Source organism: Pseudorca crassidens, chromosome 7 (genome assembly GCF_039906515.1).
Source record: "Pseudorca crassidens isolate mPseCra1 chromosome 7, mPseCra1.hap1, whole genome shotgun sequence".
NCBI lineage: Eukaryota > Metazoa > Chordata > Mammalia > Artiodactyla > Delphinidae > Pseudorca > Pseudorca crassidens.
Genome location: NC_090302.1, coordinates 94520671 through 94664849, shown reverse-complemented (window position 1 = coordinate 94664849; position 144179 = coordinate 94520671). Strand labels below are relative to the sequence as shown.

The following is a 144179-nucleotide window of genomic DNA, read 5'->3' as shown; positions in this document are numbered from 1 at the left end:
ACTAAATACAAAGAAAAAATATTAAAAACAGCAAGGGAAAAATGACAAATAACATACAAGGGAATCCCCAAAAGGTTAACAGCTGATCTTTCAGCAGAAACTCTGAAAGCCAGAAGGGAGTGACAGGACATATTTAAAGTGATGAAAGGGAAAAACCTACAACCAAGATAAGTCTACCAAGCAAGGATCTCATTCAGGTTCGATGGAGAAATGAAGACCTTTACAGACAAGAAAAAGCTAAGAGAATACATCACCACCAACCCAGCTTTACAATAAATGCTAAAGGAACTTCTCTAGGCAGGAACCACAAGAGAAGGAAAAGACCTACAATAACAAACTCAAAAAAATTTAGAAAATAGTAAGAGGAACATACATATCGATAATTACCTTAAATATAAATGGATTAAATGCTCCAACGAAAAGACATAGACTGGCTGAATGGAAACAGAAACAAGAACCGTATATATGTTGTTGACAAGAGACCCACTTTAGACCTATGGACACATACAGACTGAATGTGTATGTTTGAGGGGATGGAAAATGATATTCCATGCAAATGGAAATCAAAAGAAAGCTGGAGTAGCAATTCTCATATCAGACAAAATAGACTTTAAATTAGAAACTATTTCCAGAGACAAAGAAGGACACTACATAATGATCAAGGGATCGATCCAAGAAGAAAATATAACAATTGTAAATATTTATGAACCCAACATAGGAGCACATCAATACATAAGGCAAATGCTAACAGCCATAAAAGGACAAATTGACAGTAACACAATCATAGTAGAGGACTTTAACATCCCACTTTCATCAATGAACAGACCATCCAAAATGAAGATAAATAAGGAAACACAAGCTTTAAATGATACATTAAGCAAGATAGTCTTAATTGATTTTTATAGGAATTCAATCCAAAAACAACAGAATAGACATTTTTTCTCAAGTGCTCATGGAATATTCTCCAGGATAGATCATAGTTTGGATCACAAATCAAGCCTTGGTGACTTTAAGAAAATTGAAAGCCTATCAAGCAACTTTTTTGACCACAACGCTATGAAATTAGACATCAATTACGGGAAAACATCTATAAAAAATACAAACACATGCAGGCTAAACAATACGTTACTAAATAACCAAGAGATCACTGAAGAAACCAAAGTGGGAATCAAAAAACACCTAGAAACAAATGACAATGAAAACACGATGACCCAAAACCTATGGATGCAGCAAAAGCAGTTCTAAGAGGGAAGTTTATAGCAATACAATCCTACCTCAAGAAACAAGAAACGTCTCAAATAAACAACCTAACATTACAACTAAAGCAATTAGAGAAAGAAGAACAATAAACCCAAAGTTAGCAAAGGAAAGAAATCATAAAGATCAGATCAGAAATAAATGAAAAAGAAATGAAGGAAACAATAGCAAAAATCAGTAATACTAAAAGTTGGTTCTTTGAGAAGATAAAAAATTTGATAAACCATTAGCCAGACACATCAAGAAAAAAAGGGAGAAGACTCAAATCAATAGAATTAGAAATGAAAAAGAAGTAACAACTGACACTGCAGAAATACAAAGGATCATGAGAGATTACTACAAGCAACTCTATGCCAATAAAATGGACAATCTGGAAGAAATGGACAAATTCTTAGAAAAGCACAACCTTCCAAGACTGAACCAGGAAGAAATAGAAAATATAAACAGACCAATCACAAGCACTGAAATTGAGACTCTGATTGATTAAAAAATCTTCCAACAAACAAAAGCTCAGGACCAGATGGTTTCACCGGTCAATTCTATCAAACATTTAGAGAAGAGCTAACACCTATCTTCTCAAACTCTTCCAAAACATAATGGAGGGAGGAACACTCTTAAATTCTTTCTATGAGGCTACCATCACCCTGATACCAAAACCAGACAAAAATGTCACAAAGAAAGAAAACTACAGGCCAATATCACTGATGAATATAGATGCAAAAATCCTCAACAAAATACTAGCAAACAGAATCCAAGAGCACATTAAAAGATCATACACCATGATCAATTGGGGTTTATCCCAGGAATGCAAGGATTCTTCAGTATACACAAATCAATCTGTATGATACACCATATTAAAAAATTGAGGGAGAAAAACCATATGATCATCTCAATACATGCAGAAAGAGCTTTTGACAAAATTCAACACCCATTTATGATAAAAACCCACCAGAAAGTAGGCATAGGGAACTTACCTTAACATAATAAAGGTCATATATGACAAACCCTCAGCCAATATCGTTCTCAATGGTGAAAAATTGATACCATTTCCTCTAATATAAGGAATGAGACAAGGTTGTCCACTCTCACCACTATTATTCAACATAGTTTTGGAAGTTTTAGCCACAGCAATCAGAGAAGAAAGAGAAATAAACGGAATCCAAAACAGAAAAGAAAAAGTAAAGTTGTCACTGTTTGCAGATGACATGATACTATACATAGAGGATCCTAAAGATGCTACCAGAAAACTACTAGCGCTAATCAACAAATCCGGTAAAGTAGCAGGATACAATATTAATGCACAGAAATCTCTTGCATGCTTATACACTAATGATGATAAATCTGAAAGTGAAATTAAGGAAACACTCCCATTTACCATTGCAACAAAAAGAATAAAATACCTAGGAATAAACCTACCTAAGGAGACAAAAGACCTGTATGCAGAAAACTATAAAACACTGATGAAAGAAATTAAAGATGATACAAACAGATGGAGAGATATACCATGTTCTTGGATTGGAAGAATCAACATTGTGAAAACGACTATGCTATGCAAAGCAATCTACAGGTTCCATGCAATCCCTATCAAACTACCAATGGCATTTTTCGCAGAACTACAACAAAAAATTTTACAATTTGTATGGAAACATAAAAGACCCTGAATAGCCAAAGCAGTCTTGAGAAAGAAAAATGGACTTGGAGGAATCAGGCTCCCGGACTTCAGACTATACTACAAAGCTGTAATCAAGACAGTATACTCCAGGCACAAAAACAGAAGTATAGATCAATGGAACAGGATAGAAAGCCCACAGATAAACCCACGCACATATGGTCACCTTGTTTTTGATAAAGGAGGCAATAATATACAATGGAGAAAAGGCAGCCTCTTCAATAAGTGGTGTTGGGAATACTGGACAGCTACATGTAAAAGAATGAAATTAGAGCACTTCCTAACACCATACACAAAAATAAACTCAAAATGGATTAAAGGCCTAAATCTAAGGCCAGACACTGTAAAAGTCTTAGAGGAAAACATAGGCAGAACACTCTATGACATAAATCACAGCAAGATCCTTTTGACTCACTTCCTAGAGAAATGGAAATAAAAACAAAAATAAACAAATGGGACCTAATGAAACTTAAAAGCTTTTGCACAGCAAAGGAAAGACAACCCTCACAATGGGAGAAAATATTTGCAAACGAAGCAACTGACAAAGGATTAATCTCCAAAGTATACAAGCAGCTCATGCAGCTCAATATCAAAAAAACCAAACAACCCATTCCAAAATTGGGTAGAAGACCTAAATAGACATTTCTCCAAAGAAGATATACAGATTGCCAACAAACACATGAAAGAATGCTCAACATCACTAATCATCAGAGAAATGCAAATCAAAGCTATAATGAGGTATCACCTCACACCAGTCAGAATGGCCATCATCAAAATATCTACAAACAGTGAATGCTGGAGAGGGTGTGGAGAAAAGGGAACCCTCCTTCACTGTTGGTGGGAATATAAATTGTTACAGCCACTATGGAGAACAATATGGAGGTCCCATAAAAAACTAAAAATAGAACTACCATACACCCCAGCAATCCCACTACAGGGAATATACCCTTTTAAAAGCATAATTCAAAGAGAGTCATGTACCACAATGTTCATTGCAGCTCTATTTACAATAGCCAGAACATGCAAGCAACCTAAGTGTCTATTGACAGATGAATGGATAAAGAAGATGTGGCACATATATACAATTGTATATTACTCGGCCATAAAAAGAAACAAAATTGAGTTACTTGTAGTGAGATGGATGGACCTAGGGTCTGTCATACAGAGTCAAGTAAGTCAGAAAGAGAAAAACAAACGCTGTATGCTAACACATATATATGGAATCTAAAATATATATATATATATATATATATATATATATATGGTTCTGAAGAACCTAGGGACAGGACGGGAATAAAGATGCAGACCTACTAAAGGATGGACTTGAGGATATGGGGAGGGGGAATCATAAGCTGGGCCAAAGTGAGAGAATGGCATGGACATATATACACTACCAAATGTAAAACAGATAGCTAGTTGGAAGCAGTCACATAGCACAGCGAGATTAGCTCGGTGCTTTGTGACCACCTAGAGGGGTGGGATACGGAGGGTGGAAGGGAGACGCAAGAAAGAGGAATTATGGTGATATATGTACATGTATAGCTAATTCACTTTGTTATAAAGCAGAAACTAACACACCATTGTAAAGCAATCATACTCCAATGAAGATGTTAAAATAAATAAATAAATAAAACAATCTAATGTTAAAAAAATAATACATTTTTTCAATCTAATATATTCAAAATATTATCATTTAATATATAATCAACATAACTTACTGATGAGATTGTTTTCATTTTTTTTCTTACTAAATCTTCAAAATCAGTATGTGTTTTAAAATTACAGCACATGTCAATTAGGACTAGGCACATTTCAAAGCTAAATAGCCACATGCAGTTAGTGGTAACTTATTGGTCACCACAGTCTAGAACATTAAACAGTTGTAAATACTAAAGCAAGTTGCTACAGCACCTATGTGAGTTTTGAAAGTGATGTAGCCATCATGCTAGCCCATTTTTCACCTCTAGGGTCTAAGAGATGTAAAAGACTGGCAGGGAAGGAGTAACTTATCAGAAAATTGTCACTCTGCTGCTCTACACTTGCCATGAGGGTGGGGAGGGTTGTCCCCATTCACCCTTCACTTCAAACAAGGTGAAAGGGGCTTCAAGAGAGAGATTGAACTGCCCCTCCTGGAACTTGAGAGTCACAAGACCTGTTTTCTGAGCCTCATCTGCAAAAAGTCTAAAGGTGAGAGATTGTGTTGATACTGTCCTGCCTCATGGAAGGATAAAAATACAACTTTTGGGGCTTCCCTGGTGGCACAGTGGTTGGGAGTCCGCCTGCCGATGCCGGGGATGTGGGTTCGTTCCCCGGCCCGGGAAGATCCCATATGCCGTGGAGCGGCTGGGCCCGTGAGCCATGCCCACTGAGCCTGCACGTCTGGAGCCTGTGCTCCGCAACGGGAGAGGCCACAACAGTGAGAGGCCCGCGTATCGCAAAAAAAAAAAAAAAAAAAAAAAAATACAACTTTTGGAAGCAAGTTGCTGTTTCACTGATTTGAAGACTGACCAGTCAGGAGGAGGTAGTACAAAAACAAGATGTTCCACTCACACCTGTCCCAACTCCCTGCAATTTCCTAGTCTGAAATAATCCAAGGGTGTCAAAGAAGATAATTTTTAAATGTAATGATAGTTGAAGTTTTGATTATTACATTGGGCTGACCAATAGAAGTACTGGGATGAGATTGTTCTTATGCATAAAATGTGCCAGAAAGCCATGACACTTGTTCATCCAAGAAACTGGCTACCTGAAGGGAGTTTCACTTCTTGTCCCTCTGCCCATTTTTAAATCAGATCATTTCTTCTTTTGTTACTGAGTTGTGTGAGTTCTTTATATATTTTAGACTTGAACCCCATTATCATATATATCATTTGCAAATATGCTCTCATTCAGTATGTTGCCTTTCCATATCCTTGATCATTTCCTTCACTGTGCAAAAGCCATTTAGTTTGATGAACTCCCATTTGTTTATTTTTGTTTTTGTTGCCCTAGCCCGAGGAGACAGATCCAAAAAATATTGTCATGACCAATGTCAGAGTCTACCACCTACATATTCTTCTAGAAATTTTATGGTTTCAGGCCTGACATTTAAGTCTTTAAAATATTTTGAGTTTATTTTTGTATATAGTGCAAGGAAGTGGTCCAGTTTCATTCTTTCCCATGTAGCTGTCCAGTTTTCTCAACACCATTTATTGAAGAGACTGTATTTTCCCCAGTATACTCTGGGCTCCTTTGTAACAAATTGACCATATAAGTGTGGGTTTATTTCTGGGCTTTCTATTCAGTTTCATTGCTCTATGTGTCTGTTTTTCTTCCAGTTCAATACAGTTTTGATTACTATACCTTTGCAGTATAGTTTGAAATCAGGGAGCACAATACCTTCTCTTTTTTTTCTTAAGATTACTTTGGCTATTCAGGGCATTTTGTTGTTCTATACAAATTTTAGGATTATTTGTTCACGTTCTGTGAAAAATGCCCTTAGTATTTTGATAGAGATTACACTGAAATGGTAGATTGCTTTGGGCAGTACGGTCATTTTAAAATACTAATTCTTATTCATAAGCACAACATATCTTTTAATTTATTTGTGACATCTTCAATTTCTTTAATCAATGTCTAATAATTTTCAATATAAAGATCTTTCATCTTCTGGTTAAATTTATTCCTAGGTATTTTTTTCTTTTAGATGCAATTGTAAATGGGATTGTTTTCTTAATTTCCTTTTCCCAAAGTTTGTTATTAGTGTAGAGAAATGCAAAATATTTCTTTTTGTTGATTTTGTATCTTGCAACTTTGCTGAATTTATATTAGCTCTAATTTTGGTGGAGTCTTTAGTGTTTTCTATATATGTAGTATCACGTCATCCTCAAACAGTGACAATTTTACTTCTTCCTTTCCAGTTTGTATTTTTTAAATCTCTTTTTCTTGTCTGATTGCTGTAGCTGAATATTATACTATGCTGAATAAAAGTAGCAATAGGGGGTAAGCTTTTCTTTTTCCTGGTCTTAGAGGAAACGTTTTCAGCTTTCACCATTATAAGTATGACGTTAGCTGTGTTTTTTGTCATATATAGCCTATATTATGTTTAGTTATGTTCCCTCTATCCCCTCTTTGTTGAGAGTTTTATCATAAATTGATGTTGAATTTTGTCAGATGTTTTTTCTTCATTTATTGAGATAATATAGTTTTTTTTAATTACTATATTTTTTAAAATTATTATTATTATTATTATTTTATTTTGGCTGTGCTGGGTCTTCGTTTCTGTGTGAGGGCTTTCTCTAGTTGTGGCAAGCGGGGGCCACTCTTCATCACGATGCGCGAGCCTCTCACTATCGTGACCTCTCTTGTTGCAGAGCACAGGCTCCAGACGCGCAGGCTCAGTAGTTGTGGCTCATGGGCTTAGTTGCTCCGCGGCATGTGGGATCCTCCCAGACCAGGGCTCGAACCCGTGTCCCCTGCATTAGCAGGCAGATTCTCTGCCACTGCGCCACCAGGGAAGCCCGAGATGATATAGTTTTTATCCTTTGTTTTGTTAATATGGAGTATCATGCATTTGTGAATATTTAACCATCTTTACATTACCTGGAATAAATCTCACTTAATCATGGTGTATGATCCTTTTAATGTATTGTGAAATTTGGTTTGCTAATATTTTCTTGAGAATTTTTGCATTTATGTTCATGAGAGATATTATCCTGTAATTTTCTTTTCCTGTAATGTCTTCAGCTGGTTTTGGTATCAGGATAATGCTAACCTTGTAGAATGATTTTCAAAGCAGTCCTTCCCCTTCCATTTTTTGGAATAGTTTGAGAAGAATAGGTGTTATCCCTTCTTCAAATGTTTGGTAAAGTTTACCTGTGAAGCTGTTGAGTCCTGGACTTTTGTTTGTTGGAAATTTTTGATTACTGATTCAATTTCATTACTAATTCAATTTCATTGCTCTGTTCAGGTTTTCTATTTCTTCTTGATTCAGTGTTGAAAGATTGTGTGTTCCTAGGAATTTATACTTTTCTTAGGTTGTCCAGTTTTTAGTGTATACATATTTGAAGTGATCTCTTGTGATTCCTGGTATTTCTGTGCATCAGTTTTAGTTTCTTCTCTTTTATTTCTGATTTGATTAATTTGAGCTTTCCTTTTTCTTGATGAGTCTGGCTAAAGTTTTATCAATTTTGACATATTTTTATTTTGTGTATTGCTTAACTAATTATTTTTGAGATATATGGTTTGACTACTTTGTCTCATAACCTTTATACTAGATTTATAGGTGGTTGATACACTACCTTGACTATGTGTTTGCCTTTATGAGTGAGTTTTTTCTTTCATAATTTCCTTGTTTCTAGTTATGACCTTTTCTTTTCCATTAAAACAAGTTCCTTTAACATTTCTTGTAAGGCTGTTTTAGTGGTGATGAACTCTTTAGTTTTTACTTGTCTGAGGAAACTTTTTATTTCTCCTTCAAATCTGAATGATAACCTTGCTAGGCAGAGTATTCTTGGTTGCAAAGTTGTTGTTGTTTTTTTTTTTTTTTTTTTTTTTTTTCCTTTCAGCACTTTGAAAACATCATGTCAGCCACTTCTGGTCTGTAAACTTTCTGCTGAAAAATCAGCAGTAGTCTTCTGGGGACTCTCATGTGGTTAACTAGCTTTTTTTTTTTTTCTTCTTGCTGCTTTTAAGATTTTATCTTTACATTTTTAAAATTAATTTTTGTTGGAGTATAGTTGATTTACAATGTTACGTTAGTTTCTCCTGCACAGCAAAGTGAATCAGATATACATATGCCTATATCCATTCTTTTTTAGATTCTATTCCTGTATAGGTCATTACAGAGTATTGAGTAGGTTTCCCTGTGCTATACAATAGGTTTTTATTAGTTATCTATTTTATATATAGTGTGTGTATACATCATTTTCAATCTCCCAATTTATTCCTCCCCCCTTCCCCCTTGGTAACCAAAAATTTGTTTTCTAAATCTGTAAGTCTATTTCTGTTTTGTAAATAGGCTCATTTATACCATTTTCCTTAGATTCCACATATTAGTGACATACGATATTTGTCTTTCTCTGTCTGACTTACTTCACTCAGTATGACAATATCTATGTCCATCCATGTTGCTGCAAATGGCATTATTTCATTATTTTTTATGGCTGGGTAATATTCCATTGTATATATATACCACATCTTCTTTATCCATTCCTCTGTCGATGGACATTTAGGTTGCTTTCATGTCTGGGCTATTGTAAGTAGTTCTGCAATGAACATTGGGGTACATGCATCTTTTCAAATTATGGTTTTCTCTGGGTATATGCCCAGGACTGGGATTGCAGGATCATATGTTAGCTCTATTTGTAGTTTTTTAAGGAACCTCCGTACTGTTCTCCATAGTGGCTGTACCAATTTACATTCCCACTAACAGTGTAGTAGTGTTCCCTTTTCTCCATACCATCTCCAGCATTTATTGCTGGTAGATTTATTTTTTTTAATGATGGTCATTCTGACAAGTGTGAGGTGATACTTCATTGTAGTTTTTATTTGCATTTCTCTAATAATGGGCAATATCAAGCATCTTTTCATCTGCCTCTTATTCATCTGTATATCTGTATGTCTTCTTTGGAGAAATGTCTATTTATATCTTCCACCCATTTTTTGATTGGGTTATTTGTTTTTTTTTTTGATATTGAGCTGCATGAACAGCTTGTATATTTTTGGAGATTAAGCCCTTGTCAGTTGCATCTTTTGCAAATATTTTCTCCCATTCTGTAGGTTGTCTTTTCATTTTGTTTATGGTTTCCTTTGCTGTGCAAAAGCTTGTAAGTTCCTGATCTTAGAGGAAATGTTTTCAGTTTTTCACCATTGAGAATAATGTTTGCTATGGGTTTGTTGTATATGACCTTTATTATGTTGAAGTATATTCCCTCTATGCCCACTTTCTGCAGAGTTTTTATCATAAATGGTGCTGAATTTTATTAAAAGCTTTTTCTACATCTATTGAGATTATCATATGGCTTTTATTCTTCAATTTGTTAATGTGGTGTATCACACTGATTTATTTACATATGTTGAATCCTTGTACCCCTGGGATAAATCTCACTTGATCATGGTGTATGATCTTTTTAAAGTGTTGTTGCATTCGGTTTGCTAGTATTTTTTGAGCATTTTTATGTCTATGTTCATCAGTGATATTGGCCTCTAATATTCTTTTATTGTGATATCTTTGTCTGGTTTTGGTGTCAGGGCAATGGTAGCCTCATAGAATGATTTTGGGAGTGTTTCTTCCTCTGCAATTTTTTGGAATGGTTTGAGAAGGATAGATGTTGACTATTCTCAAAATATTTGATAGAATTCTCCTGTGAAGCCATTTAGTCCTGGATTTTTTTTGTTGGAAGTTTTTTAATCACAGTTTCAATTTCAGTATTTGTGATTGGTCTGTTCATATTTTCTATTTCTTCCTACTTCAACCTTGGAAGGTTGTGCCTTCCTAAGAATTTGTCCATTTCTTCTAGGATGTCCATTTTATTAGCATATAGTTGCTTGTAGTCGTCTCTTACAATCTTTGGTGTTTCTGTGGTGTCAGTTGTAACTTCTCCTTTTTCATTTCTGATTTTATTGATTTAAGTCCTCTCCCTTTTTTTCTTGATGAATCTGGCTAAAGGTTTATTAATTTTGTTTATCTTCTCAAAGAACCAGCTTTTAGTTTCATTGATCTTTGCTATTGTTTTCTTCTCTATTTCATTTATTTCTGCTCTGATCTTTATGATTTCTTTCCTTCTACTAACTTTAGGTTCTGTTTATTTTTATTTCTCTATTTGCTTTTAGAGTAAGGTTAGGTTATTTATTCTATCTTTATCTTTAACTCCTAAGATTTTAATTATAATGTGTCTCAGTGTGGGTCTCTTTGGGTTTATCTTATTTGGTACTCTGTGCCTTCTGGACTTGAATGTCTCTTTCCTTAGGTTAGGGAAATTTTCAGCCATTATATCTTCAAAAAGAGTTTCTGTCCCTTTCTCTCTCTCTTTTCCTTCTCAGACCCCTATAACATGAATATTATTATGCTTGATGTTTCCCTAGAGAGCCCTTAAGCTATCCTCATTTTTCATATTCTTTTTTTCTTTTCTGCTTGGGTGATTTTTAATACCCTGTGTTCCAGATTGCTGTTCCCATCTTCTGTAATCTGCTGTTGATTCCCTTTAGCATATTTTTCATTTCAGTTATTGGGTTCTTCAGTTACGATTACTTCTTTTTATATTTTCTGTCTCCTTGTCAAAGTTCTCATTGAATTATTTATTCTTTTCCTGAGTTGAGCATCTTTATGACTATTGAAGTCTTTATCTGGTAAATTGCTTATTTCTGTTTCATTTAGGTTTTTTTTGCAGGGTTTGATCTTGTTTTTTTCATTTGGAAGGTGTTCCTTTGTTGCCTCATTTTGCCTAATTCTCTGCATATGTTTCTGTGTATTAGGTATATCAGCTATATCTTCTGGTCTTGAAAGAGTGACCTATGTAGGTGTCCTGTGGGGCCCAGTGAAAAAATCTCTCCTTGTCAATAGTGTTTTAGGGGTATCCCTTGTGTGGGCTGCCTGTGCCTTCCTGCTGTACTTGGATTGCAATTGCTGCAGGCACACTAGTGGGTGGAGCTGGCTGCTGGTGGGAAGACACCCTAGTGGGAAGGGCTGGTTCCCAGCTGGTTCCCTGGCTATCCACAGACCTGGTTGCAACTGCTCTGAGCATGCTGATATGCAGTTCTAGCCCCTAGTATGACTGGCTGCAAGGCCTAGCTGCTATTGTTGTGGGTGTGTTGGTGTGTACGGATTGCCTTCAGGAGCAGGAGCTGCTTTGGGGGGTATGTTGGTGCTGGCTGAGTCTGCCTGCTAGGTGGAGAGGGGCTGGCCACCTGGAGCAGGAGCCATTTTGAGGGTAGCTGATGCTGGACAAGGCTGCCTACCAAGAGGTGTGGGGTTGAAACTGCATTGGAGGGGCCAACTGGGTTGGGTGAGTTAGGCTGGGTGAGTTCTCAGGGGGACACTTGGGCAGGGCTCATGGCATTATGTAGGTTGATTGAGAGTGAGAGAAATATCACCTGCCCATGCCAGGCCACCTAGTTGAAGGGAAAGTAAAAAATAAATAAATATACAAATGTCTCTTGCTAGTTCTTCCATACCCAGAGAAAGTTCTATCAGATTCCTGCCCCTTAGGTACCCACCTTAATATTAGTCAATGTATCACCTTCTCAAATGACTCAGGTGTTTTTCAACTGTTGCTTCTGCCCTGGGACGTGGAGTGAGTAAGTTTGTGTGTGAGTCCTTCAAGAGTAGAGACTTGGTTTCCCACAGCACTCTGACTCTCTCAGATGTAAGCCTCACTGGTTTTCAAAGTCAGACATTATGGGGACTCATCTTCCCAGTGCGGGGTCCCTGGACTGGGAGCCCAATGTGGGGCTCAGATCCCTCACTCCTCAGGGAAACTCTGCACTTGTAAGTTGTCACATCGAGGGTATGGGTTGTGACTAGACTGCATCTATGTCCCTCCTACCCATCTCAATGTGGCCTTTCCTTTGTATCCTTAGTTGTAGAAAATCTGTTCTGCTAGTTTTCAGGTTGTTCTCAGAGGCAGTTGGCTTCTATGGAGCTGTAGTTTTGGTATGTCCATAGAAGAGGGTGAGCTCAAGATTTTCCTGCTCTGCCATCTTGAACTGTAGTCCACAATACAATACTGTAGTCCATGGAATACAATACTGTAGTCCACAGAATTTTATAAAGACAGTCAACATTTTCCCTGAAAATATAACATTTGGGTGATACTAAGAAAAGGAGTAAATGTTAGCCTTTGTGGGAGGAGGGATAGGAGGAAGCAAAAAATTAGAGGGAGAAATAGCATGAGCTGTGGAAGAAGATTTTGGAGGTGGAAAATAATTAAAATACACACTTTTGGAGATAGAAGGGATTTTGGTAATTGTTTGAGAACCTTTTATTCCTTTGATGAAAAAATTTGGTCAAATGATTGCAGTATGTCTCATGATTACTCATGATTAGTAGTGGGCCCATTAGAAAACCAATGAATCTTGACTTCTAATTCAGAGATTTTTTTTTTCCAGTTAAGGGAAGCTGTAAATTTTTCCCAAGGAAGTGTCTTTCATTGGCTACCATATTTTTCTTTGGTTAGTCAAAGCCATGTCAAAACTATATGTTCTATGAGACTTTGGCTCTTTTTCCCTTTCTGTCTCACTGCACTGGTTGGGGAAGATTGTATTTTTCAAAGACAGACTCAACAACATTCTGTTATGAACTGAATGTGTCCCCTTAAAATTCATATTTTGAAGTCCTAAACCCCAGTGTGGCTGTTTTTTGAGATGTGGCCTGTAAGAAAGTAATTAAGATTAATGAGGTAGTAAGGGTGGGGCCCACTTTCAATGGGATTAGTGTCCTTATAAAAAGAGACACCTGAGAACTCTCTCTCCATGCACACATATTGAAGAAAGGCCATGTGAGGACACAGAGAGAAGGCAGCCATCTGCAAGCCAAAAGGAGAGTATTTGCCAGAAATTAAATCATCCAGAACCTTGATCTTGGACTTCCAACCTCCAGAACTGTGAGAAATAAATTCTAGCTGTTTAAGTCAACCAATCTGTGGGCTTTTGTTATGGCAGCTCAAGCAGACTGATATACGTCACATCCCACAATATTTTATATGTTGCAAACTTCCCATTTCCTCATTAAAGTGGGGCGTAATTGTTTCCCCCTGAAGCTGAGTGGCCTTAGGAACTTGCTTGTAACCAATAGAATGTGGTAGTGAGAAGGTACCAGAGACATTTGCAGTTATGTGCTGTGAGACTCCTGAGGCCTGGTCAGAAAAGACCATGCACTTCGGACTGTTCTCTCAAAACACTGGCTCTTCAGATGCTTCCTCTTGCAGTGCTGTGTTTCAGAACCCAGCCTCCGTGCTGTGAGAAACCCAAGCCACATGTTGAGACCATGTGTGGGCACAAGGGCAGAGAGCCCCAGCTGAGTTCAGTCAATATGGGAGCCAGATGGGCCCAGATGCTTCCAGCTCACAGCCAGTCAAGCCACCCCCAGTGTTTCAGATCCTCCCAGCTGAAGCCCCAGAGCTGTGAGCTCTAGCAAAATGTCTGAATTTCTAACTATAGAATCTGTGAGCATAGTAAAATAGATGATTTAAGTCATTAAGTTTGGGGTGGTTTTTCTGTGCAGCCATGGATAGTTGGAACATGGAATTTCTTGCTGTAAAATGTCCTTAGTGGTGGTTGTCTGACTAGCCCTGTTAATTCTACTCCTTATGACTTGTGAGATTCAGGAAGAGCCAAGATGAACATGGGAGAGAAATCTTCCCATGGGTAAGCTAACGACAACTTTTGAAATAGTCCATAATCTTTCTTACTTATACTCCTTTGCCCAACTTTATATTTGATGAAAGATTCGGAATTGCTGACTTTAACTACAAATGCCTGTGAGCTTCTGACATTTGGTTATTTATAGTCAAGACTAGTTTAATTGTCCTAGCCATATTGAAAGTTGAAACTGTCAAAATGATCAAAGTGCTCCTTGCAACGTTAAACCAGCCCAAGTTGTCATTGTCACCAGACAGAAATCAGAGTGCCTACTCGGGCATGAACACATAAGGTAAAACAAGGGTAGATTTGGTCTCCCATTAGAAAAAGATAACCTGGGCTCAGAAACACTTTTGCAACTAACTCTTTGCCTGTTAATAAGTTGATTACAGTATAGTTAATTGCCCAGACTGGAAAGGTGGCACTATTCATAATTACACTGGAACAATAGATATGCATCCTGTATCATTGCATTTATGAAAAATTCTACAAAATGCAAATTTTCCTGGTGACTGAAAGCACTAGTGACAGTGACTGAAAGTATATTAGTGTTTGCATGGGGTTGGGGAGGGGGAATTACAAGGGGAACAAAGAGACTTTTGAGGGTGATGCTTGTGTTCATTATCTTGATGTGGTGATGGTTACACAGGTGTATACATATGTCAAAACTTTCCAGCTGTACACTTTAAATATATGCAATTATTGTATGCCAATTTTCTCCATAAAGCTGTTTGAAAAAAATCTCCATCATAGCCAAGATCGTTGAACTTTTTGCTAGTTTTTTTTGTAAAGGAAATAAAAGTATTGCAGAAATATTCCTACCTCTCATCCCTCCCCTCTTACTCCCTCTCCCTTTGTCATTTTCACAAAACAACCCCTGTCAAGATGTCAGTGTATTTCCCATGCAAGGTTTTATACATTATCTCTGAGTGTGTACATTAAATTGATTTTCTTTCATGAGTTCAAAATATTTGCATAAATATTATCATATTGGGAAAAGTACCTATTTGTGATTATTGAGAGGGGAAAAGAAACTCTCCTTTTCCATCTTCTTTTCAGGCCTAGTGTACAAGCTGCCAGCTTTGTGTTGCTCTACATGCACACTTTGCTTATGATCACTATTTCTTAAATGCCATGTATTCTCTTTTGTTCGATTCTTTTCATGTTTGTTTTTCTACAGTGTGTTCTCAAAGAATCTTATTTTATGAAAAGTACTTTGGTAGGAAGTAGCATTTCCAATCCTTCTTTGCATGTCTAAAAGTGTCTTTTTTATTTTGTGCTCATGTTTGATGGATAGCTTGGCTGGGAATAGAATTTTAACTTAAAAATCATTTTCCCGAGAAAATTCAAGCATTGCTCCATCATATTCTAAAAAACTAGTGTTATTGATGAAAACTCTTCTGCCAATCTTGATCTTCTTTCATTGTAGTTCATACACTTTTTGCTTTTAGAAGATTTTACTATCTTTGTTTTATTCTTAATTTTCTGAAATTGCTCTTATTTTTTTCTCATATTTCTCATCTCTTTGTACTTCATCAATTTTTTTCTTTCAATCAGTTCTATTAAACTGTTTTATTCAGATAGCATGTTTTAATTCCATGAATTGATTATATTTTCTGATATTTTTTCTGTCTGAACAGTAATCCATTCTTAGATTATGGATGTAATTTCTTCTCCTCTTACTTGATTAGAGATTTTAAAATCTCTCTTTTTTCTCTGGATTATCTTTCTTTGTCTCCTCTGGGGTCAGTTCTGCTTGGCAAATCCTGCCCTGCTCCACCTTTTTTCATTCTTTTCCCCCTTTGATTTTTTTTCTTGAACTACGTATTTATAAATAAATCATAGGTTTGATTAATTTAGACAGTTCACAAGAATTTACTCTAATGTTACTCATTTATGACCTCTCCCCAGAATTTGAGGACTTCTTGCAAGCCTGAATATAAGTGAAGTATGTCACCCGGCAGGTTTCTTTAAGGATATAAATAATGGTGAGGGAAAATTGGCAGACATCCCCAAGCCTAAAATGTCAAAGGAAAAGAACCCTATCCTAGGCAACTATTATTTTAGGAGCCCTAACCCCACCTCCTCAAGTATTTCTGCCTTCACTCTGGGAGTAAATATAGGTTCTGGGAAAGTTGGGAAAAGCCTACCATGACCCCTACCTTATTCTCAGCATTGCTATAAATTTATTCTACTTTATATATTTCAATCTCAGGAGTACAACCCATGTAAACCACATACATTAAAATCTGTCATTGGGTCTACTTTGAGGTGAACCCAAACTAAGTTAATCTCCTGAGTTCAACACTTAATCCCAGAATCTGAAGATTTTCTTTCTTTGACTCATCAAGTATGTGCTTGTAAAGATTTTACCCACAACTTTGTATTTTTACAGGAAAAGAGATGTAGACTTTAGTGCTGCCAGAACCATTATTATCTATTTTGTGACACTTTTTTAATGTAGACATTTTTACTTAGTGTGAATTACAATCTTCCTTCTTAATCCTCCATGTACTAATCCTAAACCTTCCCTCCACAGCAGATCCAGAAGAAATAATTCCATAGCCTAATAGAGTCCAATTACCTTCGACTTCTGGACAGCTCTGGTTTTTGTGGAAGTTTTTCGCTCTATCCTCCGAAAACTAACTAATGAAATGGCATACAGCATTCGCTTTATCCATCAAATTAGTCATTAATGAATGACTGAACATCTATTTGATGCCAGGCAGTTTAGGAGATATAAAAAAATCTATAATCACAGTGCATATTATCACAAAGTTTACAGTCTAATGATAAATACACACAAAGAATAATTATGATTTGTGAGATAAAGGCTATGAGAGAAGAGTACAGTGTGCCATGACAGCTCATGGGAGGACACTGGTCCCAGTCTATAGCAACTGGGAGAGTTCCTGAAAGTAAGTGATACTATTCTGAACCTTAAAGGGTGGGAAATAGAGTTTTGCTAGTCAAAGGGACCAGGTGTTTCAATCAGAGGGAAGAGCATTTCTGAAATATCCCATCTCATCTGCTAGATCCGTGATTTTCAATAATTTTTTTAAAGGGGGCAGAACACTTTCTTAAAGGAGAATCTTCTTGGGGTACAAATTAGGTACAACCAAAATGCTCCGGGACTCTAAGAAGCAGAGCCAAGACACACCATTCAGTTCTGCCAGCTCTGACATATCACCTTCTCATCCCAGGCAGCCCCCACACAAGGGTGACACATACAGTGAATCCACAAGGGTGACCCAAGGGTGACTCATACAGTGAATCCATAGGATGCAGATACGGCTTCATAAGTTGAAGGAAATCATACCTATTACAGACAGTCACTAGATGGAACACTCTAAAATACTGTAGAAAGAACCACAATGGCTGGTACTAAAATGCCCTTTTGAAGGGGGGCTTTCCTTGATTAGTCACATGCACAGCTAATGCGGGTCAGAGAGAGAATGGGTTGGCAAGGAATAGGAAAGCAAAGATTGTCAAATTATTTTCCTTAAGAAGATGAGATTTTGAAAACGTATTTTAAATTTTATTTATTATTCCTGAAATGATGGGGACAGAGAAGTCAGAAATGGGGAAGAAAGATGACTTGTTGCATGGCTGAAATGGCAAAGAAACAATATTTTTAAGGAGAACAGTTGTGTAACATTTAGTTTTAAGTTATTTGTAAAGCATACTGGTGCCAGCAGTGGTGGCTGGAGTCTGCTCTTACTGGGTCACAAAAGCCAATTGTTAAATTGTCAGGAATTTCACAAGCTGGTCATTAAACTTAGCAATTATTCAAGGTTAAATAACAGAAACTCACAATAAGTAAAACATACTAAAAACAAAGGTAACATATACTCAAAACTTATCACTTCCTAATTATTTTATTACATTGTACACCTGGGCTCCTGAGGTTGCCTATATCTATGGCATACGTACCATATAACACTGTAAAGTATCGTGTGGTGACATAATACACAGTGATCTCTTCCTGACTGAGCCAGTGGTGGCATGCTGGTAGCTTGAAGTATTTATACCACAGGATTTGGCAAATGCTTCAGATCAGGGCGTTGCTGTTTGGAGAGCAGGTTGTTAAACTTTTACCAGAACACCAGCTAGTCAAGGGCACATTTGCCTGAAAGCAGCCACTCAGAGTCCTTGCTCTATCACTAAACAGCTGTGTGACCTGAGCATTTCCTTAATCTCCTTCTGCCTAACATTTCTCTTGTGGTTATTTTGAGAAATAAATGAATCAAAATGTAATTGTTATCCATTATTGGTGTTTTGTTGTTGTTGTTATTTCTATTTATGTAATAATATTAATAATATGCATATCCTATATAAATGCCTGCCATCTTCCTAAACCCTCAGAAACACACAAAATCCTGGCTTTCCCCTAGTATTCATTTACCCAGTCTTCCTAGTTAAAGAACAAAGAGCTGTTAGCTGGGCATATAACCCCTATAACAAAGACAACATTCCTCCTCTTCCTTTGTTTGTTCTGAGTAACGTTTTGAAACCCTAAGTGTCATAGAACAGCTGTTTATAGCCTTCCTTAAGACTTGCCTCTGCTTCTTCAACACTTCCACCTCTCTGCTGGTTGGATGTGGACAGAATGGTAGGATCTGCAGCAGGCATTTTGAACTCTAAGGAATGCAGGCTTCATGATGAAGCAGCAATATGGAAGTTGCCTGGGTCTCCTCAGACTCCATGGAGCAGAGTCTCCACATCAACCCTTTCCTGGGAAAGAAAACTAAGTGTCTGTGCTATTAATGCCCTTCTACCTCAGAGTGTGTTCCTTGAAACAACAGATCTTGTCAGAAATTCAGAATCTCTACTTCAAGGCTGCTGATCTGTGTATTAATAAAATCTGCATTTAACACAATCATTGGGTGATTCCTTTGCACATTAAAGTTTGAGAAGTGCTGGGGTAAGTTGTTTTATTTTGGCTATTCTTACTTTCAACTGAGTCCATCCTAACTGATTTTATTCTTTTGGGATCAAATCTGTGTAGAACAACCAATGGGAGGCATAGTGTGCATACTTGGGTCCTCAGGATGAAAAGGAACAACAAAACATGGTATGGTAAGGAAAATGGATGAGCGGCAGGAAACCGGAGCGTTGTGCCACTAGCAGATAAAGTTCTTGGGGAAAATGGGGAATTACTCACTTTTACTCAGATCTTGAAATAAGATTGCAGTCTTATCCACCAGTCTGTCCCAGCTGATAGCTGAGTAATAGATTTAACATCTCACTCATTTTTACTCAGCTAGCGGTTCTTCCAGGATCCTGGATCCTGGAAATCTGATTCCAAGGATTGAGCTATTGCATCTGGAACCATGTTTTGGGGCTATCAGATCAGAGTAAGTTCTTTATTCATTTCCTCTCTCCCCTCTCAAGTCTGTTATCTGGCCTTTCTTGGGCGTCTCTCACTATCTGTCTTTAATACAATTTAAATTAGTTATTCTCACCTTCATATTTTTCATTTCTACCTAACAATAAACTGTGGCCCTCTCCATCATTTCTCTCTCTTCAAGCCTTCTCAGAAATAGTAATGCTGCCATCTTGGTTGATTGTCTTGTTTTCCCCACAGTTCTTTGCTTCCTCCAGTCAGTGTGCCTATCAGCTTCCTTTATACTCTTTTTTTTTTTTTTTTTTGCGGTATGCAGGCCTCTCACTGTTGTGGCCTCTCCCGCTGCAGAGCACAGGCTCTGGACACACAGGCTCATGGGCCATGGCTCACGGGCCCAGCTGCTCCACGACATGTGGGATCTTCCCGGACCGGGGCATGAACCCATGTCCCCTGCATCGGCAGGCGGACCCTCAACCACTGTGCCACCAGGGAAGCCCTCCTTTACTCTTTTGAATCCAAGGTTTCACAAGACATAAATGCCTGGGAAAGGAAAATCTCACTGGTTCCCATTACTGTTAAAGCTAGCTTGGAAAGTGTTTTAAAATGTAAGCTTTATTATTATTTAACTATAGTGAGGCCAACAAATCAGGAGACGGAGACAACTGCCATTGAAAAGATAGTTTGTTACTTACAATTCTCAAAAGGAGGGGTCATGCCACGCAGGGCCACAGGGGGAAGCATCAGGGTCTGTCAGGAGACAGAGGGAAAAGGCAAAATGTGGGCAAGAATCTGTATTGTGATTTTCATGGAAAGGAATGGGCGAGACAGAGTAAGCATGATAAACAGATTTAAGATTGGCTAGTTTGAATAATTCCATAGGACTCTAGGGTGTAGAGGCTGCCCCGAATTGGCTGGTACCTGGCCCTGGGGTGATTAGGGCAGAGAAATATAGGCCTGGAGAGTGAAAGCGTTATAGAGGAGGTATGAGCTGGATTGATTAGTTTGCATATGAGCGGCACACTCTTGAGTAAATTGTTTGCCATCTCCAGGAATTAACTAACCCTAGAAGGAGTAGTTCCTTCCCGGTCAGCAAGGTCCCAATTGCCAGAGTATCAAGAATACAGAAAATGAGAAAATATAATAAATCCAGGAAGGCTTAGAGGAAACAATAATTTGGCCTCAAAGGAAGAAGAATTGGTTTAGAGATAGAGAATATTCTAAGTCAAGTGAAAACACAAAAGGCTGACCTTTGGGAAAGATGACAGTGAGGATGAGGAAGATGGCTCAAGACAGGAGCTGTCAGCCGCCTGCTAAGAGCTGCAGCGAAACCCTGTACCCATATGGTAATGAAGGAAGGTGGGCAATGCTGGAGGTGTGGAGCCTGAGGCCTTCACGCCATTGCTGAGTGGCTGAAATAAACTTGGGATGGTCTAGCTCCAGGCTCAGCTTCCATGACAGAGTGAGGTGTTACTCTTGTGTAAGGCACAGTTAGGTTTGTTCTCTGACACCTACCCTGAAAGCTTGAAATCAGTAAAATGAAAGCAGGAGGCTGGGGAGGATAATAAACAGTTTGGGACTGGTAAAATCTGACCCGAATACTAAAGGGTTGAGGGAAGAGCTATGATCATAATATTTTTAAAAGATTATTGTGGCAATCATGCATAAGAGAAGAAATAGAACAAAAGAAAAATATCCCAATAAATAAATAAATAAATAAATAACACGAGTGGAGGAGGATCCAGACAGTGAAAATACAAAAGAATAAGGAAGTATGAGAATGTTTCATAGCATGGCCACTGAAGTTGGTGACCCTGGGTAAGAAGGGAAACTGTTTTGGGCCCCTGTGAGCAGGACAGTGCTAGGGCCTCCCAAGGAGGGTCATCAGTAGAACAGGCTCGGTGAGCAAGGGTCCTACAATCAAGCAGAGGCAGCCCAAGCCCAGGTCTCCAGGCAAGCCCACAAGCTCCTAGTTGCATATCACGTGCCACAAAAGACCATGTAAGTCTTTTACTCATGATAAAAAAAAGGCAATATTTTTGACCTTTGAGAGCAAACATGTTCTTGGAGTAAAGGAAGGTTGCTAATTAATTGAGCACTGATTCTCTGCCTTCCCAGAGTGGGGATTACATCATCTAAATTTTTTTACCATAACCACGTTCAATTATTGTCATTGTTTTATTCACAGTTTAAATATGAAGAAATTGAGGCTCAGAAAGTTATAGTCACACAGCTGAAAGTGGGGGAGCTGGTAGCAAAGCAACTCGGTAACCACAATACGCATTTACTGTATGACAAGCACACATGATGCTTTAAGAGGATCTGAAAGTCTCTTTTTCAATCTGGCATTAAAATCTTTACCTACTGTTTTAATGGTCTTGGGGCACCACCAGATTTAGCCAGAGACTCATTTTACTCCAGAATTTATAAATAGCACTGACAATTTTTACCAGGATCAAATATAGAACAGAACAGATAATCTCTGTAAACACAGGGATTAACTTTTTATTTTATCTTTATGGCAGGAGCTGGATCAAAATTTTATGAATTTAGGGTCCTACATTTCAGAGAAGAGTTGGGAAAGAATTCAGGGGAGAGTCAGTGGGGGTTTGTGGAAGATGGTGGGAGAGATAGGGTTGTTTATGGGCAGGATGGAGCATCCGTTTATTTATTTACCGTCTGTAGCCTTAAACCTTACAGACGGAGAAAGGAACCAACCCACACAGGATCAGGTCACAGAAGCTGGTTAATAGCATACCAAGCAACTCACCTATCTGTCTAGACTGAGGGTCCCCTATCACCCCGGCAAACACCATTGAGTTCTCTCCCTGTGGATCTGTGCAGGAGAGGACGAGAAAGCTGGCATCCACCTCATCAAGACAAGTCTCTACTGAGGCTTGTTCTAGGTAAGCAGCTCACCTGGCTAGTCAAGACCAGGCAATCCTCTTTGTTCCTCTCTGTGGTGCAAGGGACCTTTTGCCTGGGCAGAAGGCACTGTGTTTTCATTGTGCGTTATTCATGAGCCCTTGCTCAAGCATCAGCCTGTGGTGAAAAACACAGGCAAACACATCCAGAGGCATCCTGTGATCCACACCCTCTGAGCATTGGCTTTGGCAACCAGTGGATAGCAACTTAAACCAAGGGCACTAAACACTGAGTGAAAACAGAAGGCAAAATGTCCTTTTATAAGGAAATATGAATCAAAGGCCCTGTTTCTAGATGAGCTGTGTGAATTCAGAGTATGGACTTCAGAATATAAAATGGATGACTCTGGATAGAGATTTTTAAATATCAGCCGGCAAACATATCTCTAAGATCGTTGGCTTCAACTTTGCCTTGCTCCCTAACTTTGCAATGTTCTCATTCCTGAAGCTGCTGCCAGGCCCCACCCCCCTCACTCCCTGTCCATCCCTGGCAGGCTGCTCCAGACCTTCCCAGAGCTGGCTCCTGCCATTCCCCCAGTGATTCCAGCCGAACCACAGCACGTGACATTGCCTGATGCTTTTGGCCAGCAAGGCCATATAAGAATTCTCTCAAACCGCTACAGGACCCTATGTTTTCCAGAACCCAGAGGAGTTTCCTGTTGCATGACCCAGATGGTTCTCGCTATCTCCTACCCAGCTTGTGGGTCAGCTCCTGCCAGGTTTAATGTATCTGAGTAAGAGCTTAATTCCCAGGTTCCTGTTATCAGATCTGCCAATTTTAGCCCTGTGTTGTCTGGGTCAGTTGGATAATGGATCTCATTTACTGGATGATCATTACCGCTTTGTTTTTGAGGGGCTATTATTAGTTTCCTAGGGCTGTCATAACAAAGAACCACAAATTGGGTGGCTTAAAACAATAGAAATTTATTGTCTCCCTGTTCTGGAGGCCAGAAGTCTCAAATAAGGCTGTCAGCAGGGCCATGAGCCCTCTGAAGACCCTAGAGGAGAATACTTTCCGCCTCTTCCAGCTTCTGGAGAGCTCCGGTGTTCCTTGGTTTGTGACTGCATCACTTCAACCTCTGCTTGTCTTCACATGGCCATCTTTTTCCTGTGTGTCTGTGTCTTCAAATCATGTGTATATGTCTGTGTATATGTGTATACGTGTGTGTGCAGGTAAATGCATACGTGTATGTAGGTATGCGTACATGTCTCTATGTGTATGTCTGTGTGCATGTGTGTATACATGTGTATGTATGACTATATGTACATGTGAATGTGTCTATGTGCATGTGTATATGCATATGTGTGTCTGTGCATTGTGTGTTTAGTCATAACCCTAAGTAAGACAGAGCATGGGGAGAATGTAAGCACTAGGACATAGGAAAGGGGAACCACAGGACAGCACTGCCTGCAGCCTGCCTGGAGGAGGGCGAGCCCAGCTGCAGACCACCTGGCCTCTTGCAAAGCAAATTAAAAATGGGATAAATTATTTTAGGGGGGACTTGGAGCCCCCAAGGCCTGGTCTGGAAGGAGGAGACTGAGATGCCTGAGAGCTTAAGAAAATTAGGAACCACAGGGGGCCTAAGAGAAAGATGGTCACTGGATGTCCCATCAGTGGTCTGGCTGGAGGACTTTGAGATCAGAGACATCAAATCTCCATCCTAAGTGGTGTTTATTTAAGTGGTGTGACTGGTGCTGGTACGAGTAGAGAAATCAGGTCACTGTGCCTCCTGGGAGGGTGACCTGATAAAATACAGGCTGCCCAGTTAAAATGTGAATTTGAGATAAATAATGAATTGATTAGTATATGTCCCAAGCATTATGAGACATACCTGTACTAAGACATTTTTCAATGTCTATCTGAAATTCATGTTTAACTGGGCATCCTGTACTTTTATTTGCTAAATCTGGCCACCCTACTTGGGAGGACCCTCTGGGTTCAAGAAGACCACCAAAATGGGGTGGGAGCCAATTTCACTGGATTCTCCAGACATCTGGAGTTTTAACATATTTAGTACTAACAGGGTGAGAATGAAAGAGAGAAAGAGACAATGAACCCCACCTGATACTAGGCATTCACTAAGGAGTATCCATGGAGTCCTCACTCAGGGGAATCCTAAGTACAGGTGGGGAAATGGGCAGCTGGTTGATGGGGTGTAGGGATTAAGTAATTTGTCAGTAATTAGTAAGTGAAGTGAAGGGACCATTAGTAAGTGAATGTGAGGAAGGGACCAGGGTGTCTCTCCTAAAACCAACTTTATCTACCTATGTATCACTTTTCTCCTGGAGTCACATCAGCACCATCTATCTGCCCATCCTCCAAGTTTGCCCAGGTTGAAGCTCAGCCTAGTTCTTAGTTCCTGCCTTGCTCCTCCACCCATCAGTAATTCCCTGACCAATGCTACAGTCATAAACAAAATGCACAGTCTCGGCCTTCACTGAGGGAGGAGTGTATATGGGGAGGGATGCTCTAATGGGAAGATGCAGAATTACTTGATGGGAAAGGGGCAATTAACTTTAGTGGGGTGGGACAGCAAAATGGAAGTATTTTCTCAAAACTCGACATTTAAGCTGAGCATCAAAATTGAATAGGAGTTGCTTGAGCAAAAGCCTGGGAGAAAGGGATTGGGGGAGTCCCAAGTATAAGGAACAGCAGGTACTAAGGCCTGGAGGTGGGGAAGTCATGGTGTATTCCAAGAGCAGGAAGACCACCCCCACAGCGGAGAGAAGGAGGAGGGTGAGGGGTTGGAATGAGCCTGAGCAACGGGCAGAGGTTCAGGACTGAGGTTGCTGAAGCCATATTTATCTAACTGGAACCTAGTCCACCAGTTTCTCTGGTTGCCTTTCTGGAGCCTCTGCATTTGCCCAGCCCCCAGATGCTCAGTGTCCTCTTCCAGGGCCATCTGCTAGGGTCTCCCTGCAGACCTCTGCGGGCAGGGGCATGATGCTCCCAAATGGTTGGAGGCTCCTGGATTAGGCCTTGTGACAGGGTCCCTTGTCATCCCCTGCTGTTCTGTCCTGCTCCAGCAAGTGGGTTTCTATCCCACCTGGCCCACTGTCTCCTACAGTTTCCAACATGACCTCATTCACTGCCTCATGCCTTATGCCTACATCAGACTCTACATTCCACCCCTCAAAGGCCCACAGAATACCTGCTGATTTTGTATATTTCAGGGCAGAGAAGGAAAGAAATATAAAGAAAACCCCTGTCTTGTTCCATGTGATTCCTGGAAAAGCAGTCTTTCTAAAGTGGGAGGATGGGACCTCAGCCTACCTGGGTGCTTTTGGAAAGTCATTGCTCTGGTAGCTGATGGCAGGATGGGCGTAAATTCCAGCAATGCCATTCACTGCTTGGGTGACCCCCTACAATTATTTAGCTTCTCTGTGACTCATTTGCCCACCTATAAGATGAGGTCAACCACAGTGACCAGTGCACAAGGTCATTTGAAAATTATGTGCAGTGACCCGTAAGGACCCTTAGCACAGTCCTGGCCTGTGGTCTTCACCCTCAGACAATGAGTAGAAACAGTGGGGCTCCTGCCAGTCACAAGCCTTGAGTGAGGATGGGAGAGGTAGAGTTGGGGCTGAGACACTCCTAATTCACTCTGCTCACCAGAGAGGAATTTGCATCCTTGAGCAGAAATCTGATGGGTGGAATGGGACAGAGGGAAGCTGGGTCTTGCAGAGAAGCACAGGAGATGATAAACGTCTTTCAAGTTAAAGAAAATGGGAATGTTGCAGAGATGTTGGATGTGTGGAAACATATCCTTTGATCAAAAAAGTATAAGAATCACAAAGGTGTGAAGGAAAGGGGCAAGGAGACTGAACTCTGGATCACCAATAGTCAGTCCGTGAGGTTGCAAGCAGAGATTAAACCCTGCTCTCGGTGCTTTCCCCATGACCGACAGGTGTGTGGGGTCTCAAACCTCCCAACACTCCTGTACAAATACCACTCAGACCCATGGTGCCCTTTTGTTTCTGTGATTCACATCCAACGTGGACCTTCTTCCTTAGGGAATACTGCCTATTGTTCACCTAGGTGTGGAGAAAGGGAAGGCAACAGACCAATTTACCATGGCTTGTCCTGCTGTATTTTTCTAGGAGTGGAATTTCCAGGCTTCACTGAAGATGCAAATGTTTATTGAGACATATTCTATGCCAGCACTTTAGCCAAGCAGCTAGGGATAAAAAGACAGATAAGAACATAGACATGGCCCTCATGCAGTTCACAGTGTAGTGAAGGAAGCAAACTTCTAAACTTATCAGGAGAGGAAGACCACCCCAGAAATGACCAAGAATGAGGTGCATGCAGAAAAGTTGCTTGCTCACCTTTCCCCAGGACCCAGACGTGGCATGGACCTGGCAGCAGAAGTTGATGCAGTTAACTCTGATAAGGAAAGGTAAATGTTGTGTGAGGTGGAAAAATGTTTGACTCCATGATACCACTGAGCCAAATGCAGAGTCAGCAGGCAGGAGATGGTGTGCAGGCAACAATACATCCTTCTCTCTCCCAGCTGCAGCAGGACAAAGTACACAGCAATGTCTGGCAGGAGAGGAAGAGAGAAGATGCAGGGAGGGCAGGCCGGGTGGGCCCTGCAAGGTGAGATGGGGCCACAGACCACGTCAGGGAAAGGAGCCAATGGACACATTAGCATCTTTAGAAAGCTCCTGTCTTTTTTTTTGATGAGGAAATATACAGACACAGTGGGAATGCCAGAGGCAGACAGGCTGGTGGAGCCCATGGTGAGCAAGAAAGTAATATGGGATGCAATGGTGACCTCAAGTGGGTTGACCCTCTTATGCACTAATTGTGTCCCCCCAAGATTCATATGTTGAAGTCCTAATCTCCACTACCTCAGAATATGACAGTATTTGGAAATAGATCTTTACTGAGGTAATTAAACTAAAATGAATTCATTAGAGTGGGCCCTAATCCAACCTGACTGGTATCCTTAAAGAAGAGAAGATTAGAACACAGACATTCATGGAGGGAAGACCAAATGAGAACACAGGGAGGAGGTGGTCATCTGCAAGCCAAAGAGAGAGATTTCTTGGTCTCAGACTTTGAACCTCTAGAACTGTGAGAAAATATATTTATTTTGCTTAAGCCCCCCGGTAAGTGATATTTTGTTATGGCAGCCCTAGCTGACTAATATAGACTTTCTCCGACTTGTGTCAAAAGCTAGCATGACACCAAGTTGAGTTCATAAAAGTGTATTTTTAAGATTTTATTTTGTCTTAGATTATCACTATTTTTATTTGACTAGTAAAACAGTTGTTTTATCCTTTGTTACATAACCAATGTATGATTGATTAAATAAAAGTATATAAATATGAACTCTCAGAACATATTTTCCAGATGAAATAAATAATAAAATTCCCCTTAAAGGGTTGGAGGAGAAATAGAAGCTGGTAAAATTCACTGTCATTTGAGGACATTACCTTGAACAGATCAAGGTCTCTTAACGATTGTAATCTCTTCTCCAACACAACTTAATTTGCTCTGTTGGCTTTACTAATCATACTTTAATAAATAGATTGCCCAGGACCCAGTTTCACTCATTCCTTCTCATTTCTCCTATTGAGATAGCCAGCCATAGAAACAAATACCCTAATGGAAATGTGTTTGTGTGTTGGGTTTTGGTATTGGTATGTTGGAGAATTGTGCCATCTCCCAGTTTCTTCTGCTTTGTGACATCTTTTTTTTTTTTTTTTTTTTGCAGTACACGGGCCTCTCACTCTTGTGGCCTCTCCCGTTGCGGAGCACAGGCTCCGGACGCGCAGGCTCAGCGGCCATGGCTCACAGACCCAGCCGCTCCACGGCATGTGGGAGCCTCCCGGACTGGGGCACGAACCCACGTCCCCTGCATCGGCAGGAGGACTCTCAACCACTGCGCCACCAGGGAAGCCTTGTGACATCTGTTGAAACTCCTCCTTTGAGAAAATATAGTCCCAGTGCTGTGTGGTTTTTTTTCCTTGGTTTCAAAGTAAACTTATTTAACTTCTGCTTCCAAGAAGATGGAGTAGCTGTATGTTTCCCTGTTCCTCCCACCAGGTACAACTGAAAACCCTAGACATTATATAAACAACAACCTAAGAAGATTCTGAAAGGTGGAGAGAAGAAGGCAGGACAGCTAAGGACCTTGGGATGAGGGAATCAACATGGTAGTAGTTTCTGGGTTTTCTTTTTGCCTCATACAGCTCCAATTTGAAGCTGAATAATATGCAGACAAAAATACCTCAACAAATTTATTCTTTTTCTAGCCAAAGGACAAGGGGACCCAGAATAGTAAGACAGAAGCTTTCAGTGAAATTCTCTCCTTTTAGCAAAATCGCACTTAAACCTGTGGCCTAACACTCACTCATGCCAGCAGCAGCCAAGTGGGAAGTGTTGACTTCTGTGTCCTCCAGGCAGTAAAGAGGCATCCTAAAAGGCCCTGCATCCCATTCTTCCACAGTGTCACGAAAGCCAACTGAAATGGAAAACAAATAACATCCAAATTCTCATACCATAGTCCCTGAATTTCCAGGTTTCAATAAAAAATAACTCATTTTTAGATTTTAGATTTCAAACTAAATGAAAAAAGATAATTAATAGATCCTAACACCAAGTTGTCAAATATGTTAGAATTCTCTGACAAAGACTTTAAATGTATCAACATAAAAATGTTTCAATAAACAATTATGAACATGCTTCAAACTTATGAAACATTTGAAAGTCTAAGCAAAGAAATAGAAGATGCAAAGAAGACCCAAATGGAAATCGTAAAACTGGGAAATACAATAACAATAATAAAGAATAAATGGAAAGACAACAGCAGAATGGAGGGTACAGAGGAAAGAATCAGTGAACTGGAAAAAAGCCCAATCCAAGCAATAGAAAGAAAAAATGACTTAAAAAATGAAAAGAGACTCAGGGACCTGTGGGACTATAACAAAATATCTAATATTTGTACCATTGGAATCCTGGAAGGAGAGGTCAAAGAGAGTGAAACTATAAGAGTACTCAAAGAAATAATTGCTGAAAATTTCCTGTATTTAGAAAAAAATACCATCTATAAACCTACAGGTTTGAGAATCTGAGAGAATCCTAACAGTAAAAACTCAAGGAAATCCACACCAAGACACATAATAATCAAACGTCTGAAAAATGAAAATAAAGAACATGTATTGAAAGCAGTGAAAGAGAAATGACACCTTACCTATAGGTGAAAAATAATTCTCATGACAATGGATTCTCATCAGAAACCATTAGAGACCAAAAAGAAGTGGCACAACACTTTGCAAATGCTTAAAGAAAAAAACTGTCAACCCAGAATCCTGTATCCTGTATATGAATCCCTCATATAAACTAATCCTGTAAATGATTCCTATATATATGAATAAAGAAAAAATAAAGACAATTTCAGATAAAATAAACTAAGATAATTTGTTGCAATCAGAATTACCCTAAAAGAATGGCTAAAAGAAGTTCTATAAACAAAAAGGAAACAAACAAGAAATGAATCTTTGGCACATCAGGAAAGAAGGAAGAACAGGGTAAGCAAAAATATAGGTAAATATAATAGATTGTCCCTCTCTTGAGTTTTCTAAATGTTTGATAATTTAAGCAAATTTTATACCAGTCTGATATGGTTCTAAATATATTTAAAGGAAATATTTAAGACATTCATGTTATATGAAGGGGAGAGGGTACAAGGTTTCTACACTTCACTTGAACTGGTAAAATGACACCACCAGTAGACTGATAAGAAATGTATGTATAATGTAATATCTAGAGCAATTATTTTTAAAAAAGCTATATTAAGAGACACACTCAAAACACAATTGCTAATTCAAAATAAAATCCTAAAAAATGTTTGAGTAACCCACAGAAAAACAGGAAAAAAAACAGAGAAAGGAACAACTGAGAGAACAAACAGAAAAACTAATAAAATGGAAGATTTAAGCCCTAACATACCAATAATTACAATAAATATAAATGATTTAAACACATCAATCAAAAGATGGAAATTAATAAAGTAAATTAAAAGAGATTATTTAACTATATGCAGCCACACTTCAAATAGCTGATCTAAACATGTTGAAAATAAAAGAATAGAAAAATTTTTATCATGCAAACATTAATGAAAGCAGTAGTGGCTATATTAATATCAGATAAAGCAGACTTCAGAGCAAGGGAAATTTCCAAACACAGAGAGAGAAATTTCCAAACACATAATGATCAAATTATCAATATAGCAGTCTTAACTTTCTATACAATCAACAACAGAGGTGAAAAATATGTGAAGCAAAAACTGACAGAATTGAACGAATTCCACAATTACAGATACAAATTCAAACATCCCTCTCTCAACAATCAATAGAACTAGACAAAACAAATCAGCAAGAACATAGAAGTAAAAACTCAATAACACCATTAACCAAGAGGTCTAATCCATATTTATAGACTCCTCTACCCAACAACAGTAGAAAACATATTCTTTTCAAGTGCCCACAAGATATATACCAAGATAGCTAATATCCTGGGCCATAAAACAAATCTAAGAAAATTTAAAAGAATTTAAATCATGCAGAATATGTTCTCTGACAAAAATGAAGTCAAGCTAGAAATAAATAACAGAACAATAAGAAGTAAATCTCCAAACACAGACTAAAAACATACTTTTAAATAATCTATGGGTCAACAAAAAGTCTCAAGGAAAATAAAAATGTACTGAATTGAATGAAAATGAAAATACAACATATCAAATTTTATGGACAACAACCAAAACAACAGTGAGAGGAAAAGTTATAGCATTAAATGTATACATTAGAAAAGATAAGAAGTATCATAGTAATAATCTAAGCTCCCATCTCAAGAACCTAGAAAAATAAAATGAACCCAAAGCAAGCAGAATGAACTGTTATGTAGCTATAGTTACAGACTGTGTGGTATTGGTGGGGGGATAAATAGATCAATGGAACAGAGAGAGAACCCAGAAATAGACCTGGGGAAATACATACAACTGATTTTTGACAAATGTGCAAAAAGAATTCAATGGAGGAAAGACAGCTTTTTCAATAAATTGTTCTGGAGCTTTTGGACATTCTTAACACAAAACATGAACCTTCACTGAATTCTTATTCCTTATATAAAACAACTCAAAATGGTTTATGAACATAAAGCTTTAAAAATATTAGTAAAAAGAAAAAGGAAAAAAATACCCTCAGGATCTAAGGCTAGGCAAAAATTTCTTAGACTTTACACCAAAACATGTTGCAGAAAAGGAAAAATTGTTAACTTGGATTTCATCAAAATTTAAAACTTTTGTTCTGCAAAAGTTTTGCAAGAGGGTAAGAAGACAAACTATAGTCTGGGAGAAAATATTTGCAAACCATGTACCTGACAAAGGGCAAATAACTAGAATATATAAAGAATTATCAACACTGAACAGTTAAAAAAAATCCTTAGAAATTGGGCAAAAGAAATGAGACATTTCACCAAAGAAGGTATACAGGTGGCAAATAAGCATATGAAAAGATGTTCAACATTAGCTTTGGGGGAAATGTACATTAAAATCACAATAAGATATCACTACACAACTGTCAGAATGACTAAAATTTAAAAAAAAATGGTGACAGCACCAAATGTAGGTAAGGATGCAGAGAAACTGGATTACTCATACATTACTCGTGAGAATATAAAATGGAACAGAGCACAGTTTCTTAAAAAAATTATGTGACTACCTTATGACCCAGAAATTATACTTCTGGGCATTTATCCCAAAGAAATGAAGACTTAAGTTCACAGAAATACTTGTACATGAATGTTCATGCAGTTTTACCTCTAATAGTCAAAAACTGGAAAAAACTCTGATGTCCTTCAGTGGGTGAATGATTAAATAAACTGTGGTCCTTCCATACCATGGAACACAACTCAGCAACAAAGAGGAAGAGATTATTATTATTATTATTATTTTTATTTATGTTTGGCTGTGTTGGGTCTTCGTTGTGGTGCACAGGCTTCTCATTGCAGTGGCTTCTCTTGTTGCGGAGCATGGGCTCTAGGTGCGTGGGCTTCAGTAGTTGTGGCTCGCGGGCTCTAGAGCACAGGCTCAGTAGTTGTGGCGAACGGGCTTAGTTGCTCCGCGGCATGTGGGATCTTCCCGGACCAGGGCTCGAACCCATGTCCCCTGCATTGGCAGGCGGATTCTTAACCCCTGGGCCACCAGGGAAGTCCCAGGAAGAGATTATTGATACAGTAACAACCTGGATGAATCTCCAGTGAAATATGAGTGAAAAAAGATTGAAGTCACTGTCTTTCTATAGCCCAATCTAAGAAGTGGCATCCTATCACTTTGGCTATAATCTATGGGTTAGAAGTGAATCATTAGGTCCAGCCAGCACTCAAATGGAAGGGTTTTCACAGGGGTGTGAGTTCCAGGAGGCAAGACCATTTGGGGCCACCCTGGAGGCTACCCACCAGAGCAGGTAACCACACTTCCATGCTGAGAAAGGTCAAAGGATCTGAGTGCTTCTGGTGGAATTGATGTGATGTTTGGGGGAGAGAAAGCTTGTCTGGAGATGCCTAAGTCTCCCTAGAAGGATCACCTGTCAGGGGTCCACTTCCCTGAAGGCAAGAGTTAGCAAGTACAGTGGACACCTGGCAAAACCAAGGCCTGAGGGACAGCAGCTGCCCTCCGAGAAGACGCACCACCCTACCCTGAAAACCACAGCTGCAGAGCCCAGCAGTGGAACATTGCTGGGAGAACCACAGAAAGTGCCTCAGAGAAAATCCCAACCATACCTGTCCCAGAGGCTCCCTCCGCAGATAGAAAATAAATGCACACAACAGACTGTGTTTTCTTCCCTTTCTTTCCTTCCCCAGGCTCACCCTGGAGGATCCAAAACTGCAAAGTTGGATGGAGAAAAGAGAAAAATAAAAGGATGGGAAGGGGGGAATATATGGTTCCTTCTTCAAGCAATCAGCCCACAGTGCCAGGTGGGCAGATGGAGGTGGAGGTGAAGATTGATTCCAGTCTGGGATTGGACACCTTAGGTGTGGATGAGACCCCGAGACAGTGTGCATGACTCCACCCACTCTAGGACCCTCCATTAGGTGAGAGCGAGCACAGAGGTCAGGGGGCCAGCTGGATTTTCATCCAGAGGTGGGGAAAGATTATTCCCATCATGTAAGTTTCATAGGTACCACAGAAGATGAAAATAAAATCAATTGTGATTATATCCTGTAGGCAGAATTTGAGCAATGTCCCAGTTACGATAAGGAATAATCTGCCCCTGCTTGGCCATGCTTCACCACTGGGAATTGATAGCTACAAAAGAATACTTTCTATGTAAGCCATAGGTGTCCCTTAAATCTCCAGCAACCCTTTCTTGTAACACTGTATCCAGGTCACAAATGCACTTGCAATGTGTGTTTCACATTTGTGCAGTGTGGTGGTGTGTTGAAGGATGTACCTACCAGAGCATGTGAAGGGGTGCTTCCACAGCCCTTAGAGCACTGTTGGGACCAACTAAGGATAAAAATGGGGCATAAGAGTCTTCCCAGAAGGATGCCTTTCTGTGGAAACCCCTGGGATTCCAGGAAGGCCACTCCAGCCTGACACCTCTCACAGCCCTCAGAGAAGCTGGGAGGCTGCACATTAACTTACATTCACCGCTGACTCATATTAAGTAACATTCAGTTTCAGAAACAACTAATGCGGTTACCTCTCTTGGATGTGCATTGGAATTTTTTAAACAGAGAAGTGAAGACTTTGGATCCAGACAAGCCATGAAATCTGGGTTCTGCCACCTACTGGTCCCAGGTCCTCCAGCAGATGGCTCAATCCTGTAGCCTCAATTTTCCCAGATTTAAAACGAGGTAAAACAGCACCCCCTCCATAGAGGTCTTATGAGGGGTGAGTGAGGTGACACAGGGAAAGCACTGTCTGTGCCTGGCTTGCAGGAGCATTCAACAGCTGCCACCTCTTAATTAAAAAGCCGGAACAGGCAAGCCAGGTTCTGCTGGCCATGCTACCCAGTTACTGACCACAAGAAAGTGGCTGCCTCTGTCCAGGAACTGACCCTGGAGAAGGGTCTCTTCTCAACTCACCCCCCTCCATGCCCACTCCTTGAATCTTTTCCCCTGAAGCAATCCTGGGCCACCCTTGGAAACCAGAGATAACAGCTTCTGATGGAGACAAAGTCCTGCATTTTCCCCTGCTCTTAGAAGAGAGGACTTTGTCCTGGTCAGGTCAGTGCTCCCTCAGGAGGAACATGCTGATGGGAACCTAGATCTGCTTCTACCCACTACCTCCCCTCCACCCATTAAATGACACATTCATGGGGCAGTTCCTTGTCAGAAAAGAGGGAAGCCAAGTTCTAAGGCATGTGCCAGCTGTTAAAACTCACTGTGAACATTTGTTTCCAAGGATGTCGGCTAACGTCATTCTTCATCTTGATGTTGATAGGCAGTTTCTAAAAGGGAACCCAGGGCCTGCTGGCATCCAAAGCCCTGTGTCAACCCCCTCCATGAGTGAGGGCTGGACTTAGTGACTTGCTTCTACAAAGCGATGGGATGTCACTTCCATGTTTAGGGAACAAAAGATCTTGCCTCCTGTCCCTGCATTCACCCTCTCTTGCATTTTGCTAACTCACTCTGCAGGAAGCCAGCTGCCCTGATGTGATCTGCCTCACGAGAGGCCCCTTAGCCAAGAACTGATAGCTCCAGCCAGCAAAGAACAGAGGCCTTCAATCCAACATGTGCAAAGACCAGAATCCTGCCCAGAACTATGGAAGTGAGCTTGGAAGAAGAGACTCCCGTTTCACACCAGTTTTGAGAGAACTGCAGATTCTCCAACACCCAGATTGCAGCTTCTGCGACCCTGAACCAGAACCACTCACGGAAGACACACCTGGATTCCTGACCACCAGAAATTGTAAGATAATAAAGATATGCCATTTTAAAGCCACTGAGGTTTGTTAGGCAGCAACAGACAACTAAAACCACTGTGTTAGGTTTTTTTTTTTTTTTTTTACATCTTTATTGGTGTATAATTGCTTTACAATGTTGTGTTAGTTTCTGCTTTATAACAAAGTGAATACGTTATACATATACATATGTTCCCATATCTCTTCCCTCTTGCATCTCCCTCCCTTCCACCCTCCCCATCTCACCCCTCCAGGCGGTCACAAAGCACTGAGCTGATCTCCCTGTGCTATGCAGCTGCTTCCCACTAGCTATCTACCTTACATTTGGTAGTGTATATATGTCCATGCCTCTCTCTCGCTTTGTCACAGCTTACCCTTCCCCTCCCCATATCCTCCAGTCCATGCTCTAGTAGGCCTGTGTCTTTATTCCTGTCTTACCCCTAGGTTCTTCATGACATTTTTTCCTTAAATTCCATATATATGTGTTAGCATATGGTATTTGTCTTTCTCTTTCTGACTTACTTCACTCTGTATGACAGACTCTAGGTCTATCCACCTCATTATGAATAGCTCAATTTCGTTTCTTTTTATGGCTGAGTAATATTCCATTGTATATATGTGCCACATCTTCTTTATCCATTCCTCCAATGATGGACACTTAGGTTGTTTCTATCTCCGGGCTATTGTAAATAGAGCTGCAATGAACATTTTGGTACATGACTCTTTTTGAATTATGGTTTTCTCAGGGTATATGCCCAGTAGTGGGATTGCTGGGTCATATGGTGGTCCAATTTGTAGGTTTTTAAGGAACCTCCATACTGTTCTCCACAGTGGCTGTATCAATTTACATTCCCACCAACAGTGCAAGAGGCTTCCCTTTTCTCCACACCCTCTCCAGCATTTATTGTTTTTAGATTTTTTGATGATGGCCATTCTGACTGGTGTGAGATGATGTCACATTGTAGTTTTGATTTGCATTTATCTAATGATTAATGATGTTGAGCATTCTTTCATGTGTTTGTTGGCTGTCTATATCTTCTTTGGAGAAATGTCTATTTAGGTCTTCTGCCCATTTTTGGATTGGGTTGTTTGTTTTTTTTGTTATTGAGCTGCATGAGCTGCTTATAAATTTTGGAGATTAATCCTTTGTCAGTCGCTTCATTTGCAAATATTTTCTCCCATTCTGAGGGCTGGCTTTTGGTCTTGTTTATGGTTTCCTTTGCTGTGCAAAAGCTTTGAAGTTTCATTAGGTCCCATTTGTTTATTGTTGTTTTTATTTCCATTTCTCTAGGAGGTGGGTCAAAAAGGATCTTGCTGTGATTTATTTCATAGAGTGTTCTGCCTATGTTTTCCTCTATGAGTTTGAGAGTTTATGGCCTTACATTTAGGTCTTTAATCCATTTTGAGCTTATTTTTGTGTATGGTGTTAGGGAGTGATCTAATCTCATACTTTTACAAGTACCTGTCCAGTTTTCCCAGCATCACTTACTGAAGAGGCTGTCCTTTCTCCACTGTACATTCCTGCCTCCATTATCAAAGATAAGGTGACCATATGTGCATGGATTTATCTCTGGGCTTTCTATCCTGTTCCATTGATCTATCATTCTGTTTCTGTACCAGTACCATACTGTCTTGATTACTGTAGCTTTGTAGTATAGTCTGAAGTCAGGGAGCCTGATTCCTCCAGCTCCGTTTCTCATTCTCAAGATTGCTTTGGCTCTTCGGGGTCTTTTGTGTTTCCATACAAATTGCGAAATTTTTTGTTCTAGTTCTGTGAAAAATGCCAGTAGTAGTTTGATACAGATTGCATTGAATTTGTAGATTGCTTTGGGTAGTAGAGTCATTTTCACAATGTTGATTCTTCCAATCCAAGAACATGGTATATTTCTCCATCTATTTGTATCATCTTTAATTTCTTTCATCAATGTCTTATAATTTTCTACATACAGGACTTTTGTCTCCTATGGTAAGTTTATTCCTAGATATTTTATTCTTTTGGTTGCAATGGTAAATGAGAGTGTTTTCTTAATTTCACTTTCAGATTTTTCATCATTAGTGTATAGGAATGCCAGAGATTTCTGTGCATTAATTTTGTATCCTGCTACTTTACCAAATTCATTGATTAGCTCTAGTAGTTTTCTGGTAGCATCTTTAGGATTCTCTATGTATAGTATCATGTCATCTGCAAACAGTTACAGCTTTACTTCTTCTTTTCCGATTTGGATTCATTTTATTTACTTTTCTTCTCTGATGGCTATGGCTAAAACTTCCAAAACTATGTTGAATAAGAGTGGTGAGAGTGGGCAACCTTGTCTTGTTTCTGATCTTAGTGGAAATGCTTTCAGTTTTTCACCATTGAGGATGATGTTGGCTGTGGGTTTGTCATATATGGCCTTTATTATATTGAGGAAAGTTCCCTCTATGCCTACTTTCTGGAGGGTTTTTGTCATAAATGGGTTTTGAATTTTGTTGAAAGCTTTCTCTGCATCTATTGAGATGATCATATGGTTTTTCTACTTCAATTTGTTAATATGGTGTATCACGTTGATTGATTTGCATATATTTAAAAATCCTTGCATTCCTGGAATAAACCCCACTTGATCATGGTGTATGATCCATTTAATGTGCTGTCGTATTCTGTTTGCTAGTATTTTGTTGAGGATTTTTGCATCTATGTTCATCAGTGATATTGGCCTGTAGTTTTCTTTCTTTGTGACATCCTTGTCTGGTTGTGGTATCAGTGTGACGGTGGCCTTGTAAAATGAGTTTGGGAGTGTTCCTCCCTCTGCTATATTTTGGAAGAGTTTGAGAAGGATAGGTGTTAGCTCTTCTCTAAATGTTTGATAGAATTCACCTGTGAAGCCATCTGGTTCTGGGCTTTTGTTTGTTGAAATATTTTTAATCACAGTTTCAATTTCAGTGCTTGTGATTGGTCTGGTCATATTTTCTATTTCTTCCTGATTCAGTCTTGGCAGGTTGTGCATTTCTAAGAATTTGTCCATTTCTTCCAGGTTTTCCATTTTATTGGCATAGAGTTGCTTGCAGTAATCTCTCATGATGTTTTGTATTTCCGCAGTGTCACCTGTTACTTGTCCTTTTTCACTTCTAATTCTATTGATTTGAGTCTTCTCCCTTTTTTTTTTTTTTGATGAGTCTGGCTAATGGTTTATCAATTTTGTTTATCTTCTCAAAGAACCAGCTTTTAGTTTTATTGATCTTTGCTATCGTTTCCTTCATTTCTTTTTCATTTATTTCTGATCTGATTTTTATGATTTCTTTCCTTCTGCTAACTTTGGGGTTTTTTTGTTCTTCTTTCTTTAATTGCTTTAGGTGCAAGGTTAGGTTGTTTATTCGAGATGTTTCCTGTTTCTTAGGGTAGGATTGTATTGCTATAGACCTCCCTCTTAGAACTGCTTTTGCTGCATCCCATAGATTTTGGGTCGTTGTGTCTCCATTGTCATTTGTTTCTAGGTATTTTTTAATTTCCTCTTTGATTTCTTCAGTGATCACTTCATTATTAAGTAGTGTATTGCTTATCCTCCATGTGTGTATTTTTTCAGATCTTTTCCTGTAATTGATATCTAGTCTCATAGTGTTGTGGTCGGAAAAGATACTTAATACAATTTCAATTTTCTTAAATTTACCAAGGCTTGATTTGTGACCCAAGATATGATCTATCCTGGAGAATGTTCCATGAGCACTGAGAAAAATGTGTATTCTGGGTTTTTTTGGATGGAATGTCCTATAAATATCAATTAAGTCCATCTTGTTTAATGTATCATTTAAAGCTTGTGTTTCCTTATTTATTTTCATTTTGGATGATCTGTCCATTGCTGAAAGTGGTGTGTTAAAGTTCCCTACTATGAATGTGTTACTGTCGATTTCCCCTTTTATGGCTGTTAGTATTTGCCTTATATATTGAGGTGCTTCTATGTTGGGTGCATAAATATTTACAATTGTTATACCTTCTTCTTGGATCGATCCCTTGATCATTATGTAGTGTCCTTCTTTGTCTCTTCTAATAGTCTTTATTTTAAAGTCTATTTTGTCTGATATGAGAATTGCTACTCCAGCTTTCTTTTGTTTACCATTTGCATGAAATATCTTTTTCCATCCCCTTACTTTCAGTCTGTATGTGTCTCTAGGTCTGTAGTGTATCTCTTGTAGACAGCAAATATATGGGTCTTGTTTTTGTATCAATTAATCCAATCTGTGTCTTTTGGTGTGAGCATTTAGTCCATTTACATTTAAGGTAATTATCAATATATATGTTCCTATTCCCATTTTCTTAATTGTTTTGGTTTTGTTATTGTAGGTCTTTTCCTTCTCTTGCATTTCTTGCCTAGAGAAGTTCCTTTTGCCATCGTTGTAAAGCTGGTTTGGTGGTGCTGATCTCTCTCAGCTTTTGCTTGTCTGTAAAGGTTTTAATTCCTCAATTAAATCTGAATGAGATCTTTGCTGGGTATAGTAATCTTGGTTGCAGGTTTTTCTCCTTCATCAATTTAAATATGTCCTGCCAGTCCCTTCTGTCTTGCAGAGTTTCTGCTGAAAGGTCAGCTGTTAACCTTATGGGGATTCCCTTGTGTGTTATTTGTTGTTTTTCCCTTGCTGCTTTTAATATGTTTTCTTTGTATTTAATTTTTGACAGTTTGATTAATATTTGTATTGGCATATTTCTCCTTGTATTTATCCTGTATGGGACTCTCTGTGCTTCCTGGACTTGATTAACTATTTCCTTTCCTGTATTAGGGAAATTTTCAGCTATAATCTCTTCAAATATTTTCTCAGTCCCTTTCTTTTTGTCTTTTTCTTCTGGAACCCCTATAATTCAAATGTTGGTGCATTTAATGTTGTCCCAGAGGTCTCTGAGACTGTCCTCAGTTCTTTTCATTCTTTTTTCTTTATTCTGCTCTGCAGTAGTTATTTCCACTATTTTATCTTCCAGGTCACCTATCCGTTCTTCTGCCTCAGTTATTCTGCTATTGATCCCATCTAGAGTATTTTTAATTTCATTTATTGTGTTGTTCATTGTTGTTTGTTTCACCTTTAGTTCTTCTAAATGTTAAATGTTAGGTCCTTGTTAAATGTTTCTTGCATTTTGTATATTCTATTTCCAAGATTTTGGATCATCTTTACTATCATTTTTCTGAATTATTTTTCAGTTAGACTGCCTATTTCTTCTTCATTTGTTAGGTCTGGTGGGTTTTTATCTTGCTCCTTCATCTGCTGTGTGTTTTTCTGTCTTCTCATTTTGCTTGTCGTTCTGTGTTTGGGGTCTCCTTTTTGCAGGCTGCAGGTTCGTAGTTCCCACTGTTTTTGATGTCTGTCCCCAGTGGCTAAGGTTTTTTCAGTGGGTTGTGTAGGCTTCCTGGTGGCAGGGACTAGTGCCTGTGTTCTGATGAATGAGGCTGGATCTTGTTTTTCTGGTGGGCAGGTCTACGTCTGGTGGTGTGTTTTGGATGTCTATTGACTTATTATGATTTTAGGCAGCCTCTCTGCTAATGGGTGGGGTTGTGTTCCTGTCTTTTTAGTTGTTTGGCATAGGATGTCCAGCACTGTAGCTTGCTGGTCGTTAAGTGAAGCTGGGTGCTGGTGTTGAGATGGAGATCTCTGGGAGATTTTCGCCATTTGATATTATGTGGAGCTGGGAGGTCTCTTGTGGACCATTGTCCTGAAGTTGACTCTGCCACCTCAGAGGCACAGCACTGGTTCCTGGCTGCAGCACCAAGAGCCTTTCATCCACATGGCTAACATGGGAAAGGAAACAGTTACCAAAGTCCAAGAAGTGCAGAGAGTCCCTTCTCACAGTTCTCAGGGCTGGACGTCCAGAATCAAGTCCAGCAGATCCACTGTCCGATGAGCTCTCATCCTCATCTTCCTGCTGAGCCCTCACCTTGTTTCCTCTGTGCTGAGTCTAGTCCACCAGCCTCCAGGGCACCGCGTGCAAGTGCCTCGCAAACCGCCAACACCTCAGACCAGGTTTCCTGGTGCAAAACTGCAGCGCCGACAGCTCGGCTCAGGGCCGTGTCCTGTGTTAGGTTTTAAACCATCCTAAAATCTTCCTCGAGTTAATCCTTCATTCCCATTGAAATACTCTCATTAGCATTAATAAATAACTCATGAGAAATTGACATGCAATTCTAATGCCTGCATACCAATCATGAGTGAGTGTCTGACATTGCACCTTGGTTACAAAACGCCTACTGTTTACCTTTCATTCACAGCCCATGAGGCAACCCAATGCTTCCTTAATCTACTTTTCTACTTTATAATTTTTTTTAATGGGTCTAGGCTTTGAAAAAGAAATACTGAGTGGCACCTCTTACAATACTGCCAACCATCAGTGAATTAGAACTAGGTGTGTTGTTCCGGTGCCGACGTGTTTACCTGCTTGTACCCACAGGACACTGTAGAGTTTCTGGGTGAATCACCCCATTGCCTTTCTCCAAAGCTTTGGGGGATGATTGAAAGTGTCCTCTGCCTTCAGGCACATGGCAGAGGGAGGCCGTTGTCTCTGGGGACAAGTCATGGTTTTTCTTTCATCGTCTTCCCCAGACTTAGGTGTTCCAATTTATCCTTTTCATGAGTTTTTTATCCCATTATTGGTTGTCATTTCTGTCACTTCCTCCTTGTTGTCACAGCACAAATGGAAGCTCACCAGTCACCGGGGATCTTTTTGTGTCTCCTGTCACCTGGGGTCCGTACTTAACAGACTTTAAATGATTAATTTTCTGTTTTCAGTCATAAAGGAGGACAAGAGAGTGCTTAGTCACCTTGTAAACCAAGGTCCAAAGATTATTTTTACAGTCATTTTTTTAAAATTTGTGGTAAAATATGCATGACATAAAATTTACCATTTTAACCATTTTCAAGTCTTCAGTTTAGTGACATCAACTGCATTCACATCATTGTGGAACCATCAACCACCATCCATCTCCAGAACTTTTTCATCTTCCAAAACTGAAACTCTCTCCCCATTAAACACTAACTCCTTCCCCCAGCCCCTGGCACCCACCATTCTACTTCATGAATTTGACTATTCTGGGTCTCTCATATAAATGGAATCATACAGTCCTTTTGTGGCTGGCTTAGCTCACTTAGCATATTATCCTCAAGGTTCATCCATGTTGCAGAATGTGTTATTTGTATATACCATATTTTATATATTCATCCATTAATGGGCATTTAGGTTATTTCCATCTTTTGGCTAATGTAAATGATGCTATTATGAATATGGGTTATTTTCACAGACATCTTGACCAGAAATAAAATATGTCTGCTCCATCTACCATTCCCAGGACACAAAGTCCCCCTTCAACCCTCATTGCTGACTGAGCAATAATAGCAACAAGGCAGAGGCCATGTGGAAGATGGACTTAATTCAACTTTTCTCTCCCTCCCTTTCTTCCTTCTTTCTGTCTACCAACCACCTATAGTCCAAGGCACTGAGCTGGGCACCATGGTGCAGAAATAAACATGACAGCACCCTGTGTCATGTACTCCCAGGCCAGAAGGAGAACCCCACATGTACTGTGGGGCTGGTGGGCCTACGGGGTGGGGCTGAGTCCTACAGAAAATATACAGCCTGACTCAGGGCAGATCTGGAAAGACTTGATCCAGGACCTTGACAGACAGATTTAGAAGCAATATAAGGCAGAAAACAAGAATGTGGCATTGGCACAGTACAACTTGTTCCAAGTGGCTGAAGCACCAAGAAGGTATGTAGAAAGACTGACCCAGTTAGAAAGGGAAGATGAGGCACATGAGGAATGACCTTGGAAAGAAACCTGACCAAGCATGATCAAATCATTAAAATACTTTTTACTTTATAGCAAACCTATATTGAAGTAAATGTTGAAGCCCTAAAGATAATAGAGAAGCAGCTATGACATCACAACCCAGTTAAGTTTTAAAAAGCCATCATAACATGACAACAAATGCAGTGTGGTACCCTGAGTTGGATCCTGGAACTGAAAGAGGATATTAATAGAAAAACTGGTGAAATCCAAATAAAATCCACAGTCTAGTTAATAGTAATGTACCAATGTCAGTTTCTTCGTTTTGACAACTGTACCATTGATAATGAAAGATATTAATGATGAGGGGAAGTCAGTGAAGGGTATATGAAAATTCTAATATTTTTGTAACTTTTCTGTTAAATCTAAATTTTTTTTCAAAATAAACTTTATTAAAAAATTGAAGTTCCAGAAGTTCAAAATTCTATCCTTTCCCTGAATCTCTTTTCCCTTTTCCTGTGCATATTCATTTTTATATCCGTAAAGAAAGATACTAAATAGATTTACTATAATCAGCAGTTTTAGTTAACATTGCTCATGCTTATGTTTCTCCATTTTGTTTCAGTCTCTTTATTTCTTGTCTCTCTCTCCCTCATCCTTTTAACACCATCATGGAACAGGTGTTACACACTTTTCAGCATGCCCTGTACCTCATATAGAAATGTGTAAACACATGTACGTCAATGGCAAATGTCTGTCTTTGATGAGTTTTATCATAAAGGAATCGTAAGGTAGATGATAGATAGATAGATAATCTGTGCATCTTCTTTCCTTACTTCACAGCATAGACATCCCTACAATTCAATAGATGTGGATCTAATTCAAAATGTTTAATAGCCAAATAACATTCCATGTAATGTATGTTGCCATTTTATCCAAACATTTTGCTTTAGGTTAACTTCTGGTTTTGTGCTGCGATATGAATCATTATACATGTTACATTAGAATGGATGTCCCGTCTTTCTTGAGGCAGGGTTTCCTAACCACCATGGTTCCAGGACTGACCCTCAGAACCCACCCTAGGGAGGGAGCAAGGCCTGACTCTTTCCTTCTGGCACATTCCCTGTGTGGCTTCGGTCTCCCGGGGTGGACAGGTTGGAGGGGCAATACCTTACCTTATTCTTATCTCACTGGTGGTATTTTAGCTGGACATTGGTGCCACTTAGATGACATAAAGTATAGTCACATGGCTGTGCAAGCATCACCACCACTCATCTGCAGAACTTTTTCATCTTCCCAAACTGAAACTATGTATCCATTAAACAACTATCCATTCCACCTACCCCAGCCCTGGCACCCTCCTTTCTCCCCTCTATTTCTGTTTGTTTGATCTGAATCTTTATTTTTGGGAGTTCCTGTGGGTTCTCAGAAGATGGCCCTATGTCCCTAGGACACTAGTAGAGTCAAGGACAACATGGGGCCGTCCCTACCTGTTGAGCACCGTCTCCCAAGATATGTCTCGTGGGCTCACTGCCTTGATTTCCGTCTGCTCTCAGGAGCCACGCTACTCAGCCTCTACCCTTCTGCCCTCAGAACATTCTTAGCCAGTTCCTGACTCTCAGATTTCACCAAGCCAGGGTTAGACAACAGCTCGGGAGTGCACACACCCAGTTTTCCAGGGATTCTCTCAAATCATGCTGATTTGGCAGGTGCTGAGGAAAACAGCCCCTGCAAAGGCAAAGCACTCTGCCACTTCTTCAAAGAGACTTTCCCTCACCTTCCTCACCACACTGGCCTTCCCTTCCGGCTCCATCCCAGGACACAGACAGGTTCTGATGCCTCCTTGGCAGGTTTCCTTGGAAAGTTTGCCCTCTTTTAGAAGGTATGAGCCCTCTGTTCTCAGGGCAGCCTGAAATCGGAGGTGTCTTCATGACAGTCTGCTGCACAGGGCTACACTTTCCCTTATGGATATAAAATGAAGATTCCAAGAGTCGAGGCAGAGTGTGGGGCTGGGTGCACAGTAGGGAGGTGACAGACTCTCTCTTTGGCCAAATTTTACTCAGGATTTTCTGAGTAAAAATATTATTTAAAAAAAATTTTTAAAATTTAATTTTAAAAATTTAATTTTAAAAATTAAAAAAAATAATTTTTTTAAAAAAATTTTCTTTTAAGTGAAGCCTCCACTTGGGGACTCCGCATTGTCGAATTTTGGCAAGCATTCTGAGGAGTCTGTTTAGCCATCCCTCCTCCCCATCCTCCATATCTGATCACACTCAATATCTGATCACGTTCCTCATCCTCCACCACCTCCCCCACAACCCCTTGGTGATGTCCAATCACCTTGGCCTGCTTTAAGCAGGAATCCTGTTTAGGATGGTTTAGCCAGAATCCACCCTCATCCCCAATGATTTTCGCAGTGATTTTTTTATCCACTGACCCCCATCCTCCTCTCTGACCATAAATCCCCCCTTGCCCATACTGTATTCAGAGTGGAATCTGATGTCTCTCCCACACTAGGAAACCCCATTGTCCCTGCCTTGAATAAAATGGATCTTACAGTTCTTTAACAAGTGTCAGGAATAAGATTTTATGCTTTTTGTGTGTGTGTGTGTGTGTGTGGTATGCGGGCCTCTCACTGTTGTGACCTCTCCCGTTGCGGAGCACAGGCTCCGGACGCGCAGGCTCAGTGGCCATGGCTCACAGGCCCAGCCGCTCCGCGGCATGTGGGATCTTCCCGGACAGGGGCACGATCCCATGTCCCCTGCATCGGCAGGCGGACTCTCAACCACTGCGCCACCAGGGAAGCCCAGATTTTATGTTTTTAATGAAATATAGTTGACATACAGTACTATGTGAATCTCAGGTGTACTACAACATGATTTGACATTTGCATAGGTTATGAGGTGGTCACCACGATAAATCTAGTAACCATCTGTCCCCATACAAAGTTATTACATATGTTGAACATATTCCTTACACTGTGTATTGTATCCCCATGACTTATTTATCATATAACTAGAGATTGATACCTACTGTGACCAAACCCCCAAACCTCTCCCTCATGGTGACCATCTGTTCTCTGTATCTATGAGTCTCTTTCTGTTGTTTTGTTTATTTTGTATTAGATTCCACATATAAGTGAGATCATGCAGTATTTGTCTTTCTCTGGCTGACATACTTCACTTAGCATAATACCAATTTGATCCATCAATTTTGTTGCAAAGGCAAGATTCTTTTTTTATGGCTGAGTAATAGTCCATTACGTCTCTGTGTGTGTGTGTATACACATCTCACATATTCTTTATCCATTCGTCTGTTGATGGACACCTAGGTTGCTTCCATATCTTGGCTATTGTAAATAATTCTGCTCTGAACATTGACATGCATATACCTTTTCAAATTAGTGCTTTCATTTTCTTCAGGTAAAAACCCAGAAGTGAAATTGCTGGATCATATGGTAGTTCTACTCTTAATTTTTTGAGGAAACTCCACACTGTTTTCCATAGTGTCTGCATGAATTTACTTTCCCATCAAGAGTACAAAAGCATTCCCTCTTCTCCTCATCCTTGACAACACTTGTTATTTGTTGATGATAGCCTTTCTGACAGGTGTGAGGTGGTTTCTCATTGTGGTTTTCATTTGCATTTCCCTGATGATTAGCAATGTTGAGCATCTTTTCATGTGTCTGTTGGTCGTCTATACGTCTTCTCTGGAAAAATGTCTGTTTAGCTCCTCTGCCCATTTTTAGATCAAATTATTTTGTTTTTTTTTTATTTTGAGTTGTATGAGTTATTTGTATATTTTGGATTTTAAACTCTTATTGAATATGTCATTTACAAATAGCTTCTTGCATTCAGTAGGCTGCATTTACATTCTGTTGATAGTTTCCTCTACTGGGCAAAAGTGTTTTACTTTGAAGTAGTCCTATTTATTTTTGCTTTAATTTCTCATGCCTGGCGAGACAAATTCAAAGAAATATATTGCTAAGATCAATATCAAATAGTATACTCCTTATATTTTCTTCTAGGAGATTTATGTCAGGAATTACATTTAAGTCTTTAATTGATTTTTAGTTTATTTTTGTATATAGTGTGAGAAAGTAGCCTTGTTTGATTCTTTTGCATGTAGCTGTCCTTTTCTCCATTACATATTCTTGCCCCCATTGCTGTAGATTAATTGGCCATGTAAGTGTGGGTTTATTTCTGGACTCTCTATTCTGTTCCATTGATCTATGTGCCTGTTTTTTATGCCAGTACCGCACTGTTTTGATTATTGCAGCTTTGAGTATAGTTTGAAATCCAGGTGTGTGACACTTCCAGCTTTGTTCTTCTTTCTCAAGATTGTTTTGGCTATTTGAAGTCTTTTATTTCTGTACAAATTTTAGAATTATTTGTTATACTTCTGTGAAAAAAATGCCATGGGTATTTTGATAGGAATTGCATTGAATCTGTAGTTTGTGTTTGGTAGTATGCTCATTTTAACAATATTAATTCTTCCACTCCATGAGTATGGTAAATTTTTCTTTTTCCATGTGTCATCTTCAATCTCTTTCAACAATGTCTTATAATTTTCTGAGTTCAAGCCTTTTACCTCGTTGGTTAGGTTTATTCCTAGGTATTTTTTTTCTTTTTGGTGCCATTGTAAACAATATTGTTTTCTTAATTTCTCTTTCTGATAGTTTATTGTTAGTGTATAGAAACACAACAGATTTCTATATATTAATTATGTATCCTGAAACTTTTCTGAATTCATTTATCAGTTCTCATAGTTTTTTTGGTGGCATCTTTAGAACTTTCTATATGTAGTATCATGTCATCTGCAAATAATGATAGTCTTACTTCTTTTCCAATTTAGATTCCTTTTATGTCTTTTTCTTGTCTGATTACTGTGGCTAGGAATTCCAATACTATGTAGAATAAAAGTGACAAGAGTAGGCCATCCTTGTCTTGTTCCTGATCTTAGAGGAATTGCTTTCAACTTTTCATCATCAAGTATGACATTGACTGTTTGTATGACATAGGTTTGTCACATATGGTCTTTATTATGTTAGGGTATGTTCCCTCTGTATTCACTTGGTTGAGAATTTTTGTCATAAATGAATGTTGAATTTTGACAAATGCTTTTTCTGCCTCTATTGGAATGATCATATGATTATTATTTTTCAATTTGTTAGCATGGTGTATCAAGTTTTGCAGATATTGAATCATCCTTATATGACTGATTTGTAGATATTGAACCATCCTTATATCCCTAGGATAAATTCTACTTGATCATGGCATATGATCTTTTAATGTATTGTTGAATTTTGTTGGCTGACATTTTGTTAAGAATTTTTGCATCTATGTTTATTAGGGATATTGGCCTATAATTTTCTTCTTTTTTGTGATGCTTTCATCTGGTTTTGGTATCATGGTGAATATAGTTTAGTGGGATGAGTTCATAAGCTCTCCCTTCTCTTCAATTTTTTGGAATAGTTTGAGAAGAATAGGTATAAACTCTTTAAATGTTTGGTAGAATTCACCTGAGACCAATCTGGTCCTAGACTTTTGTTTGTTGAGGTTTTTTTCTAGTACTGATTCAGTTTCATTACTGGCAATCCATCTGTTCATATTTTCTATTTCTTCTGATTCTGCCTTGGAATATTGTAGATTTCTAGGAATTTATCCATTTCTTCTAGGTTTTCTATTTTATTGGTATATAATTGTATTAATCTCTTATGAATCTTTGTATTTCTCTGGTGTTGGTTGCTAATTTCTCTCTTTTAATTTCTGATTTTATTGATTTGGGCCTCCTCTCTTTTTTTCTCGATGAGCTTGGCTAAAGGTTTATCAGTTTTATCTTTTCAAAGAATTAGCTCTTAGTTTCATTGATTGTTTCTGTTGTTTCTTTAGTCTCTATTTCATTTATTTTTCACTCTAATCTCCATTATTTCTTTCCTTCTACCAATTTGGGTTTTATTTATTCTTCTTTTTCTGTTTCCCTTAGATGTAAAATTAGGTTTTTATTTCAGTTTTTTCTTGTTTCCTGAGATAAGCTTGTATCACTATAAACTTCCCTCTTAGAACTGCTTTTCTGCATCCCATAGATTTTTGAATCCTTGTATTCCATTTTCATTTGTCTCCCAATATTTTTTTATTTTCTCTTTGATTTCTTTAGTGACACATTGGTTGTTTAGTAGCATATTGTTTAGTCTCCACATGTTTGTGGTTTTTTGCAGTTTTTTTTCCTTGTAGCTGATTTCTAGTCTTATACCATTGTGGTTGGAAAAGATGCTTGATATGATTTCAATTTCTTACATTTATTGAGACTTGTTTCATGGTCTAGCATGGGCTAGCATGTGATCAATCCTGGAGAATGTTCCATGTGCACTGGAAAGGAGTATGCATTCTGCTGCTTTTGGATGGAAAGTTCTCTCTCTCTCTCTCTCTCTCTCTCTCTCTCTCTCTCTCTCTCTCTCTATATATATATATATATATATATATATATATATATATATATATATATATATATATATATATATATATATATATAGGGTTGGCCAAAATGTTCGTTCATCATAAGATGGCTGTAATAGCACTTAGTTGTCTTTAATTTCATTCAAAACAATTTTGTTAGATTGTATGTGACAGCTGTCATATCAGCATGCATTTAAAATAAATGACATCAACATTGGTGAATTTTTGTGTAGCCATTTTAATATTGAAGATGGAAGAAGAAAAGCAACATTTTTGGCATATTATGCTTTATTATTTCAAGAAGGGTAAAAACACAACTGAAATGCAAAAAAAGACTTGTGCAGTGTATGGCGAAGGTGCTGTGACTGATCAAATGTGTCAAAAGTGGTTTGCAAAGTTTCGTGCTGGAGACTTCTCACTCCACGTTTGGGTAGACCAGTTGAAGTTGATAGAGATCAAACCAAGACATAAATTGAGAACAATCAATGTTATACCACACGGGAGATAGAGATAGCCAACATACTCAAAATATCCAAATCAAGTTTTGAAAATCATTTGCATCAGCTTGGTTATGTTCATCGCTTTGATGTTTGGGTTCACATAAGTGAAAACAAGTTATTGACCATATTTCTGCATGTGATTCTCTACTGAAACGTAATGAAAATATTGTTTTTAAAACAAATTGTGGTGGGTGATAAAACGTGAATACTGTACAATAATGTGGAACAGAAGAGCTTGTGGGGCAAGCAAAATGAACCACTGTCAACCACACCAAAGGCCAGTCTTCATCCAAAGAAGGTGACGTTGTGTATATGGTGGGATTGGAAGAGAGTCCTCTATTATGAACTCCTTTTGGAAAACCAAACGATTAAATCCAACAAGTACTGCTCCCAATTAGACCAACTGAAAGCAGCACTTGACGAAAAGCATCCAGAATTAGTCATCAGAAAATGCAAAATCTTCCATCAGGATAATGCAAGACCAACATGTTTCTTTGATCACCAGGTAAAAACTATTACAGCTTGGCTGGGAAGTTCTGATTCATCTGCCGTATTCACCAGACATTGCAACTTCGGATTTCCATTTATTTAGGTCTTTAAAAAATTCTCTTAATGGAAAAAATTTCAATTTCTTGCAAGACTGTAAAAGACACCTGGAACAATTCTTTGCTGAAAAAGATAAAAAGTTTTGAGAAGATGGAATTACGAAGTTGCCTGAAAAATGGCAGGAGGTAGTGGAACAAAAGGGTGAATATGTTGTTCAATAAAGTTCTTGGTGAAAATGAAAAAATGTGTTTTTTATTTTTACTTAAAAACTGAAGGCACTTTTTGGCCAACCCTCTCTATATATTCCATTTAGTCTAATGTCTTGTTTAAGGTCAATTTTTCCTTATTAATTTTCTGTCTGGATGATCAATCCATTGAAGTATTGGGGTGTTAATGTCCCCTACTATTTTTGTGTTATTGTCAATTTCCCCCTTTATATTTGTTAATATTTGCTTTAAGTATTCAAGTGCTCCTATATTGAGTGTGTATATATATTTACATGTTACAGTTATAAATTATAATAAGATATTACAATTGTTATACCTTCTTGTTGGATTGACTCCTTGATCGTTATGTAATGTCCTTCCTTGTCTCTTGTTACTATCTTTGTTTTAAAGCTTACTTTGCCTCGTATAAGTATTGCTACCCAGCTTTCTTTTCATTTGCATTCACATTGAATACCTTTTTTACATCCCTTCACTTTCAGTCCGTGTGTGTCTTTGTAAACAAAGTGGGTCTGCACAGACATAGAGAACAGACTTGTGGTTGCCAATGGGGAGGGGTCGGGGAAGAAGGGAGTGGGAGGTTGGAGTTAGCAGATGTAAGTTATTATATATGGAAAGGATAAACAACAAGGTCCTACTGTATAGTACAGAGAACTATATTCTGTATCCTATGATAAACCGTAATGGAAAAGAAAATACATAAAAAAGAATGAATGTATATGTATAACTGAATCACTTTTCTGTACAGCAGAAATTAACACAATATTATAAATCAACTATACTTCAATTTCAAAATGGTATAAATAAATAAATAAAGTGAATCTGTTATAGGCAGCCTATATATGAGTCTTGTTTTCTAATATACATTCAGCCATTCTGTCTTTTGATTGAAGCATTTAGTCCATTTACATCACAAGTAGTTATTGATAGGTAAGTACTTACTGCTATTTTGTTTTCTAGTTGTTTTTATAGTTCTTTTTTTGTTCCTTTCTTCCTCTTTTGCTCTCTTCCCTTATGATTTGATGACTATCTTTAGTGTTATGTTTGGATTCATTTTGTGTGTATCTATTATAGGTTTTTGGATTGTGGTGACCATAAGGTTCATATGTGACTATTTATATCTATCTATCTATTTATCTATCTATCTATCTAATGATTACATTAAGTTAATGATCTTTTAAGTTTGAATACATTCTAACAACCTTGCATTTTTTTACTTCTCCTCCTACATTTAATGTTTTTGACATCATATTTTGATCTTTTTGTGTTGTGTATCTCTTAACTACTTGTTGTGGGGGTAGAAGATTTTACTACTTTTGTCTTTAAAAACTTCTTACTAGCTTTGTAAGTGTCTGACTACTACATTTGCTGTATGTTTGTCTTTACCAATGAGATTTTCCTTTAATAGTTTTTATATTTCTAGTTGTTTTCTTTTCTGCTCAGAGAAGTTCCTTTAATATTTCTTGTAACATTGGTTTACAGTTGCTGAACTCTTTGCTTTTGCTTGTCTGTAAAACTATCTCTCCTTCAAATATAAATGTTGGTCTTGCTGGGCAAACTATTTTTAGTCGTAAGTTTTTAACTTTCATCATTTGGAATACATCTTACCTCTCCCTATGGCCTGCAAATTTTCTGCTGAAGAGTCAGCTGGTAGTCTTATGGGAGTTCCTTTGTATATAACTATTTGTTTTTCTCTCACTGTTTTTTAAATTTTTCTCTTTATTTAATTTTTGCAATTTTAATTACAATGTGTCTTGGTGGATCTCTTTGACTTCATCTTGTGTAGGATTCTCTGTGTTTCCTGGACCTGAATGTCCATTTCCTTTCCCAGATTAGGGAAGTTTTCAGTTATTATTTTTTCAAATATATTTCCTGCCCCTTTCTCTCTTCTCCTCTTGGAACCACTATAATGTCAATGTTAGTATGCTTGTTGTTGTCTTAGAGGTTTCTTAAACTATCTTCTTTTTTTTAATTCTTTTTTTTTCTGTTCAGCTTAGCTATTTCCACTACTCTGTCTTCTAGTTCATAGATCCATTTCTCGGTATCATTGAATTTGCTGTTGTCCCTTCTAGTGTATTTTTATTTCACTTATTGTATTCAGCTCTGTTTGGTTCTTCTTTACATTTTCTAACTCTGTTAAAATTCTTGCCATGTTCAATTTTTCTTCCACTGAGTTCATTAAGCATCTTTATGACAATTATCTTGAACTCTTTATCAGGTAGATGGATTATCTCCATTTTAGTTCTTTTTCTGAGATTTTGTATTGTTCCTTCTTTTGGCCAAATCCTTGTGTTTATTTTTATGTATTAAGTGTGTCAGTTACATTTCCTGATCTCAGAGAAGTGGTCTCCTGTAGGAGACATCCTATGGGGCCCAGCAGCACACTCCCCTCTGTTCACCATAGCTATATGCTCTAGGGTTGCTCCCTTTGTGGGCCTTTCTGTTGTGGTGGGGCTGACTACTGTGGGTCCCTGATAGGCAGGGCTGTCCTGACCTGCTTGGCTACCAGGTCCTGCCTCATGTGATAGCTGCTGGCCCATTGATGAGAGGGGCCGGGTCCTAGAGCAGCTGGTTTCATGGCCTGGTGGGTTCCCAGGACTGGTGCCAGTTTGCTGGTGGGCAGGGTTGGGTCAGGAAGGCTGGCTGTGGGGCCTAGGGGAGCCAAGGCTGGTGCTAACCTACTGGTGGGAGGGTCTGGGTCCCAGTTCGGCAGGCTGTGGGGTCCAGAGGGCCAGGGTCTGCTACTGGCCTGCTGGTGGATAGGTAAGCCCTTAGCACTAATAAGCTAGAGAGAGGACTCCAAAGTGGTGCTCACTAGAACCAATATCTGCATGGTAGAATGAGCTCCCAAAAATGGATGCCACCAGAGTCTATGCTCCCAGGGTGAGTCCCAGTTGCCTCCTGCCTCTTCAAGATGTTCCCCGAGATGAGCAGGTGGGTTTGACTCAGGGTCATCTCAAATTACTGCCCATATGCTGGGTCTCAAAGTGTGTGAGATATTGCATGCATTTTTCAAAGCAGAGTCTGTTACCTACAGCCCTCCAATTCTCCCATATGCAAGCCCTGCTTGCCTTCAAAGGCAGATGTTCTGGGGGCTCTTCTTCTTGATGCAGGACCTCTGGGCTTGGGTGTCTGATGTGAGGCTCAGACCCTTCACTCCTTGGAGAGAACCTCTGCAGTTGTGATTATTCTCCTGTCACCTACCTGAGTATGTGGATTTTGATCATACTACATCTCCACCCTCCTACCCATCTCATTGTGATTTCTTCTTTATATCTTTAGCTATGGAAACTCTTTTCTGCTAGTGTTCAGGCTGTTCTCATTAATAGTTGCTCTGTAAATACTTGTAATTTTGATGTGCCTGTGGGAGGAGGTGGGCTCAGGGTCTTCCTATTCTGCTATCTTGACCACACTTCCAGGAATAGTATTTTCTTTAACAATGTCCCAGATGTCTCTTCTCTTGAACGTGGTGGGCCAAGGGTGGGTTTCAGAGTGACTGGGCAATGCAGGGAGGGCAGGCAGGATAGTGGCTAGGAGACTGTTACAAATATCCAGGGCTTGTGGGAATTGCACACCATATTCCGGAAGATCATTGTTTAATTTTTAAATTATACTATAGTTCCTTCAGAATAATTTTCTATTTCAAGAATCAATCTGGCAATCTTGGAAAATGCTAGTTTTGAGGACATGGAAGATGAAGCCCCTGCCTGCTCTGGAAGAGACAGATAGATAGGGCAATATTGGCCCTGTGTTTTGGATTGACTTTACTGCAGGCAGAATCACTGGAAGATGTTCAGTACTAAGCCTCATTTCCGGAGGTGTTTCTAAAAACCAGTCCCTTGGTTTGGTGCATAGGTGGGTTCCCCAAACTGAATGTATCAGGCTCCTTTCAAGCACTGGGCCTGCAAGAAGGGTGAGTTAAGGCAGGTGTTTTAATTGAGAAATAATAAATGTCATTGAGGGGAAACATGTGAGCTGCACATGGCCTCTGATTCTACCAATTATCTGCTGAAGGCTGTGCTGTGCTAGCACCTGGAATCTCACACACCTGTCAGACTGTCTCTACTATAGTGCACACCCACTGAGAAGTGAGCTCAGCAGGCACCCAACAGCCCTCATAAACTTTTAAGTAGTCTTTCCAAAAATCTCACTGACAGCTATCTTTAGCTTCATATGAAAGTAAAAATAGAAAGTGTGTGTGTACATACATGTATGTGTGTTTGTGTGTTTGTATGTAGCTCTATGTATCTATCTATCACTGATTTTTATTCTGCTACTTAAAGAAGCCAACTTCACCTCTCTTCATCCAGAAGCTGGCATAAAATCTCCTGTTCTACCAATCCCCAGTATGATCTCAAGTCTTCAATTTTACTGGCTCCACAAAACTGATCTTATGAAATTTAGTCACACTTTGTATATTCCTATTATTAATACCCCACAGGGTCAGATTATATATATATATACATACAGGGGTAGAAGCATTCCATAGAGGGGAACATCCTCAGTTTTCATTTGCATATATCAACCATAACTAAAAAAAAGCTAAAGGAGAGATAGAATTTGTGAGTGGTTTGCTCTCTCTTTAGCTGAGAGAGGCATCACGCTCCCTTCCCAACCTTTACAGATGTGGAGCACAGAGATGCTATGTGACCATCAGGGTGTCACAGGGAGAGCACATGGCCCCATGGCCAGCCTGACTTCTCTCTGCATGGCAATGTCCTGCTTCTGCTGTCTCCTGAAACCAAGGGAGGGAGAGGGGAGAATATAGAGGAAGACCTAGCCATTGTTCCCATTCATAAAGCCCACAATTAAAGTCCATGGGTTGCTATCTCTGGGGCAGGAGACCTGGAACCACCTCACTGGCACTGTGTACTCTTTGATCAGCCCTCACATCCCTCCACATGTGCTCCTGGCTCTGCTCAGACTGATTCTCAGTCATCTCACCTCTGGAATTGAACCCCATCAGCTTAGTGTGGGACAAATGCTCTGACATTAGCAAAATCTTTTGAGTACCCTGATGTTTTAGCACATCAGTGATGCTTTCTTGCATCTCAGATGTCAACTCCACCATTATTCTCATATGTGCACAAAGGACTTTAACGAAACAGCAAATTGGCTGTGAAAATTCCATCTACCTTAATGCAGGTGGGAGTTCTGAGAAGAGACAGAAAGAAAGAGCCAGAGCCAAGAACCTCACAGGGTCATCCCTTACATATAGAAAACTCGGGTGAAGGGAAAGACTGGGGGACGCAGCTGGGGCCAGGCTTCTTCAGGGAGAGGATGAAACATCTGCTTAGTGGCCTGAGGAATACATGAGTGGTCTGTGCCATTTGATGCTGGCAGCAGACAAGGAACACGTGAATTGAGACTCCTCTCTATTCCGTACATTGGAATCCGTCATCATCCTCGGGGAGTAAAGGATTTCTGGATCACAGTGGCAAACATATCAATACAGAACTCGTCTCTTGCAAAGGTGACAGAACGGAGTGGGTAGCTCTCAACTTCCTGTTGCTTCAGTGCAGGCAAAGTGGCTCTGAAGTTTTAATGCCCTGAGGATGGATCAGCAGTGCAAACAGAGCCTGCTTCTTTAAGCGGGCCTGAGGACCACACTGCTCTCATGTTGCTTATAATAGACCAGAGCTCAGGTTCCAGGCAAGTCCCTCAGGGATGTGTTCACCCATTTCCCTGTGGGCGGGCAAGAGAAGTTGTAGAGGCAGAACCCATGGATCCACTGTCACTATTTACAAAATGGTCTGATAAAAGACCTGCTTCTATATTATTTCCATATTCAGAAACTTATCTGCTTACACCCAGAATGTATATCAGCTCACACAACTATAATCTTTACCCGTAGTAGTAAACAAAACCACCAATGTCCAGTTTGCTGTCAGTTAGAACAGGACCAGCTCCCCAGCCCCAGCATTGCAGCTCGGGGCTGATTGACTTACACAGTATGTCCTAGTTTCCCTCTAGAAAAGCAGGAATAATAATGTCTGTTTTCTCCTGGGTAAAGCAACATGAGATATGATCAACAGAAGTGTTTGTAGCTCTTCAAAAGAAAAATTATACAATGCTGCACCAGTCCTCAACCCGGTACTTAGAGACTAACTTATCTGCATCTGAAAATTCCACACAATTTAGGAGACCAAAACACCAGTCTTACTTGAGCATTTTAGATAAACTTCTACTTAAGAGCTTAAAAACAAGGTGCAAAAATTATTTTATTGGTTCCAAGACTTGAATAAGATAAGCTAATTAGGTGTGTATATGCATCTCTGTGTGTTGCATGTGAGTCTGTCTGTGCATACATATGTATGTGTGTATGCACACATGTGTATGTTTGTGCATGTATGTATGTGTTCCTGTGTGGGAATTTGTATATCTCTGTGCATGAGTGTATGTGTGTGTGAATGTGTGTCTGAGTGCCTGTGTGTGTGCGTATATGTGTGTATTTTCTCTAGTAGCAATCATTTCTGGTCGACTTTCCTTACCTGTCCAAGTCAAGCACTGGCTTCCAAGTCATCCTCTGAGACCTGCTAATCTGTTGACTCTAATAGATCTCTCTCTCTTCATTTTGTTTTTTAAGGATATATCTTCAGCTTTCTTCCTGTTCTTTATTAAAAATGTTTTATTGAATTATAGGTAATACAATGTTGTGTTAGTTTCAGGTGTACAGCAAAGTGATTCAGTTTATATATATATTCTTTTTCAGATTCTTTTCCATTATAGGTTATTACAAGATATTGAGTGTACTTCCCTGTTCTATACAGTAGGTCCTTGTTTTTTAGCTATCTTATATATAGTAGTGTATATATATGTTAATCCCAAACTCCTAATTTATCCCTCCCCCACTCCTTTTCCCTTTGGTAACCATAAGCTTGTTTTCTATGTCTGTGAGTCTATTTCTGTTTTGTAAATAAGTTCATTTGTATCATATTTTAGATTCCACATAAAGGTGATATCATATGATATTAGGCTTTGTCTGACTTACTTCTCTTAATATGATAATCTCTAGATCCATTCATCTTGCTGCAAATGGCATTATTTCATTCTTTTTTACAACTGAGTAATATTCCATTATATATATATATATGTGTGTGTGATATATATATATATATATATATATATATATATATATATATCACATATCACAGCTTTATCCATTCATCTGTTCAACAACATTCATCTGAAGCAACATTTAGGTTGCTTCCGTGTCTTGGCTATTGTAAATAGTGTTGCAATGAACATTGGGGTGCATGTACCTTTTTGAGTTGGAGTTTTCTTCAGATTTTTTTTTTGGTAATTTTATTTATTTCTTATACCTAAAATGTACATGAATACTTCATTTTTTCAGCTTCATTGAGGTATAATTGACAAATAAGGTTGTAAGATATTTAAAGTGTACATCCTGATGATTTGATATCTATCTACATTACTAAAGGATTCATCCTATCTAGTTAATTAACACACCCATCACCTTACATATTTATATAATATTTTTTTTCTTTTGGTGAGAACATTTAAGCTCTACTCTCTCAGCAAATTTCAATTTTACAGCAGTGTTCTCAACTAGAGTCACCATGTTATACATTGGATCCTCAGACCTTATTCATTTTATAACTGAAAGTATACCTTTTACACTTTTACTTTTAACAAATGTATGCTTTTACTAACTTCTCCCTATTCCCTCCAGCACCCAGCCCCTGGCAAACACTTTTCACTCTGTTTCTATAAACGTGACATTTTTTTAGTTTCCACATATAAAATCATACAATATTTATCTTTCTTTGTCTGGCTTATTTCACTTAGTATAATTCCATCAAGTTCCATCCATGTTGTTGCAAATAACAGGATTTCTTTCTTTCTGGTAGCTGAATAATATTACATTATATATGTTTGTGTGTGTGTGTGTGTGCCTGTGCATGTGTGTATATGTGTAACATTTTCTTCATTCATTTGTTAAGGGACACTTAGGTTGTTTCCTTGTCTTGACTATTGTGAATAATGTTACACTGAACATGGTGGTGCATAAATCATTTTTTTTTAAACAATAAATGCTGGAAAGGGTGTGGTGAAAAGGGAACCCCCCTGCACTGTTGATGGGAATGTAAACTGATACAACCACTATGGAAAACAGTATGGAGGTTCCTTAAAAAACTAAAAATAGAACTACCATATGACCCAGCAATCCCACTACTGGGCATATACCCTGAGAAAAGCATATATCATTTTGAGTTAGTGTTTTTGTTTCCTTTGGGTAAAAACCTAGAAGTGGGGATTGCTGGATTATGTGATAATTCTAATTTAATCTTTTGGTGAATCTCCATACTGTTTTCCATAGTGGCTGCAACAGTTTACATTCCTACCAGTAGTGCACCAGGGTTCCCTTTACATCTCAAGGAACTAGAAAAAGAAAAAAGAAATTAAGCCCAAAGTTCATAGAAGGAAGGAAATAACAAAGATAAGAGTGGAAATAAATGAAATAGAAACTAAAAAGACAATAGAAATGATCAATGAAAATAAGAGCTGCTTTTTTGAAAAAATAAACAAAATAGACAAACTTTAGCCATTATTACCAAGAAGAGAAGATAGGACTCAAAAAAATTATAAAAATCTAGATCTCTTTTAATGCAGTTTTTTGTGCCCTATGCAAAAATACCCTTCATTATTGATGAAGTTGACCTAGTTCTGCAAAATGCTAGGACTATAGATCTTCAGTGGGAAGCTCCCCACTCCCTTGACTGTCTCTCCTGCAGGTAGCACAAGTAAGCATCCTGGGACAGAATTATTGGAAGCTTCACAAGTGATTGGCTGTCCACAAATGTTGCCAGTCCACTGAGTCTGCTATAACCCCATGCCTTGCCTGTTCTGCTTCATTTTTGAGTTCCAGCTATTGGAAAAAAGGGCCTTGGTTGATAAGAGCTTCTCACCCTGACCTTCAAATCTTCACTAAAGCCCAACTGGAAACACTGACCTGGACAACATGGGTGAGAGTTCTCCAATGATAATCAGATTCCAAGGCATAGGGACAACACTTTCCTTATAGGCTTATAGCACTCTAATGAGAGAAATGCAATTGTACTTGGAAACTGAGTGTTGCTCTATATCAACCAGATATATGGGATTAACTTACTAACCTTACTAACAGGTACCATTTTGTATTGCAGAAGCAAAGTTAAACTTTTTAATTAAAGTCAACCTCGATTAAAATTGGTCGGGGGCATTGTTAGTTGAATTTTAAAGCAACTGATAAGGATTCTTCTGAAAAAACATGAAACCTACTCTTTGTTATGTACAGTTCTTGAAGATGAGCCCAATAAACCTTATTCCTTATGATTAATTAAGGGCATGTCAAATACTTCTCGTAGAAGGAATTTGTTTAAAACACAAAATTTGCTCAAATGAATAAATGGCCATAGCTGACCTTCAGTAATCCACAAAATGAAAATGAGGGCTAATACAGATTACAGAACAACAGTAACCATCTTTATTCACATGATAGTTTTAAATAAAAATGTTTTAATAGCTAATATTATAAAAATTTTAGTTTCAAATATTTAGACAACTGCTTTCTTTATTTCAACCTACTTGTTTGATTTGCTCCTTAAAACTGTTACAGATGTGCATTTCAAAGGCATACAGCATGCCAGAGTGAGCAGGGACTTAAAAGTCTGAACACCTGAGTTGTGAGCCTGAAAGCTGAGTGACCATGCCACCTGTGACCTTGAGAAAACCACTTCACTTCTCTGAGAATCAGGACCTCTTCAATAAACAAAAACATTGCCCCCCCCATTGAGTTTTCAGGGAGATCCAGTGAGATAAGACATGGGAAAATATTATGTGTTGTGAATATTATTAGTTGTGATGTTATTAGTCATGGTAATATTAATAATTACATTTTAAACATGATATATTTAACTCCCACTAAAAACATCCAGTCTTGGTGGTAAATACAGACATGTTAATGTCCCACCTTGCTAGTCCTGAAATTAAAACAAAACAAAGCCTGCATTTAGCTCTGAGTAACCACCTTCACTTGGAGCACTTGACATGTTGACAACAATCAGTTTAGTGAGTTTACGGGAGGAAAAAAAAATCAGTCATGCTGTTTGGATTTACCAAGATAAAGCAGCAGATCGCCTGTCTGAACTATACACTTTCTAGTGGGGTATTTTGATGTCACAAAGGCACAGGTCTGAAAAATGTCTTCCTTTTAAAAATTCTTAAAGATCTGCGAAATGTGTTTGTTCAATGCATAGACCTAAATCAGGAGAAATTAACTGTGGACATTATTACAACTGAATGCAATAAAAACTGAGTTGTATGATGTACAGTTGCCTGGAGGTTTTGATTCTTTTGATTACCTCCTGATGTTTTCTGTTCCTTTTTGAAATTTTGTGAATTTTTGTAGGTTTCAAAAGCTTAGGTGGGCATCAGAGGTACCACCCAGCAGTGGGATTTTAGGACGACCATGAGGAAGGACAACAAAGCAGATATGTGTGCTTTTCCAAGGATATAATATTTCCTTTTATGAAGATCCAGCAAAAGATATAAGATAGTAGCTGTTGACTAAGGAAATATGAAGAAGGGAGGGTTTTCTCTTTCACCTTCATCTTCTCTTTTAACCCAGGAGTGTGAATGGTATTTCTATGTGTTGAAAATTGATTTGTCTCAGCAGTTTTATTAGTTCATGAGCTTTATACACTGTCCAAGAGGCTGGGCCTTACAAATTATGTGGGAACATGTGCTCATTTTACACATGATTAAACTGAGGCTGCAGGATCATGTGACTTAGAAACCTGAGGGCCAAAAAGGATCCAGGATCCGTTCACCACTCTTAGCCCAGCCCTGCTATGCTCTGAGTCTCTGACTGTGCATAGTCAAGTTCAGTCAATACAAAGTTAGTATTTGAATTTTAATAAGACAAAAGTAAACAAAGACAACAAAACCCTGGAAGACCTGAGTCATATAGACTCAGAAAGGAAGTGACAGGTGTGGTAGAAGGCCCAGGGCTTACCGTGTAACCTTTGCTCTAACGCCACGCCTTCCTGGAGCAGGCCACAGAACTAAGGACCATTGTCCACATTCATACATTCAGAGGCTGTATCCTCCCAGCAACAGTGCCTCACCTGAAGAAGTCCAGGTGGAGATCTGGGCCGCTGACTGCTGGGCCAGCTGGAGTTCTCATGCCGTTTGCCAGGGGAGCTACAGGGAGAATGTTGGCAGCTCTATTTAGTGCCATGGAGGGCTGGATGGACGGGCAACTTAGAACCCACTGCCAAATGGCCCATTGCCTAGACTGACAACAACCTGTATCCCTCAGAGGAAAATAACGCATATCTTGATTAGTTTCAAATCTGGTCTAACTGAGCAAAAAGCAACCTTCCATTGGTCCTGGGGGAGAGCTTACATGATGGAGAATTGCATAATGATTTTGGGCAACCCAGCAGTGATGTTACAGTGAGGCCCAGCAAGCCAGCATCATGGGAAAGCAGCTGGGCTGGCCAAAGCCAGAACACAACCCACAGTGCAAGGCCCCATTGCTCACTCACGATGATTTCCCTTGGCTGATGCAATCTCTTTCTTACTCTACAGGTTTCAATGGCTCCCCCTTGTAATTTTGTGGGTAAATGAGATAGTGGATTTCTTTGTACGAGTTAGGTTTGGATTTTTATGTTTTGGACAGGAAAGACTTTCTTTGCTCTTCTGACCAAAGAAAAGCTAGGTCTTCATCTATGAAAAGGTGTATTCCTGAAAAGCTTACAGTCAATCACATTAAAAGGAAAGATTATTTTTAATAATACTGGCTGACTCCTTACAGGGACTTGGAGTAAGTCTCCAGGAAGCTCCATTCTCAGGGAGAGAATCAGTCCTAATCATTTAGGTTACTCAGTTAGCTTTCTGTCTATTGAGTTTTCTTGAAGCAGGACATCCCCAAAACATAACACTCTGAATCAGCAGTGACCTGCTCTAGGAGCCCTGCTCAGTTGTCCAGCAGAGGGAGGGCAAATGGACCAAAGCTGCTTCCGGGAGCCAGACACATCCTCACATGGGGGAAGCCTGAGGAGGGGGAGGCCTGGGGAGGGCAAGGCCAGTTGTATGAAGCAACATGGCCTCAGCAACCCCAAACAGACTTGCAACTAAACAACACACACATTGACCGGCATGGCAGAAAGGAGATTCCTATCTCCTGTGAAAACAGGCAAACAGCCAGTCACCCTCTGAGCTTTCTATTTGCAAGATCACCATCCCAGCAAGGCTAGTTGGCACTTGGTGGAAATTCTCAGCGTTCAACCCACCATAACACCAAGAATCTCACCCCTGGCTGAGGCAGGTGGTGACCCAAGGGGAAGCCAGATGCCCTGAAAGGGGAAAGAATGCACTTGGACTCCTCACTTTAGAGGATTGCCACTGGGTTTACTCCCTCCAGAGGTTTTCATTGTTATTAAAAGAAAATAATGATTAAACATAAAAACAAAGCCTGCAGCACCTCAGCTGTTACCGCAGTACGTCGTATACACATGCAGTGTTAGTAACCTAGCACAATTTACCCTGTGGTTCTTTCATTCTGTGGGCATTTAACAAATATTTACTACATGCCGTGGAGACAGAGATAAAAAGATGTGGTGTCCTTCCGCTGAGGAGTGTGCAGTATAATGAGAAGAAAGACACTGAAAAATTTCAACACAATGTCAATGTGCTGTAATAAACACAAGGACAACAGGAATGCAGGGAGGGCAGGGGTGTCAGGAGAACTGCACAGGGGATGTGAGAGGGGACATGGTCTTGGGAAGACAAAAGGGGTCCCAGGAGCAGTAATGCTGGGAGCACACAGGGTTGCTCAGGAAACCATGGGCCTGGCGTGTTTCAGAACTAGGGCATAAAGGTGGCTGGGAGGTGGGAAGGTGCAAAAGGCAAGCAGATGTGGGTCCTGACGATGGAGTTTATGCAAGGGCTTTGAGCAGGCAATGCCAACACCATGCCAACCAGAACCCTCTGGTCCGGGGCTGGAAGGGGCGCAGGCAGCTACAGGGGAGGCAGAGTGCCCAGAAAGGAGGTTATTCTGAACAGGAAGGAAAGGTTTGGACCAGGGCCCTCATTCTGTCTAGAACTGCCCTGATCGCCAGACAGGGTACAAGAGACACAACTGTAATTGTACATTTTCTAGAAGCCACATTTAAAATGTAAAAAGAAACATGTGGAATTAATTTTTATGATAAAAGTCGTTTTAGCCAATATAGCCAGAATAGTATCATTTCAACATGTAATCAGGGCCAAAAGAAACCCATTAATTAATTACTTTTCATTATTTTTGCTATACTAAGTCTTCAAAACTTGGTATGTATTTTACTCATACAGCACATCTCTATTGGCACCGACCATATTCAAGTGCTTAGTAACCACATGCTACTGGTGGCAGATTTGTGGGCCAGTTCTGGACTCTCCAACGTGAGTCAGAGATTCCCTATTTGGGCCATAATTGCTCTGAGTGCCATACTTGCTAATACTTCTTTCTCAAAAGATAGATCAAAATGAAACAGTTTCCACTGCCAAAAGGCATATAGCACTCCAAGACTTCCACTGCAAGCCACAGGACTAGGTGGATGGGAAAAGTCGTCTTAGAATAAGTACACACTCCATAATTCTCTTTGATTTCCAAAGCTTGAGGGGGAGAGGGTGCCTAGGACAATTTGCATTTTAATAAACACTGCCCCTTTCAAGACGATTCTCAACATCCTTAACGAATGCCTCCCAATAACAATAATTAACATCATAAGGTGCTGTGCCAGCATTCACTAATGAATGCCCTCTCAGGCAGACCCTGTTTTGATTGACTTAAAGCAAAGTTTTTAAGTAACTCAACTGGCATGGGGCCATACAGGGAGTTGGGTTTATGTAACTTGTTTCCCAGAAAGAAAGCAGCTTTAAGGAACTCATATCTGGCCACAAGTGGGATTGGTATTAGAAGCAGGACTAGAGCACAGGATATCTTTGGCCAAGTTTTCGGTACTTAAGATCTCAGGAGGGGCACTTAGGTGTCTTTTTAAAAGTGCTAAGCAGGCAGTGGGGACACTAGCAGCCTCACATGGATGTATTGGCTCTGCCACATCAGCTTCCTTGTTCCATGACTAATGCTCCACCCAGCCCTGGACATGTAAGTTTAGTTGAGGATTTGGCCATATCCAAGGGGTTCCTCCTCCCCTCAAGTCTTGCAGATTTTCTATCCGTAGCTCCATAAGGTCCTTGGCTCCTTTCCAATACTCAGTTTTAACGACAGTGTAGTGGGATTGCATGCATACGACAACCTTCTTACCCATGCTACCACGGCCCTGCAGTAACTTTGGAAATAACAGTCGTGAGAGAAGCTTAGTCATGTTGACTTAACACGTATGTGCTAAGCACTGAACCAAATGATTTGTGTGAATGAGCTCAGTAAGTCTTCTCTACAACCCCATGAAGTCCACGTCCTCAATATTTTCATCATACAGAAATGGAAACCAAGGAAGATGAGTAACTTGCTCTGGTAGTTCAGTAAAACTTGCTAAAGCTGGCTGATTCCAGGGGAGGATCTTTAGATTACCAGACTATTACTAGCCTCCTTCATTTAGCTGTGGTAAGTCTCCTGTCTTGTATTGTTATGGGAAACATACACTGTGGCAGGCAGAATTCTAAAATGACCCTCAAGATTCCCACTCATTCATATGCACTTCCTGAATAATTCCCTCCTTGTAAGTGAGGGCAGAGCCTCTTAATATCATGGGGCAACATTCTCATGATTAGATTTCCGGTCAGTTGACTTTCAGTTAGTCAAAAGGGAAATTATTCAGGTGGACCTGACTTAAACAGGTGAGCCTGAAAAAGGCTGGGCCCATCCTGAAAGAAGAGAGATTCTGAGTATAAGAGAACCTATAGAAGGGACCACATGGAAAGGGCCTGAGGACATCCTGTAGGAGCTGAAAAGACCCCCAGCTGACAGCCAGCAAGAGAACAGAGACCTCCGTCCTACAACCACAAGGATCTGGATTCTTCCAACAGCCACATGAGCATGAAAGGGGACCCTGAGTTCCAGAAGGAACACAGACCAGGTGACAACTTGAGAGCAGCCTTGGGAGACTCTGAACAGATGATCCAACCTGCATTCCTGACCTATGGAAACTGAGATAAATATGTTTTTTTAAAAAATTATTTTATATTGGAGTATAGTTGATTAACAATGTTGTGTTAGTTTCAGGTGTATAGCAAAGTGATTTGGTTATACATATACATGTATCTATTCTTTTTTCAAGTTCTTTTCCCATTTAGGTTATTACGGAATATTGAGCAGTTGTTTTAAGCCTCTAGGTTTTCCTTTCCTTGTCTTGTATTACCTAGGACTTCCAGTACAATATTGACAATGAGTGGTGAGAGGGTTCATCCTTGCCTTTTTCCTGATCTTAGCAGGAAGGATCGAAGGTTCTCACCATTAAGCATGATGTTAGGTGTAGGTTTTCTGTAGATGACAAGGAAGTTTCCCCTTTATTGCTATTTTGCTGAGAGTTTTTAGTATGAATGGGTGTTGGATTTTGTCATCTGCTTTTTCTTCATCTACTGATATGGTTATGTGATTTTTCTTCTTTAGCCTGTTGATGCAATGGATTACATTAATTGATTTTCAGCTGTTGAAACAGATTTGCACACATGGGATAAATTTCAGTTGGTCATGGTGTATATACCTTATACATCTCCTTATATTGGATACAATTTGCTAATATTTGTAGAAAATTTTTGCATCTATGTTCATGAGAGATAATGGTCTGTGGTTTTGTTGTAATGTCTGGTTTTGGTATTGGAGTAATGCTAGTCCCAAAGAATGAATTAGGACATATTACTTCTCCTTCTATCTTCTGAAAGAGATGATAGAGAATTGGTATAATTTATTCCTTAAATATTTAGTAGAACTCACACGTAAACTCATCTGGACCTGGTTCTTTCTGTTTAGGAAGGTTATTAACTGTAGATTCAATTTCTTTAATAGATATAGGACTCTTTAAATTGTCTATTTCTTCATATGTAAGTTTTGTGAAATTGTATCCTTCAAGGAATTTGTCCATTTTATCAAGGCTATCCAATTTGTGGGCATAGAGTTACTCATAGTATTCTTTTATTATCCTTTTAAAGCCCATGGCATCTTAATGATTTTTGATAATCGTAATTTATATCCTCTGTCTTTTTTCTTAGTTAGCCTTATTAATTTTATGGATATTTTCAAAGAGCCACCCTTTGATTTTGTTGATTTTCTCTACTGATTTCCTATTTTCAATTTCATTGATTTCTCCTCCCATTTTTGTTATTTCTTTTATTCTGCTTACTTTGAATTTAATTTGCTCTTTTTCTTGTTTCCTAAAGTGGAAGCTTAGGTTGTTAATTTTAGAACTTCTTTTCTAAAATATGCCTTCAATGCTATAAATTTCCCCATAGGCACTGCTTTTGCTACTTCCCATAAGTTTTGATAAGTTGTATTTTTATTTTCATTTTGTCAAAATATTTTAAAATTCCTCTTGAGTTTGTTTGATCCATGTGTTATTTAGAAGTATGCTGTTTAGTCTCAACATATTATTAGATTTTCCAGCTATTTTTTCTGTTATTAATTTCTAGTTTAATGCCATTGTGGTCTGAGAACATAAATTGTATGATTTCTATTCATTTAAATTTGTTAAGGCATGTTTTATGGCCCAGACTGTGGTCTTTCTTGGTGAATGTTCCATGTAAGCTTGAGACAAATGTGTATTCTGCTGCTATGGGATGATGTAACTGATATCTGCTTGCTGTATTAATCCCATTATGTAATGCCCCTCTTTATCTCTGACAACTTTCCTTGCTCTGCAGTCTACTCTGTCTGAAATTAATACAGCCACTCACACTTTCTTTTGATCAGTGTTAGCGTGATATCTCTTCCTCCATTCCTTTACTTTTAATCCGTATGTGTCTTTATCTTTAAAGTGAACTTATAGACAAGGTATAGTTAGACCATGTATTTTTATCCACTCTGACAATCTCTCTTTTAATGGAGCATTTTGATTATTGAAATTCAGTGTTATTATGGATATAGTTGGATTAATATTTACCATATTTATTACTATTATCTATTTGTTGCCCCTGTTCTTTGTTCCTATTTTTGTCTTCCACTCTTTTTCTTCCTTTTATGGTTTTAATTGAGTATCTTATATATTCCATTTTCTCTCCTTTCTTAGCATATCAGTTATACTTTTTTTTAACTTCTTTTAGTGGTTGCTCTAGAGTTTGCAGTATATTTTTACAACTAATCCAAGTCCAGTTTCACTTCACTTCATGGGTAATGTGAGTATCTTATAACCACAAAATAATCTTAATTTCTTCTCTTGTACTTAGTATCATTGCTGTCAGCCATTTCACTTATATATAAGCATACATAAGCATATATATATGTTTATAATATACATAATCAAATAAATTATTGCTATAATCATCTTGAACAAACTGTCATCTGTTTGTTAACAAACTTCTATCCATGAAGAATAAGAAAAATAAAAGTTTTTATTTAACCTTTACATATTCCTTCTTTGATGTTCTTCCCTTCTTTATGTAGGTCTGAGTTTCTGATCTAAATATTTTCCTTTTCTCTAAAGAACTTCTTTAAACATTTCTTGCAAGGCAGGTCTACTGGTAACAAATTCCCTCAATTTTTGTTTGTTTAAGAAAGTCTTTATTTTTCCTAAACTTTTGAAGAATAATTTCACCGGGTACAGAATTCTAGATGATTTTTTTCTCCCAACACTTTAGATATTTTATGCCACTCTTTTCTTGCATGCATGGTTTCTGAGAAGTAAGATGTTATTCTTATATTTGCTCCTCAATAAGTGTAGCGCTTTTCCCCCTCTGGCTTCTTTCAGGATATTTTTCCTGTAGTCTGAAAATAATACACCAAGGTATAGTGTGGTTTTTTTTTGGCATTTATCCTGATTGGTGTTTTCTGAGCTTCCTGTATCTGTGGTTTAGTGACTGACATTAATATTGGGAAATTCTCAGTCATTGCTTCAAATAATTCTTCTATTCTTTTCCCTTTCTTCTACTTCGAGTGTTCCCATTACATGTATGTTCCAACTTTTGTAGTTATCCCGAAGTTCTTGTTCAGTAATTTTCAGTCATTTTTTTCTCTTTACTTTTTTGGTTTTGGAAGTTTCTATTGACATATTTTCAAGTGCAGACATTTTTTTTCCTCAGCTGTGTCCAGCCTCTTAATAGATCCATCAAAGATATTCTTCATTTCTGTTACAGTGTTTTTGAGCTCTGCATTTATTATTGATTCCTTATAAGAATTTCCATGTCTCTGCTTTCAAAGTAATTTTTTGGATGAATAATTTTAGATTCACAGAAAAGTTTCAAAGAGAAACACCCTATTTTGTTTGTCAAAACTAAGATTTATGCATTACCATTAACTACTGCCCAGACTGTGTTCAGTCTCTGTTCAGTATTCCTATTAATGTCCTTTTCTGTTCCAAGTTCCAAGACAGAGCACCACATCACATTTAGTCATCATGTCTCCTTACATCTGTGTTTGTTTCTTACCCATTCTTTATCTCTCACAACCTTGACAACTTTGAGAAGGTACTGGTCATATATTTTGTAGAATGGCCTTCAGGTGGGGTTTGTCTGATGTTTTTCTCATGACTAGACTATGTTTATGGGTTTGAGGAAAGAATATCACAGGGGTGAGGTGTCCTCCTCACCTCATCATATCAGGGGGTACATGACACCCATGTAATATCCCTGTTTATCTTAATCTCCATCATTTTCTTAGGGTATTTATAGAAAAGTTTTGTGCTAGATCAATTTTTAAGAATTCTGTGATCACATTCCCCTTTCTATGATTTTGGTGTCACTACAATTATTATGACTGTTAAACTCATGAATCTAATTTCACCACTTGTCATTCCTATAAGGAACACATTTAAAATAGGACCATGAAATGTCCATAATCAACCGATCCACCAGTTGACTTTGGAGCTCAGCCCCACAGTATGGTACATAGATTTGGGATAAATTGATACTACTAATGGGAATGGCTAGCCAGACCTTGAATGAGATGTAGTTGCAATAAGGGTACTCAGTGTTTGAGTTTCCACAGTGCACCCACTGTGGCTACAGGGCTAGTGGACAGCCTGGTCTATGCATGAGCTGTCAATGGTTAGCACTCCCTCAGCACATCTGACTACAGGTTTTACCCTTGATATAAGTTAGAAAAACACAGTGTTTGTCCCCAGTGAAACCCATATCTGCCATTTCTTGGCTCTTTTTTCTCATCTAAGAAACTTCTTACATTTTAACCTCCTGTCACCCAGAACAGCTGGGCTTTCTCCCCCCTTTGCCGAATAAACACTGCCTAATATTAATCATTTACTCAGTCTCAACTGAAATCAGGTTTATCTCTCACAAAGCCACATCTTAAACTGGAAAGTTAGACAATTTCAAGTATCACAAAGCAGATGGGCATTTTAGGGGAACGAAGAGTCTTCTGGCTGACCTGTAGTCATCACTACCTTGGATGATACTGGAAGCTAACGTGTAAGAAGTTGACAAGGCTTGTGGGGAGCTCTGACCTCTCTTGGGCCCTTGCATCTCTTGCAGATGTCTCCTAGCAGGCTACCAGGGGCTCAGGGACCCCATGACCCTGCCCAGCACACTGCATGGAATGGCACAAAACGCAAGATAACATTGGTCTCCTGCACTCATAGACCTCACCTGCTATTCAGTTTCGCCTTTTGCCACTGTGACTTGCTGGCCATGAACTCTCAATGACCCCAATCCTGGTCTTCAGAGGCCCGCTGATCTGCCTAGTCACAGGCTTCCTGAGCAACTCAGTGACTGGCCCATGCCAAGATCCATCTTAATTATGCCTTTGGAGTCAGTGCAAAGCCTGGATGAGAAGCAATGTGCTTGGTTTGTTAGCCTAGTAGTACCTGCTTTTCCTTATTTTCTCTCTACTGTGCTGGTCAACAATGGCTGATGAGTCTTCCCCAGGTCAATGTGGCCAGGGGACTGCACCCTTGTGTGGGTATCTTGCCCTACCGTTGGTTACACACAAGCTAACATATGTGCCACCCTTTGCAGGGCTCAGAAGGTTGGAACCATGCACTTGAACTGTGTGGTCCAATTACAATTTATGGGGCTTATGTTTAAAAAGTCCTTTGACTTGGTTAGATTTGAGAATTTAGTAGGTTAAATGAATTTTTCGATGGTTTCAACCATCCTTGGTACTTCACCAAAATATGCCTTTGGCATTTTAATCCTCCCAATAAATTTATCTTATTATTCAGTTATTGAAAAAAGAAAATTATATACTTGGTTCTCAGAAGTATTACTAAAATGCTATTACACAGGGTCGGAAGAAGTCACTTTATTTTATGGAGAGGGAAAAAGGGCGTAGCTAAATTAAAAGTTTTCTTGTTTCAGCACAGAGCATAGGTAATGTAGAATTAAACAGGAACACAAAGAGCTACTTTTGCACCTGTGTTCACAGCAACCTTATTCATAATAACCAAAGGTAGAAGTACCTCGAGTGTCCGTCTATAGCTGGATAGATAAACACAATGTGGTCCATCCACCTAATAGAATATTATTCCGTATTAGAAAAAGGGGAAATTCTGGTACATGCTACAACATAGAATAACCTTGAGGACATTATGCTAAGTGAAATAAGTCAGTCACAAGAGGACAAATACCTTATAAGTCCATTTATATGAGGTCCCTAATGTAGTCAGATTCACAGAGACAGAAAGCAGAAGGGTGGTTGCCAGGGGCTGGGGGAGGGAGGATGAGGAGTTAGTGTTTACTGGGTCCGGAGTTTCAGCTTTGCAAGATGAAAAAATTCTGTAGATGGATGGTGGTGATGGTTGCACAACAATGTGAATGTACTTAAGGCCATTGAACTGTACACTTAAAAAATGGTTAAAATGGTAAATTTTATGTATAATTTACTACCACAATTTTGAAGTAAATTATTTTTAAAAATTAAACACAGAAAAAATAATGGAGAATTAAAACAATTACCAGAAAGTGTAGCAATTCATCTAATAAACTGAGAAGACCCCCAGCTTAGAAGATAATCAGACCAGGAGCCCACTCCCTCAGGCCATGGCTGCAGCCCAGAGCCAGTCTGGGTGACAGAGTTTAAAGCCTGGTTTGTCCGTCAGGGAGATGTGTCTAGACACAGCAACAGCTCAGCTAACCCACCAAGAGTTCCCATGATCTCTGCACCTAGTTCAGAACCTCTGTGTGTACAAAACCATGAGGGGCCTTTAGTGGTGAGATCGTTGTGTGCTCACAAGGCCAAATACAGGCTCAGTTCCATGTAGTTGGCCTCAAAGGCACAGAAGCCCCCAGCAAAAGAGCTGAGGATGAATTCCTTGGGTGTTTATCATTTGAAAATTCACACACCCTGTTCTCCCTGCCCCTCGTGCACGGCTTTCCAGCAGTTACCATTCTGTGAGCTCATGGTTCCCAGGGGAGAGGCTACCACTGGGGCCAGCCCAGCCCTGGTGGCTGAGCAAAGGTCTTCAGGAGCACTTGTGGGCCCAGCGTGGGCACCAGCAGCATCAGGTACCCTGTGAGAGGCATGTGCTGGGTTTCCTCACTAGCTGCTTCCCAAAACTCTTTCTTTAAAGATATTATAGAAAGATAGATAGATATATCTATATATATAAATATTTTATATATATATTTTATATTTTATAAATATATATATATATATATATCTTTGTTCCACTGTATTTGTTTAATTCTAATAAGAAAACTTTAAAAACTCACTAGCACTCAAGTCTTTCTTCCACTTGCACTGGAGTCACATTTCTGAGCTCACAGTACTTGATAAAGACCTCGAGCATTCAGGCCCCCTAGTATTGACTCTAGGAGCCTTTGGCATACAGGCAGAAGTAAAACACAGTTGTGAATTGCAGGATATGGAAGATGTGGGATCTCAAAATCACTTGTTTCATTTACAAACTGCTCTTACATTTTGGATCCCCAAATGCCTTCTTCTGACTTCTGTTCATAAATATGGGACCAGGGAAACCCCAAATCAGGATGCGTGCCTGAGAGTAGTCCCCTCGCAGGGTCGGATGCTTCCTTTTCAAGTCTGCCAGATTCACATAGAACTGATTTGTCCTCTTAGCAGACACTGAATCATGGGGTATCATTTAGTGAGGAGAAAATTATGACCAGGTGCTATCACAAAGTTAAGTGATTATGAAATTCATGGGATGTGTTTCAAGGACCCAGTGAGGGAGAATTTGCAAAAACAGGATGGCCAAGGAAAGCAGTGGAATCTACCTCTGGACGTTTATAACTAGAAGAGTGAAATTGACTCTCACCTGCCCCCCCCTCCCCTCCCCTCACTTTCCTAGACCACTGGAAGCGTACAGGGAAGAAAAACAGAATATTCTAGGTTGATCTAGATAGTTCCTTGAGGGAAAGATGCAGGTTCTCAGTAAAAGAAACGTTAACAGACTGTAGACCATATTTTTCCCACCCACCTTTCCCTTTAAAAAGCATACATTTCTGAATCAGCCCTGGGTTCAAACCCTGCTGAGCAGCTGGGCAGTTTGGACAAGTTATTTACACTTTCTGGACCTCTGTTTCCTCACCTATTAACTCAAGATAATATAGGATGAACTTGAGATTTGGAAATAAGGAAAGTGCCTGACAAATGAGATACACTCAAATCATTTTTCTGATTCAGCTAATTTTTACTGAATTATTTAATTCAGTATCTACTTTGCACCTGGCTTTATGCTTGGCACTTTCACACCATCATCTTCTGAGGTTAAAGAGTCCCAAAAACATAAAGAAAAAAAAGGGAGCTATGTCTGTACCAAGAAAACTAGGAGATGATTAAAAATGCCCTTAGTAAACAAATTACAGTCCTTGTAGTTTTTTGCTCATTTGTTTTGTTCTGGTTTGTTTTCGTCAACATAACACTGCATGATGACTATGAATGAATGTGCTGCCCAACTGCCTCTCAGCCCGCAGACCCGTTGTTACTGTGGCAGGATTCGCGTCAGGCTTCTATTCTGCTTCCCGCTCACTCACAGCTTGAAGTGTGGATGCTGCCGTAACAGTCCTGGACAGCCCAGGCAGACCCTTCCATCCCAGGCAACTCTGCTCATCTTTCAGTTAATCAAAAGGGTGAGGCCAGCATTTTGGACAGTATATCAGGTGTCAACCACTGCCACCTAGATTCTGTTTTTCTGACTGATGTTAGCACCCACCTTCCTCTTTTCAGACTTCGGACTGTCTTCTGGGCTTGGGTTCACTAGCAGGTCTAGATCAGATGGTGTCTCTAGGTCTCTCCCATCTTTGCTTTCCGCCTGGGCACAGATACCCACCCTGTGGCATGCTGGGGTGTGAGACCCAGGCCACATGCAAGGTGGCCCCCCATAGTCGGTGCCCACCCAAGGATAGCAGCCCCATCACCCCCTCCCAGAGGGTTCAGATCCCCTCATCAGCGTGAGCCGACACGCTTTGATCGTCCTAAGAGATGTTTTTAAGTGCACACAGATATAAGATACTAATGTTGGAACTCCAGGCACCTCGGGAGTCTAATGACAAGGATATCTGATGGAAAGAGGGCTGTGTCAAGGCTTTTAAGACCATTCTATATGAGCTATCAACTCCTTAGAAAGAAATCTCAATAGACACCCAAAGGATTACAGACTCCTTCTCTACTCTTGGCCTTTTTGGTCAGAAAGGACAGCAGAGTCTATGTCTGAAATGCCCCCCACCAGAGCTTTCTGGGTACTGACACCCTCATCTGCTGCCACAGCAGCTACTAGCCTCACCACAGGTTCCCTGCACACTTTCAGTTTCTTTGAACATGTCTCTAAACACAGCACTGGCCATGCCCTTCTCCTCTTAAAGTCCTTCCATGGCTCCACTGTCTCAGAGTCCAGACTTCTTAGTGGAAGAAACCAGGCCTTCAAGGATTGACTTCTGCTTGTGTCTGCAGCTCTCCTTTCCTCTGCAGCCAACTGGACCACCAGCTCCATTGTGAGAAACCTCAGTGCTTCCCAAACACACCATGCTCTGGTCCATGTGTTTGTACAAGCCCTTCCATGGGCTTGGGACATCCTGACCCCTCCTGGCCCTTCACCCATCAGACTCCTCTTGGCTTGGAGACTTAACCCAGCTGCCCCTCCAGAGGAAGCCTAAGGGACACTCACAAGTCCTTCTCCCGGTGCTCCCAGTGCAAATTTCCATCTCAGCCTTTATCATCATTCACATATTAAATGGAGGTTCCCTGATAAGACCTTGAGCTCCATGGGGACAGAAGTATGAGCTTTCATCTTTGTTTGAGCATAGCATAATACTGGCACATAAGACATATTGACTGAATAAAAGAAGGAGGGAAGGAAGGAAGGGGGAGGGAGGAAGAGAGGAAAAGAGGAATGGGGAGGAGGTATAGGGATAAAAGGAGAAATGGCAGATAGCATATGGATGGATAAAAGATGAATTTGGTACCTGAAGCTATAGTTGACAAATTTCCATTGTTAATAATAGGCTTTGGAGCCATTCCTTTTGCACATGTTCTAAACACAATGTTTGAAACCTGTCTAATTCTCATCTAGGTACAAATCAAGACAAGGAAATCTACAAGGAAAATCTACCAGTTCAGTTGCTGGTCCAATTTAACAAATTAGTCCCAAATTCTAGAATGGAACACAGATATCTTTAGTATTATCTTAGAACAACTTATGGTTGGTAGTTTTGACTATTGAACTTGGTTTCTTAAATGAAGTGATGCTGACCTGCACAGGTGTCTTCCAGATAATCACACCCTCACCGAGAATATGTTCAGAAAAGAAAGGGAAAATTAGTGGCTTGTGCTCAAAGATTAAGCAAATTAACGCTACTTTGAAGATCAGGCCACATCTGTGAAAAATTTTGGCAGTGCTGGTGTTCGTCCAGGAGAACAACCGCCTAATGTGCTGTGGGTTTATCTTTTGTGTAGCAATGCTGCCCCGGAATGAGTAGTCCTAATGGGTCAGCTGCATGACATTGCAAAATATGTTACCTGTGACCATGAAGTGGGAAATATGGTTTCCACAGCAGTGGACTCTGCTCTCTTGTTTCTGCTAAAACCCAGGTCTCGAATTTAAGGTGCCAGAGTGAGAATGTGTGAGCCGACTTTTCTTATTTGACACTTCATCTTGGCAGTCAAGAAGGTTGACTTGGCAACTTTGATCAATAAAATCCTTTTGGGGCCAAAATAGAGGCTTCATCTTCCTCCTCTTATTTAGCCAGAGGGTGTAATTGTTGAAATGAACTGCAACAGGAGGGCCATGAGAAGGGGGAAATGTGGATTTGAAGCAGGGAGGAGGAATGGAGGGCTGTATGAGGGCTGTTTGAAAAGCACAATGAAGGGTATTTTCCAAATCTTAATCTTGCTTTAAGAGGCGAAGGGGCAGTGTCCTGATGCCCCACCTCTCTTTTCCTCACTCTGAGCCCAGCTCCTGCCACCCTATTTCTGTCTGGTCCCTGGTCCTGTGGCCCATATGGCAGCACCATGCCCAGCTACCATTCACTCAACTCCCCATCAGGATAGAAGAAGGTAGTGAGTGAGGCAAGGCATCACCCACTCAAGGCAGAATCTTCTAGAATCTTCTAGGCTCAAATGAGTAAAGTGGTTAAGGAAAAAAGCAATATCACTGGGAGAGAGATCTCCAGATGGGAATTTATTTCCCTCTGTTCCCTTAACTCCCATGGATTAAGTAAGTGGCCATATTACACAACTTATCACTGGAACAGCCTTGTTCCAAACATGGAGAGGTCAGACATGTGAACCCAGGAGATTCATGTGGTCAGCTTTTACCCAAAGGATTTTCACAAGCCCCCAGTACTAGATTGAAATAGAAATATAATCTGTCAAAGTTATATGAATCCAAAGGGAAAGGCAGCAGCCTAGGTCTCTGTCATGGGCCTCAACAGGCGACACCATATCAGCTTGTCTGAACACAGTGTACTGTCCTCATGATGACATGAAAGATCCCCTACCGATTTTGGCCCAGGCCTCACCAAGAACATGAAAGGACTGGTACACACAACAAGACGAAAAATGAATAAACATGAATCAAAGGTGATCAACAATGCCAGGCACACAGCAAGTGATCACTAAATGCGGAACCTATTATTAGAGTTATTGTAATTATCATTAGTAATCCAGGCACCACATGGAGAAGTATGCTTGTTTATGTATTGGGCTCCCATAACAAAATACCATAGAATGGGTGGCTAAAACAACAGGAATTTATTTGTTTTTTCTGGAGGCTGGAAGGTAGGTTCCATTCTGAGGCCTCTTCCTTTGGCTTGTAGGCAACTGTCACTTCACTGTGAGTTCCCATGACCACATTTTTGTGTGCATGGAGAGAGTTCTCCAGGAGCTCTTCTTATATGGACATAAATCCTGTTGGATCAGGAGCCGCCCCCCTGCCCACAATTACTGTTTAATCTTAATTTAAGATTTAATCTTAATTAATTACTTATTTAATCTTAATTACTTCTATTTAATCTTAATTACTTCTATAAAGATTCCATCTCCAGATTCAGTTGCAATGGGAGTTGGCTTCATCATATCAGTGGGGGCACACAAACATTCATTCCATACATGTAGGCACAGTCCAGGAGCACTAATCCAAGATTTTCTGATGATGGGCATCTTTGTCTATATGGTGATGTGTCATTCATGGCTTATCCCTGGGACTGAAGACCAACTAAGCATGCATTGTTAAAGAAAATCTGTCTTGTTCAGTAAAATCTTGGATACAATGGGGTTCTGTGAAGGCTATCAACTGGATTTTGATTCCAGAACCATCTTTTAAACTTGTAAAAAAATATTAGGGAAAAATATGTGGGGAAAAATCTTTAGATGAACTCATGGGGCTCCTTTGGAGATCCAGATCACAAAGCATGTTTGTGGACATGACACTCAGGTCTCGTTCTACCTGTAGGTGCCCTTGGGAGAGGGGGCATCTGGAGGACTGTCTGCCCACACATCCCAGCATTGAGCCCTTGTGACACTCAGTACCTTGTCATCCAAGCCTCATGTCCCCCACTCATTCAGGGTAACTAGAAATCTCCCAGACAAGACAGAGCTGAATGAGATCTGCACTGGCTCTTTCTATAAATGTATCTTCAGGTTCTTATGTCTGTCTTCTTGAAAACATTTCACTCTTGCTTCTTGTTTATTTCCAGCAAGATTGTGTTTTTCTGGGAGTGAATGCCCAGAAACATTCTGTACTTTGTGTTTTGTTGTGATTGTTTGTTTTGTAAGTATAGCTCTCCTCAGCCTTAGCACACAGAGACCTCAAATGTGGAACTCCCTGCATGTCAGCCACTGTGAGTTCCCTAAGCATGAGGAAGGGAGCAACTCACTCAATTTCCCTCCTGACGTGGGCCCTGCAGGCAGGTTTAGATCGGCTCTAGTGCCAGCAGGAAGCACAGCTGGGAGCACGTGATACCAAGTGCTTCACCTTCAAGTCAGAATCCTTGACAGAAGAGTAACAGGACCACTTAGACCTTTCTGGAAATAATGTCCTTGGAGGAGATCCAGGAAGGACTCACAGTATATTCTACCACACAGTGTGTTCTCAGGTCATGAGATGTTTATTCCGATCAGGTAGCTTTGTATGTTCTTAGAGGCTATTTCCACAACCTGATTAGGCCCTCAAGGAGCAACTTTTTTCTTCTTCCAAAGTATTTTTGTCTCCAGATTACTCTGGGCCTTGTTTTGATCCCACACGCCCACCATGACAACCTGCTTTGTTGTCCTTCCCCATGGTCGTCCTAAAATCCCACTGCTGGGTGGCACATCTGATGCCCACCTAAGCTGCTGAAACCTGCAAAAATTCACAAAAATGCAAAATGAAACAGAAAACATCAGGAGGTAATGAAAAGAATCAACACCTCCAGACAATTGTACATCATACAGCTCAGTTTTTATTACATTTATTTGACTAATGTCCACAGTTAATTTCTGCTGATTTAGGTCTATGCCTTGAATAGACACATTATTGCAATTCTTTGAGAATTTTTAAGAGAAGCCTGCTGTTGATTTTCTTAAGCACTCACCAGATAACTGTGAATAACCTGACTGAATATGTTGCCAAGGAACAAACAAGAAACATGCCTAAAATAGAGGCTCTGGCAAAGGTCTGGGGCAGCGTGTACTGGTGAGAGGGGAGAGCTCACTTCTCAGAGGTGACTAACACCAAAGAGACAGCCGGTCCTGCCGCCTGGTGTGACGCAGTCACATTTCTCCTTTCCTGTGCAGAGAGCTCCAGTAGGCATATAATTTAACAAAAAATCTTTTAATTCTGATTTTGGCAAGGAAAGAGAAACAAATTGCTAGAGCTGCCAACTTGTGAGGCAGGATGCACTCGGGCATGTTTATGTAACATTGGGATTCTCTGAGTCACATGGGACGTGAAAAACAGCCATGCTGTGCACTGCAGTGAGAATAACCTGAACAGCCCACACCAGGCGGGGTGCAAAGTTGCTGATGCAGCAGCACTTGCAAAATAAGAAAGAACACAGCTGTCACTGTGAGAGGTGCCCTGAGGTCAGCAGCAGTGTCTCCCAGGACTGATTGTGAGACTTGGGGAAAGCGCCATAAGAAACCCCTTGGAAATGAAACCAAATTATCCTCATTACCCAGCATTAGCAAATGTATTTGGCCACAGATTCTCTCCTTTTATTTTCTAAAACTCCTATGACGTCTTCTAAACTACAGTCCCAGTGTACATACGTGGGAATTCTAGCTTTGTACCCTTGGAATCTTAATACAAGAGTCAAGTTCTCACTGAGAAGGAACCCTGAGTTCTGAGTTCATCTGTGATTCTTTAAAAATGTAATTTGGGCTTCCCTGGTGGTGCAGTGGTTGAGAGTCCGCCTGCCGATGCAGGGGACACGGGTTCGTGCCCCGCTCTGGGAAGATCCCACATGCCGCGGAGCGGCTGGGCCCGTGAGCCATGGCCGCTGAGCCTGCACGTCCGGAGCCTGTGCTCCGCAATGGGAGAGGCCACAACAGTGAGAGGCCCACATACCGTTAAAAAAAAAAAAAGTAATTTAACTCCTTTAAAAAGGAAAGAACTTAACACTTGAGGTTTACTTTGTTAGAGGGTGACAGTAGCACTTAGAAATGTGCATATTCCCCCACATATATTTTGATGTGGGTGAAACAGGTCCTGTCCAGAGCAAGCCTTGTATTAGACACTAACCATTCCAGCAGCTGGTCTGACCCTCTGGGAGACAGGTGCCAGGATGGCATGCAGCACATTCCCCTGCACAGAGCCACAAACAATCCAGAAGGGCAGCCATCTACCCCAGCTCTCTGATGACACAGCTCTGGAGGCATTTCTGGGGAGGTTCCTGTACTAGTCACTGACTCCCCAATATCCTATGGAGAGTTGTCATTTTGTTGACCCTCTACACCCATTCCAGCCCCAAATGACTGGTTTAATCATGGATACCCAGTCTTCTTATTGGTTACTGGTTGAGGAATGGACATATGATCCAATTCTACCCGGTCGGATTGGAGAGATGTTCCCTTAGGGATATTTGTGGGTAGGATGTATGGCTTCTGCGGAGTTCCCTGGAAAAGAACCCAGAGATGGAGTTTTGCATGCATGTGATTTATTGAAGAATATTCTTGGGAACAACAACTATAAGAAAGTGAAGGATGCAGGACTGGGATGAAAGAAAAGTTCACTCAGGGAATGGTCTGCATGAAGACCTCTGCCAACTCAGTGGTCATTGTGGGACTGAGATGACCCCTCAGAAATCATCCCAAAAGGAAGTCAAGGACTGAGGCATTCTCCTCCTGAATCTGGTCCCACACGGTCACCACCTGCTATGAGACACCTTTCCTAGAAGAATGCAGCTTTGAGCCATCAGCAACAGGACCGCCAGCAGCCAGGGGAAGGAGCACCTGAGTCCTGAAGGGGTTGTCTGGGCACCACACTGCCATCTACTACAGTGTATCCCTGCACAGCTCAGAGTCGCCACTTCGTGTCGTGAGTTCACTCCATGAGGAGTAGCTCCTCCAGTATTTTGCTTTGTCTTATTCACAGGGAAACACCAAAGAAAATTGGTGGAAGGGACCACAGCCCCAGCCACTGCAGCTTGTCTCCAGGCCATAATCAATATGTATCATCTCCGTCCCCCACTATCCATCTTAGCTTCTGCTCACTCTGTGCCATCACCTCTGCTGGTCCAGGGGTCACACCTCATGTGCTGACCCAGACCCTCCTCCTTGAGGGTCCAAGCTTCTGATAACCAAGCCCTTCTCAGACTATGGTTGCAACAGTGTCTGTCTATTTACCATTGAAGTCAGGCAATTACCAACTGGACCACCTGGGTGTACACATCCTGTTCTCACCGTGTGAAGCATCCCTGCCTCTCAGACAATCAGGGTCAATGACCCTGCCAGGATGCCAACTCTTCATCTTGCCTCCTAGTCTCTTGGCATGAAGAAGTCAAAGTGACTGGACAATAAGCAAAGCTTAAGTTTAATAGGATCATTGCTATGATCTCTAGTGAAAGCATCCCCTCTGGGAATAAGATCCCTAGATTCACAGAACCTAAAAGTGCTGAGCAGAGAAACACAAACTATTCCCCAAGTGGGAGTGATAGTAAGCAGGTACATACCTATTTCCACTCACTGGTTCCCAGACTTGTATTCCCAAGCACCATATTGGGGACCCAATACCATAAAATGATCATGCATCCTAGAAGATGGTACCTATCCCTGCAGAGTATGTTTCCAAGTTAGCACTACTGCTGGGCCTTCTCAAATTTTTTTAATGATCCCATCAGGCCATAGGCTTCTGGTTGATATGGTAAGCATTAAGATCAGAGGATCCCATGTCCATATGCCCACTGCCACCATATCTCTTTTACTGTAAAGTGGATCCCTTTGTCTTAAAATATGTAGGGCAATATTATCTGTAAGTCATCAGAGGCTGAGGCTTTACAAACAGAAAGGTCAAACCCTTAACTAGAATTTAAATCAATTTTAGTCAAGAAAAATTCCTTCCCTTTTTGGGTGGAAGGGATCCAATGTAATCAACTCACCACTAAATGCCTGTTTGGCCTATTGAGGGCTGCAGTGTTTTCAAGTATCAGGTTGGTGTTTTGGCAGTGACAGAAGCTAGGTCAGCCTTGGTTAGTGGAAGCCAATTCCATGAGGCTCATGCAGGAGCTCATTCCCACCACCACAGCTACTCTCCCTATGCACCCAGTATGCCAACACCAGGGTGGTCCATATCAGAGACTGGCTGATGCCAACTGGCCAATCCTCTGTCTAACTGGTCATTTATGCCCTTTATGTGACAAGTGCTCTTTGCTGGGTGTCAGCGCACGACTGAGTTTTTCCGCACTTTATGACCACACCCACAGATCTGTACACTTCTCTACCCTCCAGACCTCCTCGTGCCCAGTCTTTGAAGCATTCTTTTGATGCTCCTCATCAAAAGCCAAGTCATACAAAATGGCTCATGATTCCATAAATATTCTTATAAGCTACTTCTTTCTCTTCACAAGGTAAACTTCCAAGGAAACTACTCAAAATTCTGACCCCTGGGAGAATTGCCAATCACTACTATATCCCTGGGCTACCCCTGATGAGGTTGTAGAGTAGTAGCAGTCCATTCTGGGCTTGAATCCACAAACCAATCTATTGGTTTCTATTCATGAATCAAATCTTCTTCCTCCATCAGCTGAATCTCCCACTTGTGGTGGGTAGGAGCTGAGGGAGAGGTGTGGGTACAGCAGTTGGGGGTATCATGGGGACCTGCAATGCATCTTCATGCTGCTCACTTAGCTCTCCATTCAATGCTGTGTCCATTTCCAGAAACTCCACCTTCATCTCATGGTGGAATGCTGTTTGGCCCACCCAACCACTGATGTGGTGAATCGGACAGAACCAAGTACTTGGTAGGCAGTGCTGACCACATGATAAGACACTCCACATCTACCAGAGCCATGCAGCATCTTAGGAGCTGGTTTTTCGATGGCATATCATTCTCTGCAGCAAATGGCATGATCTTGCTCCAGGACCCTAGGAGGTTTATTCCTTTCTAGCCACAAGATGTCTTTTCCCACCACAAATACACCTACATGGAGAGTTATGTGGCACAAGCTCCAGGCCATTTGTGCCTCATCTTGGACCTGCTGCAGAGCTCTTTCCTGCTTTGGAACTCACTCAAAACTGGCAGCCTTTTGTGTCACTCAGTGTGTGGGTTAGAAATCATTCCCATATACGGCATACGCTTCCACCAGAATCCCTTGAGGACTACCAGACATTGTGCTTCCTTCTTAGTGCTGTAAAGTTCAAGAATCAATGATTTGCCTACTTTAAAGAGATCTCTTGGCATATCCCAGTCTTTCAGAACCCTAAATATCTCACTCTGTGGTGAGCCTCTGAATCCTCACCAGGTTTATTTCCTCTTCTGCGGCACATGTGTCTCGCCAAGGTTTCCAGCATATTTGTCACTTCTTGCTCATTCAGGCTGGTTCACAGGATGGTACTAATATAGTAGATCAGTGCAAGGTCACAGAATGTTTTGTTGATCTTAGTCCCTCTAGACCAGGGGTCCCCAACACCCCCAACCCCGGGCCGCACAGCAGGAGGTGAGCGATGGATGAGCAAGCAAAATTTCATCTGCTGCTCCCCATTGCTCACATTACCACCTGAACCATACCCCCACCTCATCTGTGGGAAAATTATCTTCCACAAAACCGGTCCCTGGTGCCAAAAATGTTGGGGACTGCTGCTCTAGACTGTATTATGACTGAGGGAGGGAAAGCTAACGCAGCCACGGGGCAACATTGTTTATGTGTCCTATTGTTCACCCCACTTGAATGAAAATCGCTTCTGATCTTACTTCATAATAGGAACGGAAAAGAATACATTCATCAGAACAATGGCTGCGTACTCTGTACCTGAGTCCATTTTAATCTGCTCTAGAAAAATACTAAATTTGGCACAGGAGTTTCAACTAAGGCTATTATTTGGTAGAGCTGGGGATGTTCCTCTGGCATCCTCCAGGAGTCATCTGATGTCTGCAGGGCACAGATTGGTGAATTCATGAGGATGTGATGGTGATCACCAATTTTGCACCCTCTAGATCCTTCAGGGTGGCATCTGTCATTCTCCCCAGGATGCAATATTATTTAAATTTACTATCTTTATCAAAATAGGGGGTGATTCTACTTGGCCTTCCCCAACATGATAGGTCTTATACCACAGGCCAAGGACCTAATATGATAATTCTGCCAACCATCCATTTCAAAATTATACCTTCAGGGGTTTGTGAAATGCCTACCAAATGGATTTGCCAACCCAGTGGACCCACTGTGAGACTGACTTGGGGCAGGAGTTCATTTATTTATCAGATATTCCTACTCTGATAGGAAGGTCATGAAGATGCTTCAGATTTTGGTTATTCAACTCAGGTACTGGGTCCAAAAGTCTTTAAAATGGCAAGGTCTTCTCTTTTCCCCAGAGGAGAGTTAACTGAATAAATTATCACAAATCACTTTTGGGGAAGGATTAGCACAGGGGTCAGCAAACTTTTTCTGTAAATGTCTAGAGTGTACATATCTTTGGCTTTTCAGGACATGTGATCTCTGTTGCAACTATTCACCTCTGCTGTCATAGCACAAAACAGACATAGGCAATATGTAAATGATGGGGAGTGGCTGTGTTCTACTGTTATTTACAAAAACAGTCAGTGAGCTGGATTTGGCCCACAAGCAATATTTTCCCGACCCCATAGCTCTCTGCTGGCCCAGCCCCCTGGCTGCCATTCCAACCTCATTGTTCATTATGATAATTGCACCCACCTTGACTTTGGCAATTCAGCACCTCCACCTGGCTTCTGTTATTTCTGAATCCTGTCATTTCCATTACTATCAGAGAGCTCGGTTCTGTAACAGCATCTGCTCCCCTGAGCCCCAGCTGACAAAAAAACCCCCAAAACAGCAGTCTTTAAAATGTCATCTCTGAGCTCTTCAATGATGCCCTTTTCACAGGGCATTTCTTACTGCTTTTGAAAAGGAAGTTCTTTCCAGACTCTTCCATGGATCACATTCGGCAGGTGGCATTCCCAGCCTTACTTATATCCACTCCAGTATATGACTTCTTTCAGCCTCTTGGTCTCTTCTTCCACTTCCTGCCAAGGCAGGGCTGGCATTTTCACATCTCTTAGTGTGGGTACTTTTTCAATCTTCCAAGAGAACTCTGACAGAAGTTTAGCATCATATCCCAGAGCCCTCTGACAGGGAGTTAGATCCTGGATCAGGGAGATTATTTCTATAACAATAAACTCTTCTTACCCAACATTGTGTTCCCCCTTCCTGAGCCAACACCCTCAGGATCTACCCACTATATACTCTTTGTGTCCTGACGTTACATGTTGGTGAGATTCCCCCAGGTCCTGCAGCTCACGATCTCTCTCGTCCTTTGCAGCCCAGTACTTCCCAAGCCACATGACATTGTGACTTGACCCTTCATTATTTGTCTGGTGGCTGGGAGGATAGGAGGACTAGGCACTGGTTATGAGATGTTTTAGGGTTCATATCCCAGGAAAGGGATATGACCTTGTGCAAGGAAGCCTCCTTCAGACAAGTGCAATTCCTGGGGAGGGACTCAGCAGTGAGACACCATCAGCCAGTACTCCTGGAGACTGGAGAGTAAAGTCTTCATCCCAAAAGGAAGTGTTTGGATGGCATACCCCAGTGTCCACTCCAGATTCCTCACTCTTTAGAGGAAGGTACAGCAAGAAATGGTCCCTATCTTCCTCTGGAAATTGCTGTGTCTGGGTATTGTGCCTAGAATGACATGACCTGCATCGTCCCCATGAAGAAAGCTGCTGAGGGCAAAGCTGAGGATGTCAGAGACAGAGAAAACCTGAGCCCTGCAATTCTGTTGAGCTGCCCCAGCAACATTGCTGGAGCTGGAAACCCTCTTGTTTAAATCAGTTTGAATTGGTTTTCTCCTTCTTAAAGAGGCTAGCATTGTGACTGCTATACCCGGTTTCAAAATTGAATTTACAGAAAGTTCAAGTGATAGATGGAGGAAATGGAAGAGAGAATAGGCAGGATTGATTGAATTTTTTTTTTGACTATGGTCTTGCACTTTGGAAAAAAAAAAGACTATAATGAAATAGGGAACAATATTGTTGAAATATATTAATGTTCTTTTGTTTTTTGCATCTCTTTGTACTGATCTCACTTTACTCTGCCATAGACATTTATTTGCTTCAGGGAATGAATATGAAAAGGGAGAATGATTCAATATTGGACTCTAACATCCAGAAAAGAATTTTCAAATCCACAGCAAAACATTCATTCTGAAAGCCAAGGATTTTCTTTTTTTTTTTTTTTTTTTAAGTTTCCATTAAGAGCCAGACCTGGGCAATGTGACATTCAAGTTTAGCATTAGCCAGGGCTGGAGAAAGAAGGAATTGATATAAAGTAAAATCTATTTTTTCAGGTCTTCATGGAGAGAAATGAGACAGAAAGAGAGAGAGAGAGAGAAAAGGGAAGTGGGCAGAGAGACAGATGTGTCCCATCATTTCTCCCGAGGTGCTCAGGGATCTGAGGGGGGCACGGTAGGTGGATGAAAGGGAAAGTCAAATCAAAGACACATTCCCCAGTTGGAAGACCAGGCCCTGCTCACTCATCTGTGCGCTGGTGCAGAAATGAAATAACCTAAATGTAGTGAGATGAATGAGCCCAAAGTAGTATCCCCGCCTCCACATATGTGTCCCCTAAGGGACCCAGATATTCCCATGTGCTCTGGAGAAGAGATACAGCTGGCCTCAGGAGGTTATGAGCCATAGACCCTAGAGATCAGCCAGACATGTTCAATGATGCCAAGGCCTGGGGACCAACAAAAAAGGCTGGAGCCAAGGACTCCAATGGGAGATGTGGACACAACACCCCAGGAAGACAGATGAAACCAGAGTTCACTGACAAGTCACATAAAAGAGAAACCAGATGGACTTCAAGGACATCAGATCTAATGCTCTGTCTCTCCTATCACTAGGAGGCCTCAAAAACCTATTCCCCACTGTCAGACTGGAGAGAGGAACAAAAAAGAGGAAATCTGGAAGGTGAAACAGTTTTTAAAAGAGTCTCTACTATCATCAAAATGATGCAATTTAAATCTCAAGTGGCAGTGATGTTTTAAACTGGCATTGTACTGTCTGAGTGCAGGAGACTTGGGCAGCACCCTGCTCATATCCCCTCAGGCTGTATCCACACCTTACAGACATCCTTTCCAGCAGGAGCCCACCATGAACACATAGGATCAAGTGGGAAGTGCCAGAAAACCTACAGGAGCAGCCCTCATCAGGGACTGTCAGGAATCAGCATGTTAATACTCCAGCTCCTCCTTCAGATTGGGGTAGTTCTTAGCACACATCTTATACAGGCACGCTAATCTCCCCAGTGGGGCTAAGCTCCAGTCCCCATGATGGTCAAAGTGCTTATAATACGCATCTCACCGGCTGCCTGCCCTTCTCAGCTTCTTGGGATTCCCCCTCTCATATAAACTACTTGCATTCACATTCTTTTTCTGAGTTTTCCTTTTGGGAACCTAGGCTAAGATGGTTGAAACCTATCTCCCCTTTACCTATTGAGATGCGAGCCTATGAGGACCATTAGATCTGCTATTAAAAAAAGAAGCTATATTGGCTTTACACACCCAAGACAACGAGAATAAATTTTCACAGTATTTTCATAATGGCCATACTTAAAGCATTTTTTTGGATTGTGGAAGCATCATTCATTTAGGAAACAAAGGTTGATTTAGATAAAATTAGGCGCAAGGAATTATGTAGGCCAATTTGGAATGTTCTGTAGTAACATGAAATTAGAAGACACAAAAATCTCATGACTATATTCAATCTTCTCCCCATCGTTGTCTTCTGACTTAATCATTCAAGCTCACTTCCTCTTGCTTTTCCTGTTCACCTCTGGTAAAGATTCCAACAAGATATTCAATCTTAAAACCCCAAAACAAAGTAAAAAGAAAAGTAAAAGTATGGAAGGTCATTAATTAATACTGCAATCAAACCGTACACAGTCATTTATCAAAGATCTATCCTGTAAAGAAGATGTGGCACATATATACAATGGAATATTACTCAGCCATAAAAAGAAACAAAATTGAGCTATTTGTAATGAGGTGGATAGACCTAGAGTCTGTCATACAGAGTGAAGTAAGTCAGAAAGAAAAAGACAAATACCGTATGCTAACACATATATATGGAATTTAAGAAAAAAATGTCATGAAGAACCTAGGGGTAAGACAGGAATAAAGACACAGACCTACCGGAGAATGGACTTGAGGATATGGGGAGGGGGAAGTGTGAGCTGTGACAGGGCGAGAGAGAGGCATGGACATATATACACTAACAAACGTAAGGTAGATAGCTAGTGGGAAGCAGCCGCATGTTAAATGTTAAATGTTAAATGTTAGATGTTAAAAAAAAAAAAGAAAAAAAGATCTATCCTGTGACAAATTCTCTGTGGTGAGTGAATGAATGAATGAAAACGTAAATGGTAGGATCTCTCCTCTCTGGACTCACGCCTTTAGATAGATGTAAACATTAACTGTAAATCAATTCAATGTGACAGGTGCTTTAATAGGTGGCCCACAGCAGAGAGAGAGACCTTCCCCTCAGAATTTAAAGGTTTGTTAAGGAAGAGGAGACTTCATTCAGCTATTTCCAAAATTTCATTGCAGATAATCATCCCAAACTCAGTGACCTATGACAATAGGCATTTATTTTTCTCACTCACAGGTAAGTAGACAATGATTTGCTGGCTTTGGTTCAAGGCTACGGCTTCAGTCCAGGTCTGTTCTGTTTCTCATGCTCAGTGAAGCACCTCTCACTGTGAAAAAAGAGTACAGTACCCAAAAGAGCATACAGAAACCTGCAGTGCCTCTTCAGGCATCAGAGCTGGCAGAGTGTCACTGCTGCCCACATTTCACCGGTCCCAGCACATGCATGGCAAATCCTAAAGTCCCTGAGATAGGAATGTGAACTCCACACCAAAGGTGGAAGGAGGTCTGGATATCTGTGTGCAATAATCCAATCTATCCCAAGGAGTGAAGAAGGGAAAGAACATTCCAGACAGAGACAACAATGAAATGCAATTACCCTAAAATGTCCAGGTCAGTTGCTTAGTAAGCTCATGGGTATCTATAAATCAGCAAGACTCAGTTATCCTTTAGCCTACTGCAAACCAATGGCCACCACATCAGTAGACCCTGAAAGACTCTCATGTAGCTACAAAGGTCACCTAGAAAGTCATAGTAGCAGAAATAGGGGCTCATCCCTACTGTCCTGCCAACTTAACAATGGGAATTTGTATGTCAGACCTTAAGAAACTCAGTATTTTCATAGAAGGCCACTGTGATACAATAAAAAATATATATACAGGTGGTTGTTATCCTGGTTCCTGGAACACAGCTCCTAAAACACTTGGAATCTCCAGGGTGATAAGAGTGATGACATAACTGGGGCCCCTGGATAGCTTCAGGATGGGGGCTATTTTCCAGAAAGACCAAGGCATAATCAGAGGGTTAGAACTTTTAACTCCAACCCCTGACTCTGCTCCAGGGAGGGTAGATTGAGATCAATCACCAACGGTTGAAGATTTAATCAGTGCTGCCTAAATAATGAAATTTCCATAAAACCCCCTAAACAATTGGATTCAGGGAGCTTCCAAGTTAGTTAACACATTGAGGTGCTGAGAAGGCATGGGTGCCCTGTGCTCCTTCCCCATGCCCTGCCCTACAATCTCTTCCATCTGGCCGTTCCTGAATTGTATTCTTTATAATAAATTAATAATAGTAAGTAAAACACTTTCCTGAGTTCCGGGAGCTGTTCTAGCAAATTATTAAACTGGAGAAGGGGGTCATAGGAACCGTCAATTTATAGCCGTTGGTCAGTACAGGTGATAACTTGGGACTTGCAATTGGCATCTGACGGGGAGCAGCCTTATTGGGCTGAGCGGTTAACCTGTGGGAACTGCACTAATTCCAGGTAGTTAGTGTCATAATTGAATTGAATTGTTGGACACCTAGTTGTGTCCATAGAGAATTGGATTTGCTTGGTGTGAGTGAGGAAAAAAACCTACACGTTGTGGTGTCAGAAGTGTGAGTAAAAACAACTCAGAGCCACTTTATGAAGGTGAAGACTTATGAATGGGGCCTAGGAGAGAAGTGGGTGCAGCCAAACAGAGGGAGCTTATGATGAAGACAGCTCATGGCAGATGACCTTCTTGTTTTCCTGCACCAGCCAATGAAATGCCACCAGCCAAGCAGCCAAATCCTGGATATGGAACACAATCAGAGGCACATTAGCCAGAAGAGCAGACTTGAAAACTTTCAGTGAATGGGGCACTTTCTCTAGAATTGTCTTAGGATCTGACATTTCAGCTTACTGGCCCCTACCTCTGTGCCCCTGCAGCCACCAGCCACCTCACAGGAGGGAAAAGGCTGAAGATTGAAAGTCGCCACATGCTGGGCCTTTATATCTCAGTAGGAGCTTGTCTGTGACAGTGCTGGGAGCCCAGATGGCCTGATGGCTACTCCAGAGGATCTGGGATTTGTCCAATCCTTCCTTTAGCTTTGGGCCCTCTTGCTGTGTTTTATCAGGCTTTCTCCCTCATGTTTCCTCATTCCAGGCTTGCATTTTTCCCACCCCCTCTAGAGTGAAGCCTCAACGGGACCACCGGCCTGGCTTCCAATATGCATTTTTGTCCTTGGAGCCACTTCCTGGATTGCCCTTCATCCACCTGATCTTTATCCCCCTATCCCACTCTGCCGACTCCACCCCAGACTCCCAGCCTGCAGCTCACAACTCTCCATCCTCCTGGGAACCTGTAGACGTAGGTTATTAATAGTGGTCACCAAGGGTGTTTCTTTAATCATCTTCCTTCTGGAAGGACTGCCCACCTCAGCCTTCAGAGCAGAAAGCATGTTTTTTAGTTTGTATTCTTCAGTTTAATTTGTCCCCCCTTTAATAATTATAAAATTTCACGTCTTTATTTTTTAAACTTTTATTGGAGTATAGTTGATTTACAATGTTGCGTTAGTTTCAGCTGTACAACAAAGTGAATCAGTTATACATATACATATATTCACTCTTTTTTAGATTTTTCTCCCATATAGGCCATTACAGAGTGTTGAGTAGAATTCCCTGTGCTATACAGTAAGTCCTTATTAGTTATCTATTTTATATATAGTAGTGTGTATAAGTCAATCCCAATCTCCCAATTTATCCCTCCCCTCGTTTCCCCTCTGGTCTTTCAAAAATTATTTTTGAAACTTTTAAAGTTAATCAAATACCATGATTGAAAACAAACTAACTTATGCCTGCAACTTACTCTGAAATTTAACAACAAATAAGACAGATTGATGAATGGATAGTGGAACAGTGAGAGGATAAAGCAGACACTGTAGAGCAAAATGTTGTTTTAGGGTGCAGGAAAATGGGTCCTCACTGTAAGTATCCAAAGGATGCTTCTGGAATCTGAAAGGAAAGGATCTTTATGGAGGGAAGATTGGCTCCTAGGGGTTCTCCACAGCCGGAAAGCATCGTGATCCGGGGAGTTCTCCATCCTGACCGAGGTGGTGATTGCCGACCACAGGAATCATGTTACCTGGCCTGGGAGTGCTTGTCCAGGGAAAAATGGTAGGACCAGAAACCCAGAAACCAGTGTGGGAGGGTCAGCAGGGCCCAGTCTCCGAAGGGTCAGAGCATAAATCCCCATGGAACAGGAGAGACAAAGGGGAGGCTGCTCTGTTAGCTCCAGGGTGATGTCATTAGCAGCAGGAGGTAGAGAAACAGCTACTGGATCCCCCAAAGCCCCCCGTCAAACATCAAAGCCTCACACTAGTCAGAACAACTGCAAACCCCTGGCCGCCAGTGGGTGCTCAGGACATGTGAGCAGCCTGTATGGGCCTTCCCTGCCCCCAGTGAGGGACTGCAGATGGCTTACAAACACAGCATTTCCAGTGTGAATAAGATACAAATAAACAACATAAACACAGCTGAAGCAAAACAAGGGCAGGATGCGGGGGTAGAGGAGGAATGAAGGCAGTATTTAAAACTTCAGAAGCACCAGGACACCTATTACAAACTCAGGTTCCGTGGGAAATGGAATTCCAGTGCCCAGACCCATCATTCTAAAACCCGAGAACCACTCCACCGGTAAAGAAACCAGGAATTTACTCAGCTATATGATCTTAGTGTAGACTTTGAATCTTCTGAAATGATTTGGAAGTTTGTGTTTACATTCACTTTTATTTTCTAGTTAGAGAATTTAAATGATCATCTGATTATCAAAAACCCCAGGACACAAAACCTGCTAACATTTAACACCATTGTTCACCTTTCTGCAAAGCTGTAGGAAAATGGAACCATGATCAGATGATATCAGATTTGAAATTAACAATAGCTACTAAATACTTACAAAGGGCCAGTGTCTAGGCTAAGCCTGCCCAGTGAACGATCTCATTAGTCCTAGAGTCAGGCATTATAACCACTGACATTTTATAGATGAGAAAGCAAATCCTTGGAGATGAATTTCCCCAAGGTAATGCAACTGGTCAACTACAAAATTAATTCCCAGGCAGTCTGGCTCTAAAGTACTGACAGTAGGTGTAACGATCAAACATCCATCTCAGCCTCATTGCAGGAGAGAGTTTCCAGATGCAGAAACACTCCAGGATCTCAGAGGAAGCTCCACTGCTCTTCAGTCTGAAGTCAAAAAGGCAAGGTGAACCACTGTCAAAGAAAATTTTTCTCCTCTATTCTGATTTGTGTTGTATCTGCACAGTTCTTTGAATAAAATGGCTTTATTGATTTTATAGCAGCTGGCATATTTTTAACATTTCTTAAAAATCATCTATAAGGAAAGGCTTATTTCCAGAACAACTCATTCAAAGAAATATCAAAGTTGCAGCTCTGCCAAACGCTGGCAGCATGACTCTGGGTAAGCTGCTCAGGTTTGCTGTTCCTTTTTGTATTGTTTATATTATTATTATTATACCAATGCTATAAGGGAAATCATATCACTTCATTTTATGAAGCATATAAAACCCAAAAAACAAACTATCTTTTTAAAATGGGAGGATAAATATAGACAGACCCCTTTAAATAAAAAGCATACATATAAGATTCCTACCAAAAGAAAAAGAAGATCAAATTATGTAGCTCATTATAAGACTAATCCCTGGAGATTAAGTCAGATATATATATATATATATATAACAGAAACAAAAGATTAAGAAATGTATTAATATAATGCCCCACATCAATAAGTAAAATGATATATTGATATGATAAATTCTGAAAAAATTTAATACTCAATCCTACATTTTAAAAAAAATGAGTAAATTATGACTCTAGGAATCCTCCCTTAAAATAACAATAACAACAAAAATTAGCTCAAACCCACAGTTTATCCATTTGTTCCATAAACATATTAAGCTCCAGATATTGTTGTGGGTGCTTATGATACATCAGTGAGAAAAGCAAAGATCTCAGCCCTGTGGAGATTGCATTCCAACTATAAGGAGAGTCAAGGGGAACAGATGATAAATAATAAGCATAATATGTACATAAATTACATAGTATCCATATTAGTTATCTATTGCTATGCAAAAAACACCCTCAAACTGGGTGGCTTAAAAAAGCAACCACTCATGATTTATTGGGTCAGCTAGGCTCAGTTGGGCACTTCTTCTGCTCCACACACCAACACTGGTACCATGAGTGTCTGGGAACTCCTGGAACCGGATGTCCAAGGTGGCCCACTCTCATGGCTGCAGGTGGATGTAAGCTGGAAGTCAGGAGCTCAGCTGGGGCTGTCGAGTAGAGGCATATAGGGGGCCTTTGCATGAGACTGGAGCTTCCCAGGGAAAGGAGGCTGAGTTCCAGTGGGGATCATCTCTCAGCAAGTTTTCCATGAGGAAGGAAGCCAAAGCTGCCAGTTCTCTTCAAGGCTTAGCCTGAACGTTGCATAGCATCACTTCTCCCATACTTTATTGGTCAAAGAACTCACAGACCTAAACCAGATTCAAGAGGTAGAGAAACGGGATGCCTCTGGATAGGACAGATGACACCTATGGGATAAGTTGGTGGTGCTATGGAGAAAAGTGAAAAGAAAGCATAGTCAGAGGAATCAAGATGGAGAGGTGGTTTTAAATAAGGTAGAGTAGGTCCCATTGAGAGGCAATATTTGAGTAAAGACAGGAGGCAGGAATCTAGGAAAGGCAGGGCCCTTGTTATATTCTGGAGGTAGAGATGAAAGGAGTTATCGTTTATTGGCTGGGGATGGGGGTGGTGAGAGGGAAAGCCTCCAGAAGGATGCAGCTGCCATCAACAAGAAGCAGATGGCAGAAGACAGAGGAGGTGCGTGTTGGTCTGGCAACGAGACCCAGTGTTCAGCCTTGGCCATGTAGATAGGCACCAAAAGGAGATGACCAGAGTCATCTGCAGGCCTGAAGTGGAGCCAGGCTGCAACTGTAGAGCAGGAGTCTAAGCCATGAAGCTGGTGAACTCACCATGGGAGTTCAGGTTCCACACCCACCCCCTGTAAGGAGGGCCAACAAGAAGTTCAGCGGAGCTTGCTCTCTGAAAACCGGGCCCCAAGGCCCCTCCCAGTCTATGACCCCCACCAGGCCACTGGTCATCAGTGGCCTTGCATCCACAGGGTGCTCCAGCCAAGCCTTCCAGCTGCCCATGGGGTGGATAGAGTTGTCACTGTCCATCTCATGGATCCTGCTGCCTTTCCCGTCTCCATCTCACAAAATATGGGAGGATGCTGAGGGCAACCACTTTTTTCTTGTGGAATCCTGGAAGCTTTTGAGCTCCAAGGGGAAGGGTGGCCTCCAGGGGGAAGGGACCCTTCTGTGACCCCAGTCCAGAGACATGGGTTTTCTCCTCAGTTCCCTGAGAAACAGATACTCTTCCCAGGCAAGCATGAAGGTTTGATTTGTTTCTAGTTTACTCTGATAAAAACAGATTCTTCAAGCACTTGGTTTCACCAAGAGACCTCACCAAGGGCCTCACCCCTGCTGCTTGTGAAACACCCAGCCAAGCCGTCTTCTCTTTTCTCATTTTGTTTTTTGTTATGATATCCACTCTATTATACATTTTTAAAATTTTTATTTTATACTGGAATATAGTTGATTTACAATGTTGTGTTAGTTTCACATGTACAGCAAAGTGATTCAGTTATGCATATACATGTATTTATCTATTCTTTTTCAGATTCTTTTCCCATATAGGTTATTACAGAGTACTGAATAGAGTTCCCTGTGCTGTACAGTAGGTTCTTGTTGATTATCTCTCTTTTTCTGACCCTGGCTGTCACCACAACTCAGCCAGGAGGTTTGTCATGATCCCTAAGTCTCTCCCCTGAGAGGAGTTAACACACCGAAATCTGTAGAATCATAATTTTAGGTTGGGATAATACATATATCAATTATGCATATTCTTAGTTACTTTCCTGTTTTCCCATGAATTTGTGGCATTTTTACATTTGAAAAAAGAAAACATATATTTCTGCATCATCCAACTGGCATAAATAGCCCCTTGTCAAAAGCCCCAGGAACAAGAAAGCCTGGGCCACAAACAACATACGAGGCTTTGTGGGAGAATCTGAGCTTTGAGTAGGTAGAAATATTACAAAATGCTGCTTTTTTGCTATTAAAACTTCCTTCTTGACTTAAATAGCAGGATGAGTAGCACCCAAATGAAATTTTTCTTCAACAGAAGTTTCTCCCAGAATAGAAACTGCCCACAGTATTTTTCTTGGGAATAGATGTGTGTGGCAATGTTCACCATTGACATTTTTAAGCTAACACACTCTGTTATGCAAAGTTGAGTAGAAAAAGCAAGGTTCTGTTTGCCACTTTTTTTTTTTTACATCTTTATTGGAGTATAATTGCTTTACAATGGTGTGTTAGTTTCTGCTTTATAACAAAGTGAATCAGTTATACATGCCACTTTCATTGTTACCCAAACTCTGCCAACTGGGGTAAACATACATTCACTAGTCAAATGCATTCAACACTTGTATTCTTAGCGTGTACATTCCTGAAATGCCAGCAGCTCACACGCTGGCCTGGTCGGCTTAGCATTTTGGTCTCAAAGCTGAGGCAAGTGGCCCAAATCCTTTTCTTATCCTTTTCTGTGGCACTTGAGGCCCACAGCAAAAGGAAAATTCTGGTAGTGTTCTTTAGGTGAGGATAAGATTTCAAATGTACCAATCTCCCCAGAGGGCCACCGTTCCATAGATGAAAAACAGCCAAACAAAAATTAAGCAGCTGGCCCCCCTGTAAATCCAGGTTCTGGGGTTTGGGTCTTAAAACAGAGCACCTGTTGAAAGTAAGCAGGTGTTATGGGATGGCAGCTGTGAGATGCTGTTATGTAGCCGGCTTGTATCAACAAACACAGGGGGTCTTGTCAGTCTGACATGTGAAGATAGGGTGATAAATGAATTTTGTTACAGCTCCTGCCACCCCAACAGAGAGAAACGGGAAAAATTTAACAGGGTCACTGCAAGCAGTAAGGAAAAACATTCATTTGCCTGGGTCAGCCAGACTCTTGGTTGTCTTTCTGCTGGGTTTCTATGGTAACGATGTTCATTGTAAGTGCAGAATGGTAACTAATTCAATCTCTGGACCACATCCCCATCAGAGGCTAAGAGTCCACCCTTCCCACTTTCCTTTGGCATCAGTGATCACAAGGAAAGGAATGTGCCCTGGAATGAAATAGCTAAGTATTTAGGCACTTGGCCTTTGTATTCCCTCCCAGAGAGGAGCATGCAAAGCAAGGGGTTCTGGGGGACAGGATAGGGGAGGCGAGGAGGTTGGTATTGGATCCAAACCAATGGTAATAAACCAGATGTTCAGCTTGTCTTGGGATACAGAGTAATTATTTTTATCCTTTCCACCATTGTTGGAATTTTGGTTAGATTAATTTCCTAATAAAAAGTTTTACTAAAGAATTTCTTTTATAACAGAATCTTGGAACCACTTCTGTGCATGTTCCAAACAAACACAGGGCAGTTTTGCAAAGACAGACCATGAATCTCTGTGAAGGATACAAGCGTGTATTATCAGTGTCTCATCTGTTACTTGAATGCAGACACAGAAAACCCTGCAAAGTGGCCCTGGGGTCAGAAGGAACCACTAGGCATGACCCTGCAGAAAACGATCCTGACTGCGGCCCCCCAGGTTCACAGCTAATGCAAAACACCTAATGACACCCTGATATCCACATGGCAGGGCTTCACTCTGCTGCCTGGGACCCTCCAGACAGGGCCCATTCCTTTGGCTTCTACATTGTCAGAAACGTGTCACCTGGAGCAAGTGACAGGGCAGCCTCGTCGTTCTTACACGGGCCTATCATCATTATTGTTACTATTATTTCATTAATATTAACACTAAAAGGGTTCTGACTTTTTATAATAATTAAATTGTTCCTTCTTCCCTGTGTATCTTTAGTTCCATATAGGAAAATGAGATATTTTATCATGTTTTTAAGCCTCTATTTGAGTTTACTTTGGTAAAGTCAAACTCAAGCAAAACTCAGAAGATCACACTGTCAGAATGTCCAGGGGAAAAGGTGTTCTGCACCAGCATTGCAGGGGTAGAATAACCTGGGGATTGCACCCAACCCTCTTCTGACATAACCCGTGGTTGGCCCAGGGCCTCTGGTGATAACAGGGAACTGTGACAAGCAGGAGGATTATGAGATGAAGGGTGTATTTGTTGCAATGTTTGATCTTCGAAGGTCAGGCTGTGCGTATGAGGAGGCAGAGGTCAAGCTAATATTTCTGGCGTTTTTCTTGCCGGTTCTGAGCAAGCATGTTCCAAGAAGCCGGTTTGTTATTTTGGCCAGTGACTGTTTATCATGATGCATTTGGGGGTCAGGCTTTTGGTTGCAGGGAGTCCTAACAGTCCCTGATATTTACATAAATAAGCCTTCAAATATTGACTAAAGGTGTAATGTGGGAAAATGAATTTCAACCCACTGGGGTTGAAAGACAAAAAATAGTAATTATGAGGACACAAAGTTGAGGCGAATGCAGTTCATACTCTGTGACAATCCTTTGAATCCACACGTAAGAATTTGCCATCTGGATTTTTCTTCCGTGTCAAATACTTAAAGTTCCAAAAGCCAGATAAAATGCTTAGAGATGACCTATAAATTCTAACACAGTTTAATTCTTCTAATACATCCTTTAACCACAAATCAAGTAAGAAATTACTTTTTTCTGCAAAGAGATAAATTAAGAACCACCATTTACCCTTCATTATTTTTACAGAAGTTCTCACGTTGAGTGATTAAAGAAAATTAATGTAGGCATAACCTCTAGGTCACCATGTATCTATAGGAGGAACTCCATAAAAAACAGTTCCCTTCTCTTGCTTTTAAAAACCAAACCAAGCTAAACAAAAGATCTGGCCAAATCGATGGTGAAATAGAAAATTACTCACCTGCAGAATTGCAGATGAAATAAACCAGCCAAAAAAATAATTCAAAGAAAGTTACTTGTAAATATTGTGGCCTATTAGAACACCAACATGTTATTCACCTCACCTTCAAAAAATGTCAAAAAAACACTATCTTACTCTTTACAGGAACCCTGAAAAGCTGGCAATACAGATACAATCCCTTTTACAGGAACAGTCAGGAAAAGGGAAACTGCCTTATTTAAGTTTACACGTGGCTTAAAATAGATCCATAATCCCTGACGCTGTCCAGTTGGCCGGCACACCTCTGCCACCACCTTTCTGCTGAGTGACCAGTACTGGGATGTCACCGATGGGCCATGCCCCAGGCAGGACCTCCTGAGGGCACACTGCCCACCCAAGTTGGTGTTGCCAATGTTCTTCCCTTGGAGATCTAACAGGATTCCTTGATCTGATTCTTATTTGATTTTCCAGTGGCTCATAGCCCCTTCTCAATCATTTTTGGTTTCTGGGCAGGACAGCAGGAATGTTTTCCCAGCCCCCAAACACAGCTGTCCCAGCCAGCCCTAGAAAGTGAAAGCTTGCTCCTGAGAACTACTGCTTGCCTTACAGGAAGGAGCCAGAGGTTTCCTTGAGCCCAGAGCCCTTTACTGGAAAGCAGCTACAGACGCCAGTGTGTCTCCGGTGCACTCTTCCTTGGGCCCTTCCCCTGGGTAGGACCAGAAACACAGGCAGCCCACGGGGAGCTGCTGCTCCCACCCCCAGCCTGCTCCCATGCACATTCTAGAAGAAGGCCTGCTTTCAGTCAGGGCAGTCTATTCTCAGATTTGCTAGGTCAGAAACCCAGCCAGACCCATGCTTGGTAATTCTGCAGGGAGGGAGGCACAGGGCAACTCTAAGCTGATTCTGCTTCTGAGATGCCCGCTCTGGCTCTTCCCCAGCAGCGGCAGGGTGCCTTTTGAAAGGGGAGCACTGGGACCAGTTCTATTAGGTAGCACCCCATCAGGCATCCCAGGGCCCCTCATTCAAAGAAGCTACCTAGGCACAGCCTGGCAAGGCTCCAAAGCCCCTGGACAAACTGGTTACCACAGCAGGTCCCTGCAGCAAAACCTTCTGCCAACTCAGATTAAATAGAGACAGTGTACTTATATAATGAGTGTGCGTGTATGTCTGTGTATATACATACATACATACATACATATATACATACATACCTATATACACATATATAAGTATACATAATAGACACATAAATATAACCATATATTTATATGTATGAATGTATGTACAATTAGCAATTTAACTATTGTTATCTATACCACAAGTACAGAAAGCTGTATAAAGCAAACATGAAGGCTAATAAAGTATTTTTATTTTTTTAATCACCTGGGTTTTTTCGTTTTGAATTTTAGAATTTTATTTTGTTTTATACAGCAGGTTCTTATTACTTATCTATTTTATACATATTAGTGTATATATGCCAATCCCAATCTCCCAATTCATCCCCCCCACCCAGCCACTTTTCCCCCTTGGTGTCCGTACATTTGTTCTCTACATCTGTGTCTCAATTTCTCCCCTGCAAACCGATTCATCTGTACCATTTTTCTAGGTTTCACAAATATGTGTTAATACACAATATTTGTTTTTCTCTTTCTGACTTACTTCACTCTGCATGGCAGTCTCTAGATCCATCCACGTCTCTACAAAAGGCCCAATTTCATTCCTTTTTATGGCTGAGTAATATTCCATTGTATATATATGTACCACATCTTCTTTATCCATTCGTCGGTCAATGGGCATTTAGGTTGCTTCCAGGTCCTGGCTATTGTAAATAGCGATGCAATGAACATTTTGGTACATGACTCTTTTTGAATTATGGTTTTCTCTGGGTGTATGCCCAGTAGTGGGATTGCTGGGTCATATGGTAATTCTATTTTTAGTATTTTAAGGAACCTCCATACTGTTCTCCATAGTGGCTGTATCAATTTGCATTCCCACCAACAGTGCAAGAGGGTTCCCTTTTCTCCACATCTTCTCCAGCATTTGTTGTTTGTAGATTTTCTGATGAAGCCCATTCTAACTGGTGTGAGGTGATACCTCATTGCAGTTTTGAATTGTATTTCTCTAATAATTAGTGATGTTGAGCAGCTTTTCATGTGCTTCTTGGCCTTCTGTATGTCTTCTTTGGAGAAATGTCTATTTAGGTCTTCTGCCCATTTTTGGATTGGATTCTTTGTTTTTTTAATATTGAGCTGCATGAGCTGTTTATATATTTTGCAGATTAATCCTTTGTCTGTTGATTCATTTGTAAATATTTTCTCTCATTCTGAGGGTTGTCTTTTTGTCTTGTTTGTAGTTTCCTTTGTTGTGCAAAAGCTTTTAAGTTTCATTAAGTCCCATTTGTTTATTATTGTTTTTATTTCTATTACTCTAGGAGGTGGATCAAAAAAGATCTTGTTGTGACTTATGTCAAAGATTGTTCTTCCTATGTTTTCCTCTAAGAGTTTTATAGTGTCCGGTCTTACATTTAGGTCTCTAATGCATTTTGAGTTTATTTTTGTGTATGGTGTTAGGGAGTGTTCTAATTTCATTCTTTTACATGTTGCTGTCCAGTCTTCCCAACACCACTTATTGAAGAGACTCTCTTTTCTCCATTGTATATCCTTGCCTGCTTTGTCATGGATTAGTTGATCATAGGTGCATGGGTTTATCTCTGTGCTTCCTATCCTGTTCCATTGATCTATATTTCTGTCTTTGCGCCAGTACCATATTGTGTTGATTACTGTAGCTTTGTAGTATAGTCTGAAGTCAGGGAGTCTGATTCCTCCAGCTCCGTTTTTCTCTCTCAAGACTGCTTTGGCTATTCAGGGTCTTTTCTGTCTCCATACAAATTAAAAAAAAAAATTGTTCTACTTCTGTAAAAAATGCCGTTGGTAATTTGATAAGGATTGCATTGAATCTGTAGATTGCTTTGGGTAATATAGTCATTTTCGCAATATTGATTCTTCTAATCCAAGAACATAGTATATCTCTCCATCTGTGTTATGATCTTTAATTTCTTTTAACAATGTCTTATAGTTTTCTGCATACAGGTCTTTTGTCTCCCTAGGTAGGTTTATTCCTAGGTATTTTATTCCTTTTCTTGCAATGGTAAATGGGAGTGTTTCTTTAATTTCTCTTTCAGATTTTTCATCATTAGTATATATACTAATCTCTTGCATATACGAATGCAAGAGATTTCTGTGTATTAATTTTGTATCCTGCAACTTTACCAAATTCATTGATTAGCTCTAGTAGTTTTCTGGTGGCATCTTTAGGATTCTCTAAACATCTTTATTGGAGTATAATTGCTTTACAGTGGTGTGTTAGTTTCTGCTTTATAATAAAGTGAATCAGTTATACGTATACATATGTTCTCATATCTCTTCCCTCTTGCATCTCCCTCCCTCCCACCCTCCCTATCCCACCCCTCTAGGTGGTCACAAACCACCTAGCTGATCTGTTGGAAGATTTTTAATCACAGTTTCAATTGCATTACTTGTGATTGGACTGTTCATATTCTCCATTTCTTCCTGGTTCAGTCTTGGAAGGTTATATCTTTCTAAGAATTTGTCCATTTCTTCCAGGTTGTCCATTTTATTGGCATAGTGTTGTTTGTAATAGTCTCTTAGGATGCTTTGTATTTCTGTGGTGTCTGTTGTAATTTCTCCTTTTTCGTTTCTAATTTTATTGATTTGAGTCCTGTCCCTCTTTTTCTTGATGAGTCTGGCTAACAGTTTATCAATTTTGATCTTCTCAAAGCACCAGCTTTTAGTTTTATTGATCTTTGCTATTGTTTTCTTTGTTTCTATTCCATTTATTTCTCCTCCGATCTTTATGATTTCTTTCCTTCTCCTAACTTTGGATTTTGTTTGTTCTTATTTCTCTAGTTCCTTTAGGTATAACGTTAGAATGTTTGGTTGAGATTTTTCTTGTTTCTTGATGTAGGCTTGTATTGATATAAACTTCCCTCTTAGAATTTCTTTTGCTGCATCCCATAGGTTTTGGACCACCGTGTTTTTGTTGTAATTTGTCTCTAGGTATTTTTTGATTTCCTCTTTGATTTCTTCAGTGATCTCTTGGTTATTTAGTAACGTATTGTTTAGCCTCCATGTGTTTGTGTTTTTTATGTTTTTTTCCCTGTAATTGATTTCTAATCTCATAACGTTGTGGTCAGAAAAGATGCTTGATATGATTTCAATTTTCTTAAATTTACTGAGGGTTGATTTGTGACCCAAGATGTGATCTATCCTGAAGAAAGCTCCATGTACACTTGAGAAGAAAGTGTAATCTGCTGTTTTTGGTTAGAATGTCATATATATATATATATATATATATATATATATATATATATATATATATATATATATATATATATATATAAATTAAATCTATCTGGTCTATTGTGTCATTTAAAGCTTGTGTTTCCTTATTTATTTTCATTTTGGATGATCTGTCCATTGGTGTAAATGAGGTGTTAAAGTCCCCCACTATTGTTGTGTTACTGTTGATTTCCTCTTTTATAGCTGTTAGCAGTTGCCTTATATATTGAGGTGCTTCTATGTTGGGTGCATATATATTTATTATTGTTATATATTCTTATTGGATTGGTCCCTTGATCATTATGTAGTGTCTTTCCTTGTGTCTTGTAACATTCTTTATTTTAAAGTCTATTTTATCTGATATGAATATTGCTACTCCAGGTTTCTTTTGATTTCCATTTGCATGGAATATCTTTTTCCATTCCCTCACTTTCAGTCTGTATGTGTCCTTAAGTCTGAAGTGGGTATCTTGTAGACTGTGTATATATGGGTCTTGTTTTTGTATCCATTCAGCAAGCCTGTGTCTTTTGGTTGGAGCATTTAATCCATTCACATTTAAGGTAATTATCTATATGTATGGTCTTATTACCAAGCGATTTTCTTAATTTGTATGCATTTGTTTTTGTAGGTCCTTTTCTTCTCTGTGTTTCCCACTTAGGGAAGTTCCTTTAGCATTTTTTGTAGAGCTGGTTTGGTGGTGCTGAATTCTCTTAGCTTTTGCTTGTCTGTAAAGTTTTGATTTCTCTGTCAAATCAGAATGAGATCCTTGCCCAGTAGTGTAATCTTGGTTATAGGTTCTTGCCTTTCATCAGTTTAAATACATCATGCCACTCCCTTTTGGATTGTAGAGTTTCTGCTGAGAAATCATCTGTTAACCTTATGTGAGTTCCCTTGTATGTTATTTATTGTTTTTCCCTTGTTGCTTTCAATAATTTTTCTTTGTCTTTAATTTTTGTCAGTTTGATTACTATGTGTCTCGGTGTGTTTCTCCTTGCGTTTATCCTGCCTGGGACTCTCTGCACTTCCTGGACTTAGGTGGCTATTTCCTTTCCCTTGTTAGGAAAGTTTGCAACCATAATCTCTTCAAATATTTTCTCAGGGCCTTTCTCTCTCTCTTCTCCTTCTGGGACCTCTATAATGAGAATGTTGTTGTGTTTAATGTTGTCCTAGAGGTCTCTTAGGTCTTTGTTTCTTTTCATTCTTTTTTCTTTATTCTGTTCTGTGGCAGTGAATTCCACCATTCTGTCTTCCAGGTCACTTTTCTGTTCTTCTGCCTCAGTTATTCTGCTATTGATTCCTTCTAGTGTAATTTTCATTTCAGTTTTTGTATTGTTCACCTCTGTTTGTTTGTTCTTTAATTCTTCTAGGTGTTTGTTCTATAATTCTTTTAGGTCTTTGTTAAACACTTCTTGCATCTTCTTGATCTTTGCCTCCATTCTTTTTCCGAGGTCCTGGATCACCTTCCCTATCATTATTCTGAATTCTTTTTCTGGAAGGTTTCCTATCTCTACTTCATTTACTTGTTTTTCTGGGGTTTTATCTTGTTCCTTCATCTGGTACATAACCGTCTGCCTTTTCATCTTGTCTATCTTTCTGTGAATGTGGTTTTTGTTCCACAGGCTGCAAGATTGTAGTTCTTCTTGCTTCTGTTCTCTGCCCTCTGGTGGATGAGGCTATCTAAGAGGCTTGTGCAAGTTTCCTGATGGGAGGGACTGGTGGTGGGTAGAGCTGGGTGTTGTTCTGTTGGGCAGAGCTCAGTAAAACTTTAGTCTGCTTGTCTGCTGATGGGTGGGTCTGGGTTCCCTCCCTGTTGGTTGTTTGGCCTGAGGTGACCCAACACTGGAGCCTACCCAGCTCTTTGGTGGGACTAATGGCAGACTCTGGGAGGACTCATGCCAAGGGGTACTTCTCAGAACTTCTGCTGCCAGTGTCCTTGTCCTCATGTTGAGCCACAGCCACACCCCGCCTCTGCAGGAGACCCTCCAACACTAGCATGTAGGTCTGTTTCTGTCTCCTATGGGGTCACTGCTCCTTCCCCTGGGTCCTGATGCACACACTACTTTACGCGCGCCCTCCAAGATTGGAATCTCTGTTTCCCGCAGTCCTGTCAGAGTCCTGCAATCAAATCCCACTAGCCCCCAGAGTCTGATTCTCCAGGAATTCCTCTTCCCATTGCTAGACTCCCAGGTTGGGAAGCCTGACGTGGGGCTCATAACCTTCACTCCAGTGGGTGGACTTCTGTGGTATGTGTTCTCCAGTTTGTGAGTCTCCCACCCAAAGACAGTGACTTCTCCTTTGTCTTTGGATGTGGGGTATCTTTTTTGGTGAGTTCCAATGTCTTCCTGTTGATGACTGTTCAGCAGTTAGTTGTGATTCTGTTGCTCTCGCAAGAGGGAGTGAGCACATGTCCTTCTACCCTGACATTTTGAACCAATCTCCCTAATGAAGTATAGTAAGACAAACACACTATAACCACCACCTATGACTTGTGATAGACCCTTCCCAGATAATCCATGGGCCCACCCCCCAAATCACATCCCCTTCCCTTCTACAGGACTCATGAGGCTGAGTTTTATGGTCATCACTTCCCTATTTTTCTTTGTAGTATTATTACCCAGGTACATTTCTACACCATGAAATTTGGTTGCCAGCTTCCACATGAGATATAGTTATTCATATACATGTATGTGTCTGTGTGCAAGTACACATACAGATGTCTGAACATGTTTAGAAAATAATTAAGGTTTCCCCTCTCACCATCATGTCAGTGCACTGCACCTTTTAATGCCATTAATGGGATAAACAATAAACAAGTATTAGATGTTAATACCACAGTTTTAAAAAATGAAACTGCACGTGAGACCTCAAGTATAAGCCCCAGAGACCAATTCCTCCAGTAAATACTAAGCCACACCCAAAGCCACTAGGATCCTCATGTATGCCCCCCAACACTCTTTTGCAAATTTCACCTAAGGGGACCCCAGTGAAATAGTCTTCATCTCCAAAAAGCCTCTCATTTTCCTTAGGATAGAGGCCAGTGTCAGGGTGGAGGGGAGCTCACCATACTACACAGCATGGCCGGCCAGGGAGACCCTGTGGCAGCTTGGGTTGGCTTGTGTCCATTTGTTGGAGCTGATTGCCAAATGTTCATGAATTTGGGGACCAGCTGTTAGGCATGGCTATTATTAAAAATTTAAATGTATACACTGATCATTAAATAAATGATATTAAAATCCAAGGTAATAATTACTGGTAGCTCATCCCCTCTATTTCACCATGCTGTATCATCTGTGATCTTCAGGTCATGTGTGTCTGTGGCATCTGTCTGGTGGAAAGACTTTATAATGGTGACTCTTTCATACTTTGTTCCAACTCTGTGTTTGGTGACATTATGCTGGTAGCTGGAACTCTGGCATGATGGAGGGAACTGGTAAATGCTACAAACTAGGAACGCATCTCTCTCTCTCTCTCTCTCTCTCACACACACACACACACACACACACACACACACTCACAGAGTCCCAGTTTGTCCTCCCAAGCCCCCAAATATTAAGAACTGGACACCAAGCATCTTCCAATGTAGCCTTCCCGATGTGAGACCTTGAGTGGCTTCCCATGTTAGTGCCTCACCCACCACTCCAGAGAGGAGAAGGTACAGGCAGGCCTAGAGCCTGAGGCAGGACTAGTGGAGGCCAAGATGTGACCAGACCTAAGCAAGGGCTGATGGGGGGCTGAGGACCCCTCTGAGAAAGCCAGCTGCTCATCCTCACGGTCTCTCAGGCAGGCAGCAGGGCCTCAAAGTCCTCTCGGGCACTCCCTGCCCTTTGCAACATCAGTCTTCCCCGGAAATAAGGGTGGGCCTGCCCAGCCACCAGCCATGCAGCCCCCTCAGTCACACTGGTAACAAAGGGGTTCTACCTCGTGCTGGGGTTAAAATCAGGAAACTGTCTCCTGCTTATCAGGCTTCTGATCTCTTCTGGATATAGTGCTGTGGTATAATAAGAAATAAAATTAAGAGAGGGGCTCGATATTGAGTTATGTGACAATGCCTGATGATTTAATCAATCTTGTCCATGTGATAAAACCTCCATAAAAGCCCCTAAACTAAAGGGTTCAGCAAGCTCAGGGTTAGAGAACACATTGATGTGCTGGGAGGGGGGTGTGCCTGGACAGGGCATGGAGGATCCACGCCACCACCCACCCACACCTGCCCTATGCATCTCTTCCATGGGGCTATTCCTAAGTTTTTCCTTTACAATGAACAAGTAATAGTAATAAAAGCACTTTCCTGAATTTTGAGAGTAGTCCCTGTGAATTATTGAACCTGAGTAGTGTTTTGGGAGCCTCCAAATTTATAGCTGGCAGATTAGAAGTGTGAGTGATTCCTGGGACTTATGTCCAGCATCTGAAGTGAGCACAGTCTTATGGCTCTGAGCCCTCAGACTGTAGAGTCTGTGTTAACTCTAATTAGTGTCAGAATTGAATTGAATCATTGGACACACAGTTGGTGTCAGAGAATTGAGAACTGTTGTTTGGAACAACACCAAACAAGCACAAAGGCAGGGAAAGTGCTGTGTCCTCTCTGAGAATGCCAGTGTTCCTTGTCATTCTCTAAGCCTGTTTCCAAGGGAGTGCACAGTACCTACTGCTTGACTTTGGAAGGCGGTCTTGCCTACCCCATCATTACAGGGCTCAGCCATGTCCAGAAAGCTATATCCCACCTCTTCCAGCTTCTCACATGTGCTCCACCCACATCTCCAAGTCCCCAGGTCCAGAGCCTCTTCTGATGGTGCCCTGTGCCCCAGCCTTCGCACACCTCCTGCTGCGTCTCCCTGGCAGCCCTCCCTTCCATTTCTGTGCTGGGGCAATTTACTGCAAATTCATCCTGACCACAAGCATGGGCAGCAAGGGGACAGGCCTGGAGCAGAAATGAAACCCCAAGCCTGAAGTTGATCTGCCAAGGAGGTTGCATCTACAGGGAAGTAAACAGGAGCAGATTCCAGCCAGCTACAATGAAAGAGAATGGAGAGATGGCTTACCCCCTCCCCTCTCCCTGAGCAAAATCACTCAGTGTTCCTTTGAAGAGCCCAAGGTCACATCCAAAGTGCTTCTAGTTATCAGTGTGTAACTCCCATTCCCAGCCCTTGGCAGGGACCTCAGTTTGCGTGGGAAGGGGGAAGAGACAGAGTAAATCAAAGGGTTTGAGGGGAAGGAGAATTGTAACAACATAAAAGCAAGATTCGAGCCAGCATGATCTAGGGTAGAGGCTAAACTTGGCTACTAACTAACTGTGTGAACATAAGCAAGTCACTTACTTGATTTCACAGATTCTCCTTAGAATAGAGGCAACATAAAATCCTTATTTTGAGGATAAAGTGAGGAGACCCCAAGAGAGACCCTTGTAAATGTGATAACACACGATGACAGGAAAGGCAAGATCAGCAGGGGAAGGCTGAGGCCACCCAATACCCAGGGCCACCCCAGACCCACAGGACTCCAGCTGGCCCTGCCCTCCTCGTGGTGACCCCAGGGGTAGCCAAAGATGCCAGTCTGAAGCAGTGGCCAGAGGGAGCTGGGAGAGGAAACTGGAAATGAAACGGAACAAAAAATTGAAAACAACACAAATAGAGAAGAAAGACGTGAGATTACAGAGGCATCTTGTGTTCACTAAAGTGATGAGACTTCAGCCAAAGAGAAGGGGATACAGCCCAGTGATACTGAGACCTGGTGTCAGACGCCTGACCATCTGTAGAGCGGGGATAAAATACACATTTAAAATGTGTTTTCAGGCTTGCCTGGTGGCGCAGTGGTTGAGAGTCTGCCTGCCGATGCAGGGGACGCGGGTTCGTGCCCCGGTCCGGGAAGATCCCACATGCCGCGGAGCGGCTGGGCCCGTGAGCCATGGCCGCTGAGCCTGCGTGTCCGGAGCCTGTGTTCCGTAGCTGGAGAGGCCACAACAGTGAGAGGCCTGCGTACCACAAAAAAAAAAAAAAAAAAAAAAAAAAAAAAGTGTTTTCTCCCCTATCAGCTAGTCCCTTACACAGGGAAGGCAGGCTTGAAGACATGTTTTCAATCTTTTCAATCTCTTTCAATTCAAGAGAATGAAAGTTTTTGTTTTGACAAACAGAAAGAGGGCAAAATAGTCCCTGGAACTCACAATCATCTAGTATTTGAAAATGTCAGAAACAGCTTGTTTTTGTCTGAAATGACATAGCTGGCCCTACAGGTCTGTCCTCCTGTATGTTCCGTTCCTTTCACTCTGGGAACAAAACAAATGGTGTGATCAATAGTTGACAGTTTTCTGCAGAGCATTCTGTGTGCTGGGTACAAAAAGAGTGGCTCTCACAACTCACCCCAGGTTCTCTATAATTGATTCTGGACAACTGGAAACATGTTCAAGGGCATGCTGATTTCATCAAGGTTTTCTCACAACCAAGCAGCATGTGTGAGACAAACATGCAGAAAACAGACCCAGGGAAGGCTGAAGAGGGCCAGAGAGCACCCCAAAGGTGCTGCAGGTGGGGGGCTCGGGGATGCCACTGCTGAGTCAGGCGGCACTGGGCAGGATCCCAAAGTGTGCATCCCTTAGAAATCAGATGCAGACAACATATGTAACAATGAAGGTAGGTTTCACAATATAGTGATGTCGCTCTCTAAATAAAGCTGTGGTTCTCCAACTGAGGTACACAACCAACCCTCTGGGGTGGTGGTTAAAATGCAGATTCCCATGCCCCTCCCCCAGAGGTGACTCTGGATTGGGACCACACTCAATTAATTCTTACCTCTCCCACTGACTAGCTTGTTACTTTGTCACCTTTGTGTGCCTGAGGTTACCTAAGTTAGGGGCCTCATCTAGACCCTGGGAATACTAATCGTTTTTTTATTAATTTTTAAGGGGCTGTAATAGTTCAGCGATGTAGTGTCATGTGTCTGGCACACAGAAAGTGCTCAGAATACATTGCTTTTGATAATATGATAAGGCATCATGTGCTTCTCAGATTCCATGGAATTCTTTGTTCTAAGTATCCATCCTTCTCCATTGTCACCCTGGGTCTTGGATCGGTCCAATACACAGACTCGGGGAAGGAATCTTGTTGAATCAGTGTCCTTGCAGGTTCTGTCTCTTAGCAACAGCCCAGGCTTTTGCTCCTCCACCAGTCACAGCTGAGTGACCGAGACCTAACCTGCCCTTTGCCTGCAGGCCACAGCCAGGGGGGTGTTCTAGGATGGGACAACAGGGGCCCCTCTTCAATACAGTTATTTAATTGAGCCTGTATTTGCAAACAACCCTTTTCACCCTCACTGAGTCAAACAGGAAAGGCATTTGTAAAATGGCATTAGGAAGCATGCATCTCAGGAAGGGCCTGAGGACCACATGGGCTAGCTCTGAGCCATGACTGTACAGGTGGCACAGGCGGCTCAGGTATGGGATGGAAGGCTCCCTTCTGGCCTCTGCCACTACTTCCCTTCAAAGCTGCATGCCTCCCTGCAGCCTACCAGAGGGCAGGTGGAGGATCCTTGCTCATGGCACCTGGTCTTCCAAAGCCTGGTCGATGGACCAGGCGTATCGGGGGGAGCCTGCCTCTCATTGCAGGCAGCCATGAAACTAGCTTCCAGCTCCCTTGAAGTCAGGGGTCCTGAGGTCCCTGGGAATTCTGAGCATGGACAGAGTGTGGAATGCATACAACGCCCCAAGGCAGAATGGCACAGGAGCATCAGGGAGGCACTCAATATCTGGTGTCTCCTCGGTCCCGTCTCATCCCTGCTGTGTCCCCTCCCAGGGAGAGAGGTTAGCACCCATCCAGGGGCACAAGTCGCTCCCCCTGAGCCCTCTCAGATGCTGACCACAACCATCTCTCACAGGGCAAGTAGCTGTATGAGCCCAGGTTGGGCAAGTAGCTGGGAAAGCCCTGAAGGCCTTGGGAAGCAGCTGACACATCCTAATGCCCCTCCCCCTTTCTGCAGAACTGCTGCTCCCCCCACTCTGCCTAGCACAGTGTCACTGTTCTCTTTACCAGATAAACCACTGCTAAGCAGCTCCTAACTATAGCCGCAATCTTCTCTTCTCTATAGCAGAAAATTCCACAAGGATATTCTGTGTCTTACAGCCCTCCATCTGAGACTCCATATCAGTCAGGGTAGGAGCCCTGTTCATGCCTCCTGTTTCCCCAAGTCAGCCACTGTGGCCATGGACAGAGGCACTGGGCAGCCTTCCCAGCCCCAGGGCCCAACCCCAGCTCCCTTCTCTTCCCATGTGGGGTCAGGCCACCTTGACTGGCAGCTCTGCAGGAACAGCGTATGGTGTGAGGGTGGCACCCCCAAGAAAAACAGCAACAGGATGCTGTTGCTAGAGGTGCTGATACCACACACACACATAAGCACTCACTCACACACATTCACACACACACATACACCTGCAGTCACACTCACTCTGATACACGCACACAATACACAGTTATACACATGAACTCACACACATATACACCGATAGTCACACAAGCACACATGTTTACATACACACACCCTCATACATACACATGCCCTCACACACGTTTACACAGATGGTTGCACAAATACATGTATACACACATACAGACTCCTATACGATCACACACAACCTACCCTCACAGATACACACACACACATACACACTGACACATATACACTTGTGCACACACTCTTATGCTCACACATGCTCACATACTTACACACTCATACACACTCACCCTCTGATATCTCCCAGATGCAGGTCCTCATGATAGCACTTGTGACTAGAAGTGGGAGGAGGAGGGCCACAGAGTGGTACCCAGCCCATCAGGATGATGGAGGTTCCCCATATTTCTAAGTAACAGAACCAGAACCAGAGAGGAGGGATGGGTCCCACCTGCTTTGTCTCAGGAGATGAGAAGAGGCACACAAGGGACTATTGAAAATCCCAGTTGGAAGACAGCAGGAGTCGGGGGTCGAGGCCCAACTCTGAGGTCAGCTTGGTCTAAGTGTGGACGAAGCAGCCACGAGGGCTCGTTTTCTGCAGGGGGATTTTTTCTTCCCCATGGGGCAGGGTGTGAATGTGAATCATTAATTGAGGAAGCGGCCCCTGGAGGGGCAGGGGATTGAAGACAGACTAGGGGATGGGAAGAAAACAGGGAGCAGGCTTGTTAAATTTTCAGGGTTTTGCAAGCCAGTTGTTAAGGTCAGCTATTATTAAAAATTGTGATATCAACATGCAATTACATAAACTGTATCAAAACAAAGGCACTGCTAACACGCCTGGCTCCCTATTTTAGCACGTTTTCCTATCAGCCAGCTCCCGAGGCTGCCGATCCCCTAGGGTGACGCTGACACAGCTGCCGCCTCCAATTCAGCCAGGGTGGGAGCATTTGCATCGTGGGAACCAGCAAAGGCTACGAATGCAGATACTTGTGCTTTTCTGGAGAGCCTGGTATTAAGGCTTTATCAGTACATGCCTGGTTGGACTGTTCATTATTGAGTAGGTTACCTGGGGAACCCTCTGGGGAACCCTCTAGAACACCTGCCTCTGAGTCATTCCAACCCAAGCAATTGTCCGCCGGATCCTGTCACTCATTGGTTAAAGCCAGTTCCCAGGATATGGTGGGGGCGGGTATTCCTAATTCCAGGGCACTTCCGGCCCTCTTCTTGCAGGGGCTCAGCTCACCAGCATCCAGAGAAAGTCAAACCTGAGATAGGGGCTGTGAGCAGGGTACCGACAGCTTCCGCTCTCTCTCAATGCTCCTTTTTATCCTTTCTGCATTCCTCCTTCTACCTGACATCGTAAACATGTACGATTTGCCTACTCATAAGTCACCCGGGTCCACTCACCTCTTAACTCATACCTTGCAACACCCTGGTCGGCTGGCCTGGCTGCCTCCCAGCCTGGCTGATTCCAGCACAGCCCTTTTCATGGAGGGACATGTGTGCCCTGTGGTCCCAGGAAAGGAAGACATCACATTGTGTAGGTGGGATGGGAAGAATAAAGCTCTGGATCAACCGAGTGGTTTATAGATCACAGTAGACCTGAGCGCAGAAAAGCCAGTTCTTTCTACTACTTTCTATCCTTTCATGCTATAATGCTCTACAGCTCAGCATGCTCCAGGGACTCTGCCTTTGAACACACTCCTGTAGTCAGCAGACAGCAGACACCACGAGGAAAGACTGTGTGGGAAGAGGAGGGGGGGACATTCCTGGCAGTTCCTGGCCCTTCGCAGCCCATCCTGCCTCTTCTCACATCATCTCAGGACCTGGGGACCCAGCCGTCGACTAAGTCTGACAACTCAGACTCAGTTAGTAGAGATCGAGTATGTGCTCTTTGAATGTATTTCTCCCTCATCCAAAAGCATGAGTTTCAGATAATCTCCTGACTCATCCATGACTTCCCTTGCAATCTTCCAGTGTACTGTGTTAGCGAGCCTATTCAGTTGACTAATTTCCTTTTTTGTGAAGAAATACAGTACCCTGAAAAGAAATAAAAGGATGAAGTGGTTGACTCAGAATGACCCCAGTTGGGCTTTCTTTCAGTGTGACCGTAGGTAGCACTTAGAGAAAATAAAGCCGTTGGACATCTTTGTATTTGTATTTCAGACTTGAGCTCTCAGCTCTCCAGGCAGGGGAATGAGTCACAATGACAAATTAATCACATGTGAATGCCTAAAACCCAACTCCCAATTCAAAAACACAAGCTGCCGTGAAACTATCATTATGTGCTGCAAACCCAAACAAGCCTGAACTCCATAACCTGTTCCCTGGGCAGGTGCAAGTGCCAGGCAAAAAGTGCCAGGGAGCTAGCCTGTCAGAATGTGACCTCTGTGAGTCACACATACCCGGGCCCCAGACAATCCTCATGACTGTAACAGCGGCGACAACAGAGCCTGTCTCTGTGTTTCTCTTGCTCTACCACACCCAACGTGCATTAAATCACTGTTGCTGATCAGGCCTCTATAGGGGTGGAGGTGAATGTCTCCATGGCCATTTTACAGATAGGAAAACAGAGGGAGAGTAATCTGAGCATCGATCATTGATTGTGTTAGAATGATTAGAAATTGGGACTGGTACACCCCATGCCTAGGCTCAGCAGTAGTTCAAAATATGTGGGGAGTAAAACTTGTTACTCAATTGCATGTGAGAAGCCAGTGCTTGATTTGTATAAGGACTGTCATACATGTATTACTCCCATCAAACTCCTTTTCATCCCTGACTTCAGATTGCAAGAGGTCAGATATCTGTTTACGAGCTATGTCTACCTTTTTTTATATAACTGTGATATAGTGAAATCTACAATAAACTTTACTTACTTACAAGACAAACAATCAGTAGCATAAGTTGTCTTTTCATTGAGACCATTTTTCTCATAAGTCATGCTATTGCTGTCAAATATATTAAGGCATTGTCTATACATCCATCTGGCAGGTTCTGATTTCCTTCTTTCTTCCACATCAAGATCAAAACTCTTCCATTTTAAACCTTTTTGTTTTTCCACTTTACCTTCCATTCTCTGTGCATGGTAGCAACCATCCTGATGAGCCAAGTATCAGAAGCTTTCACCACATTTCCTGGGCATAACAGGAAGCCCAGAGATATGCATGATATTTCCCTGCTGAATTTCTTACAAATCAGCTTAGTGGCACTTGAAATTCATTTCTCATTGATTTAGAAAAATAATGTGATATTTCCTGCACTTGAGTACAGTGGAGCATAACAGCTAGTATTAGATTGAACTCCATAAAACAGAAGTCATATGTCAGCAGCTTAAAGAAGATAGGGATTATTTTTATCCTGCAGAAGCAAATTTAAAGAAGCAGTCCCAGGCTCCTTCTAAAGTTCCAATTCACCATCCTTGGTAAGTGGCTTCCAACTTCAAGGCTACCTCCTGGTCCAATATGACGGCTGGAGTGTAGTCATCATGTCTGCATTCCAAGCAGGAAGAAGGATAAAGGTGAAAGGGCCAGAAGGAGTATGCCAGTCACTCTTCCTTCCTTTAAGGTGCTTTCCTGGAAGCCCCACCCTTCATCTCCTGCTTAAATCTCAGTGTCTAGAATTCAGGCACAGCCACACCAACTTACAATGGAGGCTGAGAAATTTGTATTTTATAGCTGGACTTATTGTTATTCCCAGGAAAAAAAGGGTTCTGTGGCTAAGGAAGAAAAGAGAGGTGAGTATTAACTGGGTAAATTGTAATCTGTCACATAAAGTAAAATTAATGATTAATATGTATACCTACCCTCAAATTTTTGCTTACAATTTCTTAGATACCTGAAAGTCTATTTTCCTCAGATTCAAAACTCCTGACTTAGAGACTGATAGTTCTTCATTACCTTTCCTGTATTGTTATTTCAAAACCCCTTCATTACGGTGGTATTATAAAAAATAATCATAATATTTACTTAGCAGTTGACTGGTGGAACTGACAAACAACTCTTCTAAAATATCCCCAGGACTCTATGTGCTTCTCAGTAAAATGAAGTTGCATTTAACTAGCACAGAGCCAGCCACAGAGGACAAGATCAAGACATATTTTGTACCAAATACATAAAAGAAGCTATTTTTCATTCCTAACATTCTTCAAAAGGGTGTGCTGCTCTTCTACTTAAACCATAATAGGAGTAAAATTTTGATCCACAAATAGAATAGAATAGAAAGAGAAAAAGAAGAAAGGTTTTGATGAAGCATTTGGATGAGTTTTTTTTTTTTTTTTCGGCATGCGGGCCTCTCACTGTTGTGGCCTCTCCTGTTGCGGAGCGCAGGCTCCAGACGCACAGGCCCAGCGGCCATGGCTCACAGGACCAGCCGCTCCGTGGCATGTGGGATCCTCCCGGACTGGGGCACGAACCCGTGTCCCCTGCATCAGCAGGCGGACTCTCAACCACTGCGCCACCAGGGAAGCCCCTTGGATGAGATTTTGAAACGAAAACAAGAGAGAAGAAAAGGGTGACAGAGGATGCTTTTGCCCAAATGAATTTTTGGAAGTGAAGTTAATTTAGCTGTCACAGATGTAGCACAAGGGGAAATAGGAACTAATTTATTATGCCCCTGAGGGGGAAGGGAGGACGTGGGAGGACCTTCAGGCAGGATGCCTATGGAAACCAGAAGGTGGTGTGAACCACCAGGAAGACTTGGCTGCCCTCCCAGGTGAGAGGGCAGCATTAGGGCAGGAGAAAGGAAAAGTCACAAGCTCCTCCCAAGTGCAGAAAGGAAGAACCAAGATGTGTTTATATCTGACCAAATGACTTTTGTTAATATACACCTTTTGCATTAATTTTCAGGCATCTCATCTACTTTTGAAAATTTCCAAATAGATTGAGGGTAGTGATATTCCTGCCCATTGAGCAATCCTCTCTCTACTCACAGAAGAGTGACAATAGCTTCCTTGTCATTGGGGCCATGAGAGGCATTTCCTACCCATGCCCCATCACCATCAGATCTTTCAGTGAGAGCCATCTGTGAGAAAGCATGGGCATCTATTCCCATGCCAAACACAAGCAGGTGTATGTGGGGAGACTGAAGCCTCGCCATGGAGAGACACCATCAGCTCTCATCCCACTAAGCCCTTCGCCTGAACCCACACTTCCTCTTCCCTTGTCAGGAGATATTTTGACTATGAAAGTGTGTTTTGGGATCTATGATCCTTGTCCCACTGTCTCCTTCTAAGTCTTTTTGTTGGGATAACTCTCTACTCTGATGGAAACACTTTATTATCATCAGCACAAAATAGGAAAGCAGAAGCATGATTATATCAAGACTAAACAGGAACATATAAAAAAAATGCTGAAGGGTCAGGAAGGACAAACTTCAGCTTGCCCTCATTGTAAAAAGAACAGGTTGAAATTCACAGTCAGACACAGGGTGGAAAGGGTTACCTGGAGCACCCCCATCCCTAAATTTTGCTGGACCCCCTGAACAAAAGTACAAATGGAGGCCCATGTATAATAGTTTAAATATTTTAAAGTTATCAATTAAGCTTACAAACTGTTGAATAGAATATGCTCTATTCTTCCACCTTGACAAATATACCTCCATAATGACTTGGAAGGCCAGACTGGAATCTAGACTTCTCTTTTTCCTTGGAGACATTGACGTGAGAAGACCCAGCTTCTAGCCCTAGAGCACGATCATGGCCCTCCTTTCCCCTTGGCTGGCTCTGTCCCCCACCCTTAGGGCCTCCCATACACGTCTACACAGACTCACACCCATACTCTGTCCACCCCCTCCAGCATCCCTTGACCACCTTTAGGTCTGGGCTAGAGACCCTGGTGGTGAGGTTCACTCTCAGGAGGATGATGTAGGGTGGGACCTGGGAGCAGGCTGAGGTCTGTTGGGGGCAGGAAGAATACTCTAGAAGGTGATGCAGCCTCTGGGCAGTCTTGTACCCTTGGCTCAGTGGACCTCTCATCCCATGGGGAGGACCTAGAGCAAAGGTTTTTCTTGCCCAGGTAAGATGTGGTAGAGCCCTGCCAGATAGAAGAATTGCAAGAAAGTCTGTGGATAGTTTCCTGAACTGTAGTACATGCAAAAACCAAGTTCAGTAAGCTCACATATATTACCAAAGGTTGGGGGAATCCAGGAAAACCTCCATAAAAGCAATTTAGTTAGGTCTTAAAGGATGGGTAGACATGAGAAGGAAGACAGAGTCTCCCAGGCAAGATAGTATTTGAGCAGTCTGTTCAGAATAGACAAGGTCAGAAAGGAACTCAAAGTTTGGAGTACAAGATGGTAAAGAAAGGATGGAAAAGGTGCCTTGATTGCTCGACTAGGAGAGTGTTATGAGCTGAACCCTGCCCCCCCGCCAAAATATACATTGAAGTCCTAATCCCCAATACGTCAGAACATGACCTTACTTGAAATTAGGGTCTTTGCCAATGTAATCAATTTAAGATGAGGCCATTAGGATGGGCCCTAATTCAACATTACTGATGTCCTTATACAAAAGGTAAATTTAGGCACAGAGACAGACGCACACAGAAAGAGAAGTCTATGAGATACTGAAAGCAGAGATCAGGGTGATGCTGCTAAAACCAAAGAACAACAAAATTCACCAGCAAACCACCAGGAGCTGGGAGAGAGGCCTGGAAAGGATTTTCCCTCACAGCCTCAGAAAAACCAAAGCTGCTGACAACTTGATCTTGGACTTCCAGCTTCCATAACAGTAAACCTCTGTTATTTAAGCCACACAGTCTGTGGTTACAGAGCCTGAGCAAACTCAGAGAGGGAGTTTGCCTATGTTCTGCAGAGGGTGGAGAGCCATGGAATATTTTGGAGCCAAGACGTAACATGATCAAAGCAATGTTATCGGAAGATTAATGTAGCAGGTGTGAAACGTGGCAGGTGATAGAAGGAGCATGACTGGTGTTCGCAATGGCGTTCGGCTGCTCTCTTAGCAGCCAGCTGTGGGCAGGTTCTTCAGTCCTTGCAGGCTGATGAATGTGCATGCCAGCCGTGGACAGCATGGTTCCCGTCTGCTTGTTGTTCTCTATCACGACTGTAAGCTCCCTAGGACTGGCAGAGCTGGCATTGATGATTTGTACAGCAAGATGAGAAGGGCTCACCTCACCCAGGTAAGACAGCCATCCATCTGCTCAGCCTATACATCATCCTCTCCGTGGATTTGGTGATAAGGAGTGGTCCAAACCCACCCATTAAGCCAGCCACTGAAGAGGGTCCCATAACTTCAGTGGGGGTTCCCATGACTTTAATGGCACAGAATCTGGGGCTACTTTATTGCAAGGTTAATGAAATGAGAACAGACATAGGAAAGAGGAGGGGCCCATCCACAATCATATTTTACCTGAATTTGCATGGTCACAGGCTTACCACAAGGGCTTAATTTAACTTGTCTCCATCCAATAACCAAATTACTTGTGTTGACTCTAGGCTCCTATGGGAAAGTCAATTTTGTTCTCTGTCCTCACACGAGCTTGGACCTACCAGAGACTTCAAGAGAGGAGGGTACCTAAGGGCAGATGGTAGTGTAAGGAGAGAGTTTGCAGTGTTCTCTAAAAGATAGGAGATCAATTTCACAGCAAAAGCAACATTAACATTTGTGACCTCCTCCCCTAAAAGCCCCCTGACCTCTTTGACTGTCTTATGCATCTGACACAGCAGAGATTAGGCTATGCCATGACAATGCACAACTGAAAATCTCAGTGCTTGGAACATTCAAGGTTTAGTTTCAGCCTATTGACATAGATAGCTCAGAGCAGCAAGGCTCTCTGCTCATCTCTGATGCTCAGAGGCCAGGCCCCTGGGGCAGCTACCAACTTAAAAGCTGTCCAGTACCACATGGAAGGTCAAAGAGCTCTGTGAGGCCTTGAATTGAAAAACAAATATTTAGCATGGAGGTGATGTGTTTCACTCAGCTTCTAACTCATGGCCCACCTAGACCTAATGAAGCCAGAAGAAAGGGCTGTTCTATTCTTGGATATGGAGTTGAGGACAGCAAGGCTTGTTGGTCAGCATTGGTAACTATCACATCCCCATAATCCTACAACTCAGTGTTATCCTCCCATTTCACAGATAAGCCTCAGAGAAGCTGCATGACTTGCCCAAGCTTACATAGTGAAAATTGGAACTCAAGCTAATGGATTCCAAAGATTATGTCTTTTCACTCTCATTTGCCTGTTTAGCATTCTCCCTTTCCCTGTCTCAATCTCTCCCTCTCCCCCACCATCACACACACACACACACACACACACACACACACACACTTCATACACATATCTCTTCACCTCTACCTCCTTTTATTTTTCAGCTTTTAAAAAATGAGTGCTTGGTACAAACAGGATTCCTGAGCTAAAGATAGCCCTCATTCAACTGGAGGTCGTTCTGCACTCAGATGTTCATCTTTACAAATTGAAACCGAACGCAAAATACTCAGAACTCAGTTCAAAGTGCTGTCAACATAAGAATAAATAAAAAGACTAATTTTTGCCCCGTGTCTACGACTGCCATTATTTTGCATAACATCAAAATATTTAAGAGGGAAAGTAGGAAAAAGCTTAACTCTTGTAAGAATTCACTCCACAAACAGTGAGAATTTGGAGATTTGTTCTTTGCCTTTGGAATTTAAAGGGCAATGTTCTCATTCCGTACATCACTGTGGTATTCCAGCGATGTATCAAAGCTAAGGCTTCCGTAGACGTGAGCAGCTTTAATTGCAAGGATTTCAACTGTTTTAACAAATAGTTACAGATGATAAAAATGCCAGCTGGGCTATGAGATACTAGTAGCGTTTGTGCTTTAATGTGTAAAACTATTATAGCTCTATCGTCAAGGCACCAAAAGCAATGAGGGAGGATGACTCAGAAAATAAATATTCTGAATAATCCTGACATCAGAGACAGCTGACAGGAAAATGTCTTTGATTACAGGAGACACTTTGGGAAAGTATCAGTTGTTGTCAACTCTTGCCAGAATTGCAAGTGACCTTGAAAAGACCAATTTTGGTGGAGCTGTGTGAGGGGAAAGAAAATTGCAGTGAGTTGATGAGAGAAAGTCTTTTATGAAGTGGGGCTGTGAAATGACAAGGAGAATTGGAGAAACAATGAAAGGAATGTGGTATTGAGAAAGGAGTTTTTTTGAATGGGTAACATTAGACCTTCTATTTTACCACTTCAAGTGAAATGTGGAAGCCTCACTCCCATTTAGATCCTTTTACGTTCTCTGTTTTTATCTTTGTCATGAGTATCATATGGTGTTATAATGTTTGCTTCACTCATCAAATACAATTTTAAAAACTCATGAGATCATGAACATGAGACCTGTCTCCATTTATTTAACGTTGTTTAATAGAATTTTCTGGTTGTCTCCATAAAGTTCTTGCATATTTTTGCTAGATTTATTTTTCATTGTCACACTAAATGACATTTTTAAGTATATTTTATAATCATTTGTAGCTGAATATTAAAGGTAGATGATTTCTGGGTATTCATTTGTATCTAGCATCCTTGCTGAGCTGTCTTATAAAAGTTATAAAAATGTGTCTCCAGATAGACTCTCTTCAGTTCATTTGTAATCACATCAGCCATGAAAAGTGAGAGTTTTATATTTTTTTCTTTCCAATCCTATATTCTGATCTATTCTTCCTGTCTTAATGAACTGAATAGAACCTCCAGGACCATAACAAATAAAAGCAATGATAATGGACATTCTTGTCTTATTTATGATTTTAAAGGGACTGTTGTTGGTATTTCACCCTTAAGTATATTTCCTAGAGATTTCTGATAGACACACTTTATCAAGTTAAGGAAGTTCCCTTCTACTCTTAGTTTGGCAAGATTCATCATAAATGAATGTTGAATTATATAGAAAAGAAGGGGAAAAACTCATGAGCAAAAGTACAGTCTAGTTTGTGTGCCCATATTTCTGCTCTTTCCACTTTTCCTTCCACCATCCTGATGCTCCAAGACTCTTTCTTTCAGAGTCTCCTTTCTGTTTGAAGAAATTTTCAGGGTGTGTCCTCTAGAGACAAATTCTTTCAGGTCTCTTTTATGATTAGGAAAAGGTCTTTATTTTTCTCTTCATTCCTAAAGGATAGTTTTGTTGGATTTAGACTTCACAGTTGACAGTTCTTTTCTCTCAACCCTTGAAAAATATTGTGGCTCATCCTTCTGGCCTCCATGGTTTCTGATGAGAAACCCACTGTCATTTGAATCAGTGTTACCCTATAGGGAATGTGTCATTTTTCTGTGTGTGTGTGTGTGTTTAGATTTTAGAAGTTTAATTATGATGTGCCTTGGCATGGGCTTCTTTGTGCTTATCCTATTTAGGATTTGTTCAGCTTCATGAATCTATAGGTTTGTGTCTTTTGCCAAATGTTGGGTGTTTTAAGCCACTATTTCTTAGAGTATCCTTTCACTTTCATGCTCTCCTCTCCTTCTTAGACTCCAATAATATGAATGTTGGATCTTTGTTATGTAGTCCTACAGGTCATTGAGGCTCTGTTCTTTTTTTCTCAAATTATTTTTTTTTCTGTTGTTCAGATGGGGTAAATTCTATTGATCTGTTTTCAAGCCAGTTGCCTGCACACTGGTAAACTGCTGATGAAAGAAACTAAATAAGATTGATTCATAGGATTAATGTCTATTTGGGGTCTGTAGCCATGATTTAAAATGAAACCAGTAAGTCCAGTTGAATAACAGTTTTTACATCAAGGTCTGCTTGGACACAGATGGGAAGAAGAATGATATTTAAGTTGAAGCAGATTAGGGTTTTGGCAGGTAACTGTAATGAGGGACAGGATATCAAGAGAGTTGATTGTAATAAAAACTCATTGAATGGATAGTCTTGGTGGAGGTCAACTGTTTTGCAACTAAAAAAATAGGAGTCATTGTTCATGTTTTGGGATGCTCAGAGTTAAGATTTTATATAATGGTTAGCATACCTTTCAGGATATGATGGAGGATTGACTGGCTGAAGTGAGGGAGAGGAGAAAGTAGATGAAGGTGAAAAAGTAACAGAAGGGTGATATATGGTGATGTATGGGCCATCCAGAAGATGATCTATTTATCGTCCAAACAAAACACTTTTGAGGAAACTCTTGAGAGGTGTCAATACTAATTATTCAAGAACAGTAGGTCTAAATTGAGGCTGTTCCAGAGAAACCGAGATATATGACCACCTTAGTCACCCATAAGGTTGGTGACCCTACTGTGAATGGTCACTGGAATACAGTAAGGTACAAAGCTGTGGCTGGGTCTCATGTCTTCAATGACTAGGGAGATAGTGGCAGTAAGCAATATTAGAGGGTGGCAGAGACAGATGGAGTACATCCTTAAGAATCAAGGAGTTTTGGTTAGGAAGGAGGGAAAGGAAAGTTTGGGAGAAGCAATAAGAAGGAAGAGGAATCAACTCTACTTCCTGGTCTTAAGGGAGGCAGTACATGAGGAAAAAACCAGCATCATCTTGAGATGTCTGTAGTGAGGATGGTGTACCTGGAAGACGGGCAGATGTCCAAAGGTGAGAGCAAAGGTCAAAGGAGAGCTTGAGGGCACAGGGTCCAGCACACGGTGTGATGAGAGAGGAGGATGTACCATAGGGTCACATTGGCTCTTGCAAGGGCGTTAGGGAGGGGGAGGTAAAGGATCCTTAGACATTGGATCTTTGGACAGCTATCAGTGATAAAAGCAAACAGGGATGAAGCATGATGGGCAAAAGAGAGGATCAATCCATTTGAAAGCTGAGCTCGATCATAAGGCCTCTCATTACAACTCATGACACTGAGGAGGGAGGGGTAAGGGCAGGGCAGGGGTGGGGAGGTGAAGTTCCCACCGCAAGAGCCAGTGGTGGTGTGAAGACTTCAGATGGTGTGTGCAAAAATAATCCTTGCCTTGTTAGTGCTGTCTCTTGACCTGGCATTTCCCTTTACATTCTAAAGAAATGTTTCACTTCCCATTTTACCCTCTGAACTTATTTTGCTCTACATTTAAATGAGCTATTGTGTAAAACATATCCTCCTTTTCCTCAAGCTTCATTTTCCTAGAATTTGGACATTTAAGAATCATGTTATAACAATTGAACCAAAAAACAATATTTAAATAAGCCTACTGGATGACAATTGTCTGGTTTACTCAATAATCAATAAGCGTTCTGCGAAACCTTTACATTACTCTCAGGCATAAGACCACTATGGAGAAATTAGGAAATGGGAAAGTGTTGATTAAAAAGAATTTAGCATCTTGGCCTGCATAATAAAAAGGAATATTGATGTTCTCCATCTTAGTGCGTTTTCCCAAGAGAAATCAGAAATTCTCTTACTGGTTAAAGGTAAAAATTCCCAAGTCAAGTTTAAAGGGCCAATAAACAGGAAGCTAAGTTCTGCTGGTCCATATAACGTGAACAGGACGTAGTGGGTGGTTTGAAAGAAGGGGGTTCAGTTTCCAGGAAGTGAATGTAAAATCCTTATCACTGATGTTCAGCCTATGTGGATGGCAGCCTCTCGTGCAGTGGTCACAAATGAACTTAGTTTATGACCCCATGTTGGTCTCAAAATGAATTATCTTCTAGCTGCTGATCCTTCTGGGTCACTGAGAAGAGTTATTAATAGATAGCTTCCAATACTTCATCAGACTGTTTTTGCTCACACCACATCTGACACCAAATGTGTGAGGTTTTTTTCACACCAACAATCAGTTTTTAGTCTCCAGTCCCCCACTGGGTGTGGTAAAATTCAATTGAATTCTGATACTAACTACCCAGACTTAGCCTAGATCCCACAGGTGTAAGAGCCCACTCAGTCCTACAGGACTGTCCTCACTTCAGATGCCTGTCACAAGTATTGGATACCCCCATGTACGCACACTTCTGTCCAACTTGACTGCAATGTCAGGCGTTCCCAAAACTGCTCTCCCTTCAGGTTTGGTGATTGGCTAGAGTGGTTCACAGAACTCAGGAAAATAGTCTATTAGAAAGCGTACAACTCAGGAATAGCCGGGTGAAGAGATGTGTGTGACAAGGTATGGGGGAAGGGAGGCAGAGCTCCTATACCCTCTCTGGGTGTACGACCCTCCCAGCACTTCCACACTTTCACCAACCCAGGAGCTCCCCCAACCCCATCATATAGGGGGTTTAATGGAGGTTTCATTACATAGGCATGATTTGTTAAGTCATTGGCCATTGATGATTAACTCAGTCTCCACCTTCTTTACTTTCTCTGGAGGGAGGCCAGGGATTGGGACTGAAAGTTCCAACCCACTAATCAAAGCTTGATCTTTCTGGAGAAGAGCCCTCATTTTTAAAGCTATCTTGAGGTCCCCAGCCACCAGTCTCCTCATTAACAAATAAGACACTCATCACTCTGGAGAGTCCAAGGGTTTTAGGAACCATGTGCCAGGAAGCAGAGGTAACAACCAAATATGTATTTCTTATTATGCCACAATTTCCTAAACCCTGAGTGTTCTTCTGCTAAGTATGCTTAAAAAAATTCAGAGAAACTGGAAAATGTGAAGAGTTAAATTTAAAAAGTTACTTTGGGAATTCCCTGGCAGTCTAGTGGTTAAGACTCTGCACTTCCACTGCAGGGGCCACGGGTTCATTCCCTAGTTGAGGAACTAAGATACCACAAGCCACACAGTGTGGCCAAAAAGTAAATAAATAAATAAAAATAGAAAAAAAAATTTTAAGTTATTTGGTCCAACTTTTATTTTTCTTTATGTTTATTTCATTTGAAAGACCCTCCATTATTGTTTTCACTTCCAGTCAACTCCAGGATGCAAATTGTTGAGATTGGTTTAGCCCATTCAGTAAGAATCTCTATAGTATTTATTATTATTTTTTATTTTTATTTTTATTTTTATTTTTTTGCAGTATGCGGGCCTCTCACTGTTGTGGCCTCTCCCGTTGTGGAGCACAGGCTCCGGACGAGCAGGCTCAGCGGCCATGGCTCACGGGCCCAGCCGCTCCGCGGCATGCGGGGTCTTCCCAGACCGGGGCACAAACCTGTGTCCTCTGCATCAGCAGGCGGACTCTCAACCACTGCGCCACCAGGGAAGCCCTCTATTTTTAAAATACATGAGTTACAAAATTAGTTGCCAACTTTTAAGAGCCAGAAAAATCTCATATTTAAAATATCCCAACATCTTTTTTCTCTTGGAAAGCTGTATAATTTTACAACTCTATGCTTCCCATTCACAGAAGGCATGGACTCTCCTTGTCACCAGAGGCCTGCCAGTGCCTCATACCTCCTATCCCTGATCAGTCTTACTAATTTCTGTTGACAGATTGTCCCTGTAGACAGCTGAGTCAGTGACTACAGCTTGCAGATAACACTCATCCCTCCAAATGATTCAGTGAGTCTAACATATGTACCATTTTCATTCTAAAGTGCATGAGTGAGGTGGCAATTCCTAAAGGTGACTAATATCTTGAGCACCTACTCCAACATCCACCTGTACCAAGGAGGTCCCAGGCCCTGGGGATGCAGAAGTGAAATATACAGCCCCTACCCTTACTGTTTGCTGGAGAATAAACCCAACTTCTTTGTGGTCTCTGATTCTCAGTGTCTACCTGGGGCCCAATTTTAATGACCACATGAAATCTCATAGCCTGCATATCTAATTTCCAGGGTTCCCCTCTTTATCATATAATCTAGCTACACTTTTCTTTATTCTGATTTTTATCTACTTACAGCTCTATTTCTATTGTATTTTATCTATACAACCCCTTTGCATAAGAAGGCAGGATATGAATAAATAAAATGTAAATAGACAATTCTAACATAGCCTGATAGCTGTCATGATAAATGTACAACCAGAGTGATTTCAGAATGCTGGGGACGTGAACTGAACTTAGGCTGGGGATGAGGAAATGATCTCCTAAAGGATTTGACTTACATGAAAAGCTACATCTAAAGTGCCAGATCTTGATGAGAACTGTTGTGTTTCAGTAGCTGCAAGCACTTCTGTGTGGGTGATTGATAGAGTCGAGGTGTGCAAGTGGCAGAACTTGAGTCTGGAGAGGTGGGCAGAGGTCTGATCACAATGTCATCGTTAGAGAATTTAGAGGTTTTCTAAGACCAAGAGGAGCCATGGAAAAATGCTAAGTAGAAGAGGGGCATCAGCAGATCTGCTTCTTGAAAATTCCTTGGTATGAAAGGCAAAAGGAAGGAAGTCATTTGGAAAAAGAGAGAAATTGATCAGCTCTTGCAAAATCACTTCCAAATTCTTGTCATACTTCCACTCCAGGTAATGATGAGCTGCTTAATTGGGACCAGTATCCACCCCACCCCAAGGAAGATACCCTGGGACCCTTGGGCATGCACACCAAGGGAGGGGCACGGAGTGTGTCTGCAGGGAGGTCACTATGATCAGCTCAAAACTAGGACCCTCCAAGTGTCCACCAAGTGAACAACGGGGAAAAGTGCTCCATATGTATGTCGTGGAGCACTGCACAGCACTGAACATGACCAACAACATGGATGATCCTCAAACTCATATTGGTAAATGAAAAAGTAAAATAAAATAAAAATCACAGAATAGAAGGGTACACACAGCTCACCCACAGGCAAGTCACACTCCACAGCTTAGAGATGTAGGTATTGGTGATAAAACTGGGGAGAAAAGCAAAGAGTGTTTCCCCTAACATGAGCTTAGTGGTTACCCCACAAGGAAGTAGGAAGGAGGACGTGGATGTTATCCCAAAGAGACAATTCAGGGGCTTCTGGAATTCTAGAATGTTCTTTTCCTTGACCCAAATACTGGTTACATGGCTTTTTAAAAATATACTGTATATTTGAGTTTTATGCTATTTTCTTGTGTGTTGTATTTCACAGTTATTGTAAATGGTTTCTAAACATGGGTGGAGGCATGAACTAAGGTAATGATTTACGAAGTAGAACTTGAGGGTTGGACAATTGATGGAAGGGGGAAACCAGGAGCAGGTAGGATCCAGGATGATCCTTAGATATCAGGTGAGATGTGACACCACTCGCCAACATGGGTTCCAGAAGGAACAGATCTAGTGGGCTTGGAAGAGAGGAGATAACTTAAATTTTAGACTCATTTAAATGAAGATGCTCAGATCCACCAATAAAATGGATATTGGGCTAGGGCTCAAAATAAAAATATAGTTTGGAGTTTCCTATTCTAGAATCATCAGCATCAGCAATTAACTTAGGATGTCAAGTAATGCAAATGTGTAAGATTGTGTGTGTGTGCGTGTGTGTGTGTAGATTAAGCAGAAAATAAAATAGGCCTTTGGACATCTTCTTGAATCTAAACTTCTAGTTTTAGTGAAATGGTGGGGATGGAAGCCTTGTATCAGAGCTAGAAATAAATGATAAAAATGAAAGAAGAAAGTGAAGCAGGTTGGCTTCTTTTGAAGAAGGTTTATAAAGGGAAAAAGGGAGCTCAGTTGTTCTCCATGGAGAGGCTTGTACTCACAGGGGGATTTCTTCCCTCGTGTCTGTTTGTCACTATGGTGGGTTCTCTTTCTATGAAGCAGAGGAGGTACTGACACAGCAATGTCTGCAAAAAGAGATGGGATACAGCACTCAACTGCTGGAACCTGTTTGGAATAGGAAGAGAAATATCCTCCCACAGCGAAGGGAAGGACAGCCAGCCATGAAATGGTGGATGCAAGGCAGGAAATGGAATCCAGAAGTTTTCTGGTTTATTTTAGACTGCTATAAAAGCCCAGAACTTAGACATTCCAGGAGGTAAAGTAAGTGACTTAAATGACCTCTCTCGATTTTACTCCCAATCTCAGGTCTGTGAGCTTCCAGCATTACAATTTATTCAGAATTTATGCTTTGTAAGGGGACCAAGTATCTGGGGAAAGAAACAGTACAGCATCAACTGACCTCTTAACCAGTGTTTCTGTAATTCAGCTTAAGATTTGCAAAAAGCCACAGTTTGGTCAAAGAGCAAATATCCCTTGTAAAAGGCAGCAAGGTTCATGTTAAAAGATGAAACACTAAAGGAATGCCCAGAATTATACCTTCTTCTCTTCTTTTTTTTAAAAAAGTGGTCATGGTTCCAAGTTTTCCCTTGAAGACTATCCTCTGGTTAGTATTTGGAACATACAGAAAAGGAATAGATAACCTGATGAGACTACAGAAAAAGAAAATAGATGCTTACTACTGTCTTATAACCACTGCTGTGCCAAACCCGTTAGATAATGTGAGTTGTAGTCACACAGCTTATCTACCTTTCAACTCTGACTGGGACAAAAAATAAAATTCTGTTGTATCAACATTGCTACAGGTGCTAGAATTCCTCTCAGAAAATATGAGCAAGCATACCTTGGAACAAATTTCTTATAACCTGCCATTTAATGTTACCAAAAGCACCTTGCAATATTTGATTGGCCTCAGATGAAGTGTGTTGCAAATAGGATACATAAATTTAACTATTAAAATCTCTATTGGATTTGGGGCTAATATTTCATTGATCATCTGCCATGATTTGGAAAAACAAAAATAAAACACTATAGTTCCAAATACAATTTAAAAGCCAAAATGGATCACATTTTCAAAAAGCATATCCGCTGGTAGAATTAAAGGTAATTTTAACTTTCTTCTTTATGACCTTCTTTATTATTTGATTTTATTTTACAACACTCATGTTTTACATGTATAATGCAAAGAAAGAAAATGAAACATCTACAATAGACATGCTCTCGATTGCCTTCCAGTCAACCAGTCTTGGAGATAAACTACACTGATGCTCCAAAATGACCACACACTTGTGTTCTAACCATCTGGGATGTTGACATGCGTCCAAATTGTTGGGCTCACACACACACATGGATTTAAGCAGCTAAATGGTTTGCTTAGTGTGAAGAATATCAGTGCAGAGGTATAATGGATGCCAGGGAGAGCCATAGTCACAGAGAGAACCTCCTGCCAGCTGATGACACCAGATGAGTTGGCAGTAAAGACAAAGTCACACTAAAAGCCCTGATGGTCCTAGGATGATATTTCCAGGATATGCCAGCTGCCTTTCAAACATCTGGCTGGGGAATAGAGAACACATATGTCACCGGAGATCATGTATGAACACATACAGCTTATATCTGTAAAGAACTATTCTAAGAGCGTTCACAGTCTGGCCACATTTCCACATCAACACCCCATAAGCCCTCATTTTAGCCCTTACCATGAGTCAGCTGTGTTTTTGCCAAGCCTGTTTATGCCCATTCTATTTGTTATCTTTATTAATTCAGATAAGCCAATCATAAGGATAATATCAGTTGAGAGCTTACTGTGTGCCAAGCATAGCAAAACTCATTTAACTCTCTTAACAATTCAATCATTAAAATACTATTATTTTACTAATAGTAAAATATACTAGTAGAGGGATAATTTAGGAGTTTGGGATTAGCAGATACAAACTGTTATATATAAAATAAACAACTGTATAACACAGGGAACTATACTCAATGTCTTGTAGTAACCTATAATGAAAAAGAATATATATATATATATATATATATATATATATATATATATATATATATGTGTGTGTGTGTGTGTAACTGAATCACTGTGCTGTACACCAGAATCTAGCACAACATTGTAAATCAACTATACTTCAATTTTTTTTTAATGTAAAAGATTAACATCAAAGAGATGACATGTCATGTTGATAGTATGTATCCTTGGTGTGATGTGATGAGACTATCTCTTTTCCTCTGTGGTTTTCTATCCCCAAAACCATAATTCAAGTCTAATTATGAAAAAATGATCAGACAAGTCGAAATTGAGGGATATTCCCCCAAATACCTGATCACTACTCTTCAAAACTGTTAAGTCATAAAAAAACAAGTTGAAAGCCTGAGAAACTACCACAGCCTATAGGAGCCTAAGAAAATATGCTGACCAAATGTAAGGTGGTAACTTGGATGGGATCCTGGAACAGAAAAAGAACATTTGGTATAAACAAATAGAATTGGAAAAATGTACGGACTTGGGTAAATAATAATATATCAATATTGGTTTGAGTATTGTGACAAATGTACCATAATAATGTGAGATGTTAATAAAAGCAGACACTTGAGTATAGGGCATACTGGAACCCTCTGTACTATCCTCAAAATTGTTCTGTAAATCTAAAACTATTCTAAAATTAAAAGTTTATTTTAAAAATACTATTATTACTTCAATTTTTTTCAAAAGTAGTACAGATAGATTCAGCCCAAATTCTAGTTTAGAACCCAAGCGGTCTGGTTTTGAGTTTTCTCAGTTAAACACCAGCAAGAAAGGAGTCAAAACAGTTGACATGTGATGCATTTTTCTTTCAGTTACTGTGGGTGGAAGTGTGTTCCTAGAGGAAAGATAATAAAGCAAAACTCTGGACTTTCAGGTAAACACTCTCCAGACAGTCCCTGACTTATAATGTCTCCAACTACAATTTTTCAGCTTTACAAGTGATATGCATTCATTAGAAAGCTTATTTTGAATTATGAATTTTTATCTTTTCCAGGACTAGCGATATGCAGGAAAATACTCTCCAGTGATGCTGAGCGGTGACAGCCAGCACAGCTCCCAGTCAGCCACGCGATCACAAGCGGAAACAATGAATCCACTCGCAACCATTCTGTACCCAGACTTCCACTGTTTTTCACTTTCAGTACAGTGTTCAATAAATCACATGAGCTATTCAACATTTTGTTATTAAATAGGCTTTGTGGTGGATGATTTTGCCCAATAGTAGGCTAATGTGTTCTGAGCACATTGAAGGTAGATGAGGCTAAGCTTGGTTGCTCGGTAGGTTAGGAGTATTAAATGCATCTTCCACTTATGATATTTTCAACTTACAATGGGTCTATCAGGACGTAACCCCATCATAAGTGGAGGAAGATAATATTTGTATGGAGGAAAATCCCTGTGGATGGACCACTTTGAGCAAGATGTCCGTGGATTACAATTGCCTGCCTGTGTAAACAATTTACATTTATGAAGCATGCTGCCTGGGAGATGTCACATAGGTATCTGACTCAAGACCATCGGATGGAGTTGGGTTGTATCGACGAACCCTGCTATGTGCCCTCTGTTTTACTTCTCAGCAGCTTCCTGCTATTTATCTTAGTCTTCTTCCCGTGCAGTTTAACAGTTTAGGAAACGCTGTACTTCACCATACACTGTGCCTTCCCACACTGCTGCCTCCTTAAACCTCGACTGCCTTCACAGTCCTGACGTCCAATGCTTATGTCTCAAGTCTGTGAGATTTCTAAACTCTCTGCTGGTTTCTCCCATGCCATACCAAGAGTTGGAAGATGCTCCAGGGTAACAAGCAGTGGAAAATTGCCTTACTTAACTGCATTTGTCTTCTGGCCAGGATTTTTGCCCTAGAATATGGTTCACTTGAGGTGCCTTCCTGACTCTCCCATGCATTCAACAGACTTACATTTTATCTGGTTTTTCAGTGGTTCTTAGCAAGAACACTGGTGTACTCCAAACTATCCCATTGTATCCAGGAGTTGAACTTCTATGTTTCAATTTTGAAAAGAAAAGAAATGCCTTATAACTACTGTGATATTTCTATACTCATTATTAAGTTCCATACATGCAAAGATATTTAATTTCAGTTTCAGATTTTTGCTGGTAAAGGGGTGTTATTCGTGTTTTGAAAAACTGATGTTACTTTATTGCCCCCAAAAGTAGATAATTACTGTAAGAAGTCCAAGATTGGTGGGGCTAAAAGGGACTTGGAAAATTGAATAAAATCTTCTATTTTCAAGATAAGGAATTAGGACCCCCAAAAGAAATATAGCTGTAGCAAGGACTAGAACGTTTCTTTTACTTCTCTAGTTTTTACTTTGTTTCTCTCTCTTCATATCTTATGACTTAAAACATTTGAAAAAATATTTCATGTGGATAATAGATAGTTTGTGATATAGCTTAGAGAAAAGGGAAGAAATACAAGTGCAAGGTCCCCACACTTCTTGGCTGTTGTCCACATGCTCTTATCAAAGCAGATTTTTTCTGGTCAAGAAGAGCTGCCACTGAGCCCACCAGCCCAGTGACAGCTGCTTAAACAAGAGAGCAGGTTAGGGGAAATTAAAGGTGCTGAAGCAGGCCTGCATTCTGCAGCTGTTGAAAGCGGCAGCAAGAGGAGGGCTCCGTTCCATAAAAAAAAAACACATTGTCAAATGCACTGAGTAGGCTGGGTCTACCAAGCACACTAGACTCAGGGATACTGACCAAGCTTTCAGGATCAAAGAAACTGAAAAGAAAAGCATTATCTTCATTCTTTTCTCTCTCATCTCCTACATCTAATCCACCTGTGATCCCCATTGATTTAACTCCAAAATATATGTCAAAGTCATCATGTTTCCCTAATCCCACAACTGCCACCCCAGGTCTAGCTTCCTTTATCTCATGCTTGAACTACTGCAGCAGCCACCTTCATGGCCTTCCTACTTCCCGTCCTGTTCCCCTTTAAACTATTCTTCTCCCGCAAGTGGCCACTTTACAATATTTTTTTATGTAATTGTGGTCATGCCACATCCTGGCTTAAAACCTTCAAAGGTTTCCGTTTGAACATAAATTCCAAAATCACACCTGGGCTCATCCAGTTCTCTCCATTCTCATCTCCTGCCACCTTCCCTCCAGCTCACCGTATACCTGCCCTAGCTGCCTCCTCACTGTGCCATCTCACACCAAACTCTTTTCTGCTACGGGGCACTTTCTAATGATAAGCCTCCTTTTACCCCAGTTCACTCATTTGCAGGTCTGGCTCTGAATCCCAGCGGTCTCAGCTTAACCATCAATTTCTCATACATGCCATCCTGACCTTTATAGTCGGCCCCTCCCTTGGTCTCTATCATTGACTTGGCTTGTTTTTCTCATAACCTGTTTAACAATTTTATTCATTTCCTTTGTTTTCTGTCTGAGCCATTCAATCCTGTGCTCCATGAAAGCAATCTCATTTCCATTTTATCTCGGCCTGTGTAACCAGCACCTGATGGGATTGCCTGGCAGACTCTAAGAACTTAGTAAAGGAATGCATATATGGATAAATAAATTCATGAATATACAGAGAATATGTTCTTCATTTCCTGAGTTAAACGGACTGGGTAGAAGTTTTCTTCCAGAAATACTGTTCAAGGTGGAAACAACCCAAGTGTCCATCAATGGATGGGTGGATGAACAAAATGTGGTGTATGCATGCAATGGAATACTATTCAGCCTTAAAAAGAAATGTTACAACATAGATGAACCTTGAGGAAATTATACTAAAGGAAATAAGCCAGTAAGAAAAAGACAAATACTATATGATTCCACTAATATGAGGTCCCTAGAGTAGTCAAATTCCTAGGGACAGAAAGTAGAATGGTGGTTTCTAGGGACTGTGGGGCGGTAATGGTGAGTTAGTATTTAATGGAGACAGAGTTTCAGTTTTACAAGATGAAAAGGTTCTGGAGTTGGATGGTGGTGATGGTCGTAAAACAGTGTGAATGTACTTAACACTACTGAACTCTACATTTAAAATTTTTATGTTATATGTATTTTACTATAATTAAAAATAAAAATTTATAAAGTACTGAATGGGATAGGAAGATACAGTCTATATATGATATGTTTGTACAAATAAAGATAAAGACATTGATCTCATTTCCTGGAGAAGAGTAGGGGAAATATTCCACTTTTTTTTATAGCTGTCTGTATTGTCGGACTGATTACAATTTTTTTACATTACTTTTGTAGTAAGGAAAATTTTCAGAAAGAGTTTTAAAAAGAAGCAGCAATTTGACCTAAATCCTTCCTTAAAGCTCTCTGTGAATGAGGAGAGCAGACAAATCTTCAGGGAAATCTGACAGGGCTTACATGAAGCGCTGGGTACCTCTTCCTGACACTGTTATAGGATCACATACATAGGGTTCTTGTTGTTTTAAAAAAGTCCTCAATGTGGGGGGCGGGGAAGGAGAGGAGGGATAAATTAGGAGTTTGGGATTAACATATACACACTACTATATATAAAATAGATAACCAACAAGGACCTACTGTATAGCACAGTGAACTATACTCAACATTTTGTAATAACCTATTGTATAATGGAAAAAATCTGAAAAAGAATAGATATAGGTATATACGTATAAATGAATGCTGTACACCTGAATGTGACATGATGTTGTAAATCAACTATACTTCAATTTTTTTTTAAGTATTATGTTTGTATCCCCCCACAAACAAAGTCCTCACTGAAGCCACAGATCCCATGAGTAAGTGGGAGAGCCACAGAGGGAGTGAAAATGTAGGAGTTTAAACATGTTCCTTTAACCCCCTCACCAACAGAACTCCTCAAAACTAATTTTTCATAACGGGAGCATCTCACAACTCTGAATGAGATTCCTTGGCCGAAAAATGCCTATTTTGACCATATATTACAAGAGACCCTCTAGTAAAGAAGAGGGACCACTCATCCCTGTAGGGAGAAGCACCTGCACAAGACCATTGGGTGTCAGTCCCCATTCTGAAAAGTCACCCTGAGCAAGAATTTTGGCTGCAGACTATTTTTGCCCCACTTCCTGATTAGAACCCAACACCCATGAAAGATGCACAGACGCCACTCCACCAAATGAATGAATCTCATTCCTCCAGAGAGCAACGTTACCTCAAATGCAGAGGCTCTAGAACAAATGGACAGTGGGATTTTTCAGCCTGCCAGATGAATTTATAAGTGTATTTCCTTGACCAGCAGTTGGCAAATGCACATCCCACACTACCGTTTCAAAGGCAGTTTCAGGATGGGTGGATTCTCCTGTTAAACCACTAGATGCAATCTGTGTACAGGCTGTTGCCTGCCTGCACGTAGCTCCAACGCAGAGATGACAGCTGTGGGTCTGCCTGAGGCAGCACTCACCTCGTGATTAGGGAGAAAGATTCCCAAACTGGCAGGCATCCATCTCGTTTACCAGAGGGTGTCACTTTTGATAGTGTGTGGGGTGGCAGTGGGGCTCTGAATTAACCAGGGACAAGAGGTATAAACTGGGACACTCCAAGGCAAAGTGGCCTATATGGTCATTTTAATGTATGTGGTTGCATCATTTTCTACATGAAAGAGAGAGAGACAGAGAGAGAGAGAGAATGAGAGAGAAAGCTAAAGTAACATAAGCTGAAGTAAGTAGCTTGTGCTACCAAACCACATGTACCAAGTAAGGATGCTAGGGAAAGGGTGTGCTTCTGTATGGATAATTATTAAGATCTTCTATGAAATCTAGTAGTATAAAATAATTACTGTCTATCATAAGAAATGTGGTAAAAGAGAAAATAAATTAAATGAGAGGATTAGATCCATGCAGTACTCATGAAGTACAGATTTGGTGGAAACAATTTGTTTTGAAAATGGCAAAAGAACAATTTGTAAAAGTTAGGCAAATAAAAGCAATTTGGAGTCTGAACTTTAAATCAGCAATTGTTTTATATAATTAGGTAAAATTAGAAATTTTAAGTAATTTTTTTATTCACAGATTTTTAGGTCCTCAGGCATCTGTTCATTTGTAAATCAATATTGAGAATTTGATTTTTTTCAAGAAATGTGTTTGATTTTGTCCATTTTCAAGATAGATTGTATTTTATTTATTTTTTCTACAAAGTTTTTATTTATGAAATTTAAAATATACTAATAATAATGAGTACAATTTTTTCCAGTTTTATTGAGATATAATTGACATAAAGTATTATGTTAGTTTAAGGTGTACAAACTAACAATTTGATATATGTATACATTGCAAAGTGATTACCACAATAAGTTTAGTTTACATATAGCATCTCACATACTTAAATTTCTTTCTTGTGATGAGAAATTTTAAGATCTACTGTCTTAGCAATTTTCAAATATACAATACAATATCGTTAACCATAGTCATTGTACTGTATGTTATGTCCCCAGAACTTAATTATCTTTTCATAAATAATGATGGAAGTTTGTATCTTTTGACTACCTTCACCCATTTCCCCCATCCTCCCCACCCTGCGTCTGGCAACCACCAATCTGTTCTCTGTTTCTAAGAGTCCATTCTTTTTAGATTCCACATATAAGTGAGATCATACAATTTTCAGTATTTGTCTTTCTCTGTCTGGTTTATTTTATTAAACACAATGCCCTCCAGGTTCACACATGGCAGGATTTCCTTCTTTCTCATAGCTAAATAATGTTCTATTGTATACACATACCACATTTTCTTTATCCATTCTTCCATGGATGGACACTTAGGTTGTTTCCATGTCTTGGCTCTTGTGAATAATGCTACAGTTAACATGGAGGTGCTGATATCTCTTTGAGATAGTGATTTTGTTTCCTTTGTATAAATATCCAGAAGTAGAATTGCTGGATCTTATGGTAGTTATATCTTTAATTTTTTGAGGACCCCACCCCCGGCATACTGTTTTCCACAGTGGCTACCCCAGTTTACTTCCCAACCAACAGTGAAAAAGGAATCCCTTTTTTCCACCTCCTTGCCAACACTTGTTATCTCTTGTCTTTTTGATGATAGCCATTCTAACAGATGTGAGGTAATATCTCAATGTGGTTTTGATTTACGTTTCTCTGATGATCAGTGATGTTGAGCACCTTTTCCTTTACCAGTTGGCCATTTGTAAGTTTTCTTTGGAAAAATGTCTATTCAGTACTTCTGACCACTTTTAAATTGGATTATTTTTATTTTGGTATTGAGTTTTATGAGTTTTTTATACATTTTGCATATTAACCCCTTATCAAATAGATGGTTTGGAAATATTTTCTCCAATTTCAAAGGTTGCCTTTTCATTTGTTGATTTTTTTTTTTCCTGTCAGATGCTTTTTAGTTTGATGTATCTCACTTATTCATTTTGCTTTTGTTGTTTTTGGTGTCAAGTCCAAAAAACTAATTGCCAAGATTGGATGTCAAGGAGCTAACCCCACTATGTTTTCTCCTCAGAGTTTTATGGTTTCAGTTTTATGATTTCAAGTTTATTTTTGTGTAAGGTATAAGTTAAGGGGTCTAGTTTTATTCTTCTGCTTGTGGCTGTCCAGTTTTGCAAGCATGAGTTATTAAAGAGACTGTCCTTTTCCCATTATATATCTTTGACTCCTGTGTCAAAAATTAATTGACCATATAAGCAAGGATATATTTTCTGGGCTCTATTTTGTTCCATTGATCTATGTGTCTGTTTTTATGTCACTGTCATACTGTTTTGATTACTATAGCTTTGTAATATAACTTGAAATCAGGAAATGTGGTGTCTCCAGCTTTGTTCTTCTTTCTCAAGATTGCTTTTGCAATTCTGAATCTTCTGTGTTTCCTACAAATTTTAAGACTATTTTTCATGTTTCTGTGAAAAATGTCACTAGAATTTTGATAGAGATTGTATTCAATCTGTAGATTGCTTTGTTTGGTATGGACACCTTATCAATATTAAGTCTTCCAACCCATGACTGTGAGTATCTGCTCCAATCTTTGGTATTTCCTACATTCTTCTAACATTGGGCTTAGTTTGTTCTTTTTCTATACCTTGAAGTATGTCTGGTTTATTTGAGCTTTCATTTTTCTTAATGTAGGTGTTTATTCCTATGCAATTCCTTCATATAACTGCTTTTGCTGCATCACTTAAGTTATGGTATGTTGTATCTCTATTTTTATTCACATGAAGTTTTGGTTTTGTTTTTTTCTTAATTTATCTTCTGGTTTCTTCTTTGATCCATTGGTTATTCAATAACTTGTTGTTTAATCTCTACATATTTGTAAATTTTATGGTCTTCTTGAATTGAATTTTAGTTTTATAGCATTGTGGTCAGAAAGGACGCCTGATACGATTTCAATTTTCTTAAATTTATAAAGACTTGTTTTGTGGCCTAACATATACTCTATTCTGGAGAATGTTGAATATGCACTTGCTAATAATGTGTATTCTGCTGATATTGGATGGAATGTTCTATAAAAGTTAAGTTCATCTGGTCTAACGTGTAGTTTAACTCCAATGTCTATTGATTTTATGTCTGGATGATCTATCTAATCTTGAAAATGGTGTATTGAAGTCTCCTAATATTATTGTATTGCTATCTGTTTCTCCTTCCAGGTCTGTTAATATTTGCTTTATATATTGAGGTGCTCTTATGGTAGATGCCTATATATTTACAAATGTTATATCATTTTATTGACCTGACCCCTTTATCATCATGCAATTACCTTTTCTGTCTCTTATTAAAGTCCTTGGTTTAAAGTCTATTTTGTCTGATATAAGTATACATAGAAGGCAGGCAAGCTATGCCTGCCTTCCTCAGGTTTCCATTTTCATGGAATATCTTTTCCATCTCTTCAATTTCTGCCTGGGTAGTCTTAAAGCTTAAATGAGTCTCTTGTAGGCAGCATATAGTTGGGTCTTGGTTTTTTTGTTCATTCAACCACCCTAGGTCTTTTGATTAGAGAATATAGTCCATTACATGTAAAGTAATTATTGATAAGTATGGACTTATTATTGACATTTGTTCATTGTTTTATGGCTGCTTTGTAATTCCTTTGTTCCTTTCTTCTGTTTGTCTCTTCCTTTGTGATTTAATGATTTTCTGTAGTGGTTATGTTAGATAACTTTATCTTTTGTGTAGCTACTATGTGTTTTTTCCTGTGGTTACCACAGGGCTTATATAAAACATCTTATAGTTAATAATAGTTTATTTTAAGCTGACAACAATTTAAGTTCAAACACATACTAAAGGCATCAATTTTTATTCTCTCCCAACATGTTTTACATTTTTGATGTTACTATTTACATCTTTTTAATTTGTATATCCATTAATAAATTATTGTAGTTATATTTATTTTTATTAATTTCACCTTTTAACTGTCCTACTATACCCACCACCATTCTGAATTTAACTATATATTTACCTTTATCAGTAAGGTTTATACTTTCTTGCGTTTTCCTGTTACTAATTAGCATGCTTTTATTACAGCTAGATTAAATCCCTTTAACATTCTTTGTAAGGTCAGTCCTGTGGTGATTAACTTTTTCTGCTTTTGTTTGTCTGGAAAATTCTTATCTCTCCTCCAATTCTGAAGAACAACTTTTCTGGATAGAGTATTCTTGGTCAGCAGTATTTTTTTTCCTCTTTCAGCACTTTGAATATGTCATGCCACTCCCTTCTGGCCTGTAAAGTTCTGCTGAAAAATCTTCTGATTGTCTTATGGGGTTCCCTTGAATGTAATAAGTTGTTTTTCTTTGCTGCTTTTAAGAGTCTCTCCTTGTCTTTAACTATTGACTATGTGCTTCCTAGATCTGGATGTCTGTTTCTTTCCCAAAGTTAAGGAAGTTTTCAGCCTCTATTTCTTTAAATAAACTTTCTGCCTCTCTCTTTCTCTCTTCTTCTGAGATTCCTATAATGAATACATTGGTATAGAAAATGATGTCCCTTAAGTCCCTTAAGCTATCTTCATTCTTGAATTATTTTTTTTCTTTTTGCTCTCATGATTGGATGAATTCCATCGCCTTGTCTTTGAGTTTGCTGATTGTTTCTTCTGCATGATTTAGTCTGCCATTGAACATCTCTAATTGAATTTTTCAGTTCAGTTACTGTATTATTCAGTTCTGTGATTTGTGTTTGATACTTTCTTATATTTTCTATTTTTTTGTTGAAATTCTTATTTTGTTCATGCATTGGTCTTCTGACCTCAGTAAGCATCTTTAAGACCATTATTTTGGAATTTTTATCAGATAAATCATTTATCTCTATTTCATTAAGGTTTATTTCTGGAGTTTTTCTTGTTTTTTTAATTTGAAACATATTTCTCTGTTTCTTCTTTTTTCTCTATTCTCTGTATTGGCTTCTGTGCATTAGCTAAAATAGCTACATCGGTTAGTCTAGATGGAGTTACCTTGTGTAGAACATTAATCTTATCATTCATCCCAATCCTCCTCTTGGTTGGCAAACTTTTGTGATTGTCCAAGTAGCAATCTCTTTTTCTCATTGGCTCCCAGTAGTTGAGAGTGTGCTCCATTTCAATGAATTTTGTTTTGTTTTCTTTCCCCTCATTTTCCCATTGTGTAAGAGTTGGTCAGCTAGTTTCTGGATTTCTTTCAGAGGAAATTGTTTCATGTGTAACTGTAGATTTGATACCAGAGGAGGTGGGTTCAGGAGTTTCCTATGTTGCCATTGTGAAAATTAATAATCAGAAACCTCATTTAAAATGGAGCTGGGAGGTGAGAAGGAGGAGCTCTCATGCCCTACTACTTCATATCAACTGCAGACCCAATATTAAGAGATGAACCTCATATCTCCAACAGAAAGGAAGTTACTGCTGTACTACCCAGCAGAAGGAAGGAAGGTAGGTTTTCTCCTTGCCTGGAAACAGCCCAGCCAATAAGACACTGTCACAACTCAGACAAGGAAAAGCCACTATACTTCAAACTCTCAGTTTCGTCCAATGGACTCTCTCATTACAACAGCACTCACAACTCCCCATTCTCCTCTATAAATGAACGTTCCTCTCCTTCATTCTCTAAACTTGCCTAGGATTTGTCATTGATTGCATATTCTAAATTGCAATTCTTTACTGTTCCCAAATAAACCCATTTTGCTGATAAAATAAACTAGCTGTTCTATTGTTTTAGGCCAACATCATCTTGGACTGGAAAACTGATTGTATTTTAAAAACCTCCGTCAGTAGTTATATTTGCTTTTCCTTTCTACTATTGTTTGTTTGTGACTTTCCCCTTTGTAAGTCCCATCTTGCTAGAGTTTGGCTCAGTGAGGTTTTCAGCAATAATCTTTCATATTTCCTTCCTCCCACTTTTCCTAGATTTGCTCAGTTGTTCTTTTTCTGATTTTCTCAGTTAAATCTTGGCCTGGTAATTTTCCACCTTTCTATTTTTGCTATGCATCTCTTATAAATACAACTTTAGTTGCACCCCATATGCTCTGACATAGTAGCATTTTCAGTGTTATTCAGTTCTAAATATTTTTCTCTCTTTGGTTACTGCATTGCATTTCTAGTTTTATTGTAATAAACTCTATATCTGAGAATGTAGACTTAATGATGTCAAATTTTGGTATCTGTGGAGACTTCCGCTTGTTTCCTGTGTGCTGGAAGGAAGACATATTCTTTAAGAGTTCAGCCTATCACTCTTACTTAGTCCTAGCCTTTTCCTTTGGCATTGTGCTATTTTCCCACTCAGATGCCTCATCAGAACCAAGCATTTTAGTGATATCCCTGGCCCGCTGGGCAGAGGTTTTCACTTCCCATCACTGAGATGGCAGCCCTCCATTGCCCTGTGTTTAGGGGGATGTGTCTCCCCTTACTAGACAATGTGGCTCTCTCCCTCCTTGAAGTCTTTGCTTAGATGGACCCATACCCAACCCTATGTCCTAGAGCATCTGCTCTAGTTTTCCACTCTAGCTCTGAGTTTCCTTTCTACTTCTAGAACTAGGATCTTAAACATGTTTTTTTTAAAGCCTTACATTTTACCCACCTCTTGATACATTTACAATGGGAAGAAAGAAAGCCCATGTGAGTTCCACATGCCCTATTCTCCTGGAAACCAAAGTCCTAATGATCAACTTCCTCTGCCTGTCTGCTTGAGATTTCAATGAGTTTGATAATATCTCCTTACTGGGAACAAAATTTCCAAATTATTGATGCTTTTGATAGATGAAGAGAAAAGAAACAATCATAATGTATGTGTGTGTGTGTTTGTGTGTATGAGAGACAGAGAGAGAGAGACACTAAATCCCAATACGTGTCTAGGGAGAAGGAACACTGGAGACATAGAGTAACGAGGCTTAATTCTGTATCCCTCTCTCTTTTTTAAACAGTTTTAATGATACATAATTGACATACCATAAAGTTTACCCATTTAAAATATACGGTTCAAAGAGTTTTAGTATATTTAAAAAGTTGTACAACAATCGCCACACTCTAATTTTAGAACATTTTCATCATCCCCAAAATAAACCTTGTACCCATTAGGAGTCCCTCCCTCTAATTCCCTACTTGTGCCCACCTCTCAGCCTCTGACAACCACTAATCCACTTTCTGTCTCTATAAATTTGCCTAGTCTTGACAACCATGTAAATGGAATCATACAATAAGTGACTTTTGGGACTGGCTTTCTGGCTATAATAAATAATTTTCTATTAATATTCATTCACAGCCTCTTGTGTGAATGTATGTTTTCATTTCTGTTGCATATACATTTAGAAGTGGAATTACTGGGTCATATAGTAACTGTTTAAAATTTGAAGGGTCTGCCACACTGGTAGACTCATACACTGCTGGTAGGAATTATAAAAGGATACAGCTGCTTTAGAAAACAGTCTGGTAATTTCTCAAATGATTAAACACAAAGTTACTACAAGACCCAGCAATTCCACTCTTCTGTCTATACACAAAAGAAATGAAAAATATGTCCACACAAAAACTTGTACATTAATTTTTATAGCAGCATTATTCATAACAGCTGAAAAGTGCAAATAACTCAAATACCCATTAGCTGATGAATAGATAAATAAAATGTGTTATATCCACACAACAGATTATTTGGCATAAAAAGAAATGAAGTACTGATGAATAAGGACAAATCTTGAAAACATTATGCTAAGTGAAAGAAGCCACACACGAAGGACCACATATTGTGTGATTCCACTTATGTGAAATCTCCAAAATTGGCAAATTTATAGAGACAGGAAGTAGATTAATAATTGCCTATGACCGGGCAGGGGTTGTAAATGAGAGGTGAGGACTGAGGGGAACAAGGTTTCATTTTGAGTTAATGCAAATGTCCTAAAATTAATTGCAGTGATGGATGCCCAGCTGTGAGTATACTAAAAGTCATTGAATTGCACACTTTAAATAGGTGAATTTATGATGTGTGAATTATATCTCAAAACCACAGTTATAAACAAAGAACTTTGCGGGGGGGGCGCTGAGAGCTAAGGCTCGGGCTTCGGTCGGATGCCGGGAGAGGACTGGGGTTGGCGGCATGACCACAGCCTGCAGGGGGTGAGTGTGCCACGGCTAGCCGGGAGGGAGCCCGGGAAAAAGTCTGGACCTGCCGAAGAGGCAGGAGACTTTTTCTTCCCTCTTTGTTTCCTGGTGCGCGAGGAGAGGGGATTAAGAGCCCTGCTTAAAGGAGCTCCAGAGACTGGCGTGAGGCATGACTAACAGCGCGGACACCAGAGACGGGCATGAGACGCTAAGGCTGCTTCTGCTGCCACCAAGAAGCCTGTGTGCGAGCACAGGTCACTATCCACACCTCCCCTCCCGGGACCTTCTGCTGCCCGCCACTGCCAGGGTCCCGGGATCCACGGACAACTTCCCCGGGAGAACGGACGGCGCGCCTGAGGCTTCTGCAACGTCCCACTGGCCTCTGCCGCCGCAGGCTCGCCCCGAACTCCATGCCCCTCCCTCCCCTCGGCCTGAGTGAGCCAGAGCCCCCACATCAGCGGCTCCTTTAACCCCGTCCTGTCTGAGTGAAGAACGGATGCCCTCAGGCGACCTACGCGCAGAGGCAGGGCCAAATCCAAAGCTGAGCCCCGGGAGCTCTGTGAACAAAGAAGAGAAAGGGAAATCTCTCCCAGCAGCCTTAGAAGCAGCGGATTAAAGCTCCACAATCAACTTGATGTACCCTGCATCTGTGGAATACATGAATAGGCAACAAATCATCCCAAATTGAAGAGGTGGACTTTGGGAGCAATATTTATTATTTTTTCCCCTTTTCCTCTTTTTGTGAGTCTGTGTGTGTATGCTTCTGTGTGAGATTTTGTCTGCATAGCTTTGCCTTCACCATTTGTCCTAGGGTTCTGTAAGTTCGTTTTAGTTTTTTACATTAAAAAATTTTTTTCTTAATAATTACTTTTCTATTTTAATAACTTTATTTTATTTTACCTTACTTTACTTTATCCTTTCTTTCTTTC

At 40.5% G+C, this 144179-nt stretch overlaps 2 long non-coding RNA genes across 2 annotated transcripts; one reads left to right on the top strand and one right to left on the bottom strand.

Moving 5' to 3' along the window:
• Positions 1-28776: 28776 nt before the first annotated feature.
• On the bottom strand, positions 28777-35144 carry LOC137227123 (uncharacterized). The gene is made up of 3 exons (XR_010944713.1): positions 34928-35144; positions 33321-33423; positions 28777-29004 (listed from the first exon to the last, which is right to left on the bottom strand). It is a non-coding gene; the product is annotated as an uncharacterized lncRNA (long non-coding RNA).
• LOC137227124 (uncharacterized) lies at positions 35118-130939 on the top strand. Its single transcript, XR_010944714.1, has 3 exons — positions 35118-35454; positions 130591-130652; positions 130773-130939. It is a non-coding gene; the product is annotated as an uncharacterized lncRNA (long non-coding RNA).
• The last annotated feature ends 13240 nt before the right edge of the window (positions 130940-144179 follow it).